The 143,297-nt window shown below is 47.2% G+C and overlaps 1 protein-coding gene across 2 annotated transcripts; it reads left to right on the plus strand.

Annotated features, from left to right (window-relative positions):
* Window positions 1-34,997: 34,997 nt before the first annotated feature.
* Window positions 34,998-97,884, plus strand: LOC309883262 (gamma-aminobutyric acid receptor subunit beta-4). 2 transcript variants are annotated; one of them, XM_082771186.1, is made up of 9 exons: window positions 34,998-35,086; window positions 38,740-38,828; window positions 58,948-59,015; window positions 76,376-76,596; window positions 87,581-87,663; window positions 91,891-92,028; window positions 93,629-93,781; window positions 96,686-96,942; window positions 97,487-97,884. In XM_082771186.1, the coding sequence occupies exons 1-9, from the start codon at window positions 35,007-35,009 to the stop codon at window positions 97,862-97,864; spliced, it is 1,467 nt and encodes a 488-aa protein (XP_082627312.1). In that variant the 5' UTR covers window positions 34,998-35,006; the 3' UTR covers window positions 97,865-97,884. The 2 variants fall into 2 exon arrangements, with proteins under 2 accessions (XP_082627312.1, XP_082627313.1); XM_082771187.1 differs by having other exon boundaries at window positions 96,686-96,930.
* Window positions 97,885-143,297: the final 45,413 nt, after the last annotated feature.

The raw sequence follows: 143,297 nt of genomic DNA on the forward strand, positions 1-143,297 counted from the left end.
ATGTGCTCCTGAGCAGCAGGAAGAAAACAGACTCTTTTAAAGCAAAGAGTCAGTTCCCTGTGATCTGAGCAGTTTTTGCTAGTCCGTATATGCCTGTACCTATCTATACACCTGTTAGCAGCAGTTCAAATGCCATCAGAGTTCAGCTTTCCTCTACTAGATAGGGGCCATAAGCAAGATTTGACAAGCCTCACGACACAGATCTGAAGACCAAAATCTTGACCAAGGACTTCAGGTTGCACCAGCACAGTGCCCCCACAATCAAGTGTGACACCTCTTGGACCAGAGGATGGAGAGCCCTTAGTGTTATTGCAACACTTGGATCTCTTACAGGGCCTTCCAGCTAACACAAGCCATAAGCAATCAAGTTTCTCCAGCCCTCAACACCACACCCAGCCCTAGCCAACAGAAGCAGACAATTTTGAAGCAAATAGGCCTCCAACTTATGTTCTGGTCTGATACGTATTTTGTCTGAGCTGCAGGGACCTTTGCCTTTGAGATCCCATGCAGACAGCTAACATTTCATTGTCCTTAGACTACTTCTGCATGAATGACAGCAACCAGTGCATGGTGCGGGGCTGTTCCCATTTTAAAAAATCTTTTTTCTGCATTGGAGTCCTCCTACAATTATCTAAAGCATCACTCCAGAGAAGAGTGAGCTATGCGTGCATGCCAGCAGAGGCGCTTTTGCTGTTCTCCACAATTGTGGCAAATCATAGGATCACAGGAAAATTCACATCGGAAGAGATCTCAAGAGATCATCCAGTCTAATCTGCTACTCAAAGCACACTCAGTGAAGGAAGAGCCCGGGGAGCAACACAAGCTGGCCATACTTATTCACACCAAGTTTCTGTTTACTTCAAGGCTTTTTCAAAGGCACATCTCCTTCTGTTCCCGATTTATAGGCTTGCAAACAAGCGTTGGCAAGGGAACAGGGAAAGCTCAGAGGAAGACCCAAGGCACAGCCATTCACTTAATAAAAAACCCCAAGGACCTGGTCAACCACCTTCCTACTGGCTCCATTGGAGAACAATTGGAGAACGCTGCTGAGATAACCATGCCCAGAAGTAGGACCATGCATAGGACCTGGCTAACTCAAGAACATTTATTGCCTAGGGGATCAGAGCAGAGGAGGCCCTAATACTCGCTCTCCCTCCTTTCCAAACTGACTCAGCTGCTGGCATGAGCTGCCTTGGGTAGGAGAACAGGCATGAAACAGAATCAGCGAGACAAGCATATCCGGAGACAAGTGACTCAGGATTTTAAATGGCTCATATTGAAGAACATTCCAAGATTTACAGGTTTAAGTAGTGCTAACAATAGTCACAGGCAATGGAAACCATGGTTCTCTTGAGGCCTGTTCATCCACAACCAACAGCAATACAGACTGCCCCAGGAACACCATAGCTCACACCACTCTGACATGCCTCCTCAGCTCACTCAGAGGTCTCCTCTGACACTGCCAGCAGCCTGAAATAGTCTTGGGCATGAGGCCCTTTAGTGAAAGTTGTTGCAGGTTTTTTTTTTTTTTCTATCAGTCCAAAATCAATTGAAGTCCCTCCCCTTGGAGCCATACCATGCAGCAAGTTCTCCTTGCGAAGGCAGAGAGAAGTGGCTGTGACTGGGTCAGGCAAAAGTACAAGCTGAAAAATTACAGGGATGTAGCCATACGAACAGTGAGCTGCTGCCAGCAGAGCAAGAGGTACCATACCTAAAAGCACCCTAAATTAGAAGGTCAGTGGATTGGCACACTGCAGCCCTCCCTACTCCCCCAGATGTGCTGGATTCAGGCCATATTGGCTCACACAAATCCTTGGCAGAGCAGGCACTTGTGCTCCACAGCAAGGCCTGCTTCTAGCCAGCCAAACAGCAACAATCAAAATCTCCACCAGCCAAATCCCAGCCATCACCCTTCCTGGGCAGGCTCCAGAGCTTTGTATGACCTGTGCCCCTTCTGGTTTGGCTGCAGCGATAAGGGCTGGCCAGTCCTTCCTGCCAGCTAGCCCTGCAGGGACATCACAGGAGGCCCTGGACAGGGAAGAAGTCATTAGTTAGCTTAGGAAGTCCAGCTACAGGAGACCTTTTCTGGGAGGCAGAGGGAAAGCAGCCTTATCAATAGCTGGCCTTAGCTAGCCAGAATTGTCTTGATCTTCACCCTGTTTGGAAGATATGTAACCCTGACCTGAGAGCATCAGTCTCTGTGGGGAGCATCCATCAATGTAAGAGTTATAAAAACATCCCGTGAAAACAGTAAGCAGTCATCTTTTAATGCATGCCTCTATCATCAGTATTTGGTTTACTTATTTCCTTAAAATATTATACACACCCTCAAATCCTCCTTTACTCGTTGGAATGTCTACCTGAACTCTGGCACACTCCAGGAGGAGACTGCTTTGAGGCAAAACCCTTCTTAAAGTGATCAAGGTTAAACCTTAAGGCTGTCACCATATTGCTGAAGAGTAATCTCTCAAAATGGGAGTACAGCAGCCTGGGAATATCTTGCTAATAATTAGCTAAGCCTTTTCCTCCTGCCACCCTGCTCAACCAGCCAGAATAAAAGTGTGCTTAGTTTTAGGTCCATGCTACAGTGCCCTTGAACTGAATGGAGCTGCAGATTTAATAACTGCCAGCCCAGTGAAGCTGTTAGACTGGACAGGTCTTTCTGTAGGTGCAGGCTGGAGCAAGGGATTCGAGATGTCTTCAGCTCCTTGGAGGCAATCTTGTGCCATCCACATTGATCCCAGCTCACACCCAGGCCCAGCACCCATGGGAGCAGTCACATTGCAGCAGCCAGGGCAGGTGGCTGATCCAGGGAACGGGTGATGTTCCCCAGTGCTGCAAGGCAGAAGCAGCAGTGTGTGATGGAGACATGGCCCACTGACACACAGCTCCACACATAACCCCACACGTAACCCAACCCTAATCACGGCTATGAGTCCTGTGTGCCAGCCTTGCACCAAGCAGCCTCTACCAGCTGACATTCCCAGCCACCTTGAGGCCCCCTCGTGCTGTGGGGGAAGCACCCAGCCCTAGGCACTAAGGGAGCAGGCTGCTGATGCAGGCAGGAGGCCAGAACAGAGTGCTCAAGCTGCACATGGGGCCAGCTCCTCCACCGAAGGCTGCTGGTCCCACACACCCCTAAGGAGCACCATGTTGAAATCCCCCTCCCCAAAGGGCTGGAAGAGGGAGGATCTTCCTACCTTCACCTCCTTCCCTCCCAAAGCACCCAGAGCCCTCTCAGAAACCCTCCTGGTGTCCTGCTATCCCAGTGCTCGCCTCCTTCCCCACCAAATCAGCTGCCCCTTCTCCCCACCCACCCGCTCGCCCGCTCCTTGCACCCGTAGCAGGGCCGCCATCGGAGCCAGCTGCTGCCTGGTGCTTTATTAGCTTGTCTCCATGGCAACTCGCCTACAGCTTAACTCCGAGAGACCCCTATCTCACCACAGCCATAAATCAGCCACCCGCCTGCAGCCTCGGTCGGGGACGGGGGTCACCGCTCACCCCGCACGCTGCCCGGCCCCACTGCTGCCCTCGCAGCCTCCCCGCTGGGGCTGCCCCACGCAGGCAGCGAGCACAGCAGAGCTGCTCTGCACCACGTTTGCAGCCCTCAGGCAGAGTCTAGCCGTGAGACAAAGCAGCACCAAGAAGATGGTGGCTTTCCCAGCTTGCAAGCAAATTGGAACCTCCCATGCAAACCAGCACTGATCTGGTACTCGTCCTCCTTTGGACAGGAGGAAGAGCCTTGGGTTAGGGCCAGGTGCAGTCATGCAGAACTGGGGTCCAGTTCCTACTGCATGCAGGAAGGCCATTCCCTAAGAAGCAAGCACAGCACTGGGCTGAGGCAGAAAGGCAGCATCTCCTTCTCTCAGCGTAAGAAAGCCTCCTACCTCTTCCACGCCAGCAAGGGCACAGAACTCCCCATATCCAGGATAAAGCCCCCAAAGGGGACAAAAAGCCACCTGAAATGCTATGCTCGCTCTGGTCTCCAGAAACAGAGCAAAAGCAGCCTATGCAAAGCGGAGGCTCCCCTTCAAAGCATGCTCTCATCAGCACTGCCCTTAGGGTACCACTTTTCCAGCAAACCCACTGCCTGACATCTTGTTTCTGCTGGGCAGTTAGGAGTTGGTGGCAGGCAGGAATTTGCTTGTCCCTGCCAGAAGCAGACTTTCCCACACACTTGTTCCCTGTGGCCCTAAGAAGGGATTGCAGGACACACTGATCTTTCCATCCTCTCTAGCAGAGAAAACACATCCCTGCTGCTGAAACTCTCCAACCCTAAATATCAGACCTTAGGAAAGGAGACAGCTATCTCTACACCCCACATAATATATTATGCAGTCTGTGACTTCACCCATACATCTCAAGCACCTGATGTTGGGAATAAATCTTGGAAATAAACACAAAGGTAGTTTCCACCACCAGGAGTTTAGTTTGCAGAAAACTGGCAAAGCAGACAAGAAAGGAAGCATCATCTGTAGATGTTGGTGCATTGCAGCACTGCTGGTGGGAAAAAGGAGGGCAATGGGCCAGGGCAGAGTTTTCTAGCAATTCACTTGAGATTGAAGATAATCCGTGACAAAATAGATAGGTTTAGCAAGAAGATGGTTGTTTGTCCCCTCACTTTTCCATAATCCCAAGGGATGCTTGAGGTACAACACAATGTTTGTACACAGCATCACAGTCCTTGCTCCTTTAGATAAGATCTGGGGTTTTACCCAAGCTCAGACATGCCTAGAAGTGGCCAGACGTCCAAAGAGGCCGTTGGGATGGCCATATACCTTCAGTTTATATAGATGCTCAGCTCGTATATCCACCCAACAAATCAAAGACCTCAAAAAACTTCATAGCACTTTGTTGAACTCCATGTCTGTGTCCTAGCAGATGCTGACAGAACAAAAGAGCTAGACTCTTGTCTCTACGACAAAGTGTGCCCATCCATATCTCCAGAAGGCAGACCCAACTCCATGGAGAAGTACCAGAGCTCTTTTAGCAGGGCTAGCTCACCGTCTTGAATTTCAAGAACTATAAGCTGGCAGTGGAACAAATTCATAAAAACTAATGGGCCTGAAAGAGACTGTATTTGTCCTGCAGTCCCTTGGCAAGGGCAAAACTAAACCTGGAGAGAGACCTAGTCACAGACTTTCATCTCTCTTGCAGTTACAATAGCAGCATCAGTTCAAAAATCCCCCTGTGGAGTCATGAGGTTTTAGATGCTTCAGCATTTCTATTTCTAACACCACACATGCTTGTGAAATCCAAATTACTTAAGCATTTTAGGTACCTAAATACTCATCTAAATCATCTCTATGGGAAGGCTAGATTTAGGGAGGGGCTGGCTTTTTTGTTTTTCTCATCTGGATCCTTCTGGATTCCTGTTTCTCTCTACACCTACAAAACTGAACTCATTTTTTGTTTCAAAAAACTTGGAGACTGGTATGAAGACAAAACCTGGAGCTTGAAGCAGGGCCAAACAACAGAAGATTCACACCGAATTGCAGGAGTTGATAGCATCAGCTAAGGTCTTTGGAAAATGCCCTATGTTTGTATTACATAGAATATTATTCCAGGTCTCCCCTTCCCTTCATAGGTACCTTCCTCAGCCTTGTATATCAGCTTGAGCCTCTCCTTTGAAGGAAATCCTGATCTCATTACAGCTTGATAGAAATAAGCTATTTCACAGCTGGACACCAAACAGCAAAGCTCCTGGCTGAAAGACATGGCTGGGCTTTGGGTGCAAAGGCCATTACATCAATAAATTCCGAGGGAAGTATGAACTCTGTGTACACCAGAACTTACTGCATTTGGAGACTGGCTGTACTTTCATTGAAACAGCAATTTTAGGATCCTCTCCATCAAGCAAGATAGTTAGCCACACGATATGGTTGTAGATAAAGCCTGTCAGCAGGAGAGCAGAAGTTTCCTAAAGACATCAGCTGAATCTGCTATTTTAACAAGGGCTCTAAATGTCACCACATTGCTTGTGCTATGGTCCCTGAAAGGATTAATATCTTGCCATGTTTGGTAAACTTTACAAGGACTGCAGGAAGCCGAGGGATGGGAGACCGCCTAGCACCGCGTGGATCTCATCAGTGCTAATTAGCTGAAACAAAACAGCAGAGACCCAGGTAATAAGAGCTCTTCACGATATTAAGGTGAGTGGTGGCTGCAGGAGACAGGACATTCCAATCTCTGCCTCCTGGAGGCAGCCACATGGGAAGCCGATGTTGAGCCAGAAGCTCAGCACTTAGTGAAAGAAAGAACTGCTCAGAAAGGCTTGCATGATAGCCTTCTCCTGGCATAGGATGAAGAAACCAAAAAAGGGACAGTCAAAGCATGCTCAAGGGCTGTCTCCCTGTCACTCACACAGCTTCTCACGCATACACTATCTGCACTGCTGCTGCCAGGGGTGGAAGCATGCAGAAGCACTGGCTTGGCCACCAGTTCAAGTCTCCTCTGTCCATAACTACATCACCACTGACAGTGAACATTCACTCTCAGAAATACCTTCATGTATATACATGATAGAAACCACTGCACCAGTTGCCCAAAAGAACTGGGGCAACACCAAGGCTTAGATAAGCCTGATGGGCTGCAAGAACAGGGTTCTGTCAATCAGAGCCCTCTGGGACCCCTTCACCCTGACCCCCTGCCAGTCTGCCATGCCAGCAGACAGCATCAGGCTGCAGGTCCCAGGGCAGGCAGCTGGGACTCCTCCTGGCACAGTGCTTCGGAGTATCCAGCTGCCTGTGGCTCTCCCAAACGTACCACCAACAGGCAGTGCTCTCCCACAGCCTGTCTCCTTCAGGTTTTTTGGTGTGAACAGATCAGAGACAAGCAGCAAAAGGAGTCGTGCATTTGATGACAGGAAGACACGGCAGAGCAAAGCAGCTATGCACAGGAGGAAGAGCCACAGGGCACTGAGGCAGGCAGATGTTGTGCTGCTGCTATCAGCTGTCTGGCAGTGGGATGCAGAGCCTCTGGAAATGCCTGTCAGCCTGAGCCAAATAGGAACACATGGACCCAGGGATTCAAAGGACACTCGATATGAGAAAAGGGATGCTCTAACTGCCCCAAAGCAGTGGTACTGAGATGAGGTTGCATGAGCCTACAGAGGGAAGCCCTGAGGTTGGTGGGACTGCAGTGTGGGTCACTGCTTCCACTCAGCCCCACACCTCACCCTTCAATTCCAGGAAATTTGAAAGAGCAAGTTTTAAGTCTTCTCCCTCCTACAACAGCTGGAAACAGAACTAAATGATCCTATATTAGCTTGGTCAAAAACCTAGCAAGGATCTAGGGTAGTCATTTCCTTCATACGCCCCCTAGTCCCAGGTCCTTGGCTATTACGGGGACTAAATAGCATTAAGATGACTTCAAAAAAAAAAGCTGATAGCTTGAGCGAGAATCCTGGCTCTGAGCTGTCCCCAGTTCTGATACACTTCATCTACAGTGCTGACTTGGATCCCAGCTGTTAGGAGCCAGCTGCAGCATCTGAGCACCAAATTTCTCAGGATTTACCAGAGCAAGCTTTATTTTGTTTCAACTGATTGCATAGAATGGGAAAGGATAACAGAATTAGCAGGATCCATTCTGCTTTTCCCAACCTGCCCCCATTAAGGATGAAAGCTCCTCTTGTCTGGGAGCCACTGCACACAACACCCTCTTGATTTGTAATTAGTGGAATAGGAATGCTCAGTCAGCTGGGAAATCTGCCTGAGTAAATGACATCCTCAAGTGTTTTCTAATCCAAGGCATGCAGCCTCTCACTTTGCTGCTAATGGGCTGCAGTGGGGAGTACCAAAATTTCTGCTGTGGACCCACAGGCATCCAGGAACACCTCTTTAGCTAATTCTCTCCAGGATTCATGCCAGCAGCCCCAGTCTGTCACCTGGGAGAACCTGCTAGGTCCTGCCAAGAGATCGTGTCAGTAATTAAACCACCTCAGTCTCAGCTCTTACTACCCCAAGGCATCATGAGCGTACACAGTTTAAAGAAAAATCTTTGTCAAGGAATATGGGAGCTACAGAAAACCTGGGGGCAGGTTCAAGGATGGCCTGTAGTGCTATTAGCATGGACAGGACTTTAGATTTGGAAGAACAGAGGTTATGAATCAAGACAGAAGCTGTACAGCACCTGGAAAAATCACACACCAGAATATTAACTAAAATAACCTTCTGCCTCATCTCTTTTAAATTCAGATGCACAGGGGAATCCATCAAGGTAATTTATGGTGTGTAGCTGCTGATATGCCAATCAAAGGAAGCCCAGAGTAACAAGTGTGCTAAGAGACCTCATTGATCGTTATCTCCACAAACACAGGCTTAATTCCCTCAATCCTAGTTAATCAGGCTACTTTGTTACATTTCTTGTACAAATGGGTAAGTGATCAGTGGGAAGCATTAGACATTAGATACACAGCCCCCAGATAACTTCAGCCGTCTGGAGGCAGGATGTGGAGGTGGTGTTTAGGAGGAAGCCTGAAAGGTCTCCACCCAGAGGTTTTCAATAGGACATCCTTTCATAAGCAGAAATTTCTTCACATATGAAACGCTAAGATTTTGATGAAAACCTGATAATTTGCAGATGTGGAGATTATTAGAAAGGCAGGAAAGAAAGCTTCGCTAAATTCTAAGAGCCCACAATCAACTTACATAGAAGGAGCAGGTTCACATTTTTCCAGAAGCCCAACAGATCTTGCTCAGTGGATTGCAGATCTGAAGATGCCAGAAGCTGCAGTGGGAACAGTAATCACTACAGCAGCTTTTCTCCACCTGCTGTCTAGGTCCAATATCTTTTTGTTCTCTACTTGAAAAGAAAGCAATTCTGACCAAATTGGTAGGGACTTCCTCACAAGGAAAGATGAGCTATTGCATCACTATAAGCTGTAATGTAACAGCACACTGAGAACTGGGAAATATTGAGAGGAAGTAATGCACAGATCATGACTAGATCTAGCCTTATGAAATATCATAATTACTGATCTGGAAGAGGAAATTAGCAGCACATTAAATCTGATGAGGATCTGAAAGGAGTTGCCCGTAACAGACTAGGAAAGGCTTCAAGAAAAAAATAATCAGGTGACAAGAAAGTAGAACAACCCATCAGCAAAGGAAAAGACACTTAGGGGAGGCTGGAGAGGAGGCAGGTTCAACCTGACTTCACTCTAATAGTCTCCAGAAGCCCCTTGCTCATCTTCACCTTCTTCCCAAAGCCTAAGCAGCTCCCTGTCAGAAAGAGCTTGCACACACCCCTGTAGTAACATAGGCCTCCCAAGATAGTGTGTTTTTTTAGCATCAGCACGATCAGGAGGGAATGATGGAAGCACTGTCCAAAATAAGATGGGAAACCGCTGTCCACTTTGACTAAATTGCCCTTTTAGAAAGCCGTGAAAGTTAATGCCACCTTCCTACCTTCTTTTGCATTCCTCTCCCACTTCTTGCTCATATGCATGCTCCATAGCTCTGACGCTGAGCGAGCCCAACCATCTATCCACAGGAAAAGTAATCCCATGGTATTGAAGTCCATATCTGTCTTGCACATCCTTATTGGTGATGGAGCATTGGCCAATATCTGTATTAGCAGAAGTGAAAAGGTGAAGGACAAACACTTCCCATGTTGCTGCAAAGAACTGGACTCCACTCATCCCCCAAGCAGCATTCCTGAGTCCCCTATAAAAAACAAAGGCTTAAGCACATCCTGAACATGCCTAATTTCAGATTAAAGGGAACAAGAGGGAGGTCAAGTAGGCCAACAGCTCTACCCATGAAGTCAGGGATGGGGAGCTAGGAACAACTGTGACAAGAATACATAGAAAAAAATGCTTGGCAGAAGACATAAAACCCTAGTCTGTAAAAAGCAGCCAGGGCATGAAGGGAAGAGATCAGATTCCATGAACTGCTGTGGCCACAAGTGCCTGATGCCAACAGTCTGTGAAGTCTCTCCAGAAACAATACCCACAAAGGTGCAGAGTCAAGCACTCAATCAGCAGTGCCAGAATTCAGAGCAGCCCTGCTGCCCTCATACAGACATAATTAAACTGTCCATAATTTGCTGCTCTTATGTAATCCTATTTACTTCACTACCGGACCTCCAGCTCTTTCAGCCAGATGCATCTATCCCAGACTGAATTAGCACAATGAAGTACAGCAGTTCCTGTTTACATGGAACTGTTATTTAATACAGATAATGAGGTATAAATAGCAGATAGCCATAAAGCTGCAGAAAAGATAGTAGATGTTCATCTAGTGAAGGGACATTACAGGAACAGGTTCTGCCTTTGCCCATTGTAGATTACTAGGGGAGCCACTCAAATACAGTTACCGTGCTCTTTGGTCTCCAGAGGCAAAAGATTTCCTGGGTCTGCCTTACAGTCAGTACCGTAAGTCAGGAGAAGCTTCACTGCAGAGAACCTTAAGTATTCCAAAGTCATGACCCTACGTATCTTCTGTTTGACAGCCAATAGCATTCACTTTTTTTTTTTTTTTTGCTCTAAGTTTTGCATGTCAGTTTTCAAATGTAAAAAAAATAACCTGACTTCTAGTTGTAGCAGTGTGAAATTAAGTTCAGTACCATGTGTGATGCAACAGGGATGAGTACTACTGCTCAGCACTTGAATAGGCAAAGAAGCAGATCTTATAACAGGGGAAAGAAGAGACTTAACCACACTGAGCACAAGTACTGGGAATCCTTAGCGAGGCAGAGGTGCTTCAGAGAAAACCTACGGGGAGGTCAGGTAATTGGCCTATGTTGATATATATGCACACCGTAGGGTGGGGGTAAGGTAAAAAAGAAAGTGGTTTCAACTCCCAAACATTAGGATTCACTCCCTGAACTTCTCAGTAACATCAGCATGCAAAGTATAAAAGGGTTGCTAAAAAGGTTAAAAATGAAGTTAAGAAAAAGGAAAAGTTGGGCCAGAAAGACTATTTCCTAGATTCAGGTGCTCCTAATCCCTTGTAAGGACATTGAGAAAGGATTGGAAGGGCGAGACACTCTGCAAAGGAGCAATGTAGCTGAGAAGTCACTGCCAGGAACCAGACTTCACTGCACATCAGCTGCAATGGGCTTCAGCACTGCCCTGCTAGCAAGAACCAGAGTTAAAAGGATGTGTTGCTGGCAGCTTCTTCACACTACGCTAGATTCTGTGGGATCCTCTATCCTTTTAAAAAACTGACATCTCAGTGGCTTTAGAAATATAAAATGAAAGTTTCCAAAAAAACATTTTTGTTTAATGCCTTACATTTCTAGTTTAAGCTGTCTCCCAGAGCTACAACAGCAGTAAAACATTTTTCAGAGGAAACAATTTTCTTCCTTTTCATCATTCTGTCTCCACCTGAGCCACAAGGAAGTCAGAATATTTTCTGAGTAACTACTGCCTTAGCCCCTTTCCCCACTCTCACTTTACCAAAAGTAATGTGGTGTTTCCCATCACTGAGAAAGTTGAAAGGCCTGATCAGACCGCCAATGAGAATAAATAAATAAATCAGAATAAAAAAAGTTTTATCAGGTGAAAAGAGATGAGAAAATTCAAAGAAAGCAACATATTTCTCATCAAGAAGCCACTCACTTAAAACATCTTCAGCTCTTTATCTAAGGCATTCTCCTAAAGAAGAGGGTTTAGTACTTGCTGCTAAAAATACTTTTAACCTGGGCCAATATCAATTAAATCTGTAAAACCTTGTAAAATGAAGCCCTATGATGTACAGAGACAGTAAATCTATCTTCACCACCTCACAGGAACTCAGAGCCCCAGGAACCAGGCAGTACTACACACTGACAGCTACACTGCAAAGAACAGCTCCAGCCCTTGTCCTGGCCAGGAGGACAGGGCTAAAGAGCAACACCAACTGCACAAGGTGTTTCACAGAGGGGTTAAACACCAATAAAAGCTACCAAGAGATTGTGAGAGTATAGCCTGTATGAGAACAGCCTTCCTAACACAAAAAGGGAAGGAAAGACAACTGGAGTGGCTTTGGGGTGTGCTGATCATGGCTTTTTTCCAAGCAGGACTGCCATCCTTTGGAAGTGACTGGCACCAGAGTGCCTTGTTTCAGGAGACCTAGAGAGAGGCATCCACGAGAAGGTTACTGAGGGATTCCCTCAGCTATTGAGGCACTGAGATACTTGGCAAGATGCTCTCTGGAAACCGCAGATACAGACGCTGTGCAAGCTCCCTCTGGGGCTTTTAAGTAGTGTCTGACTCAAATGGAAATCAATGCAAGGCTGGAGTCAACTACTCTGGAGAGGAAAAGCTCTATCCAGAGCCAAGCACAGGACAACCTCTGTGTACCATCTTGGGCTAAGAAGCAGTGTCCCAGGGCCCCTGATGGCTTGTGGGGAGGGAGCAGCACACCAAAGGGAACCCAGAGGGGCTGCTCCATATTTCCCTTCACCACAGCACTGAGTTTTCCCCCTGTTTACCTGCCTTCTGCTCTCTTCCTTGCTTCACTTAGGCTCTACCCACAGCCTTTCACCCCTATTCTTAGGGACTGGTCTGTGTCCTGGTCCGAGTAGCCCATGATCAGAAAGACATAGTGTCATCTGCAAGGAAGCAGCAGACCTCCTCCTAGATATCACAGCACAGGCTGACAGGGTTTGGGAAGTTTGTTTTGCTTGAAAAACAGCCTCTTCCCCCCAGTTCCTTGAGAAGGCTGGAGAGGGGAAGTTGTAGTCATGCAAGGAAAGCCCCCTAAATTACAGCTGTATCAGGAGCCACTGCAGTAACAGCCTCAATGAGCCAGCCAGGCCACTGCCCCGCTGGGGAAGGACATTACCATGAAGCCAGTTCCTAACACGGGACAGAAGCGCTAGACCGTACCACTTTCCGCAAGAGCAGAATGCCCCCTGCAGACAGCACCAACCCTTTAAACAAGCACAGAGACCAGGACAAGGGGCATCACCGGTACCAACAGCACCCGCCCGCGGGCCTGCATATAGAAGGAGCCCAGAGGGACACGGGATAACAGCGGAGGAGCTCAGCAAACAGCCGGGCTCCCCGCAGCAGGCTCTGCCAGCAACCGTCTGGCGGCCCCCACCGGGCAAAGCTCCCCCGCACCCGGGCCGGGCGGGCGGCGCGGTCCCCGCCGGGCAGGGCGCAGGGGGCGCGGTGCTGCCCGCCCCGCCCCGACCCCTTCGGGCTCCGCCGCCGTTCCGCGGCTTCTGCTGCCCCCTGCCAGCCACCGCGGGGAAGTGCGCGGCTGCGGCGGGGCCGGGGAGAGCCGGAGCTCTCCGGACACTTTAGGGGGAACAGCCAGCCCTATGCCAGAACAGACTCCCAAAGCAGCATCCAGCAGGAAGACCTTCGTCCCTCCCCATCCGCCCCGCAAGAGAACCCGCTCAAAGAACCACCATATCAGCCAGGCCACAAAACACCCATCCAGTGCTCAGAGTAAGGAACTTGTTTAACAGAAACCTCGACAGGTCCCCTGGTGATAGCAGGTTACCAGATGAGCACCATAGAACAAAAGCAGCAGGGATGTGGGTGTACAAAGGCACAGTTCATTTTATTTTTATTTATGCATATTTATTCCTGCAGTGAAGTGACCAAAGAACAAGCAGACAGGTTGTTCCCTGGAAGTCATTGCCTAACAGGGATGAGATTTGTTTGAGAACTGCTTGCTCTCCAGAATCCAGCAAAGCCCCAGTTCTCCAGTTAAACAGACAGTCCAACTTCTCTCTAAGACTACCTCCCCACACACACCCCTCTCTTTTTACATAGCTCCTCTGGCAGCTCTTTATACACGCTTCCCAGAATATCTTGGCACCAGTCACTTGCTCCAAAGCGAAGAAAAACTGTAGAACAATAATAGCATCACCTGCAGACACGTGCCACAGCCATTCAGGTCAGACAGTGCATTTCTGGTAACTGGAAACATCTCTGGGAGACCTCTGCTTTCCTGGATTAAATTCCATTTTAAAGCGAAGCTTATTCAAACATTTACATGCCAGTGATGCATGCAAGTGTCCCTCTATCAGTAAAATGACTATAAGATGCTATTTTTGTATCCAGGGTTTTTAAAGCTGATCTTGATCAGCTAACTGGTAGCTTGTTAGCATTTTTCAGGGACAGTCAGTGTTTAACTTACAAGCTCCACTAACCTAGACAGGGCAGACCTCAGCCTGTAAATCAGCCCAGTAGCAAAAATGCTAAAGGCATCAGAACTGCTGATTGCCCCCCCAGCCCAGCACATGGGTAGTTCCCCCATCCCACTCTGGCCCTAACCTTTGTCTGTGCCCACCATAAGCCACAGAGGCCCTCTCTAAAAGCCTGCTTCTTCTGTGCTTATTACCAGGACCTCTCCAGAGTTTGTATAAGACCATTGGTTTTGCTTTTTTTTCATATTAGGACTTTAATTACTACTCACAACTTGCAGGTAAAACCACTGGGTTCAATCCCTCATTTGAAGAACCTTAGTTTGATGTCCAAGAGGAAGATCAGTTTTTAAGAACTACTCAGAAAATGGCATAACAGAGCATCTATTTCTTCAGCAGATCTGCTTCCCTGCATTTGTTTGAAGTCTGACCTGATTATTCTTGCAATTGTATTTTTAATGCTCATCAGGTATCCTTTGAGAAATGGATAGTCACTTTTTTTTAGATCATACATATGCAATCAGACAAACAATACATAGCTCACCTGCTCTTCACAGCCAAAACCACATCCTTAACAATTAGCTATTACTTTCTTTGGAGCAGTCAGATCGGACAGGGGATCACTTTCTGATCTGCCTTGGGTACACACACCAGAAGTGCCATCTGTCTTCATTGTAGGGAAGAATGCTATACTCATACTGAAATAAGCCAAAGGAAGTTGTCTCCCTGCCGCTATGTTTGCCCTATTCATATTAGGTCATACAGTGCTTTCCTGTTTCCCTTTCCCCTAAGTAAGGTCCTCGCATTTGTACAAGACCACCTAGATGATTAAATTGGTCCAGCTCCTTCATTCTTTTATTCTTGTTCCATACTGTCTGTTAACCACTGCCTGGACATGGCACAGGGATGGTTAGGATCTCTTGGCACTTTGCAGGGGGTAACTTTGCCACTGACGTGCCAGTGAAAGGAGAGGCAATGTAACTGAGCAGAAGCAGCAGCATTAGACACCAAGTGCTGAACTGGTGAGGTGATACTTACACATGCTGGGTCACATATCCTCCCCATCAGACAGTATAACCTTAGCACTAGGAAAATGAAGCAGTGGGCCTGTAAGATCTGCTGAGGAGGCAGCTGCTTACACTCTGCCAGACCAGCCCGCAAAGGGAGCCTGAGACATCAGCTCCAGCCCATGAGCACACCCCAAGCTCTTCTGATCTGAGGCTTGTCAATTTTCACAGTTCGAGGGCATACGAGATTGAAAGGCACCTCCTTGTGGTTGGGAAATACCACCTCACTCAGATGTCACATCAGCTCAGTCCCCAGTGACCCAAGGCCAAGTCTGCACTTCTCTCAGCCTTGCCATTGAGCAGCTGTCAGATTGATGTCCCATCTCAGTTCTTCCCTCAGCACTCACAGCGCCTCTATCATTGCTGTCAAGCCTCCCAACAAGGCTGGGAGCAGGGACAATAAGCCCAGGGATGCAGGGGAGCTCCACACACACCTCAGCAGCTAGAGCCACAATAACTTATGCCTGAAGGGGATTTAAGGCAAAAAGTTTGAGATGTTGTAAAGTGCTGCCATAAGCAGAAACCACAGACACAGGCAGCCTCTGCACCTCATAAATCATCAGGAGGGGGCAGAGATCTGGCCACCATTTCAGTTAATTACAACTGTTAATCATATTTTCATTAACCTGAAATGAAATTGCCAGCCTTCCCTGCTTCCCACCCCGCCATTTCCACCCCATGCCCCAAATCCCATTTCTCAGATAGCAATTCCTTGTCAGCCAGGACACATGCTGTTGTTTGCAACATGTATCTGGGCAGCATCCCATTTACCAGGGCTTCTAGACCTTGCTACTTTGCCTCCTCCGCACCTGCATTCACACCCCTTCCGAGGCCTCAGTACACACACACTGCCTTTGTGGTATAGATGGCATGTTTATTCCCTACTCACTCCTTTTGCCCTGCTCCAACAAGCTCTAAAAGACTCTGCTCACAGCCACTGCCACTCCAACATAGCTTAGTGTGGAAAGCATACGAAGTCCATGCTTTTTTTTGGCTGTCAGACTTCCTAATATATTAAACATGTTGCTATAAGAGAATGCCTGTCTTCCTCCCTTTTTTTGTTTTAGGGGACTGATGCTACAGGCTTGCTCCTATAAAGGACTGATCTCACCATACACACCTGTACACCAAGCTGCTCATCCCAGATATCCCACAGGACTGAGAGAGGCAGGAGGCATGTGAAAGTCTTGGCCCTCTCCACACCCCAGGTCTGCTCATAATTCCCTGTCAGCTTCTACTTCTGCTCTCTCCATGAGAAGGGGGTGTTGATTAATGTCAAATGAAGACTTGAGACACTACATCTTCCCCCCAGTGTACAGAGAAGTAACTAGTATATTTGAGAACCCCTTTGCCTATGCTGTTAGAGCAGTGTACCTGAGGGGATAGCTCACCTCTGGGGTGAGGTAGATTCAGCATCTCCCTGCCTTCACTTCTTGCCTTTTCCTGCTCTGGGCCTGGAACAAACCCTCCTGCAAGCCAAGGCATCACACCCCTCTTCTTGCCCTTCTGCTCTCAGAAAAGCAGCCCTTGAGCAGAGCCAGACACTCCTCAGAGGAGCAGCACTGTCTCCAGCCCTGCTATGCTGGGAGCACCATGTCAGCTGAGCAGTACTTAGTGCAGGAGAGGGAGGCAACTGCATAAGTAAGAGCTTGCTGCTCTGCTTGCTTCTTTGCTCTTTGTTTGCACAAGGTCACTCCCAAAGTGAACTAGGTGGGTTGAGAGGAGATCAACTGCTTGGCTGAAGCCAAGGGGCAGGACAGCACTTCCTCAGAGTGCTGCCAGATTTCTTATCCAGGGATGTCACACCTCTTCCTCCTCAGTTTCTTAGTCTCTCCACCCACTCTTCAAGTCCAAGAGTGAACTCAACTTTTTGCTGTTACATTACCTGCAGGGCTGAAAGGAGGTCAGAAAGCCAGCAAGGGAGGGGAGGAGAGCTTGGTTGTAAGCCAGGACTAGAGGCTCCAAGTTCCACAGCTGCTTTGTTATCTCCCTCTCCCCAACTCCAGGAGCATCAGATGTGCTAAGCAGCCTGTGAAGGTGTTAATGGAGAATGTATCACCTCTGTCACAGCTGCAGTGCAACAGGGCACCCAGCACAGAAATGAGGTATAAAGAGTGTACTTACTCTCAGTGTGAAAACTGCTGGGTTAAATATAACGGAGGATTGCTGGCTCCAGCAAGCAGAGCTGATCTCTTCATTTGATGGCAGAATGGTTACTTTGCCAAAAATAGCCCTCAGTCCCCACGGAGCTGGCAATTTCTCCTGTGTCAAATGTATATATACATTACCAGGTATGATAGAGGTGCATAAATTGCCTTCATTATATATATTTCCATGGAAAGTGTCACAACATCTCAGACAAGCCCAGCTTTTTTGTTCACTACAGTTTGATTGGTCTGAGTAACAGCGGTTCCTGCAGAGGCAGGTGGATTGCAAAGAAGGACTAAGAAACCTTTTACACCTGCCTGGCAGCCTTGCACTGAACTTGCCATGAAAACCCCTTCAGACAAGGGTCAGGAATTTAAGGAAAATTGTAGAAGGTCTGTGTTCACCTCAGTGTCCTGTTGAACAGCAAATCAAATTCTTTAGCTGAAAAGAAACAGATTTTGGTCTTTGTTAGTGTGCTCAGTTGAGTAGGAGGGAGGGAAGAAAGAAGTTAGTCTGTTAAAGGAAAGCCTTTTCTGACCCTATTTCCCAGTCTTCTTAGTCTACATTGCTCTCCAGCTCCACAAAATCAGTTCCACGTCCCAGAAGTGCTACATGAGCTCCTGCCCTCATCTCCCAGAGGCACCCTAGAAATATGCAAGGTTCTTAATAGCAGAAACCACAAATCCCATCAATACTCAAGTTCTTCCATCTTAATGCCCTACCATAAACAAGCTATCTGACCTAGGCACATTGGTAATATACAGCAAAAGTGGGTTTTGTTTTGATTCTCTAGTGAGATAAACCCCCTATTCTTCAAGTTGATAGAGCCTGTACCTCCTCCAGGCAACTGCCAGGGCCTCTATCCCTCAGCCACACACAGCACAACTTTGCTGCAGACAAACAGTGCCTGGGGAAGGTGTCTCCTATGACCCTACTGATCCAAGACCCTTATCTTAGGATAAGAGAACACCCAGCTGTTGAACTGGAGAGGCTTTTGTCCAATTTGCACTGCTGGCAAAGCATAATTAGGTCAGAACACACCTAACCAGTGCAACAACCAGTGCTTTCAGTTTCATGACTTTGGCTTAAATCTTCAATCTGTCTGGACAGTTTAAGTTAATGATTCAAAGGAAGACACCAGGCATGCAACACCCCAACTTTCCCTCACACAGAACAGACAGTACAAGACAAGTTGAAGCTGTATTTTAGGTGACCTTTCAAAACTAAAAGCTGGCACAAGACATGAAGGGAAGTACATTGCCTCACAAATATAACCACTGCATTCAAGCAGAGGCAACACAGCAGCAGACAAGCCTTGAGTGCACATACGTTTATTAATAACATACAGAGGAGATGCTCTAGTGTTCACAGAGCAAGCCCAGTGCTTGGTTCAGAAAAGCTTTAGCAGCAGCAGCTGTGCAGTGACACAGAGCCCAAGGACCCAGGGAGATTTGCTGCACCCCAGCAGGCAGAGCTGCCCTGCTAACAGACAGGACAGTTTCCTGCAGCCTTATTTCACAGCCCTGAGAGGCTCTGGCTGCACAGAACCAGCCCAGGTAGGGCAAGGACACCGCAAAGAGGCCCCAGGATTGCTGTAGGTCAGGGCCTGCTTCTGTGGCAGCCTTGACAGTTAGCACCTGCCTTCTGGTTAGAGCTTTAGCTACAGATTTCCTCAGCCCCTTTATGCTTACCTGACCCATCATGCCCCAGACAGTCAGAGTGAGGATAAGCTGCATTTGTAATATCCCATCACTCTGACAGCACAGACTACTTGGCATTCACCCTAGGTCTCCCACAGGATCATTTGTAATCCCTTGGACTTCAAGTCCAACACAGGACATCCTTATCAGCTACCACTGAGGAGAGCTTAAGTGCCAAATAAACACTCCATGAGTTACAGACCTGCTCTCCCAGCTAAGCTGCTCCCACACCTTGCACCTGTGCTAGACCACAGGTACTCACCATCATGTAAAGCTAAGCTTCAAATTCAGAGCCCTCTAAATTTAGCAGTGAACTTAGTTTGTTCCTCTAGTTCCCCACAGAGAAACAATACTTGCTTACCTCATTTCTGAAGTCAAAACTAGCCTTCATAGTTTGAAATTAGACAAGGAAAAAAAAAATAAAAGCCAGCATTTTTAATGGCAAGGATAATTAAGTGTTGCATTCACTGCAACTGCATTCCCTATTTACCTGATTGCATGAGTTTGTTTATGAGAGGTCTGCAAATCTAAACTGTCCTTGCCAAACATACTCTACCTTCATCCACATGAAGTTATTGGGCTCAGCTGATGAGTGTTAATCTGAAATTTAAGGACCCACTAAACAGAACTTATCCAATCACCCCTGGCCTCAAGCTCCAAGAGCTCAAGCCTTGCACTCTTATCAAAAGTTGAGCTGCTAAGCAATTCCTTTTACCAGACTAACTACCAACAACATAAGAAGACACTCACCTTAAAAGTGCATTAATATTTACTAACTGAAGGCAAACTGCATAACAGCTCTTATCTGTGCTGCTTATCTGTGCCAGGTTTAAGAGCAGCCCAATAAAGGCACAGCAGCAAGACTTTTTGTAGAGATACATTACATCTGACCCAGGGATGTGCCAAGAGAGCTTGTTTTAAGTGAGGATCTTTGGGAAAGCAAGGAGATTCATTGCCTTAAATGCGTGGTATAAAACTGGGTTAGACAGGACTGCTCTCCCTAAGGAGCTGGCTCTGCCAGTCACCTGGGGGAAGTATCTTTTAGATATAACTCAATAATTCTCAGTTACCCACTGCATTTTTAAAATCACAGCCCTCTACTAACCCAGCTTCCCTCCTTGGCCAGGAGCACCAGCTTGGCAGATGGCACCCTCAGACCCATGTTTTTTCCTAGGGTGAGTGGGGGCACACCACAAGAAAAGGCTACTGCCCTCCTTGCTCCCCTGCCACAGCCCACACCTCCACAGCAGCTACAGCTTCAGTATCCCCTTGCTTCGCAATATGTCAAACTAATCCAGGTCACTCTCCATAGAAACCCCAAGGAACAGCTGCTAGCACATCCCAGCCTGTTTTCAAGGAAAGGCCACATACAGGGTTTGCCAGCTTTCTTATATCCATGATAATTTCCTCTTCATTTTAGTACCTAGCATCGTGACACAAAGCAACACAGCCTGTAGCTGGAACACCGTGCTCAAATTTTCAGCTGCATCTCAGACAAACTCACTGCCAGGAGAACTGAAAAAGCAAGATGCATATTAGCCTTGTTTCTCCAGGCTGAAAGTAGTGCTTTGAAGACACAAAGGGGAAGGTTTCAACTCACCTGAAGCATTTTGCTAAAAATAGCTTCCCTAACCCCATCAGATACTTAGGTTAGACTGTTGGAGAATTTTAAAAGAAAAGGCTATACATACAGCTTCCTTCCCTCACCTCACCAAATTCCTGATCAGCAGCTGCTGTGCATGCACAACACCATAGCAATTCTGCCTTTAGGGCTCAGTCAAAATTTAGGTCTAGCTCAGACATAATACATCTGCTATGGGGCAGTAATAGCTCAGGTCCCCTCAGCACTTCGCAGGGGAACCACAAAGCTTGATACACTACAGAAGGAAGAAGTCTAAAATGAAAAGCAGAAGCAAGGAACAGCACCTAGCTAGAGCAAAGGCTAAAATCAGGCTCTGCAGTGCAGACACCTGCCTCTGAGGATATGTAGCTGCACTGCTGACAGAGGGTCTCTCAATCCAGGTCTAGGTTTACTCCTCTTTATTCCACAGACCCATCACAAAGAAACTAAATCCAGCCTAACACCTCCCACAAAAAAAAAAAAACATAGCACCACCATACAATCAAGTAAGATCTCTGATTGTGGTCAGCAGGTGATTGACTGCAGATTTACTGCAGTCTGTGGGGTGGATCCAGGGGCTTCCTACAGTACCACAGGTGGGCATGCTGCTGGGGGCTTGCACCTCCCTGTGGCTGGAGAGGAGATGGATGCTGGCAGCCGGGGCTGCTGCTCCCAGGATCACATTTGTTCCTGCTTGGACTGGGAGAGCCCCAGGTGAACACAGCACTTTCCTAAGATGACCAATGCTTAGAATAATTCATTAACAAACACCCCACCTGGAGAGCAGAGCCTTCCTCTCCTATGTCCTGTTTTTGCAACAAGATATTTTTGCAAGAGGGTTTTTTCACTAGGCTTTAAAGTCATCTTGTCTGCTCCAGATCACCAGTGAGAGATGATGTTTGTGCTAATGCTCAGCTACATATCCCAGGGCAAAGGCCAGGGAGAAATACTGCAGGAGAGTGGAGAGGGAGGGAGAGGAATTCCCTGAGCAGAAATTATTTTGAGCAGAGAAAGCTGCAGAGCAGTGTGGAGTGAGGCAGAAGAAATGCAGGAGAGGGAGGTGGCTGTGCTGGGGGAGATGGAAAAGAACAGAAGAGGGGAAGCTCACAGGGCTCCTCCAGAGAGGAGGGGTGGGTAGGATACTGCTCACAGGGGCTCTGTAGAGGCTCCCCATCAGGAGCAGGCTGTGCTTAGCCGTGCTTTCCCCTGCAAGGGGATTCCCTCTGCCACCTACTATTGGTCCTGGCGCAGTGACAAGCTGCTGGAGTGGATTTCTTTCCCTGCATACATGGTGGAGGTATAGAAAAACAGCAGCCTCCCTCCTCCCATGCAGAGGAGTGGGATTCCCTCCCCGGCCAGGAGGGATACTCCATGCTAGGGCTGGGCACTCACAGAAATCCAGGGGACATGTCCTCAAGAAAAACACTGAGGGTTGTGCTCACAGCCTGTCTGCAGGATGCAGGGGGAAGGATCCTGTGCCAGCAGGCTGCTAGGAAAGGGATTCAGAAGCTCAGTCCCTGGTAACAACCAACATCTCAGCCTGCTGACACTGAGATGGTCCCCACCTCACAGCCACACTGGGATCCTGCCTGTCCATGCTGAAGACAACACCCAGACATCAACTGGCCTCACAAAGCTATCGAGCATGCAGAAGTGGCAAGCAAAGCTACCCAGGAGATGTAAGACCCATGCTTCATGCTTTGCACAGACCAGTCCTTAGGGCTTCCCACGTTTGTGAAAAGGGGCTATGATCTTCCATCTACATATTCAAAATAGTGCCCCATCATAACAGAGTGCAAGATTTTTACAGCCTAAAACCCTACCTTAAGTTCAAGCTGCATCTTAACAGCTAACCACTGATTTTCTCTGTCATAGACTTCCTGAGTGACCTCAGGACACTCACTTCTCTTCTAGCTTCTGTTTTTGAAGGAAAGATCTTCATGTATTACCTTAAGGTTTGCTTAGGAGCAGGCCCCTGCTCTGCCCAGCCCCACTGCAGGCTCTGTTCAACTATGAAGCATTGCAAGAAGAAGTGCAGTGAAGGGGACTCAACAAATGTCTCCTTCCCAGGAGGACACTGGGTACCTGCCTTTCTTTGGGGATAGGAGCTACAGAAGAGTCCTCAGAGGGCTGCTCCAACCAAGCACCAAGGAAGCAGCAAGAGCAGAAGAGGGGCAAGCCAGAAACCAAGTGACCACAGTGCAAGCAGAACCCTCACCAGTCAGGGTGCAGCACCACCATACCTGAACAGGGTGAGCAAAGTCCCACACAAGGCAGTAACTCAGGCCCAGGATATCCAGCCAGAGACGAGGTTGCCAAGTGCACCTGAAGGCCCTCTGAAAGACAGATCCAAAAGCAGCTACAGCATGGCCCAAAAGAAGGAGGAGGTACAGGAGCCTGAGCTTAAATGGAGCCCCGGCCATGGGTGGGTGTGAATGGGTGGTGGATGTCCCAGATGGGGCTTGTTAGGGCACTCAGGACTCTGTCACAGCTGCCACGTTGAAGCTAAACTCTCCAGAGGCAGCTGTGTCCTGACAGCTGTGCATTTTTCACTGTCACAGATGACTTTTCCTCTTGTCACTTCTTGCTTTATGCTGTTGTGGTTCAGGAAAGAGCAGCACACATGGAGCTGGTGTAAAGTGAAGGCCTTGCAGAGCTGTTGCAGAAAGCTGGGTGGTGCTCACAGGCTGGGAGGGAAACCTCACCAAGCCCTTGCAAGAGACCCAAAATGCAACCTGCACCAACCTGTGGACCCAGCTGGGAGAAACCAGAGCTAGGTCAAAACATCCCTTTGAAATACCTGGACAAAAAGCAGCCAAATATTTAGCCTGTCACCAGGAACTATGTAAAACTACCCCAAGTTATGTGCTTGAGGGTAATGCGTGCCTGCCTGCTGCAGGTGCACGTGCAAATTTCTTGGGGTCAGTAGAAAGTCACAAGCAGCATGGAAGCAGGGACACTTTCAGTTGCCATTTGTGCCAAAGGTCCTGGTGTCCTCACCAGCATTTCAGAGATGCTGTGTGGAAGCAGTGAAGGTTTTGGCCATGCAGATAGACCTGTTTTTTTACTGCCTCTACTTCTTCACTCTTCTGTTTCTTGGGGAACACCCTGCATGATTTCTAAGTGAACAAGTATTACCTAAAGCTTGAAAAACCCAGGATCTTGAACCATTTTTTTTAAATGTAATTTAGCATCCATCCTGTAATGGGGAAAGGAAACCAGTCCAGGATGGTGATGAGATTCGTGGGATGCCATAGCCCAAACAGAGCCTGGAACTTATGTTTGCACCCCAGATCCCTGTTCACCACTCGACTTTGCCTCCTCAGGGAGAGTTGCTGGGAAGAGAACAGGGGGATATCAGGAAGAAAGTGGTGCAACCCTCTTTCCCCTCTCCCCGACAGCTTGGGCACAGATTATGCTGTTTTTCTCCCACCACAATAACATCGTTATTCAACTTGGCAGCACAAGGTGGAGTGAGTGAGTGAGAGAGGGAGAGTGTGTGCGGCTGTGTGTATTTTTTTAATCTCCCAAACATTTCCCAGTTCTGCCGATTGCGAACTCCTGCCCGGCCATCCCCGCTGCAGCATCCCACGTTGCCATGCCGACAGGGGCTGACATCCCCGGGTAGCAAAGGGAATGCTCCGCTTTGCTGGGGGCTGCAGGATGGGAGGGATGTGCATGTGCCTGACTGGTGCTGACCCCTAACCAGGGCATTTTGGGGTTATTTTTCCCCAGATATCCCAGCGCTGGGCAACGGTTTACTCCTCATCAGCCCCTTTAAGGTGTCTTCAGCAGCGCTTGACTTAATCAGGATGTCTTGGCATGATAAACAGCCTTCTCCTGACCCCGGTGCTCCCACTGCGAATTAGATATAGCAAAGCAAACGGTTCCTCGCTCCCTGCAATGCCTCACCACCTCCCTGCCCTTGTGGCTGCTGTAGGGGGTAGCAAGGCTGGAGGGAGCCCGCAGCTCAGGGCAGCAGAGCCCAACTGCCCGGCCTGCTGCCAGCATGGTTTCTTTTAAAGCGTGTTTAAAGCTCCAGCTTCTCCGGGAGATGTCCTACAGCGCTGGCCAGGAAATAAAGAAGAGAAAGTTTGGTGGTTTTCATTTCTTTCCACCGGGGCGAAGACACCAGCGGGAGAACTACAGCTGTAGATCTGAGTGCTGCCGCCAGGAGACAACAGCCTGCCCAGGGTGCCGGTGGGATCTGGGGAGAGGGAAGCAGTAGATCTGCTGCCTGGTCCCAAGCACACACCAGGCTGTCCTTTCTGGAGGCAAAAATATCCTCGTGGCCATCTGGGGAAGGGACACAGGGCTCATAATGGAAGAGAAAGCAAGCACGCTGCTAACCAGCACTCGCCTGAGACTGGGAAAAGAGGAATCCCCTTGGATCAGGAGTGCCCCTTGTTGTGCCTGCTGGTCACAAGGCATGGACGGCTTGCAAGGGGAGGGGAGGTTGGATTGGACTAGGTGATCTCCAGAACCCCCCTGCAGCCAGTGGTTGAATCTCTGGGAATCACTGGCTTTTTGGTTCAGGTTTCTCTGCAGAACGGGGCACATATTGCTGGAGGGATCGTGTGCTGATAATGAAGGGAAGAGATGAAGGTCTGTACCCAGCTTGAGCTGTGGGTTACTTAGGCTTTGCAATACGCTTCCACTGGTGGTCCCAGGGGAGGAAGCAGTGGGATTTGCTTTTATTCAATAAAAGAAACAAAACAGAATGCATTGCTAATATCTGCAAAACCAACATGGCCAGCTGCTGGCTTTAGAAAATCACAACCAGACAGACGTGCGACCACACCATGTCCATTCTCTTTGTGCCTGCTAGGATTTCTGAGCCTAGCATCAGGCCACTTACTACAGCCTTTTACTTTACAAATGAGGGCAGAAACTCAAAAGAAACAAAAGAAGAAGGTGAAGTTTCCAGGAACTGGGAGCTCAGGATCACACTTTGCCTGTGGGATCCAGACCAGCCAGCCCCTGGTGTGGGTACCCACTGCCCATCCAGCCCAGCACAGCCTGGGGTCCTGCTCACCTGGGCTGCTCCTGCCTGCGAGCCCCTACCTGCACATCCCACAGGGGTGCTGAGTGCTGTGGCCACTGCTATTCCCATTCATAAAATAAAGTGCTTTTCTATCCCAGAGGAGTTTTGTACTTAAACTGCATTGCAGGAACACATTACGGCTCCCTTTCCAATCGCTTTGTTCTCCTGCTTCCCTGCAGTTTCCTTGGAAAAGTTCATTTTCCCTGTGGACTTCCTTTAGATTTAAACATTTCCCCTCAATGGATTTGGTGAGCAAAGAAAGCTTCAATTTGGAATCTGAATAGAAACAATTTGTAGCACCTTGGTGTACAAATTATGGGCATACATTGCGAAAACTTGTACACCTCTACCCATGTCTTGGTTCACAATATGTATGAGACACAGCCTCAATTTCAGTCAATAGCTTTCCAAGAGCTCTTGTGCTAGCTTCAACTCACTTTCTACTACTTTCTGCAGCAGCTGGCACCAGCATAAAACAAATGTAACATGCTACTAAAGTGTTATGCACTCACTTTAGGCTGGTGCTAGCTGCAGCAGGAGGTGTTGGCTGGTGGAAAATCAGATGTTTCTGCTATTGCTTCAATTATAGATAGCTCTTCCTGTGAAAAGACTTTTCTGCCTGAGAAAAGGGCAGTGGAGTGAGAGGACAGTGACCTGGCACGAGGAAGGCTGGGAGAAGATTCACAGCTCCTCTCTGCCCTGCATGGGGAATATGCTGTAACCTTCTTCTTCAGACAAGTTTTCTGGCTATTGCACTTTAAAAATATATATATATATACATATTTCCCTAACAAAGCTCACAATATGTCAAGGACAGGCATGTTTAGTGACACAGCTGGCACAGGCAGGCTCAGTGTGGCCACCACACATCCTGGTCTCCCAACTACTTTGTCCTGTGAGTGCCAGCTTCAGCCCAGAGGAAAGTTCCCATTTGGCTCTTGGGCTCTGTGCTCAACCCTAATTTGTAAAGAGAAAACAATGGATTCATTTTCTCAGGAAACACTTGTGATACTAGATGGAAATGATCCACAGAGAAAGATTGATTTTTTTCCTAGATGCTCATGATAAAAGATTATAATACATTCTGTTCTGATAAGTGTTTTAGTCTGTATCAGTTTAAATTTAGTATTGCATGATATTAGAAATTACAAGAAAGGTACAGATAAAACAAAACTTTATCCCAAACATCTTAGAAGTAGCTGCAGTTAGGAAAAGTTGTTGCTTTTCTTTCCAAGCTGGGATAAATCAAGTCCTGAACTTGGAATTTCCTGCCGGCAGTCCTGTTATAATGCTGTTTTCAGTCAGGCTGGATGGAAAAGCATCAAGATGGAAAGAACCGAGCTAAAAGGTTTATCTGAATTATTAAGACTGTGGAGCAGAGCACAGGGAAACCACAGTCTATTGCAACCCTGCTACTGCATCGCTGTGTGAGTGCGAACAAGATACCTTGTTTCATGTGTCCCAGAGGCAACATGGATGGATGCCTCCTCCTGAGAACACTGTGAGATGGCGTGCTTATGCTAAAAAAGCAAAAAGGGAAGCAAGAGAATGGCCAAAGGGACAGCTGACATCAGTTATGCAACGTATTTTGTGCAGGGACAGTCTTGTGCAGGGTTTAGTGCTGAAAGTGTGCTGAAATGCAAGCAGAAAGAGGTGGGGAAACCTTGTACACAGGACAAAACAACATCCCCAAACATTTCTTTGGGATGCCTGTGGCAGAAGTCTGTAGCCAGCACTTGTGGTGCCATGCTCCAAGGGGGAGAATTTCAGGCATGAGGTGCAGCGAGACCTGTGGCTCTGAGTGGGGTTACCCAGTCCAGGAGCATTTCTTGTGGATGGAAAGCAGTTGCTCTTGTCTGTTTGCCCATGCCTTACGTTATTTTATCTTTTTTTTTTTTTTTTTTTTTTTTTTCCTTCCAATTTTAATTTCCAAACAATTAAAGTAAAGCAAATGGAGAATAGACTCACACCTTCTGTGCTGACTGAGCCAGACCTGTCAGCCTGAGCATTGTCCTTTAGGACAGCCTGACTGGGGCTGGGTTCCTTTTGGGACTGGCCAGAGAGGTGCTGTTATTCCCAGTGAAGCCTTGTGTGGATGCTCGTTGTTCAGGAAAAAAGTCCCTCAGCCCAAATCAGCGCAATCAACCTTGAAACTTGGGTGAGGTCTCCAGGGATTGTGAGGGCATCAGGAGTATATGAATTCCTAGGAGGAGGAGAAATACAATTCAGAGGAAACCTGCATTTTCCTGCAGTTCCTTGGGGCAAAGAGAGACCAGAGCTCTCCCTGGAAGGTGACAGCCATGAGCCCTTGCAGCTCAGCCAGTGCCCAGGTGCCTTTCCTGGACCCTTATTCCACGTCCCCTTCTCTGGCTTCTCTCTTTTCCTCCGTCTTCACTGGAATTTCTCTCCCTCATGCTCCCTGTCACGTTTCTGTGTCTGCCTTTGCTCCAAGACACATCCCTCTCTGCCGGGGTGTGCTCTCCTTCCCCGTGCCACGTGCATGGAGCCGGAGGTGCTCCTCTCAGCACAGCCCTGCAGAAGGCTTGCCCTGTGCTCCATCCCTCCTAGCCTGTTACCAGGCAACACAGCATCACGCAGATCTCACTCCCAACCTCCAAAACAAAATGTCTATACGGGGGATTTTCCTCCTGCTCCTCCAGAGAGGAACCTCACAGACACGTTGGCTGCTGGCTGTGCCTGAGCACTGCTCTGCCTGGGGCAGAGGGGAGGCACCTGTAACTCCTGGCACCAGCTGGGACCATTTCCTTTCCCCTTCCCTGCGTGGTGTGCCCATGCTTGACATCTTCTTCCAACTCTGCATGCAGAAGGGATTGGCAGGAAGGCTTCTGCCAAACTGGGGGACCAGTGCTGTGTTTGCCATTACACTGGTGCAAATACAGAGTAATTCAGTTTGGGTCAAGGCAGTTTCTCACCAGCCTAAGGAGGAACACAGAACTCATCTCAGTTGTTTTCTCTTCCCTAGCATGAGCACATGAATTTGGGGCTTTGCACACTTACACGGGAGTTTTGTTTTCATGTCTACAGAGTGCATGCTCAAACGACTTCATAAGTTGAGGCTTGACCAGAGCTTACTAGCTGTCAGCAGGCTGATGGACTGTCAGACCTATTTCAGGAGCAAGACACATGTCACACTGTCTTCTATCCTATAATGTACAAATTGCATTTCATGACAGCAATATAACACTCCTGAGAGCAAATTTTGGCACAATTATCATCCTTCTCAGGTCGTAAAAGTCACTCAGCTCTTGGCCACCTGTTTTAGAGCTGTCAGCCAAAGCCCCTTGCAACCTCCGCAGTGGCTGAACACCATGGGAAAGCACACATGAATATTAGCTCACAGAAAACACCAAGTTAACGAGGAGAACACATCATGTGCCCAGTGGGAACGTTTTACAAATTCCCTGTCCCAGACAGGAGCAGTTGTAGAGGAAACATGTATCTGCCTCGATTTCCCACTTGAAAAATAAAACTGGGAATTTATGATAAGCAAAGGAGTAGGGTTGTTCCTTCTGCATTCAGCCTTGGAAAACTTGAAAGCAGTTTTGTGTTCTCTCTTTCGTCTCTGATCAGAGTAGAAAGCCCTGACGGGCACCTCAATGTGTGCCATACCAGTGTCCTTTACCTTCCAGTGGCCGGACTTCGTGCGTTTGCTTCTCACCCTGGATCTCTCAGCCTTTGGGATGCTCCCTTCAGTAACATGTCTGTGTGGTCCTCCCGTGACATTGCCACTTGTTACTGCCCTCCACCGCATGGCATCACAGGTCATCTTTCTTTGTCATGTCCAGAGCAAACACTGCTTGGGTCCTCCCGAGTAGGAAAGGCATGGAAAGGAGCCCCTCTGTCTCCAACCACTGGGTCACTGCCCATGGAGGAGACCATCAGGATCTTTGGGATAAATACAGATGAAAACTTGCTCACTCCTACATGCCTGTGTGGATGGGGACTTGACCAACATCAGGCTAATGGGGCAATTGGGTCCCCTGCAGACTGCAGGCACAATTTCTTTTACTGCGTTTGCTGCAGCTCACAATGTAGGAAGTGAATGCAGTAAAGCTTTGGGAGGAGACATCTTCAGGTAGAACCTGCAAGGTTTGCTCAGGAAACTCCCTGTCCCTGTGGCTAGCTAATCCCAGATGCTGATTTTTGGCTCCTCCTGCCTCCTGGGTGGTGGTGCTGAGAGGACCTCAAAGCACAAGAGCTGCATGGGTAGAGGGAAACAGAGGGGCTGAAGCCATCCACCCCTCCATGTGGTGTTCAGGAACATTTTTTTTACTTAGATCCTTGCAGCCCACTTCACTACAACTTCCAGCACTTTTTTTTTTTTTTTTTTTTTTTTTTCTGGGTCTGGGACTGCACCCAGGAGGTCTGGCTGCGAAGGAGGCTGATCTGCTGATGCAGAGGGGAGGGAACATCCCCAGCACTGAGGAGTGCCACAGCCTCTGAAACTGGGGAATGCCCAACAGACACGCTCTGTGTCAGAGCAGATCCCCACCATTAGCAGTAAGGAGCGGGGAGGCATTTTTTGTCACTTCTTAATGGTCTGCAGGGGCTGGAGCTCCTTGTCCTTGCCTTGGGCCCTTCGCACTGCCAGTGGTAACATGATCGGAAATGCCAGTCCCAAAGGGCACCGCTGCTGTTCTGAATCGCAGTCATGGAAATTAAACTCGGGGCCTTTGATGTGCTAAGCTCCAACCCAAGGAAACCTTTCCCACATTCCAGGGGTTCACAGCCCCGAGGTGGGATGTGCAGGTGGGATAAGCTGAGGACACGTCGCTGCAGTAAGCAGGACCAGGCAGGCTCACGTGGCCGAGGAGCTGGCCCTGATGCCCACGCAGAAGCCAGCAGCCAGAGGACATAGAGCCATGCATGCACTCGTGAGAGGACTGAGGGTCTGAGCTCTACATCCCCTGGCACAAATGTAGGAACAAACTCATGCCTCCCCGGGTACCCCAGCTAGGTTTCCCTGCGGACCCATCTCCCTCGTCTCCCTCGTCACCTGCTTACAGGGCAGCTGCAGGTACGGCTAGAGCAGGTTGTCCCTGTGCCACAGGCCCGGAATGGTGGCTCTGCCACTGTACAAGTTGTCCGCATGGCTTGTGAGGTTGTGGCATGGGGACACCACCATGCAGAGAGCTGTTCTTTCACTGTAGACCCATGAGCTAAAGCTTCTCAATAACCACAGCTGTCACAGCACTTCCACACCCATAATTGAAGGGCCTTCACTTGGCCGTACCGTTTTTCAGATGAAAGAAAGCTCAAACCAGACAGGGCCTGCAGACTTGTAATAAAAGATGGCTGAAATGGGAGGTGGTGCGTGAACCCATCTCTGCTGAGAATCCTTCCTGCCACACTTTCCATCCTCTGGCTAAAGAGATTTAAGCACAGGCAAGATGCGCGGCTGCGTGCAAAGCTCTGCTCACCAGTTCACCCATTCACAGCTCCTAAAAATAGCAAACATTTCCGCTCACTCCAGAGAATTCTGCACTATCTTGCAAAGTGATGAAAGATCTTTAACTCAGCAAAGATGGAGAACCCCGGCTATAGACTATGCCTTTGGGATATTTCTTTGGAAATATACAGCTTCTAGCATGTGGTGTGTCCAGGCACAGCGGCTCACGGGGCTGATATGTTTGGGAGTGATTTGTGACTTAAAGGGCACAGAGTTGCCAAAAATGATGGTCCCAGCTGTCCGAGCAGTTGCTGGTTGCTGCCTACCACATCAGTACATGGGGGTAATGCCTTGTGGTCTTCTCTTCCAGGGCCAAAGCCTGAGGGTGATTACGTGGCACTATAATTACTGGTGGAGCCTTTGTCCAGTGGGATAGCTTGAGGAAAAACCTTTCCTGCTGGGAATCCAAGTCCAGGAACCACAAAAGGAACTGCACCGCCTTGCTGCACTACTTGTGCAGCCCCTCAGGGCAGCGCTGATTTCTCTCCCATGGCACAAACCCAAAGATGGAGGGGGCACATGGACAGACATGCAGCAAGTGTTGGACAATTAAACACCAATGAGAAAATTAAAAATAATAATAATTAAAAAAAAAAAAAAGGTGGGGGACAAACTGCACTGTGGTGGCTGTAGACCAGAAGCCATGACCTGCCATGATCTATAGAGGCTTTTGGCACAACATTGTCACACTGCAGGTGACCCTGTGACTTGGAGCCAGGGGTGGCCACAGGATGAGAAGGAGGTCCCGGTGTGGAGCTTGCAGCAGAGCAACAAGTAGGGGGGGAGTTCACGTGAGTGATTTGATAGTGGAGGACAGCAGAAGGCCATGAACAAAGTCCTCCATGGCCTCTTTGGGATGATTACAGCCACAGCATGTCATCTCCAGCAGCTTCTCATGGCTCTATTTGGATTCAGAATATGAACTTCAGGAAAAAAGAAACACTGCTGGGCTTCCTCTGGAGAGAAGAAGGGGAGGGAGTCACAGCCCTTGGGGTTTTGGGGGGAGGCTTGAGGCTGCCAGTCTTCTGGAGGGAGAGAAACAAACACCTCAGTGAGCATCTTCACGTATCAAATGCGCATCAGCCCTAATGAGACTCAGCAGAGATGGGTGACTAATTCCAGAGCAGTCATTTATTCGTGAACATGGCTTCAGGTAGATTATTCAAGAGCACACAATGGTTTCTTTGAATGCATTTGCTGCTAAGCAATTGGCTTCCCAAAGTTTCACGTTGTGGCTGAGTGGTCAGATAATTCATGTGACACGGTTTCTGCTCCCGACTGGGTGAACTTGCAAGCACAAATGTCACCATTTGTGAGCATAATTTTCCCCTTCATGTATACCTCTGACATTTGCTTTCCACTTACCTTTTTGCCAGTAACATGCAATCACAGTTGGTGGGATGGAGCAGTGCTAACGGGCCACAGAAGGAAGGAGGGGAGCGGCCCAGGGGGGCTAAATGGGGCCTCTGGTGCCCAGAGAGAGGCAAATGCTGCTCGGCTCCCCCAGGAGCTTCTCTCTGGTACCCAGCAGCTTAATTCAGAATAAGTGTTTCAGAAACATGCTGCTGCCAGGAGACCTGCGCACCACAGCAGCAGTCGGTGAGGTTAATACCACACTGTGCAGGGCCGGCAGCGAGAGGAGCTGGGGCTGCTCGTGTTGGGCTCAGGGCTCCCAGGGGCACATGTGCACGTGGGGGAACATGACAGGGTCCCCACGGATCAGTGCCAGGGCTGGCTGTGTCCTGCAGCACGGGGCTGGGCACTCTGGATAAGCCATGAGCAACCAAAAAGGAGACAACCTGCCATGTGGAAATGGTGGAATTGTCTGATTTGGGGGTTGGGGATGAGCCTGGACAAGCACAGCTCAGATCTGCTGGGCTGGTTCCTTTTCTGCAGGAAAATATCTGCAGGAAAATTCTGCAGCAATTTTCCTATTGCTTTGGAAGAGCCCCTTAGATAAGGTGAACCCCTCCAGCCACAGGTATGATGGGAGATGAGCCTGGCTCATTTTCCACCATCAGGGGCTTTTGGGCCTCATCCTGCCCAGCTGCAGCCACACATCTGCTCTGCCCTCTTGACCCAGAGGACTTGGAGAGCTTCCACACACAGGTGTCAGCCACTGTCGGCAGGGTACAGGAGGAGGGGAGCCTCCTCTCTGAGGGTCTGCTCCCAGCTGCCCAGACCTGTGGACAGGAGAGCTGGCGTGGTTCCTCCTGCGGCTGCAGCTTCTGCTCTGCACCCACAGTGCTGCTGGGTCTCTTCCCAGGAAGAATTCCTCCATGGAAATCTGTCACCACATGCCTGATCTAGAGATGTCAAACTCCTTAATTATGTTACTTTTTAAAGATAAAAATCAGAAGCTGATACAAGGAGATTGACTGTGAAGGTTTCCATACGGTTACCATTTCAGGAGGCAAAACTATAGCACCGGGAGCTGATCCTCAGCAGCATTCCTGGAAGTTTAGGCTCCCTTTTCCCAAACATTGTTGTACCTGTCATGTAGCGGTCCCTGGGGAAAGCTGAGTATCCCTGCTGAGATGGGCTTCCCTGGTCTGGAGAAACTCCAGAAGCTTCATTAGATCTTCCCCAGCTCCCCAGGAGTCCACCAGGCCCCTCTGCCCTGGGGCATGGAGGGACTTTCAGTAAATCACCTTCTCCTTTATGTCTGTGGCTGAAGGAAGAAGCCCAGCCTTTGCTGATCACACCATTTTAGACAACCCCAGCACCCAGCAGCTCCTGCAGCTCAGCCACTCTTGTCCAGGAGCATCCCACTGCCTGCCAAAATGCTCCCACCTTTCTCTCCCAACCTCTCCCTTGCTCCCACCTCCCCAGGAAAGAGCACAAATTCCCCTCTGCAAGCCAGCAGGGGTTAATGCTGTCAGCCATGACGTCAGGATCCCAATTTGCCCGGAGAGTCCCCCTCCCCATCCCCAAACTCCCTCTCTCCTCCCCTCCTCTTGTGACTTTGCAATGAGCAGCAAAACTCCACAGGAGCTGCGGCAACAGCACTAGGGAGAGATCCAGTCCTCCCTCGGAGAGCAGCCCTTCCCGCAGACAGGGATTTATTTATTTTCTACACATGCATATATGCATTTCTTCATTTACCGGGTTGCGTTTCATTTTCCCTTTTCCCCCCTTTTTTAACCCTTTCAGAAAAGCCCCAGGCCATCTAAGCGATGAGCCCCAGCTTCCCGTAAAATAAAACAACAGCACGGTGGGGTTGCCTTGCCTCCCCTTCCCCCCTGGAAAATAGAGGGAGGGGGGAGCAGGTAGGTAAAATCCAGAATAAAATTGTGTTGCTAGATAACTCACAGCTCCCCCCTCACACGCGCACACACACACACACCACTCTCTTTCTCCTCCTCCTCTTCTCTGAAGGTGGGTAGCAGGAGCCATGCAACATCTGCAGAACCGGATGGCAAAAGAGCAGGAGGAAAAATAATCCAAGTGGAGTGCTCAGGGGACGTTGAGTTCTTTTTTTTTTTTTTTTTTTTCCTTTTTTTTTTTTTTCTTCTTCTTCTGCGTACCTGTGAGATTCAATTTCACATTTTGCTAAGCCCATTTTGGGGCATTTTATTTTTCTTTCTCTTGGGATTTTCTCCATTGCCAGAGGATGTCTCTTGTTGAAAGGATGCTGAAAGGAAGAAGAAACGAATTCTTTGACTGGCACTGAAGGAGGGGGGGGGATATTTTTCCCCCACATTTTTTATTTTTTCTCATTATTCTCTTTCTCTAGGAAATCACTAACTGGGGGGGGTTGGTTTCTTTCTTTCCCTCCCCCCCTTTTCTTGGAGGGGGATTTCAGGAGATCCATCCTTCTTTCCCCTCCCCTCCAAAGATTTTTTTTTCATCCTTCGTCTTTGTGGAAATGTGGACATTTCAGGCAGACAGATTGAGTGGAATTGTCTCTGCTTTAGCAGCTCTTTGTCTCGCCTGCTGTGCGCAAAGGTAAGGATTGCGATCCCAGCCTGCAGGGGCAGGGGGGCTGACACAGGATTTGTTTGTTTTGTTTGGGGGGGTTCTCCATCGATCTGCGTGTGGGAAAGGGGAGGGGGTCCTTTCCCCAGATCGCTTTCCCTGCTGCCTGCTGCTGTTATTTTCCAATCCGTGACATTTTAGGGGGAGGAGGGATGCTCATACATGAGATGTGGAGCAGGCTCGCTGCAGACGGAGCCCACCTCACAGCCCACTTGCAGCACGTCCCCCCCGCCTCCGTGCTTGACCTGGGGGGAAATGGCAAAAGGAGCTGTTTTGCTGGGGAACATGGTGTCCATGGAAGCTGAGAGAGTGCATGGCACTGAGCTGTGTGCATACGCAGCCGGGCACAGGGCTGCCTTGGCCATGCCTGTGTGTGTGCACACACGGTCCACACGCAGCCACACTCACATCCAAGCGTGCTGTGCCTTTACCAGAGCCCCGGCTCTGCGGTGCACAGGAGGCGATGCCTACGTCTGTGACTACACGCAGATTTATGGCATGCCACATAATCATCCGGGGGGGGCAAGCCACTCAGATACATCCCTGCATGTGCGCACTGATCGGTGCCTGTTGGGGTGCACACGCATGTGTATCACGACATGCCGACAGCACAACACAGGTTACCTGCTCTGTGTGTAGCCATGTAAATGCTCTAATTCCCTGCATACTCAGGCTGCAGCTATTCCTGCTGCATGCCTTGAGCCCTCCGAGCAATCCCAGCAGCCGGAGGCGTAGGCACCCATCCAGCCTGGACAAGGTGTACAGAGCACACCTGTTTGCTCCGGCACAGGCAATTACCTGCCGCCTTCACACACCAGAGCAGCGCTGCCTACTCCTCACCCTCCCTTCTCACGCGTGTGGGCAGGTGCCTTTGTACCTGTGTGCACCAAGTCTGCTGGGGTGGGAGCTGGGGCATTGCCTTGCCCAGCCACGCACGCTGAGCAGCGCGCTCCCGAGGCACATATGCAGGTCGCTGCCCAGGCTTGCAGATCTGTATATACAACGATTTATGTTCCCATAGTTATAAACACGCACATGCGCAGTCATGGCCACCTTCTCCACACCATTTGGGCATGGTTCTGCTGGGTACGGACGCACACACAGGCACGCTTAGAGGCGGTGTCCAAGCAATCATGTAAAGATCAGTGCCCACATCAGTAGCCTGTGCTCAGACATGTCCTTGCATGTGCTTTTGTATCTGCTTGTATCCTGGACCGAGAGTCCCTGTAGTCCCCATGTACATCCCTGCACATCCTGGGGACAAACCACTCTGCCATGTGCACATGCCTCCAGCTACTCCCACACACCCCCGCCAGCAGCACGGTGTGCATGTATGTGGCTGTTTGGCTGCAAGTGTACGTGTGTATGTAAAGCACATGCACACCCACTCAGCCAGGGACACGGTATTCAAAAATTCAGTTCACAGGCTGGATGTACGTGCTCCCTCGGCGGATGCAGACCCACATTTGCCAGGAATAGCACTTGCATGCAGCTGCTCGCCCACAGCTGGGCAAATGCACAACTTGCCTGTGCAGTGGGAGGGAAGTGGCTTTTTGGATCAAAAAGAGCACTGAGAGACATGAAACCTTGCCCATAAACATGATGCCAGCTTATACCCTCACAGGGCCAGCTGGTAGCTGAGGAGGAGGAAGGAGCCCTGCCTCCCTCTTCCCACTCTGCCCCTTTCTGCAGGGCCCCTGGCATGTTGCTTGCTGTCCCTGCCTCGGTTTCTTTGCCTCTATGAAAGAGGCAACACAGCTTCTGAGCTTGTGGCCTGTGAGGGGCTGAAAGGAATTGTCTAAACCCCCCTGAGAAACACTGAATATGGAAATCTATAAATATGGAAATGTGTACCCAGGAGTGACTATCTAGAGATAAATAAATGCTGGTGCACACTATCAATTCACAGTGAGTGCATACACAAAAACACAGTGCAAAAACTCACCTACCTGCATAGAAATCCACAGGTGCAGCCAGACCTTGCAAGTACAGGCACTGTGCTGTGAAAATGTCCACCTGTGTGCACCTCTCTAGCCTTTTTTCAGTGAACAAAGTGATGCAATCAAGAGCTATCTCTTTGTAAGGTGCCCAGTCGGGAGGGCATCTCAGACACAACCCCAGCACAAGTGCTGAGTGGTTTGTCCACGCACAAAGCTGGGCCTGAGAGGTGTGCTGCCTCACATTCGCACGTCACTGCTCAGCTGAGAAACCCCCTGCACATCCACAGCCTGGGCATCCAGAACCTCAGCGCATGCCCAGACTCCCTGGTGGTCCCATTGCCTCCACCCACACCTGTATGGGGAGCCTGGCCACCCGGGAGCCCAGCCTCTGGCACCCACAAAAGCCTGTTTACATGCACCTGCACAAATCTCATCCACACCCCAGCGTGGACATCCTGACCTAACCCGACAGAGCAGGTTCTGCACCTGTAACCCCCTCCACGCAGACCTGGAGGTGGTCACGCACATGCACACATGCTCAAGCACAGCTGCCACAGCTGCAGCCCTGACATTTGGTGCTTTCCTGTGTCTGCGTGTTTGCGTGCCCACGCAGGAGCCCGTGCATTCCTTGCAGAGTCAGCAGAGGGTGCAGACCTGGCTGTGTGTGTGCAGATGCACAGACATGTCAGCACAAACCCTGGTGTCCGGAGAGGTGCAGGTCTGCCTGGCAGAGGTAGTGCTATGGTGCGCCTTGCTTTTGCCTTGGATGGATGTGGGAGGCAGTGTTGACAAGGAGACATGCTGTTTTGGTGGGTGACTGCAAAGAGCAGTGCCTGTCACCGGCAGGGCCCCTATTCTTATGCAAAACAAGGGATGGAGGTTGGCACAGGGGCTGGGTTTCAGATGAGAGAACCTATATACCCCGCAGCATTGAATAGCTTCAATATTTTTAGCATCCTCTGCATTCTGGTTTCCCACCTTCAGCTTTGCATTGGCTCGTGGGCTGCTTTTACAGAGAGCCCCCTTCTTGCTGGAGGGGCTGGAGCAGAGCTGGGGAGGGCAGCAGCCCCCTGCCCTGCTGTCAGAGGGCTGGGAGGGACAGAAGCCAGGCACTGGCACACAGAGCGAAAGATGGACTCTCCTTCCCTTCCCTGCCTCTCGAGTCGCGTTGCTAAGAAGCCATGGTGATGCTGAGTGGCAGAAAATGAATGTTCACATGCCAAAGACTGTCTGTGTGCTACGGCCAGAGGAGCGTTGCTTTTTCCCGTGCCCCAAGAACACGAAGGCACAGCTGGGCGTGCAAGACAGCAGCGCTTGCACGGGGATGTGCTGGTGCAGGCTGCGTGCTGGGGGCAGGTGTGCAGCAGGGACATCAGGGCATGACTGCTCCACGTTGTGTTGGGTGAAATGAGGAGAAAGTGGCCAGCGAGGTGGGCTGGTGGCCAGCAGCACAGGGTGAGCAGTGCCCACACAGGGGTCCTGCAGGATGGCCAGGACACAGACCAGCACCATGAGGCAGCATGGGGTGCGTGGTGCTGGGGGGTGCAGGACATGCTAGGGGGTCCTGGGGGATGCTGTGGGACATGAAGGGTGCTGAGGTGGTGCTGCCTGGCTGGGACCTCCACCCATGGGGCTGGGAGCACAAGGGATGACGAGCAACCTCTCTGTCCTTTTTTGTTTCAGCCCCTCCACTGGGAATATTTCTGTGGTGAAAGAGATCGTGGACAAACTGCTGAAGGGCTATGACGTCCGCCTCAGGCCTGACTTTGGAGGTATGGTGACTGACCAGCAGCGTGCTCCCTCCTGCCTCACCTTGCCTTCTTGCCTCCTGGTTTTCCTCCTCCTCTCTATCACCCCTCTCCTCCCACCCTGCCCTTTTCCATCCCTGGCTCCCTGGTCTCCCCAGTGGAGGTCCTCCAGCTCCCGTGCTGGGTGCTGAGCTTCGTAGTGCTTGGGTCAGCCAAACTCACTTGGGCCAGGTTCAACCTTGCTGAGAGCCACTGGAGAGCAGAATTGTGGGGAGAAAAGAAAAAAAAAAAAAAAAAAAAAAAAAAAAAAAAAAAACAATTCCAGATTCACAGTTTCTGTACACAGATGGGGGATTGTCCATGGTGGCATGTTTCTGGGGACTTTTGGCTGGGACAGATGCTCTGGATTTTCTCTGCTCTGATATTACCTCCATCAAGGACCACAGGTTACACTTCTACCACTTCTGCTGCTCCCAATGCCAGAATTTTTGGCTGTTTTTCCTGCAGAGGGTTGGGGTGTCCACTGGCAGGGCTGTCAGTCAGTCTGCCAGGCTGCACCCCCTCAATAATGATATGGGATAAAATAACCTGTTATTTGCAACCCTGGTGGAAATAAAATATGAAATAAACCTTGGGTATCGTCATACTGCCAGGTACTGCTAAGGTCCATTATTGGAAAGAAGCAGGCAGGGGAGAGCTACCATGGTGGGGGGATTTGGAGCACTTCTGGCTTCACCTCCCAGACTTGGCTTTTTCCTGGGCAATACGAGTTCCTCCTCGGGAGGATGAGTGTGGAACTGGGGGAGCTTCAGCCTGCAGGAGGACACGAGCCATGGCCAGGTGTTCTCCAGGCAGCTGCTGGGAAGGGATTTCATTTGTGGGATTTTGAGGGGATGCCAGGGCCAGGTCAATGGTGGGCAAGGAAGGAATTTTATCCCAAAGGGACTGATCCAAAGCTCTGTGCAGCTGGGGGCAGGGGAATATCCCCACTGATTTCATCAGGTTTTGAAGTTACCCTGGTGCCAGGAGGGCAGTGTGAGGTGCTGCTGGCCCTGGCCTGGTGGGGGCTGTGGGGTGGGGGCGATGCCCATTCCTCTGTGGGGCAGCTGGGTGGTCACCTCAGTGCACGGGATACGGCTTTGGGGGGCTTGAAAGAAAATTGGATTCCCCCCTCTTCCTCTTCTCCTTTGAATGTGGGATATGGCTGGATTTGATTTAAAGGGTCTGTCCAGAAAACATAAAATGCCCTCTTAACTGACCAGCCCCAGTCACGAGAATTGGTGCAGTCACATTTTATGAGGGGGAAAACTGCAGAGGTGACATAAAAACTGCAAGGGAAACCACCTCGTAAGCCACCGAGGTGATTTCAATACAGTAAAACAGCAGGTGACCCAGCTCCATGGGAGCACAGAGCAGAGAGGCACTGAGGGTGCTGTGGGGAGCTGTGGGGGTCCTGGCACAGCCTGCACACCCTGCCCATGCCCCCAGGACAGCCAGCCCACCCCGGGACACATCGCCCCATCCATCAGCCCAGGTGCTGGCCATGCTGCCGGGTCTGTGCAATGCATGGGCTGGGCATGCATCGCATTTCTGGCTGTAAGATGGATGGTTTGGGGAAACCATCTCAGTTTATATGATTTTACCGTGAATACCCGAAGTACAAACTGCATTCTCCTCAGACAAGCAGAGAAAGGTAAAGACAGCAGTAGCTCTCTTTCCCTGTATGCATCTCACCATCGCCTTTCATCCTCTCTTGGCCTTCCCTCTGCTCAGGAGCGCAAAGTCCTGGCTGGCAGCACCCACAGTCATGCTGCTGGTGCTCAGTGTGCAGGTACACCCTAGCTCTCAGCGTGTCTGGCCCTCTGCCCTTGAGGATGAGCTTCTGTGTACAAAAATTGCCCCTGCAGCATTTATAAACAAGGGAAGGATGGGCTGAGAGGTGTGTCTGAACGCTGCAGATCGTTTGCGTTGCACACTCCTGGAAAAGGAGTAGAGGTCTCCTCGCACCATCGCTGTCCCCAGAGCTCACCAGTTCCCTGAGATTTGGGGCCAAATCCATTGCCAGGATAAATCCAGAGGGATAACAAGAGGGGCTGTCTTGGGGCTGGCCCCCAGTGACTGAGGTCTCTGGCTGGACAGGCAGCTGCCTGCAGGAGTGGGCAGGCTGGAGCAAAGCGGCTCCTCTCCCCTGCTGGCACTGAGGAACACTCTCCCCTCTTTCACTCTCCCACCCTGGGTTCTTTGCCTTCTCCACAACCATGATCTGACCCGGTCCACCTGCAGTGCCAGGCTCAGATGGGTGCAGAAATCAGCCCACTGGCCTCAAAGCAGAGAATGCTGCTTCCTTCCTCTCCCTGGGGAAGAAGGGATTCCCAACAGCACCTTCTTGCCCTGTTGTCTCCATCCACAGGCCCTCCTCATCCCAGCACCCCCACTAACCCCCGGGATGCGGTGCTTCAACAGCTCCAAAGGAAACTCACAGTTCCCCAGTCCTCTTTTATTTTATTTTATATTTTTTTTTGAGAGAGAGAAAGAGAACTCCGACTAATGCCAAAAGGAGGACAGGCCTGCTGGGGATTGCAGTTCACTTTTTAATTTTGAGATGCCTCGTTAGCTCTGGGCCGAGCTGAGTGGCTGAGAAGCGTCAGCCACTCACTCGCCTCCCCTTTCCCCCACCCCCTGGAAACCCATCAGGGCACGGAGCAGGTCGGCTCTCAGGGGCCTGGGAGCTGAGCTGAACAGGGGGAAACATGGGAGAAAAGGGGAAAGTTGGAGCCAGGTAGGGATGACGCAAAAATCTGGGAACACCTCCTCCAGAAAGTCTCCCTGGATCAGCAGAGGCAGCCCAAGGGAGTCCCAAGCCAGGAGAAGTGGAGTGAAGAGGGTGCTGTTGAAGTGGATGCTGTGGGACCAGCAGGTACTTGAGTCTTTGGGACACAGGTGATAAATCCTTCTAGCCCATGGAGCCCTGGACATTCCCTTCTTACCTCCCAGTCACTGTCCCCCAGACCCCAGAGGAGCACACCAGGCCAGGGAGATGTAGGACACCGGCAGGGTTGGATATGTAGTGACCACAGCTCCCAGTTTTCAGGGGCTGGGCAGGGACAAAGGGCCGAGTGTCACTGCACCACGGGTCTAAGGGGCTTGGCCAGGACTGTGGTGGGGCACTGGGATGCCCAGTTCACAGGAGGGATTTGCAGGGCAGGAGGAAGACCCAGCCAACCATCTGCTGGAGATCTCTACCCTGGTACTGCAAGAATGTGGCAGCGGTGGGGAGCGAGGTTTTTTGGCAGGATGAGCTGGGGAGCCGGGGAGCCTGCCTCACTGGGACACCAAAGGGCAGGCGGGTGGGATCCAGCTGGCCTGAGGGATGGGCAGCACAGGGGGCATTGCCACCTTGCAATGGGTAGGTTGCAAGCCAGGCCATGGTGCCGCAAGCAGGATGCTCGTGATTTAGGACTGGAAGAGCAGAGGATGCTGCAGATCAGGTCTGGGAAGCATTGCAGAGCTACGGGTGGGGGAGAGGGGGAGCTTTCAGCACCCTGGTTCTTGTAAATGCTCTTAAGCACTCGCTTCCAGAAGCATTAGTTCCATTGAAGGGGAAAAAAAGGAAAAGAAAAGAAAAAAAGAAAAAAAAAAAAAAGAGGAAAAAAAAAGGAGAAAGTAAATGAAGACTGTCTTGCCCCAGGGTAGAGAAGGCAATGAAGGACTGGCAGGAGGATCCCGCTTGAGCTCAGTGACTCAGCTGCTCTCTGTTGGTGCAACATCTCCAGCCCAAAACTTTGCAAGAGTTTCAAGCAGATCTTGTCTCTCCGTCTTTCCCAGGAGCTGATGGAAAGGGGACCCTGCATGGCTTCCCAGCATCATTTACTGATCTTAGCTAAAAAAGTAAGGGAAGAATATTCTGTGCTCCTTGCCCCCAGCCCACCTAGAAATTATAGGGTTCCTAGTGTTTCTCCTGGGTGATGTGCACAGTGCCTGAAAATGTGTGGTGAAAAGGGCATGATGCGGAAACCTTCAGGATTACACTGTAATTCCTGTGTTTCCACGCCTGTGGGTCCAGCAGCCTCCCTGCTCGTTTTTATTCAAACCTCCCTAAGGAGAATGAGAACTTGTTGGGGGGTCTGGGATCAAAATGAACCTGTGCTCTGCTCTGCAGCAGGGACCTGGCTTTCCAGCTTTCTTCACTTTGGCCCAATATCACCACTCTCCTCTGAGACACGAACCCCTCCTCAGCTGCAATACCTTGCCCTCCCTGCTTTGCTCCTCCTGCTCTCACCCCTCTCTGCTCCATCACTCCTGCACCCTCTCGTGGTCCCAGCCCCAAGTTCAGCAGACTTGGCGGTGAAATCCTTAGCCACTGTCTGCGTAACGCTATCCCTTGAAGCCCAGAATTGTAAAAATAAATGATTGCTGATGCATAAAGTGTTGCAGTGAAGCTCCGTCGGTGGTTCAGGGCTGGGGAACCAGCGGGGCTGGCAGCAGAGTGGCTGTGTTGGCTGGCACGACTGCAGCAGGAGGCGGCGGGGGCCCAAGCCCTGGCCCCACCAGCCCTGCGTGCCTGGGAAACAACTGGTCTTACTGGTGCTGTACTGGAAGGGAAGGGTATTTGGTGCCTTACGTAGTCAAGGCTGGCAGTGTTGCATATCACTAAGGCTCCCTGAAAAGGTCCCTGTTTTCCACTGCGTATACAGCTTGGCCACTGAGCTTGTGGGTTTTTTGTTTTAGTTTGGTTTTTGCTTTTTTTTTTTTTTTTTTTTTTTTTTTTCCATGTAGCTAGCTTGCTTTGACTTTTCCGAGGGGAAGGGGGAAATTTTAGGCAAAATGATTCAGACATTTCTGAGAAGAAGCCAAGGCACATACGTGCTGTTTTTTTTTCCTCCTTCAAAATGTTGGGGGGTGAAGCTGGCAGCAGGGCTGGCCCTGGTGCATGCTCAGCCAGGTGCCCAGCACCACCACCAACCCAGCTGGCACCAGCATCTCAGCCCCACCACCTCCACCCCAGCACAAAAGCCTGGCTAGACAGGAAATATCCCCTTCCTTCCCTGTACCCAGCTCTGGGTCCGAAAGCAGAGGGGTAAATATATAAATCAGAAGGAAAAAGGGAATAAATTAAGGAAGGAGAAGCCAGAGCTGTCTGGAGAAGTCAGCAAACCCCTGTGCCACCCAGGGCCAAAGCAAAGGTGGCTATGCCAGCAGGGCCACCAGTAGCCCCACTCTCCTTCCTAGGGAAAGGTGCTAAGCAAAGGGTGCTCTTGGTCAGTGAAACTGGCTGCAGCTGCGCAGCCCCCACTGCCTCCCCCATTTACATGACTTCTGGCTCCAGACCATGGGTCACATCCTCTCTAGGGCTAATCCAGAAGGAAGATGACAACCTCCTGCTGTTGTGTCTTACTTCATTAGCTGAAGTGGCAGGAAATGAAAGGATCCAGTCCTTCTTGGGACATATGTGGATGTTAACACATTGCCACATGATGGGATTTCTATTTTTTTCACTTTGCTCTTTTTATAGGAAATACATACTGTGATAAGGGCTTTGAGGCTGTAAAGTCTCAGGACTTCAGAAAAGCCAGAACTGAGGTTGCTCCCTGTCTCTGTGTTTGGTCCCCTTGTGAGGGTGCATCCGGAGGTGAGATCCAGCAACATCTTCCTCCTGCACGCCTCTCCAGAGGACCCAAGAGATACCTTTTATACATAGAGCTGCTCCTTCATGTTCCCCTCATTTAAAACCAGCCCGGGCTGGGAGCATGACTGTGGGGACTAGCTGAGGTGGTCACAGAAGATGATTAGGACAGGTTGAGACAACAAAAAACTGGAGTGATCTGCAAGTCTGGTGCAAAGCCTAGGACTGAGCAGGCGTGAATGTGTTTACACTTCCCCAGTGGGACACATCCAGTCTTGGAGAACAGGACCCAGCTACACAAACAGCTCCTGGCCTTTCCTGGAGGCCTCCCCCTCACTCGCTGCATGGCTATCAGGTTCTTCAGCAAATCAGGCAGGGACCCCACTGACAACGCTGTCCTTCGGCACATAATCCTGCGTCATCCTCAGAGTAAATCCATCCTCTATTGAACAAGGAAGAGGAATGAACAAGGATCCTGTGGATTGTTTAATTAAAAACTGCCTCCATAAGATCCATGCAGCAGCGGGCATCATTCTACCTAAACTTTATCCCCTTTGTTTTTTTTGGGGGGTGCAGTAATATTTAATATATTACAGCAGTCCCTTCCTCCAGTGTAACGGAGCTTGCGACTCCTTTTTTTGTGTGTTGAGCATATTTATGTGTCCTTCTGTGGCCCCATGAGATCCTTATTTTCTTCCTTTGGAGACAGGAAGCTCTGGGTGGTATGACAAAGAGAGCAGTGAAGGTGGGTTCCCCCAGCTCTCAGCACAGAGTAAAATTGGATTTGGGTGTCTGAGCAATCCGGATGCCTGCCCTAGATCAGTGCTCGATAGCACCAAGTGTTGTTTGCTGGGTTTGGTAACCAGTGAAGGACATGGAGCCCTGCTGTCATCCATAGAGCCACTATATTTTCACAGCAACAGGAGCTGGTGATTCTCTTGTCTGTGACAAATCTGACATAGGATTATTGCATTCAGTTGCCTTCCTCCCTCCTTTTCCCCCTTTCCCTACCTTCCCACCCCTGACACAGCCACTTTCCGTGCTGCTGGAGCACATCCTTGGCAGTGCACTGTGGCTGGTGGAGGGCTCTGAGATCTCTCTCCCTAAAAGAAAGATGTCAACATTGTTTTTGCAAAGCATTTATTCTGTGATTTTTGCCTCTTTGCTTAGTCTCAGATTTTTTTATTACCAAAATAAAATGTATTCAAGTTATTGATTAGCAGAAAAAATCCAATAATTCTTAATTAATTAACTGATCAAAAGCAGGCTGTTGTTTATAGCCAGACTGGAAGATGCTTGCCATCTCACCTGGGCACATCTTTCTCCTTGATTAATATCTACATAACATTCAACCATTTCTGAGTCTATTCTGCCAGTAAACTTGCCTTCTAGGGACTGTCACTGCAAGCAAAATGTGAAAAGAGTGCAAAACCCATTAGTACAAGTCTTTTTGATTACTCAAAATATATTCCCACAGCCCTAGAGCTGTTCATCAGAGCAGCTTTACATATCTGCATTGTTCATTTCCTAAGACTCCCAATATCCCAGCTAGGCAGAAAAATATTTTTAACCCATAGAGCATGAAATGTAAAAGACCAGGGATAAGCTGTAGCTTTACTCTTACATGAAACACAGACTACGTGTGCATGTCAGTTTTCTCACCTACATCTGGTTCAAAGAAAAAAAAAAAAAGGCAGGAGGCTATTAAAGTGTCAGGCTGAACTGATGTAATATGGTTCTTCAGCCATAGTGACAGCATTTGGTGTGGAAGACTCTAAGATTCATTCTTGCAGATAGCCCTTGGTGGGGTTTGTTAAGTGTCTATTTATATCTTGATATTTCATGTGAAATATCATGCACTTGTTAAAACATCACTAGAAACATGGGCAAGACAAATGAAGTGCTTAATGATGGCATAAAGCCCATTAAAGGGATTCACATCATATACGTGAGAGAGGGAGAAATGCTGGTTGGTGCAGCCCTATAGCATGAATAGATCTGTCAGATAAACAGGTATTCTGTTGATCCAGTGATTGATCCTGTTCCCATTAAATGGAAAGCAACAAAGCTCTGCTCAGCCAGCCCTTCCTCCCAGGCTGTAGGAGCACTGCTGTTTGCTTTGAGCAGGGTATGAATTTCAGGCTGGTTTGGAGAACACTGATCATGCAATTCCTATAGGCTATTCTTCTGATTTGGGCATTTATTCTTGGTTCTGTGTCAGAGCTAAAAACTCTTTTTCTTCTCTGATCTTCCCTCCCTCCCCTTTCTGTTCCTTTCTGTTTCTTCCGCTCTTTGTACTCCTGCAGGAATAGTGCTGTTAAGTAATTGTGCACTTACAGACGTCTGTGCTTGTGACAGGGGTGAGCCTCAGCCAAACCTACCAGGGCTTGAATTTCCCTCCCCAGACCTCAGGACCTCTTAGTTCAAGTCTGGGATGGCTCGGAGTACAGTTATGGTTGGAAAAGAGCCTCTGTAAAAATTACATCTTGTTGTTCCGTATTTATTCTCCCTCAGTGGTTTCCATGTCAAATTTGCTCAGTTTACCAGTCAAAACAAGATATTTCTACCTGCCAGCTCTGCCAGCTCAGCCTGGGCTCTGGAAATCAAGCTGTGCTCTCTCTGCTCTGGACATCATCACCAGCCAAAAAGGATTCTCGAACCGGGGCTGAGCTGGATGTGATTTTGATTATGCATGAATATAATTTGTTCTCAGGTAGTATTATGGGCTCTGTGTGACAGCGGCGAGGCCTCTGTGCTGTACAAATATTGACTAACAAATCTTCCACACAACCGGTGGGCTGATGGGCTTCTGCTAGCTCCATTTTACATCGAGTGGACACCAGGAGCTGGCAGCCTGTTGGGAATGACACAGAAAAACCTGGGGCAGAGCAAGGAATAGAATTGGGAGATTCTGCTTCCTGCTATTGCTATTTATTCACAAGAACACACCTGAGGGCTGTCAGTGCTCTGGTCCACTGCTTGGTCACCAAACCATGACCTTCCCTTTGACTGCAGTGGCCTGTGAAATCCCCGGAGGGAACGGGTACAAGTGCCCATTTCTTGCTGCAGGGCTTTCTTTAGGCAGCTTTGCCTCAGTGAGACCACCGTAGAAAACTCCTTCAGATTGGGGAAAGTTGTGTTTTGGGAAAGGCCAGTTTCAGGGGAGGCACTGTGGCTCTGAGCAATTCAGCAAGGAACACACACACAGGAGACTCTTGATTATGGTTTCCAAAGCTCTGAGTGTAAGATCAGAGGCTTCACTCCATGACCAGAGGCCACCCAGGTAATTTACGTGTGGGATCTCACAGCTAGAACAGTGTTAGGTGAGGAAGGAAACCTCCTCCAAATGGGGAGAGGAAGCTCTGCTAGGCAGAAAGGCTGTGTGGCAGGTCTGCAGGAGAGCCCAGTTTGCTGGCCTCTAGGGAAGGGTCTCAGCTTGGCAAGAAATTTTTGGAAGAGAGGGAGAGGGTAGACTATGATCTGATTTTCTCTTCTTATTCTCCTTTCATAGCAAAAATAGAACATTCATCACAAGTTCCCCTACATGTTTTTCTTCTCTACTGCACACTAGCTCCTTGCTAGTATTTGAAGCTAGAGAAAAAAAATTGATGAGTACTCAAGTTAATAATGCGTGATTATTATGTTGATGAATTGCTGGAGATGAATATATATGTAAAAGCTCTGCAAGATTCGCTCATCCATGCATCCTGAGTGAAAGCAATTATTTTGGTGAACAAATTGCAGTTAGTCGTATCTCTTAACAAGAGGTGCTGGGGTAAAAGGTGGCCTGGGAACTGGTCCTGCTGAATCTCCAGGGCGTTTTTGCAAACTGATCACTACCTGATGGAAACACCAGCCTGAGGGTCAGTCTTTCAGAAGCGACCAATGTACAAATCTGAATTCTTCTTCCTACAATGGTCTTGCAATTTTCAGTCATCACTGAATTTAGTGAGACTTTTTCTGTCTTGACACTAGGGGAAAAAAAAAAAAAAAGCAGAACCTGAACGAAACACATCTAAGAAATTAAGAAACTGGGAGATGAAAACGTATAATCCCATATATAACATTTGGAAAGGGGGAGGCTTGTTTGTGTGTGTGCTTTGCTTCTCATGATTTCTAACTCAGGCTCATGATTTTAATGTGAATGTCATGATATTTTCAGACCTGACTCACTGCTTTTTTCACTGGCAATACTTGCACTGTAAATTGTCCTGACTGTCACAAGCCTTGGGCACTACAGGACCCCAGAGCTCTGCTGTTGAGCTGAGCCACATGCTTGGGAAGGTAGGGGTATGGGAAGGAGCAGGTGTGTGATACAGAGAGGTTGTGGGGGGAGGCATCTGAAGGCAGCATTAGCAAAAGCCCTAATAGCAGTGCCTATTGGGAAGGACAAGGTGGACACTGAGAAAAGGTATATATCCACTAAGGACTTGACAGAGGTAATGATAAAGGAATGACTGTCTCTCCCATGGGCACCCCAGCCATCAACTCTGAGCTGTGTTGGAGGATGAAGGACTGTGCCCAGCAACAGCAGGAAATCACCTTGTGGGAGGGATGGCAGGGTGGCTATGGCAGGGCTGTCCTCTGCTCCCCTGGGATGTCCCAGCCCTGATTTCACTATTTTCACAAGTTTGATGTGCCCTGACCTGGTCATTGTGTTTTCTTCAACTGGATTCAACCCAGGAATTAGAGATAGTGGCATCATTTAAAGACACGTCCACAAGCAGTGATGAGGACATGTGACTAACTCACTAAAAATTGAAAACAGGGTAAAAAGGAAAACACCTTCTAGTTGTCACTTTGATAAAAATGATAAGTCTAGATATATTGTTGTTGTTGTTGTTACAAATACTTCCAAGACAGAGTAATAGGTTGGATATGAACAGAGAAGCTTGTGTTAACCCATTTAAATTAATTTGGTTCGGCTCATTTTCAGCTAAGGGGATTAGATGGCTCGGGATTTGGTAACGTATGAAAGTGTTTTCCCAGAGAGGTCACATACTCAAGTACAGCCTTGGTCTGCAGTTGTTTGGGAGATATTTCCAGGGTATCACAAAAGAGAGCCTCCTCCACAAAGCAGACATTTACAAGTAACATGCCAGAAAAGCCCAGTCCTGAAGAGGTGAGGCAGGACACCTCTGTGCTCTGAGCCCTCTGATGAGATGGGAAGCAGACTGGTGGGCAATGTGGGATAAGTTTCACCAGTTGTCAGCTGGTATGGGGGAAAAAGGACTAAATGGCCTCACCTTTGTGCCACCTGGAAGCCTCACCCAATAGGCCAAGGTGGGGTGGGATGCCCCACATATATCATACCACCTCTGGGCCTGGGGGCTGTTTGGCTGTGGGCAGGAGGGTAGCAGTGGCTGCTTCTGTGGTTTTCCCAAATATTTATTTATTTATTTTTGTTTTATTTTACTTATTTTTGAATTCCCACCTGCTGGGCAGTTGCAGATGTCCCAGCACTGGGCTTGGACCTAGTGGATAAATGCCTAGCTCTGTCTTGTGGAGTCCAAAATATTTAATGTCTCTGCAATTCTTTCTAAATTTCTGCCCCTGTCTGCATGTCCTACAAAGACAAGGAAAAGGCAGCGGTCTAGGAAATGGCAGCAGCAGGGTGTAAAAGGCTTCCCAGCCTGCCTGAGCTGGGGTCAGGTGGCTCTGGGAACACAAGAGGTGATGAGGAGATGCGGAAAACCTGAGCACTGAGTGCCTGAGTAAAAGCAGAAGGGATGGGTTCCTCCTGAGTTCTTCATAGCTTCCCTGGGTGGGCAGAGCTGTGCCCTGCTGCTGTGCTGGCAGGACTTGTAGGGGAAGAGGCTTGCCAGGATCCTGGTGAAGGTAGGAAGCCTTCTTGGGTGGAGAACTGTGGAGGTCAGTGTGGGTCTGATGGTTCATGTTGCTGATGGAGGAAAAATGCCTGACTTGGGTTGATCTGCTGTTGGTCTACAATGTGTGCTTGCTTGGGAAGCCCTGTTGCACTCCTGCTACCAGTTTTGATGGGGATTGAGAGCTGAAGGAATCTGAGGCACTTGGTGCCTCTGTTTTTCCCAGGCCCAGCTCTGCAGGAAAGGGGATAAAAGCAAAAATAATAATAATAATAAAAAAAATTTGCTCTGTAGACTGCAAAGCCAGGGATCTGGTCTGTGTGTGTGCCCTGGAGGACATATGGAGGAACGTCCCCAGAACTGAAGGGTGGGTGACTGATCCTTGCTCTAGCAACATGGTGCACACCAGGGTGTTGTCCTCACCTCCTGATGGCTGGATGTGGATCTACCATCTGCAACAGCCCTGCTCTAACAAAGAAACCAATGGTGGTGGCAGCGCTGCAAAGTAAACTTGCTGTGGTCTGGCCTGGGCATTGCCTACATCAAGAGATGGACTGTATTTGGAAATTGGTGGCTTTGGTAAGGTTATTCTTTAAAAATTGATTGCTCAGGACCCAATGGTGATGCCAGGTTGATAACTACCAGACTAGGTAAGGTGATACAGCTGTGTATGTTTGTAAATGGGAACAAATATCCAGTTTCTTTTCCCCTCAATTTGCTGTAACATTGGCAAATATATATCAGCCAGGCAAAAGATAAGCCTTCAAAAGGCTTTGGAAGGCTGTCTTCATCACTGAGGGTGAAATAGCTTTAAAAGTCTGTCTCCTGAATACTGACCTACAGTCTGTTCTACCAAGAACTCTGGGAAGTCAGGTTTTTTTCTTCATACTGAATGTCCTGTGCATGTACAAGTGCTTTGCTGAACTGAGCTCGCCAGTAGTACAGATGTTGTAAGGGTTGGTGTCTACTTTCTTGTTCCATTTTTAAGCCTGTACATTAAGATCTTGTTTTTATTCAGCCTGGGTAGCTGTCTACCAGCAATCTTTTAAAATCAACCTTGATTTAGCTTCTTCTGTAATCCTTCAATACCTCTGGGACAACCTTTACACTGTTCTTGCAGCCAGTTGATTGTTGTCTCTCACTTCCAAATTTTCATGGGATATTTGCAATATCCCACTCTAATACCTACTAATCCATTAAAAATACCCATGAGATAGATTAGGTAATCCACTGTGCCTTGCAGATTGTGCTCCTTAGCTCTCTGCTTTCCCTGGAACAGTTGCAGAACGAGCATTACAACTGCATTGGGAGAGCATTGTTCCTCCAGAAGGATCCCTCAGCACTGGTTCCCAAGCAGGTACAGCTTGCTTGAGAAAATCTTCTGTATTCACGTCTACAGGGACAGGCAACATAGTGAAACTGTGGCTGTTATTCATCAGCATTAGCCCTATGTTTGCAGAGGGCATCATGGGATAGTACTTGAGTGGTCAGTTCTGCCTGCTCTGCATGTGCTGCATCTCTTGGCTCTGCTGAAGAGTCAGCTTGATTGCTTGCTAAGATAAGCCTGTTTCTTACTGAAGTCCTCAACTTCCTCAGTGTTTGGATATTCCAAAGATCTGCTCAAGAAATATTCTAGTCCAGCCCTCCTGGCTTGTGAGTTGCCAGGGCCAGGAGATAGTATGACTCAGAAAAATATGTAGCTTGATTATCCCTTAGCTGTTCCATCAAACTTGTGTGCCATCCTTGATGTCACTGTCTTGGTGAGGGCTTATTCTACCTTCCCATGTCTCTTGGGAAGTCACTAGTATTCCCTCTTGTTCAATGAGTAGTGCAAGTTCAGCCATCTGACTGGGTGAGTGAAAAACCAGGCTGCCCTGCAGATCAGACTGGTGCAGGCTGGAAATCCTCATTAGCCTCCTCACCCAGGGTTACCCTGTGTCTGGCCTGATGCGGATGGATGGCGAGCCTGGCAAGGTTAGGCACAATCTTGTTTAGTGTTAGAGGCTCAGTGGCTTAAAAGGTGCCAAGCTATGTCCCTAAGAAAGCATGGCAAAAGGCAGCAAACCTGTCAGGAAGAAGAAACTCTTTTCTGCCAGATCCACCTGGAGACCTGCTGCAATCTACATGAATTGGTGGTGGTGGATATCCCTCTGCCCCTGCTGAAGAATGGGGAAGCAGCAGGCGTGGCCAGACCTATATATTCTAGAGATCAGAGCCCTGTCTATTAGCTCGAAAACACACTTTCTTCATACGAAGTAAGCAGATTCCTTAGTAGTAAGAGCTCACTCAGCCCCAATGTTCCCCCACAGCCCTGAAGGCAGTGTAGTAGTTGTTGATTTGCCATGAGACCATCTCTGGTAATGTACTGCAGTGGCTAAAGCCCCCTTTTGCTCTTGTAAATTCAGCAGATGTTGTGGAGTGACCTGGTAGGGGTAGTGGGAGATCTCTGATGGATGTGTGCGACAACTCTGGCTGTTGTGCTGAGGCTGGCAAGCTTACTGCACAGCTATCGGCTGCGGGTGGGGGAAGAGGTCAGCAGTGAGTCATAGAAGTAAGAATGAAATAGAGGAAGAAAAAGGTTTGGAGGATGTTTAATGGATATTTAAACCTAGATTATGTTGGAAAAGTTTACGTAGGTGCTTAAGAGACCCTGCTGAACTTGGCACTTCCAGATGTCACCACAAATCAGAGATGCTGGATGAAAGCTGCTCCCAAAACATTTGTGCTCTCATGATATGTGGTCAACTCTTCTTGCTCATCCAGCAGTGTTAATGCTTACTGAGTTTGTGGTTAATGCTGTACCTAAGCTAGAAGGAAAAGAATGGGGAAGTTATTATTGGAAACTTCATGATTTGACTTGTGTTGCCTGCTGGGATGACATCTTTTAGAAGTTTTCCTATTAACTGCTGTAGCAGAGCCTTGGTCTTTCTTGAGATCTATGAGCACAGCAATTATGCAGATAGCAATCTGCAAACTCCTCTTACAGTGTTCTGTTGTGAAAAAACAGGAGCATTTTCATTCCCATGGTGCTGGGCGATAGGTGTGGGCTCCTCCACAGTGAAGGAGTGTCCAGACAGTAAGCTGGGCTCTGAGTTATCTTCTGGGAAGATTTAAAACAAACTATGGCCCAGGAATAATTAGTCTGTGAGCTGAATGCTATCTGAGAGCATATGTTTTGGGAAGGGCAGTGGGATTTCTTAGGAGGTTATACGGCAGCATCCCTGCAGCAGCCCCTCTGCTGGCAAGCTGAATGTTGCCCGTTGTGCACCTCTGATACCTGGCAGTCCTTGCCTCCTAACTGTGTCTGTCAGCCCTTGTATAACCAACTCTTCACTGCACGTAGCAGTGACGTGGGCTGTGGTTTTAAGTTGTAAACAAAGCCAGGCTGCCCTGAGGTTCAGTGCTGTGAACAAAGCAGGGGCAGTGGCTCGGGCCAACCTTTTTTTGCAGAAAGAGCAAGTAGGTACTGAACAGTTCCGCCTCCTGCAGGAAAGCAGGAATAACACTGAAGGAAAAAGTCCTGGGAGTGAAATTAGCCGGTGTGCTGGTCATGCCTTTGGCAAGCCTCAGAATATCTTAATGGGCGGTGGATGGGGATGGTGACTAGGGGAAGGGGAGGGGAATCGGTGAAAATACAAGTAAGACGCTGCAGTCCCATAGCTGATATGTACCAGGAAACCTTGCCCTCTCTGTGTCTGTCTGTTCTGCCCTGTTTCTGCAGAGACATTTTTACTAGCCAATGCAGGGCAACCTTGTCTGGGACTTGCTGTTTCTGGGCTCTAGTGCCACAGCTTTCCTCTGTTGTTTGGAGAGCTGGGGAAGAGGAACATGCATGGGCATTGTGCCTCCCTGTACAGCCCTTGTACAGGCACAGCCCTGCTCTATATGTAGATTTAGTGGGTTAAAATTCATTTTTCTCTGACTGGCTTTGTTTATTCACCAGAAGACTTTAAGGCAGTTTTGATGGTGTTGCAGGGATCTTGGAGATCATTGATGCCATAGGCAGGCTCCAAACAGGGAACACTGGGGCTCATGCATAGAGCTGTGTTGAGTGATCTTCACTCTTAGCCAAAAGACAGTGCTGCACTCCTTTCTTCATGTATTGCACTCAAATGGCAAGAGTGGGGCTGCCCCATTGGCATCTCTAATCTCCTGCACAAATTAAGTAGGTCTCAAAATGGGTGTAGTGGATTTGGGTGTATTCATGCCCAGAAGCCTCTCCGAAGTGGTTTTAAGAAAATATACATTGGAGGCTTTTTTATTTCTGTGCTGGTGACGTGTCATCTTTGCTTCAGTGTCTGGTTTCTGGCTACCATGCTTTAAAATAGAGATGTAGACAGATTGGCAAAAGGCCAGAGGAGAACAGCACTAATTGTTATAGCTTTAGAAAACATGACCTCTGAGGAGAGGTTGAGGAACTCAGGTGCATTTAATCTAGGAAAGACAGTATTAGTGGGGGAGGGAGAAGGATGACATGGTTTCTCCGTACATAAAAGCTGTTGTCAAAAGAAGGATGATTGATTTATTCTCTCACTATCATTGGGGGAATGATGAGAAAAAAATCAACTATACTTGCACTGCAGAGAAGGTTTAGTTTAGATATTCAAGAAAAGCTTTGAGTGCAGTGGAATGCAGGAGGAGATGGTCAAGGGGAGCTAGGGAATTTCTGGTATTGGTGGTCTTAAGTCTGTAGTCTGCTCCCATGAAGGTTATGGTCTGTGTGACCTCCCAAAGTCCTTGTCAGCCCTTTGTTCCTGCATTTTGGGCTAACAAGTAGGTTTTAGGCTGATGCCTGTCCCTTAACAACTGCAAGCTTTTGCTGTGCCAGCATTGCCAAGTTTACGTGGTCAGAAACGCATGAGCCAGGCTCCTCAAAGCATTGGCTGTAGTTCATAAAAACGAGTGTCTTTAGTAGGTGATAATATAATGTAAGTTCTGTTTACCTGCCCACTGTTTTAGAGCCTTCTCTGTGTCTGTATTGCAGTTGGACATCTGATGGCAGAGAAACCTAAGCTCACTCTAGTTTAACTTTCTGGGTTGGGAGTGAAGAGAGGGCAGTGTGGACTTTAATGCAGTTGTACAAGTAAGCATTGAGTGTCTGGAGACCTATTACACAGAATTTTGTGCTGTAGTCTTTGCTTCTTCCTGCAGCTGAACTACCAAGCTGAGATCTGCAAGAGATGTCTTGATCCAGGTTGCCATCACCTTTGGCTGTAGTGCGGACAGACCCAGACTTGGAAGCATGACCCTTCCTCTGCGGTTGTGCTACAAGAATGGCTTCTGTAGCAACATGATTCTAGGTTCTGGGGCTTTAAAGCATTATAAAATAAAATGTGAAAGTAATAACTAGTTGCTGGAAAAATATTGCAGATTAGCACAACTTGTTCTCTACCTTGGCTGTTTTTGTATGTGACAAGTATCACTTGCAGAAAAAGGGCTGATTTTATTATAACTCCTTTGTCTGCTTCCCTTCCAACTTCCCCTGAGTACATTTTTCAGACGTCAAACTGTTTTGAGGACAAAATGTTGGTGACTTTTCCAGTGGTGATGAGAAGCAGAGATGTGTGATGGTGCTATTCACCGGTGGAAGTGGCAGAATTTCTTAGACTCCCTCGCTTGTGGGCTTGCCTACAAAACTCTTCTACACATAAACATTTTCTTTAAGAGGGGAAAAGGTCTAGTTTGCGTGCATTGGTAAGGTACAGATAAAAGACACGGATCTTTAATATCAGGATTTCTTTTGCATCTTTTCAGATCCACAAACGCAGAGCTCTGCCTTTTGGACAAAGTCACAGATGACGTTATCCTGTATTTTAAATACCCTAGTTTTTGTATCCCTCTTGCCTGAAGCTATTAACATTGGCAGAATTGATGTCCTTTGTTTATTTTGTGTACTACTTACAGCCTGAATGTTGGGCACTGGTTGGTCTAGTTTTTCTATGGTCTGCGGAAAGAGGTAGGGCAAGCTTGTTTCTGCTGGCTGTGTACGTACATGTGCATGCATCCCCCTTCTGAGGAGACAGACTGCAGATTGGTCTTCATGACAGGGATGGAGAAGGTGAAATGACTTTCCTGCAATCAAGCTAAGAGCAAATCCTGTAAAGGCAGGACTTTTGCATACCTTCATCTTGAGTGCTAAATGACAATCTCGTGCTTGTGCCTGCAGGTTGACGGATCCACGCTTGAGGGGCTGCAGGCAGGTGATAGAGCTTCCCATGTGCTGTGATAGATGGGGCACAGAGGTGTTGGCAGTGCTCAGAGTGGCCATTGAGAATATTGTTGACAGTGTGGGGGAGCTGGGTGCAGGTGAGCCCAGACTGATGGGGAGCTGTGTGGTCGATCTCTGCTCCAGCACTTGTCTTGGAGCTGGGAGGTCTGGATCTTATCCACGGCTCTGACACTGAGTCACTGCATGACCTCAGGCGCTCAGATACCATGGTGATGAACACAGCACAAATGTCTAGACAGATAGATTAGATTGGATAGACTCTGAATTTGACAAATATTTGTATATCACCACTGTCAGTGCTCCCCTGTTATTGCCACCCAGTCCAGTTGTTTCAGTGGGTTTCTTGCACAGCAGGGGGAAGAGACACTAATTTTTTGCACCAAGGAAGGGACACCTAACCACAGTACCACAATGACCAGTGTTGACAAACTGGAAATAAAGCAGGTGGTAGGGCAGCTCTTGGAGGAAATGCTGCATGGCAGAAGGGCTCAGGAGTGAGCTTTTCCCCAGCTCTGTGGCAGCCCTGATGTGGTGGCCCTTCTTTTCTCCAGTAGCCAATTAGTCTCTAAGGTCCTCAGGGTAGTGGCGACTTCTTCCTCCTGCAATGGCTTGCATCACAACAGGGCCCTGGCTTCAGAAAAGAAGACAAACTACCAGAAGTGAGACTTCCTGAAGAGCTTTAGTGGTGCCACTGTCAGCTTCTGACACAAAGGAAGATGCAAGATGATCGGCTCTCCTGGGGTGTCTTGTGGTTACTTTCCCACCTGGTTCCCTGGTCACAGCTGAGCAGAGGAATACAGCAAATAGATGGCCAGGAACCTGCCCTGCATGGGGATATCTGAAGGCTCTGCAAAGTCTCCTGAGCACCCCTCTCTGGTACCACTGACAATGAGCCAGAAGTGCTGGAGAAGAGCACTGCCTCTTTAAGGGGATTTACATAGCAGGGCCTAATTACAGTTGTTGATTCTGATGTTTTCAGTGTTGTTCATATTCCATTAAAGGATAATGCTGCTTAATTTGCAGCAGAGGGTCTCGGTTAACAGTGCACCCAATCACAAGGCAGCCCTAATGACACTACTTCCCTACTTCTGGTAACACATAATTAAAAAATCACTTCATTTCCAGTTGTGTGGTTCTCCCCTCTCCCCCAATCTCCTAATTACTTTCTAAGCTATTTCATGATTATCTGCAAATATTTCAGCATTTAGATCTACTAATGAGTCCATGGAAGAGTTAATACCTTGAGTGGCATCGTTGTTTGCCATTCCCTCTCTACTTCTGCATTGCAAGGAATCATTTTCCCCCTGGCATGTGTGGGAAGAGGGGACTTGGGTTGTGGTGGGATTGTTTGTGTTTTGGCTTTGGAACTGTGGGGATAACTGGAGATGGGTGGCATTCAAAAACCCCATCTCAAGCTGCAGAAGGTCTTTTGCTGTTTTTAGTAGTTGCTGTGTATCTTTGCAAATAGTTTTACACAACTTAAATGCCACTGAAGGGGCTGTTCTGTTGCCTGTCTGTGGGAGCTGCTTGTCAGAGGGGCTGAAGTTGAACTAGGTATAAGTCATTCTAGCTTGGAGGCTCACACATCTGGAAGTATTGGCTGAAATGTTCTTCTGACCTGAATCTACAGGTCTGTGGGAAATGGTAACTCAGCTTTTGCTGCATTTGGACAAGAGGGCAATAGGTCTGGCTGTGACAGCCCTTGGGTGGTATCTCTTCAAGCTCATCTTGCATGCTGCAGTCAGTGGCATTTACTGCAGTGTGAGAGTAGCTTGTTCGCTGGGTAAGGGAATATCTGCATTTCCCAGAGAAGTTGTATACGGATATCTATAATAGCCCAGTGGCTGTGGGCAACAGGATGTGGGGTGGGATGTCCTGATACCAACAGTGAAATGGGGAATTTGTTCTCTAATCCCAGCTCTGCTCTGAAAATCCACCGTGCAAATGCTGCTTTCTCACTTCATGGGTCTGGTTCCTGTACTTGTCTGGTATCTTGGGTATTAAAACTCACTTGGGCATTTCAAACGGTGTGCTGCAGAGCTGGCAGGGTGATGGAGGAGTGATTTGGAGTATCTTTCCTGCCCACGTGTTACATGGGCTTGATTGCTGTGTTCTTTGTATGGTCAATCAGCAACACCTTATGCAAGTCCTCTGGGAGCTTTCTGATGTCTCTGAAGGCATTATTTGGAATAACCAGAGATAATTGTATAACTAGGGGGTAATTAACTTCCAGGAATTAAAGAATCAAGCTTAGTCTGCGCTACCCCTAGGGGTGAGTCTATAAAGCTGGGAGTTAGAGAAATCTATTCCTCTTTCGTCATTTGAGCACATGTGACTTTGAAATTCTTGAGACTTGGGGAATGTGAGGCTGCTTCAAATCATATTGCAGCATTTCTAGTCGATGCTGTAATAGCAGACAAGAGGAGAGCTTGAATATGATTCTAATCCAGTCCATTTGTGTTTCAGGTAACCCTGTCACAGTGGGAATGAGCATCCATATCTCCAGCATTGACCAGATCTCTGAAGTCAACATGGTGAGTCTGGGAGGAATTTAAAAAAATATATAAATAAATAAAGCCTAATAAACTATTCTTCCTCTCTCTGGTTGAGAGGCACACCCAAGACAATGGCTCCTTGGAGTCACCTGAGATCTTAGGGTGCCCTTCTAAAAAGAATAGTTACCCCCTGCTTCCGTAAACTCCTTCTGCAGGTCTTCCCTGCAGCTGGGAAGCTTTTGGAGGAAGAGTGGCACTTTTCTGGTATTGAATAAGTGTTTTTTCTTCTGATTTGGACACAGGATTCTGAGGGATGATGGGAGCTCTGATTTAAGACAGTTCTTCCTCACTAAAGCATATGGAATTCAAGCATGATTTCTCCATATGCAGTGGGATGAGAAGTTAAACATCATCATGCTGTACTAAATGAGATTTCCAAATTTCTTTCTCAGCATACTGGTTTTAGTCTGAGCCTTCCTATTTCTGCCCGTTGATTGGCCTTTGTCACTGGGACTGCCTGTCAATTGGCACCACAGCCCAGCTCCAGGCTCAAAAAAAAAAAATTTTTTTTTGCAAGACAAAGTTGGCATGATAGACCTCTCTGGTACACTCTTACCTTTGCTGGTAGTATTTGTGATGTGATTGAAAGACTGTAGTTTGCTTCCAAAGGTGAAGTAAATTCTAGTAGGGTTAGTGAGTGTCTCCACCAGAGATGCTCCTGTGAGCTAGTGTCTGGTGTTGTGGATGGAGAATCTCAGCTGGCCTCTCTGGAGCTAGTTGTATCTTATGCAGGGCAGATTCTCATCCCTTATCTTTCTGTGCTAGTTGCACGGATCTCTCCAAAATATTAATGCTTATTCCTTAAAGTAGGTTCTTATATTTTTCCAGTGACACAAAGGCGGTAGTGGTTTTACAGTCAGCCTGTGATTCCTGAGTTGAAAAACAGGCAGTGGCTTTGTATCCTTTCTGGTGGTAAGATGGCCTTTTCCAGATCTGTACTGGAAAGGAAGGAATCTAATTGTGATCTGCTTGTTTGGGGTGTCATTGATAGGCTGGAGCTTTTCATACCACTGATGAAAAACATCCTCTGCCCAGATAACAGATTTTACCCCCAACTATTCCATAAGGATTTTGGTTATGGATGGGATCCACATCTGGGCTTGTGCTATCTCTCAGAAGCCCTCAGCACCCAGCAGAGGACATGCATTGCACTGATCTGTCACCTAGCCCTGCCTTCCTCTCTCCTGTGCCCAGAGGCTTTTCTTCCAAGTTGCTTTGCTTTCCAGGAGGCTGGGTAAGGGAGAAAGGCTGACGGGGACCTTCAGGAGCAGCTGTTCTGTTCCTCAGTTCCAGACCCATGTAGGAGAATCCTAGGCCAGTTTACAGTTCTTGCTCATTGAGCCAATTAAAACCTTGGTCTCCCAGTGCTCCTGTCCTATTTATCCGATTCTGTACTCTCCTGACCTGTTTCTCTGTCCCACCAGCTATTTTGCTGTCGCACTGGGGGAGGAGGGGAGATGAGGCAATCATCTGACTTGTCAATTTGTTTTCCAAACTGCTTGAAACTCCTGAATGTATCTGTTGATACATTTCAAGCTGAAGGGATGACCACGAGTCTTCAGGTTCTCATATAAAACAGTTTTTTATATTTTCTTATACAGAAGAGGCTTGGAAAGTGGAGATCAAACAAACTTCTGGGCCTTACTAGGAAAATAAAGATGAGCAGTGCTGATCTATGGGTTAAATCACTACCAAATATTTGCTGTTTCTTATTATTCTAAACTATGGAACATGCAGCAAATTGCAGACTCTCCCCATTCACCTAACTTTTAGCATCATCTATATGGCATGTTACACTTCAGTGTTAACATACAGAAATTTAGGTATGGACCTATGGCCCCATTGCATTGGGTAGCTGTGCTTGAGGTTAGGCTCAGCTTAGAGGAGACAGATGGCTTAACCCAATTCCATCTATCTTGCCTGTCAGGACAGAGCTCATCTCTAAGTCACCTCCTCCCCCGGTCTCAAATTGGATCTGAATTTTCCTGTGTGGTGAACGAGCTGTCACCCTCCTTGCTAGAGTCAGGCTGAACACTTTGGGGTCTGAGAGCATAGTCTAAGACCCTAGCTTGCACAGACCTCACTGGAGGGAGTGAGGGATTTGACTATTTGCCTGTTATAATTGCTCTGATCTTTCACTACAGACCTGAGAAGAGAGCTAGGTGCTGCAGAGGCAGGTTCAGAATGAAGCTCCAAGTGAAGATGTGTGTGGGCTAATAAAGGCTGCTCAAGCTCTTTGCCATATACCTGTTGTCAGGCATGCTGTGTCCTGGGCTAGTAGCCATTCTCTTAGCAATGCTTTCAACCCTTTCCTCATGAAAGCCACGTTCTCCCCTTTCTGGTGAACACCTTGTTTTCCTCTACCCCAAATTCCTGGGGCAAGAGGGTGTTTGGGGCTGGAGAGAAATCCACATCATTGTGGTATGCAGAGGAGAATGTTTCCCAACATGAACCTTCAACCATGTGCTGCTCTGGGTCTTACAGGTTTCAGGCAGCACTGTTGATGGACACTTTTTTTGGTAGTCATGGCTTTGTTATAATCAGGCTGGGCTCTAGGTACTCTGAGTTTATGCCACGTTCCTGTTGATGCTGCTATGGCACATCACTTCTATGCTTTTCTCATCTCTCCTGGCCTTCTGTACAAGTTGACAAGCACAATTTCCCAGCCATCCTTCATGTGTAAGTTTGGGAGGCTACTCAAGGTCAAGATCTATGGGTATCATGGTGAGGCATCTTCAAAAGGGGTTAAAAAATCAGAATCATCTTAAAGAACAAACAGGGAGTGGAAGAGTTCTTGTGTGATGCAAGTTTCCAGGCTGCAGAGATTTATGTGCATTGTTCTTTTGTGTGACAGATGCCCCGGGGAAAGGGCTGTCTTACCCCTGCTCTGGACATGGTTACGGGCAAGAAAAACAAGACATTTTTTGGCATTGTATGTGATTGGGGAAGGGACTGTGCAATGAATAAATTAAAGGCACACAAGTGGAGCTGGGTTGTCACGGCAACCAAATAGCTTCTATTGTTCCACAAGGAGTGTTATTACTTACTGCCCCTTGTAGGATAATTAATTAATCCTCAGACATCCTTTCTGGAACAATGGCCCTGGGGCTGGGCAGGCTGAGGAGAGCCCCCACCTCTCCCATCGCTGGGCTTCCTGGCACCTACTGGCTGCGTGATGGTGGGGAACAAGTGCTGCCAGGGACTTGCCACTGCATGATTCAAAAAGTTGTTTTCCATGGGAGTCCAGCTGGACACGGTGCTGTGGAGGAATACAGCTCCATCCGTGATCTAAGCAGCACTCTTTGCCTTCACTCCCATGGGAACTGTACTGCCAAAATGATGTGGTGACATTTCAGTCCCGGAGGCTACAGGGCTCTCTGCTAAGGCAATGCAGCTATGTCTTTATACTGGAGGTTCCCAGACACTGATACATGGAATGCATTGCAATTGCCTGTACAAGTTCAGTGTGTCCCGGTGCCTTGCTGTTACAAAGGCAATGCCTCTCCACCGCCTTGAGGGCCATGCCCCAGTGCCATGCCATGGTACAGTGCAAGTGGAGACGTGTCGGGTTAAAGGAGGTTCCTAGGTGCACTGTAATGATCTCCCAATGATGAGGAACCAGAGCTACTGCTTTTATTTAATAAAAAGACGCCTTGTTCACTGCAGCTGCTGCCTGTGTGGTCAGCCATATTTCCAAGCTCACTTGCTCAAGTAATGTTTTATTGCTGTGTACTCCTCTTAGCCCTGCTAAGCAATGCTGAGCTGCAGCCTCTGTTCTTGTCAGTGATTAGCAGGATTATTTGCTGAGCCAAGATCAGTGACATCAGTTGAAATGCCTGGGAAAGAATGCCAGGGGCCAGGCCAAACAGGTATTGGGGAGGGCACGTTTGACTGGCAGACCCTCTGGGAAGTGCTGCTCCATGAAGATGAAAGGCCTAGCTGGAGACTTTTCAGATCCTGTACAAATTTGCAAGCTGAGGATTTAAAGGCAGACTGAAAGGAGAAATATCGTCACAGTGATGTTCTGTAGCTTAGATGATATGCTAAGCAAGGAAGAATGGTATCTCCCAGTTCTCCTTTAAGGAAATAGGCTGGATAACTTATCTGGCAAATGCCATTTTGCTACAGGTGGTTGAGTTGTTTTAAGTGTGCAACAATGTGCAGCTATTTACAGATGCTTGGTCACATATTGGTGCTCAGTACTATGTTCAGACCTCTTACTATGGTGTCCAGTTACTGAGGAGTCTAGCAGTACTTCTGAACCAGGAGAATGAGAAGTGCTGTCGGTCTGGAGCTCAAGTCATTCTGCAGCTGGAGAAACATGTAAATTTTGGCCCTTGTGGTATGTGGCCTTAACGCTGTCTGAACTCACCATCAGCTTGGTGCTCTGGTTCAAGCAACCTGCTTTGCTGGATCTAGCTCTAATAGTATCTAGTCCCTACTGCTTCAGAAGGAGCTGAAAGTCTTCCCCTGTATGCTCAGCTGAGGACTGGCCTGTTCAGGGTGGACTGCACTGGCTGCATGGTGGGTGTAGAGGTTGGTGCTTCCAGCCGCAGCCTTGTCTCTCTAATCTTTGCGGACATATTTTTCTAGTTCCAGACCGTTCAGACTCCCTTCAAGCATTAATGAACTATTTCAATAAAGAAAACAACCAGAAGTTTTTTATGCATTTAAAATAAGAGATGGTTACCCTTCATAACGCTTCAATTTTCCTGCCCTATGATCTGTGCAGTCCTAAACCTGCTCCCCCCTGTGTTTCTGCACGCCATAAACAGCTTGGAGCACGCAGCCTTTGTCGTCGTGATTTCTTTGTGGCTCCTATAATTTATTCATCCCAAGATGCTCTCCTACATCTGCAATAACATTGTTTCAGTTTGTTATAGCACTAGCTTTAAAGTTTTATAAACCTGGTGACAAGTTGAAAAGTTACAAGAGAATTATTGTAGAGGGCTAGTGTAAGAAACAAGGCTTCCAAATAGAAATGTCTGCTGCAATATACAACATGCTAAATGAACGATACCTGCAGGATGGGTGATACCTTTTTCTGGGGGACAGCCTGCAGTACAGACGGGTTAGTGTTTGGTGCAGAATACTTGGCAAGGTGCACCTTGATGTTTTGCTTCATTACCTCCTATTCCTGTATCATCACCTCTTGCCACGTTGCTGTCTTGTGGGAGTGACTGCTCTCATGCTGGTGTGCTGTACTTGGTCACTTGGGGGCTTACAGAAGGAAGCACGTCTGCTATTTACCAACTTCCCAAAGCTTGTTTGAAAACACAGTTGTCATGTAAAGAAAATAAGTTATCCCTGCTCAGGAGAGATGTAAACTATGCCCAAGAAGTCTGAAGGCTGAGCACTAGGTGTTTTAAATTGCCTTTTAACACAGGACAAGGTGGATTGGGTGTGTAAAGATGTTCTTGACCAGGAAAGATCATTGTACAACTGGTTGTGCCCAAGTGATGATGGCATTACTCTTCACTATGTCAAATTTTCTCTCCATCAGGAATGTTTGAAATAGCCTCTGTAGAGGAATCTGTCCTGATGAGGCATTGCTGTTCTGTTTTCCCTGAAGTATGAATATGCACTGCCTAGCTGAATCTCACTTCACTATAACCAATGCACACTAATAACTTATTGTCTAGTAGGCATAGCTGGTGAAAGAAGGCAGTGTGAATGGACAGGCTCAGTATGAGAGTCTTTGCACTACACAGTGATTTCTTAAGCTACTTGCTCATGGACACAGCTCTTGGCCTTTGATCCATTTCAGGTAGACCCTCTGTGTCTGCAATAGCAGGCAGGAAACACCTTTGCTGCAATATGTTTCTGAAAAGGATTTTCCATTGATATGGATATCTTGAGTTTTTTAAAACAAGATTTATTTATTAAGGAGAGGTTTCTGCTACCAACATTTATACTACCATGTGTTCTCTTCAAATATATTGATAGTTTTTATTTAACTAAAATTGTTAACATTTTTTTCAATGGAAAAATGACATACAGATATTTTCTAGTTAGTCTGTTCTATGTTTCTGGACATCAAAAGGTCTTAAAATAAAGGTTAAAGCATTTACATCCTACAGTTAGAGGCTTCTGCAGTTATATGTTATGAAATACAGCAATGAGTGTCCTGTCATGCTTGTAACTGTTTCTCTGTAGCCTCAGGTATCTCTAGGCCCATGACACTACAATCTGAAGTGTGTGTGTGTACACTGTATGTAAGGTTGCTGAATATCGAAGACTGCCAAGATATTTGAAAGTTGAGACACTCTTAGTGCTGAGTTTAATGGGTGGTGTGCTGTCATGGTACTGCAGGGGCTGTAGGATTGCTGTAGGCTCCTGAGGTACTGCATGTAGCAGAGGATGCAGTGGTGCCTTGGTGCTGAAGAAGGGCCAGGCTCTCGTACTGTGGCATAATGAGAATGGTACAGCTCTGATTTACAGTGAGATCCCTAGATTTTGTGCTGGTATGGATGGATAGTGTTGTTTTTCTTCATATGCTGGGGGTTTGTGTGTGCTTTGAGTTAAGATATTCCAAGCATGTGGCTGAGATAGGTTTCTTCAGAGTTGGCAATGGTCTGTGCCTTCTGCTGCCAATCATGGCTTCAGTGCTACTTAGGTCATGCAGCTATTGTTGCTTCAAGTCCTCAAGTGCAGCTCTGTGATGCACTGGGTGGCTGCTTGGAAAATCAAATGGTGGCAGTTCTGTACACAGGACTGTTGGGGCTCAGCACCGATACAGTCTAAAAAGCCAAGATGTGTATATCTGTTCATACCACATTATATTTTAACAGATATCCCCCTGATTGTGCTGAAAAGATCCCTTGTACTAACATAGTACATGAGGACAAGCAAAGTACCAGACCTCAGGGCAGCTGTACTCTGTGATGGGATGTGGGAACAAGTATTGAAATTCAAACAAACAGTGGTCCCCTTTCTGCCCCAAAGACAGGGATAGTCCTTCCACAAGAGGGTGGGGTTCTTGTACAAAACAACTGAGAAAAAAGCAAACTACTGTGAATGAGTCCAAAGTACTCCACCTTTATAGGTCCCAAAATTGGTTATGAAGAGACTGGCCTGGCTTAAACTAGAAAATAGGTCAGTGTGACTCATATGTCAATATTTACTGCATTACTGGCAACTTGTAGAAGGGAAAAATCTTGCATCTTCCATAATATTTTGGAGATTATCCTATTCCAGTGACAAAATTCTCCCTGTGTCCTTGGTCTTGATGCTGGTTAACTGCAGAGGCAGCCCAGTAAATTCACTACATCTTAGAGTCAAGTTGCTAAGTAACAACCAAAGATCACCACACAATCTCTTCAAATGCAGTGGCCAGCAGAAAGCCAGTATCTTCACAAAGAGCCAGCAGTTTCTTCTGACATGGAAGTCTCAGATTTGGTGTGTAGCAGAGGGCAGTCAGGTAAAGCAGCAGTCCTGCGGGGAGGTGGCTCTGTGTGACAGGGGACAGCTTTAGAGCTTCTCCTGCAGAGGGGTCCCCTATGTTTGTGCTGAAGGGTGCTGATGTCTTGGTTCTTAATAATGTCCTTGAATGAAATATTTTTGTTGGTTGGATTGTACTGTTTTGACATGGACATAGATCAGTCGATAATGAGCTGTGGAAACCTTGCTGAAACAAGCTCTCAGCTGAAGACAGACTAGGAACTGCTGGACTGGAGTATGACTCTTTCCCCCTGAGGCTTTCTATTCTACCATGCTGATTTCCTCCTAGAAATCCTGTAGCATTCACAGGATAGCTTAATGGGAGGGTTTGCAGGAAGCCTTTTATCTGCGTAACTGGAAATGCTTGGCTATGGGCAAGCTGTTGGATGGACTGGCTGATTTCTAGCCTAAACCCAGGGTTTTTCAGCACTATTAAAACATGGTGGCAATGCTTATTGAGAATAAGCATTTATGTGCTTATTTAAGTAAGCATCCCCCCTGCACATCTTTCCATGATGTTGTTTTCCCTAAGGAGCAGCTCTGCAAGTGCCCCAGTATCACAAGTTTGAGCCTCAGGAGGGCTGAGTCAACCCTGCTTCCAGTACTGAGAGAGTTCAAATGACTGGCTCGCTAGGTGATTTCCCCAGTGAGAATATTTCTGTGCTTTCACTGAAGAGACTTAAGTTCACTCTGCATGTCGTAGATGACTCCACCCCACAGCAGGAAAGAAGTCATATTGGAGAGGATGAGAATCCATGGCTATATGGCTTGCAGCACGCTTTCAGCTGAACAGTGCTATGTATTGCAGTGCTCCATCTGTTCCTGTATCAGCCAAGTTATCTTTAGATCTGAACATGTCAGTGTATGGTGGTGGTATGAACCTCTTTGGTTTGCACTCCAGCATTCTTGTAGTAGTTAGAATTGTTACTGCAGAAAACTTTGTCCAGGATAAAAATGACTTTTTTTCCTGCTTAGGTTTTTATTCAGGTTTTTACACAGGCGGAACTCCCACAGCCTTTATATATATTTATATATATATTTAAAAGCTGCATGTATTTGAGAGCAGTGTTCCAAATGGCCACCTGTTTCAATAGCAGTGCTGCAGCATTGGAGAGGATTACTGCAGAATGCTAAAGTATCTTCCCCCAAGTGAGAGCTTTGTCTGGTTTGATTGAAAACCGAATTAGACCTTGAGGATCTGACCTGCTGACATCTTGTCATATATACATTTAAAGCGTGCAGCAATAGTGTACGTGCGCAAGAGTGCCAGCACCTCAATATAGAACCTAGATTGGAATACAAGTGCGTGCGTGTCGTGTTGCTATTTGAATATGTAAATAAATGGGGCTATATATAGCTCTATGCTATGTACATGTTGAGTGAAGGTGGCAGATACGGCAGCTGAATAGCTTTGCTGTTTCTGAATGCTGGTAGAGGCTCCCTGCTTGCTCCCTACATCTCTCCTGCTTGCTCCTACCCCTATCTGCCTTTCTGCTATCACAATTTTCAGGCCTCTGGAGAAGATCGTGTGTGGGGACAGGAGCTGTTAATATTCTGAGCCTGTGCTGAGTTGCTAGGCTACAGAGAAAAATGAACATTCAAGGAAAAAGGATGGTGAAAGGGAGAGGATCTGCTGAGCTGTTTGGAGACCCAGAAAGGCCCTCTAGTCAAATGAAAGGGATCATTTTGGGGAAGGAGTCAGCGCACGCACGTGGGATGAAATGTGGGCAGTCCCTGCTGGCCTGGCACAAGCAGACTCAGGACAGCTCCAGACAGAAAAAGGGCAGAGGAAGAAGTAAAAGGATCCTCCAGCCCCTGCTCCCTTCTATGTCACTGCATGCAGGGCATGTGCAGCTGGCTGCCAGGGTGCAATGGGTCACCAGGCTGGGGTATACACTTTTATTCCAGGTTGGACGAGGCCCTGGGCAACTTGATTCAGTGGGTGGCAGGGGGTTGGAGCTGGGTGATCTTTCATGTCCCTTCCAGCCTAAGCTGTTCTATGATTCTATGGTTCTGTGAGGCATCCCTCACCCCTTCTTTGTAGGGTGCTTCACATGAGGCTCTAGTGAAGAGGGAAGCAAACCCAAAGCATGTTCACAGCTTTCAGGTTGGACTTCATCTCCCTCTCACTGCAGCAACCTACCACCAGAAGATCTCCTTTAACCTCAGTGTGACTGCAGGGGAAGGCAACTCGTGGCTTTTATCTCCTTGATAAAACCTTTGCATTCCTAGGTCATGGATACACAAAGTACTGACCCTTTTATCCATCAAGAGTTTTCAGCTGAGGTTCAAGCAGACTTGAGGGTTTATAACACATCATCTGCAGTCTGATCCTGGTTTTCCTGGAGCCCAATCTAGTTCCTAAGCACTGACCCTCTTCAGCTGTTCCCTTCTGTAAATGAGCGTCAGGTATGTAGCTGTAGAGGCTGTGAGCCATCAGACCTATGAGGTGTCTTGTCTTCCTCTCTTCTGGAAGGCTGGCTTTGCTCTCTGCTCCCATTCCTGTCTGCAAGATTTGTTCCCTCTCAATATTGCTGGCTGTATCAGAACCCTCAGAAAAATTAAACAGTGCCTTCGGGTATTTTTATTATCTGGATACTTTATTTACCGAGCTCACATGGGCTCCCTGCCAATAACTTTCAGCCAGCTCTGCAAATAGAGCTCCTTGGCTCCAGGACTGTTGGTCCTGGTACTGCAGAGAGCACTCACTCAGCATGGACAAGGACTGCAGCTTGTTCTCCACCATCCAGTTGGCCGTGAAGTCAAAGTCTGCTTGCTTGTGGACCTCCACAGCCTGCTGAAATCTGTTCTTTAACTCCTGCGTCCTGTAATAAACTTGACTTATTCAGCAGGATTGGGAGTGTTTCATACAGCTGTATTTTGAATGCTATTGTCAGCTGCACTGCACCTGTCCATCAGGTTCATGTTTCCCCAGCCAAGACCTGAACAAATAAAGTGGCAGAATGATGCCATAGGCCAAAATGTGTGCAGTGCTGCTGGTGGCACTCTGCTCCATTGGCTTTACCCTGGCTACACCAAAAGCAGACTAACCCAGGACTGCTGGGGCTCTCTATTTCCTGTACCATTTCCACACCATCTTACCTGTTTACTCCTGGTCATCCTTTACAAGATCAAACGCTTGGGCTTTTTAAAGGAAATTAACACCATTTTCTAACCTGTTGATCAAGCTACTCTGTGTCAACATTGAGTTGGAACAGATGCACAGGGGTGTTATTTTAGAGTACCTAATACCAGTGGGTTTCTAAGCCCCTTAAAGGATTTTGAAGTTTCCTTTTCTCTTCCCCATTCCTCTAGCCTCACTTCATATAGTCTCTGGCAGTCAGTGCCTATGTAAAGGGCTGCAGGACCTCTCCTGTCTGGAGTAGGGTGTGATTAGATTGGTGTCCAGTAAAACCATTGGCAAGATGGTGAAAAGGATGTTTCATTTAAAAAAAAAAAAAAATAGTTCTGGGAATATTCTAGTGAAATCGCATTTTTCTGTTACCATGTTGCTGCTGATAGAAGCCTATAAAGTGTTGACCACTTGAAGTGAGCATTTCTCAGCAGGCAAGATGTAAGAAAGTCACTACAAAATTCTCTGAAGGTATGTGCAGAGGCCTTTGAAAGGGTTTAGGGAGCATCGCTGGTCTTCCAGAATCACTTTTCACTTGGCATAATCCAGCTTTCTTCCCCCAGCCTTTTGAGGGCTTTAGAAACTGATATCTTCACTAGTCACTGCTTAAACATCTCACTCAAATTTAATTTAGCTTAATAGGCTAGTTGTTGCATGTTTAATTAAATACAAATGATTATTAAAAACATATTTTTGAGCTTTAATGGCTGTATATTAGATACGCCCATATGTGTATGCAGCAGGGCACTGGAAACAGATGCTGTAAGGCAGAAAGGGGATTGCCTGGTAAGCACAAAAAGATGGGCTGGGGGAAGCTGGGTGGGAGATGGAAGAAGGGATGGGATACAGGCACCAGCACAGTTCCATGGTTTGTGGGTGTGCAGAAGGTAAATATGTAGCATATCACAATAGTGCAGACAAACAGCAGCTTGCTGCCCTCCCTACAGTATCCTAAGCCAGTTACCTCTCTAATGTGCTTCTTCCCTGCAAGGAATTGCTCAGGTAGGGACCTGTCTGAGCTCCCTTCTGGTTTAAGTGAACATCTTACCTGCTTTTAGCTCCCCCATGTACTACAAGGAGTCCTTACCAGTTTCCAGACCATCTATCAATGTAATTTTGATTGTGCAAGCAATATTCTTTTGATTTTCTGCCTGAAAATTAGTCAAACTCATGCATCAGATACTGAACTTTGAAGGTGTGACCTTGCTTCTCTGGCATTAGTTAGCCATCTGGACAAAGCATGCCCTTCTGTGCTGGCTTGGTGTGGGAAGGTATAGGCACCAAGCATGAATCTGACCACCTTTCGTTCGGTGACTCCTCACTGTGAAAGAGGACAACTTCTCAAGTTATGATGAGATTTGGAGTGAAAGCTGGCTGGTGACTCAGAAATGGGGAGGCCAAACCACGCTGCTTTTGGGAGTAGAACAGGCTCTGGGTTTTGCCCAGCCACTAGCTCATGTGGAACTGAGCACGGAGACCAGACCAGCCGAAATAATATGAAATAGCTCAGAGATTCTGGGGCTTAAGAATAGAAACTGCCTGGCAATGATTTTAAGGTCTTGCCCAAGGAAGATGGCATGCTGCAGGTGGTGACTTTGGGGTTGCTGCCGGTACAACTGAATGAGGTTGCTGTTTGTTTTTTTTTGTTGTTCTCCCAGCAGGTGCTATGCTGTAGTCTTCTGACTTTCTCCTTTTAACCTCTGCATCCAGCTCGAATGGGGCTGTTAAGCAGACAACATATAGTGCTATTCTGTGCCCAGATGGGGCTTTGGTACACAGGCTGTGAAGTCTGAAAGCCTTGTCATGGGCAGGCCAACCCCCTTTAAGCAAAGGGTACAGCTAGGTACGTCCTGTCTGACATCTGCGGGACCAGCACCAGTCCAGGTGCTGCAGAGATGGGGCATGGCAGAAGAGAAATAGGGCAACAAGATAACACTTCACTTTCACACCCCTAGTTGTGGAGGATACAGCTGATATGTCCCAGTTTCTGGACATGCATTCAGCAATTAAACACATGCAAATTACTACAAAAGTAGATCAGATCAGTGAGGAGAAACATCTCCATGCAAAGTTCTTCTGAGGTCCTAAAGAAAATGAGTTCAAGAGCACAAAGACCTGCTGTGCAGGAGGGCACAGCATATCATATTTCTGTCCCCTTACATTGTGGACAGGTTGTGGGTGCAAGGTGGTTTTCCTGCTCCCCAGGTCAGGTGGACAATTGGGTATTTGAAATTAAGGGATGTGGAAGGAGATTCTGGTTTTCTCACCTGCTAAGCTGAAGCATAAGGAGAAGGTCAGTATCTAAAATAGTTGTCGCTTTATGTATAACAGTTGTCAAGCAGAACTTCAGACTTGTAAATCAGGCACTGGCTTGCACCAGAAGATAAATTAAAAGCAGAATAAAAGCAGAATGTTGGCAGAATACTCTCCCTATGAAAAGCACAGTAAGTACAAGAGCTGCTGCCTCCTGCCCTAGGCAAAGGTGAGGATCTAAAGAAGACTTTGTGCTGTCTTGGAGCTGGAAAGATTGCTATCATGTGTTTGTCAGATTAACTGGTGCTTGTTAAGGTCTAGAACCCATTGATTTGTCTTATCTACGTGGAAATGGACAATCCATTAGGAGGGCAAAGTAGCTTTCTAAAACAAGCTTGCTAAGTAAGGACTGTGGACATCTTGCTCTGTCCTTCCCATATTCTCCTGTACATTTTACACAGCTCTGATTCCTTGCAACTGATTGCAGGCACATTGTTTAAGGCTCCCCTTAAAAATAATTCTTATTTCCCCTAACACCTCCTTAAAATGAAACATACTTGAGGACTGCTTTGTCCTTTAATTTCTCTCCCAAGAATGACGGGAACAGGAGCTGGTGTTTAATCATCAAAGAAGTCGAAGCCAACAAACTGTTCATTAGTCTCTGGCAGTGGCAGCTTGGTTTTTACTAAGTCAGATGTTTCATTTTTCTCCCTCTTTCTGGAGCATCTTGGCTTTCCTAATGTTCTTTTATGATCTTGGACAAGGAGACCATATGTCATTTTCTTATATGGGGTAGGACTTTTATTTGGTCACTTCTCCAAAAGGAGATGATTTATCAAAGTCAGGGGTGGAGGGGAAATGGGGGACAAAGTGAAGTGGCATGGCTAGTGCCAGAGGTAAGCTGTAAAGCCTCCTTTATCCCCCTCATTGCTTACAGTATCTTATGAGTGCTTGGTGTGGAATGCTAGCAGCCTGCAGTAGTCACCTTCACTTTCAAAGCTCCCCCCAGAAAGGTACCAGCTGTTTGTCATACACAAAGATGGACTAGGCACAGGAGACATTCATATTGCTGGAAATACTGTGTTCTGAGCAAAGATTTGGTCCTTTCTCACGTAGTATTTCATACCATTTCTAGACCTCTGAGTCCACTGTAGCCTGTAACAAGGATGCAGACTTCTGCCTCTGGTAATATTTAGTACTGGGGGCTGTAGAGGTCACAGGACAGAAAACCAATCTGCCCCAACCTACCAGTGACCCACATCTCCCAGCAGCTGTGCTGAGGGTTTATGAAGCAGCCTGCTCAGGAGGGATGCTTTAGGTGACTTTCTGTTGGAAGCTGGAGCTCCTGCCATGCAGCAGGAGGATCTGCATCCTTGGGTGGTTCTCCTTTCCTGCTAGTCCCTCCCCTTTTATGACTTGGAGGACTGTGTTTTCTACATTATGCCTGCACCTTTCACAGTACTGCTAAGTACCTGACCTCATGCTTTTTCCATAGGCTCTGTGGAAAGTTTTTTCCATTACCTTGCCCTCAATCTGTTCTTATATAGCAACCCGCTGCTGAAAGTCAGATACTCTAATTGTACAGCTGTTTTGTTTTTTAACCTGTGCAAAAATTATTTCCCCTTTGCTGCTTCCTGCTTCTGTCAGAGCCTTCATACTATTTTTGAATATTTACTTATTTGTATACTGCTCAGTAACCCTCAACTACCTAAAAGTGTGAGACTCTGTAAGCTTAAGTAGCACAGGGTTATGATTACTTACTGACTTAATACAGCCACTACAGGGAATCAGATAAGAGTAAGTCTGATCTGTACCTATTTTTAAGTGATGTAAATACAGTGGAGAGCTAAACTGTAGAATTTACTACCTACCACAAGGCTGCAGGTGCCAAAGGCTGAGATATTCTGAGATGAGACAAACTCTCAGAAGAGAAACCGAGTATCTCCAATTAAGAACGTATCAGCTCTGGCTCAGGAGATCATTAAGCCTGAAACAGCTGCAGAATAAAGTATCGCAACACAAAGACCCCATTTTTTCTTATATTTCTCCCTTCTGTTCTTTTGACTGGTGCTGGTGACAGAACGCTAATGTGTGATGACTTTTGGTCTGACACAGTACCACTGTCTCTGAAATGAGCACAAGCACACTTGTAAGAGTATCACTTTGGGCATAATGTGTGCCCTGTATGCTGATGTATCGCTGTGTTTATTGTCTTTGGGGTTCTACAGGAAACGTCTTCCTCCATCCATACCTCTCTTGTGCCAACATTTCAGCTGATTATTGTTGTGTCCTCTTACATCTTTTTTGTTTTTGGGTCTCTGCTGGGTTTCAGAAAATACTGTAGTTATCAGTCTCTTCATCTTGCCTAGAGATGTATGCCAACAGCCCTGTCCTCAGTAGCTGGCAGGATGCACTGTCACTTTAGCATGTGAGGCCCCCAGGTAAGCTCCTCGTTGTTCTCTGGGGCTTTTCCTAGCCCCTGAGAGAGCTGTCCTCTCTCCTCGCGGGGAAGCAGCTCTGGAGTGTGAGTGCCTGCTGCTCCACATGTTGCTCTCACCTCTGCTTTGTGGATGCATCATGCAGTGAGGAGGAGGAGGAGAGAGGGAGTAAAGCTTCTGCAAAACCTGAGATGGAGGAGGTGCAGGGAGGGGAAGCTGGGGCTGACAGCTCTCCGCTGCTGGGCAGAGCAGGGTGAGTGGAGGCATGTGAAGGGGTGTCCCATGGGGATGGTCACGCTGAGCAGATTTCCAGCAGGCTCAGGTGCTATCTCAGCTTTGTGAGGGGCTGAATGGGAGCTGCAGTGCTGAGCACAGCTCTGCATGCAGCTGGGCCATGAGGTGTGCCTTGCAAGGCAGCATGGAAGTCTTGTAAATAAATAGAATGGAAATGGTGCATCGCTGGCTGCCTGTCCCACAGAGGAGAGCTGGGTACCAAGTGGGGTGAGAGGCTCCAGAAACTCAGGTGCTCTGCTCATACTGCAATGCAGGTCCAAAGTCACTGGGAGGGGTAACCAGAGAGAATATTTTCCTTAGCAGGGTCTTGACCAAAGTGAGAATGTTGGTGTCCCTGAGAGATGGACTGTGAGGCTTCTGAAGCAAGAGCTTAGCAATCCTTTAAAAAGCAAAGCAACACAGTTTCTTGGCCAGAAACCTGTCACTGTGTTTTTGCTCTTTCCAATATAATACAGAAGGTGACAGATATAGCTTTTGTATCCAGACTACACCACATGTTCGCTCCATGACCTTTCAGATACGCATGTGGGTCTGGATTTCTGAATCATAGTTAGATACCCGAAAGCTGGCATACCCATACTGTGGGATTATTTGAGCTTGTTTTCAGAGGTGCTAACTCAAACCTGGCTTTGAGTAAAGTCAGTGGGAGAAGACAGGCAGGCAGGATGCCTCTCTGCTCAGCCCAGATGTTAGTGCATGAGCATGGTCCTTGCCAGCCCCTGGCACAGAGCTGGCAATGCAGAGCAGAAATGCCCCTCATGCATGGTCAGGAGGATTCCTTTGGCACTTTAAGTATCTGCTTAGGAAGAAACAACGTGTCTCTGGCCCCAGCAGTTCATTTGCATGCATTTGCAGAAAGCTTTTTATTTAAGGACTTGTGAAAAGTTACTGGCTTCTGTAAGGCTGCTATCAGCAAGACTTGTGAGCGCTGCTTACCCTGCCCACTTCCTAATCTACATCTTGTTAGCTGTCTTACCCAAAAAAAAATCTTGGCTCCTAGCCTATTTAAGACCTGTTGTGAGAAGATTTTTTCATTGATGTGTACAAGACCCCTTCCTGTACTACTCATTTATCTGAGAGGAAATGATTGTACTTCTAGCACAGTGCTACAACACAGTCTGGCTTTGTGGAAAAGCTGATTTGGGGCCTCTGGGTCTCCCCGGGATGTGCAGTTACTGTGCAGTATCTAGAATTTGTTCTGCAAAGCTGCAGCTGTAGGCTACAAAGCAGCTCTCCCTGCCCTTTGGAAAAGTCCTGACTCAGCAGAACTTTTAAGCTTCAGCTTTGTACTGTGGAACAGGAAAGGAAGAGGAGACGTATGGCATTGTGGTTGCTGGGAATGGTGAAGGAACTGCCCTTTACCCAGCGGATCATGCTCCACTGGTGACAGATTTCCTCCACATATGTCCCTCTCTGAGAATTGCACTGAACTTCCAACTTAGCTCATACACCAGGGCAAGTGCTAATAGTTTGTCGTGGCTGGCCGGGGTTGACTCTGAATCCTTGGGCTAGAGGTGAGATTTTCTGTGTGCCTTTGGGAATGTCCTGAATTTCTGCTCAGAATGAAAGTGGACTTTACCAAGCGTATTGTTTTCATTTTTGCAGAACGAATCAGTTCTGCAAAATGAGTCCCTTCAGGTGGTGGAGGTGCAGACGCAAACATTTGGGTGCCAACAAATGTGGAGACCCACCAAAGGTCTCAGCAGTGGCAGGAGGGGACTGGACTGCTTTATGTCCCTGCCCTGAGGCCAGGCTGTGACACTAGCATGTTTGTCTCCTAGGACTACACCATCACCATGTACTTCCAGCAGAGCTGGCGGGACAAACGCCTGGCATACAATGACCTTCCTCTCAACCTGACCCTGGACAATCGGGTGGCTGACCAGCTGTGGCTGCCTGACACCTATTTCCTGAACGACAAGAAGTCCTTTCTGCATGGAGTGACCGTGAAGAATCGCATGATCCGGCTCCATCCTGATGGGACTGTCCTATATGGCCTGAGGTAAGTTGGAGGGGAATTCCTGTTGGTTGTGGCTGTGAAAGATGCCTCGTCTAAATTTCCTCCATTTTAAAAGAGTTTCTGGTATTTTCTTCATGCACACTGACTACACAGATTCTGAAGTGTTGTGCAGGTTTAAGCACCTGCTCTTTCTCCAAGCTAGACCTGGTTGTTTCCTTCAGGTCTCTGAAGTTCCCTGTAGTGCTGTAGACAAATATCGGAGATGGGAATAGTTGGTTCTGTGTGTTTCAGGTCACTGTCATTCGTGTTGCATAACACTTCCATTTGAAACACTCATTTTCAGTTCCTTATAATTTTCTGCAAGTTTGGCCTATGGTGATGAGACTTCATTACTCTGGTATCTAATGCTGAATACCTGTAGCACTTGAGTAAAATCACTTTAGTTATTTTTGAGTATGAGATCGTAGACGTTTCTGTACCATTTAAAGAAAAAAAAAGTCTGTTTACCAGAGCAATTTTGATAATTGAGCTTTGAAAGTTGGTATCTAGTAGGGGAATGGTCCTCAGCGAGGAGGCTTTTTATGGTGTCTGGAGTAAATTTACTGGCAAGTACAAAGGCTTTTTGAAAGTGTGTTTGTTTGTAGGGGAGGTGACAGAGTTTGGCCTCGCTGTGATATCTGGATCTGTAGAGGTGCCAGGGCAGGTAGGAACATCAAGTGGGAGGAAGAAGGGGGCTAAAAGGGAAGTTTGCAGCTGTAGATAAGTGTGCACTTTTGGATGTTGTAGGTAAAATCTAAGCAATGATTTCCCCAATCCTGTATTTGTCTGCTTTGAGCTGTTTTCCTAGTGTGTTTTCTTTGTTTTTATTGTTGTTGTTGTTTTTGCTCCTTTTTGACTACCAAAATTCACAGCTGGCTTTTAGACCTGCCTCCACATTCACAAATGATTGTGATAGCAGCTCTGGGCTTACGTCCCAGTGCAGCAAAGGGGGAGGAAAGACCTTTCTCTTTCAAAGAGGGTACACCCACCATTCCCATTTACAGTATCAGCTCCTCTGCTGCTTCGTGTTTTGTGGCAAGGACTGACTTTCTATGATGATTTCTTCCTTTTTAAGTAGCAGGGCTGTTTGGGGGAGGGTGGGGCTGGATGTAGGCACACCAAAGTAGGAGGCTGCACAGGACATCATCCTGCTAGGACAGCAAGGTGGCTGTCCCAGTGTTTCCCTATGGCAGAGCTCTGGGGAGCTGTAAGAAGCAGTGAATGCTTGTGCTAAGGGACAGGCAGGGGTATGCTCCAGCCTGTCGTGAAGGAGGGGGCACAGAGTGCCGTGAGGCTCAGGCTGCTGAGCCAGCCCACCTGAGCACGGAGCTGCCTCCCCCAGGCTGGTGGGCACCCTTAGCGTGTACCTGCGCAGTGCATGGCGCAGAAATACTCGTGTATTTTTATCAGCTGCCATTTAGTCAGCTCTGACAACAAGCATTGTGGATCCAGCTGCCAAGCAGTGAAAGTCCATGGAGGGTTTGCAGGGCCAGGCTGTTGTCTGAGCACCTCCTGCACCATCCCTGCCCTTGCCCTCCTGTGGGGCCCTGCAGTGCGGGTGGGGGAGCTCAGCTCCCTCCCAGACAGGGCCTGGGTGAGATGAGGAAAACTGCATCCAAGCCAAAAGAAAGAAAATGACAGCTGTTTGCCCCTGTTATTTCCAGGGCCATAGTAAGAGCCGCCTGTGTTGTTTTAACTTTTGGCTGGTTTTCCTGGAAGCTGCTCTCTTGCCCCTGGAGAAAAAGGCAACTGCAAAAACAAAGCACTGAGCAATTGCAACTGCTCTTCCCGGACTGTGCCTCCAGCCAGGGTGGCTGGCTTTCACTGCCCTGAAAGCACCGGGGCACTAGGGAACAAGCCAGGTGCCCTGAATGCTTGAAGTCCCTCTAGATTTACCCATAGTGGTATGGGCAGTGCTTTCCTTAAGGCTTGCTGTCTGGACTGACTCCTGCACCTGTGATTTTGCTGACAGCAAAGTGCTAGGTGCAGTTTTGCAGGTGCAAATGATTGTGGTCGTATTCAAAAATACATAGACATATGCACAGCAGGTGCAAGCAGGTAAGAAAATGGTCTGGATATTCACCTGTGCTCCCTTCATCTTGGTACAAATACACCCATGCTTGCTCTGCAAACAGGAAAGAAAGTGCAGGTCCTTCTCCTGCATTATGAAGCCTTGTCTTCTCTTGCATTTTTGGAAGGATCTTTAAAATGGAGTTGCCTTGATAGAAGAAGGCCAAAGGAGGCATTTTCTGTTGTTTTTTTTTTTTGTTTTGTTTTGTTTTTTCCTTTGTTTACCTGCTTATTTGTTTTTCCTCAGGCAAGATGCCACAGCTCTGTTCCTTCTCCTGCTACCTTCTCACCAGTCGCTTCCCCCTCCTTTGAGCTGATCCTGTAGCAAAGTGACTCAATCGTGCTATTTGTGGCACAACAGTCATTTTTCTTTCCAGCAGCCTCTGATGTCAGAGACTGGGGAGGATGACACCCTGGCAGGCCCCAGCTTTCAGCGAGTGTTCAGGCAGGATCAGGCTCAAACCCCGGATCAGACCACAAGGTCCGAGTTAGCTCACATGGAGTCAATGGGTATTTCGTTTGACTTCAGTGAGGACAAGATCAAGCTTCAGATAACTTGTTTCCACGAGTAAATGAAGCTCTTTATTCTGCCGCTCTGCTCCATTGTGGAAGTTGCGTGTCAGAAAAGCATATGCTTGTTTTTGATAGAATTAACGAATTAGTGGATGAAGGGAGTGCAGCAGATGTAATACAGCTACATCTTAGGAAAAGCGTTCGATACAAAAGCTTACTCCAAAATTAATTCACACTGGGCTGGGATTAAAAGCCGGTTGCCAGATCTCCGACAAAAGGAATGCATAAACAGCCACGGGCTGCGTTGGGGAGGCGACGCTGGGCTGCAGGACCAGCGCTGGTGTTTCCCAGCTCCGTCCCTTCCAAGCTAGCAGATGGCCCAAATCCCGGGGTCTGGAGCCCAGATCCAGCCCCGGGGATGCTCCAAGCAGCTGAGGATGTGTGGTCTGCAGTGGGAGGATGCAAACCCAGCAGAGCCAGTGGGGTTTTAGGAGATGGAAGGTGGTGAGGTGGGGTTGTGTCCACACTCCTCTGACCCCCAGATACCTTGAAGGGATTAAAGGTACCTGCAAAGTATGGGAGAGGTCACCTGGAGCACACAGCAAGGAATGTGCTAAAGAAACGAGGAAAGGCTGCAACAGGAAGGGAGGCTTAAAGGAGCTGCCCACAAAGATGAAAAGCAGTCAACTGTTGGTGTAGGGGAGGGAGGTGGATAAGATATTGAGGAAGAGCTGTGTAGAACCAGCTGGATTTAATGCATTTTTCCTCCTAATGGATTTTTGTCAGAAATTGCATTGGTTTCATCAAATTTTAAACAAAAAAAAAAAAATAGGGAGAAATTTTTCATTTAAGAAAAAAAAAATGTTTCAAAGTGTTGATGTTTCAATCCTAATTTTATGCAGGGAATTTTTCACTTATGTCAATAATTCCCTCTCTATTTCATGCTGCTTGCACTACCACTGCTGGAATTTGAGAGTTATAGGGAGAAACATCGAAGCCTTTCTCTGAACCCCCAGAGACTGTCTAGCCTACCTCTGCCATAATATTCAATAAGCTTTACATTAGCACACATATAGGCTATACGTTATGGTCTGATATCTGTATTTCCTTTTCTAGACTATGCAGTTTCCATTTGGTAGTGAAGCAAGTTAACATTCATCAAATGTTGATGTCGTCAGTATTTTCCTATGTTTCCAGAGACCTAAAAATAGAAATAGCTGTAACAATGCTGAAATCCTCATATGGTAATTTGAAATCGCATTTGAAACCGGCTTAAAAACACCCTTCGGGGAAATCTCGAAGCTATTTGATTTCGTTCCAATTAAGGACCAAACTGAATTCCAGCAGAACAGGTGCCTCGAGGAGCTCAGCATCCCTGTGCTCACGGGGGAGCGGAGGGCCGGGGCGCGGGGCAGCAGGCGCGGAGCCGAGTGGACAGCGAGCGAGATGCAGCGCCTGGCTGGCAAGGAGCCCAGGCGATGTGAGCTGAGCAACTGAAAAACTGCAGAGGAATTTGATGACGGAGACTAAATCCTGTGCAGGGAGAATGAGGGATCTCCTCCTGCGAAGGTGGTGTAGCGGTGGGGGTGTGCGTGTGTTTTGCTTTCTTTTTTTTTTTTTTTTTCTTTTTTTTTTTATTCCTGCCCATGATAGTCACCGCAGTGAGGTGTGGTTTGGAGACAAGGCAGTTTGTGTAGATGCAAAGGAGCCAAGGCACAGCAGGGCACTGAGCCCATTGGGAATGCAGACCCCTGCTTTCCCCATCAGTGTAAATGCCTGTTCAGGGCTTGAAGCAAGGTGGAGAGAGCTGTTATAGATCAGACATCTCAACACTTGCAGTTTAAACCCGAGTGAAGCTGGATATATTTGCTTTGGCAGCACATGGTTTCTGCTTTTCACAGGGTTAAGTTCCCAACAGCCAGCTGCTCCCTGCAGTGTAGCTGCTCCTGGGGGGTGTCAGCCTTTGCACTACAGCAAACTGACCCACTCCTGGGCCAGGCAGCAGCCCGAGCACCACTTGTAGCTCACCTTATGCAGGGCAGAGACCCAGGTGAGCTGAGGCACATACAGCATCCCTCCCACCCGCTCACCCACCAGCAGGTTGCTGCGTCGTGCCTCTGGGGCTGCCCTCCCTGCTCAACATGGTTTAGGCTCTGCTGGAGCTCATCTTCTTTATAGCACCCATTTTCAGCCCGTTTCTTGACCAGGACCCAGCTATGTCTGAATTACATTCCCCAAATTCAGGCCTGGGATTATTGGTTCTCCAGTTGGTATAAAGGGTTCTCTCTCTCCTGTCTCGCTCGGAGCCTGCTGTTTGCAGACATGTCCTTGCTCTCCCTATGGGTGTTCTCTGATTTTTATGGAGTAGGGACCTGGCAGGTTATAACTGAGCAGTATTCTCTACACTGAGACCCCTGAGCAGCAATTTTCTCCTTCCATCTTGCAGGCCAGAAGAGAAGAAATCTGCAGTTTTTCTCTTTGCTTCCCCCTCCCTCCCCAAGAGAGGTTTCTCTGGAAATGTGCGAGATGATTCAGTCTCTACCCTGCCTCTAGCAGCTCTGCCTGCTCCCTCCGCAGGTTAGGCAAAGGCAACAGAAATCTTTCCTTTGGCAGCCTGGGTGTAAGCAGCTGGGCTCGTGTCCACCCAGCTGGGCTCCAAAGCTGGTGCTGCAGCCTTGCACTGCTCACGCCACCCAGCTCCAGTGCAGAGATCTGGGTGTGGGAGAAGGGTTTGTTCAGTGGGTGAGGGGAAATGAGAGTTCAGTTAGGAACCTGACAAATCCCCATGTGCATTTTAGCCTTCTAGGGCCAGAATGAGGGACTTAGCTGGAAGCACTAGTTGGGCACAGAAGTGCCTTCAACTCCCATCCCCTGAAAACACGTGCTTTTTCCTCTCCCAGGGTGGAAAACAGGTTGATTTCGATTACTGGTACCCTGAATACTAGTTTAGAAGAGCTTTTTTTCTCCTCGTCTAATTTGAGTGCAGCGCATACTGCTGTTTATCAAAGGATGCCTATGCAAGCACAGATGCTTTTGGAAACAGAGTGACCTTAGCAGGATTGTGCCAGGACTTATGGAGTCGGTTTTAGGCCAGCAGACACAAGGGGAAAATATTCCATATCCTTGCCTTGCTCTTGGTTCTAACATGACCTCCAGGAGTCTGCAAAGATCAGACCATGTTAAAAGAATGGCAAAATCCACCATGGGTTTATAAATCCCTCCAGGCCCTTCAAAGTTTGTGCTTACTGTCAGGCAGAAGGTGACATTTGCCAGCATGATTTTTATGACTGACTCTGAGAATGTACAGAGTAAAAATTCGATTTCATTTTTTCCCACATTCAGCAAAAGAGCAATTCTGCCTCTCCTTCTACTCTCAGTTATCAGAATCCCAGTACAAGTCTAACTTATCCCTTGAGGGGGGTCTGCACAAGTCCTGTGAAACTCAAGCTGCTTGTGTGCTTTCTCCTCATTGCTACAAATTGAGCTTTGGGTGTCTGTATCACTGGGGACAGGAGCATCTTCAGCTTCTCAGGTAATCTGAAATCCAAAAGGTTTCAACCAGCAACTTCAACTTTTTTTTTTTTTTTTTTTTTTTTTTTTAAATCCTTAGCTGTGAGGGTGTTTGAATATTTGTGTTAGTCCATGGATGATGAAACTTACTCCATACCTGCAAAACAGACAAAACTGTAAGTGTAGGCACATGCTGTTCCAGTACCACTTAACATTGACCCCAGAAAACAGTTTCAGGCACATTTAGTTCACTGATATACACATAGTTATGATGCAAACAGTGAAGTATGTCATTTTGTAAGGATGAGTTTAAGGAGAAAGGGACCCTAATTGCTTTAGGAACCCCTCAAAGGTGAATGTCTTTGCTTCTCTCCAACCCAGCCCTCCTTAGAGAGGTTGGACCTGCTTGGATCCAGAGGATGAACTAGTGGCTGAGGGCCTCCAGAGCTGAAGTTTGGTACAGGGAGATCAGACCTGGGGAGCTGAAGGGACAGCTCCTGTGGAGGAGGCAAGCAACAGGGTAGGAGGGAGATGGAGAGGGTAGGATTTAATAGGTGGGAGCTCCACAGCGCTCTGTATTTGAACTTATATAATCAATCTAAATAAGACAGAAGAAGCCATTAATAAGTAAACAGCGATGAGGAGGATCGGGAAGGGAATGAAAAGGGTGGTGGCATTCAGGTCAGAGAACTCACGGAGGGCTGGTGGTGTGCAAGAGTCTGAGCTCTCCCCTTTGGGCTGCATTGCTTTTCCATGCCTGCCTCTGCCTTGGTGGTACCAGTGCCAGGTGGGCATCGCCGCCTCCTTGTAACAGAGACCTAGCACTTACCTGGTGGGACTCAGAGTTTTGTGGCTGTCCTTCTCGAAATGATCCCTACCTCCCCTGGGGCTGAAGGACTCTCTCCAGAGTAAGGTATCTGTGTTGCCTCAGCTTCTGCTTGGATCTGCTAGGTGCTGGCAGAGCAGGGGGATATCTATTAGCACACAGCCTGCCAGAGCTGCTTGACAACTCATGAATGCACGTCCCTTCTTTTTCTTTTTGGAAATGTACGGTGGTTTCTCCCTAGCCCTGTCTCCCCTTGATGGACTGCCTGCCAGCTGTGCAGCAGAGTAGCAGGGAGGGCACTGAGGACTTGGCTGCTTTGAAAGCCTGCAGACTTGAGGAGCAATGATTAGGGCAAGGGCACAAAGATGTCTTTTTTGTGGGGAGGGAAGTGTGAAGGTTGTGATGCGAGGGGGATGACCTGGAGGCCTGCAGAGGGGACAGAAATGGAGGGGAGGAGAGGGGAGCTGGAGGTGGCGGGTGGTGGTGGCCAGGCTTGGATGCTTCACTGAGAGCATCGTGTGAAGGGCAGACGAGCCTCTCCCCTCTGATGGGCAGCATCTCTGTGAATCGCCATCAGAGCAGATGGAATTCACACCACACACATTTTTGAATTTAAAAGGGGAGGGATGGTGGGTAAAGAAGCAAGAGAGGGGGTAGGGAGAGGGAAGATGTGGGCTGGCCAGGAGCCAGCACCTCTTGCCAGTGCCACGGGGAAGGTGGCACCCTTTTCTGGCGTCCCCTCTGGCCCCACACTCCCTGCTCTGCTCCACTTGGGTCATGTCTCCTCCGGGCACTGCACTCTGTCTAGAGCTGTTTACAGGGTGATGGTTTGTTCTGTCTCCTCATCTCCTTTCACACAGAATGAGTATCCACTCTGCTTTCTGTCTTTTAACCTCTCCTTCTTCTCTGGCTTTCCTTCCCCAAGCTCCTTCACCCCCTGCTTCCCCTGATCCCACCCCTCCGCTCCCTTACCCCGGTGGCCTCCTGTCCTGCACTATGTGCTCTCCTGCCCCTCAGCCCTGCCCCTGCCTCCCCCATCACCACTCGTGCCATCATCACTCTTCTGTCTTCTGGGAGCAGGCGAACAGAGCAGTGATGCTGTGGGTCACCCATGAGCAGGGTATGGCAAAGGGCTGTTGGGGTACAGGATGTTTTTTGAGGTCCGATATATAAATAATTAAACATCCTCCTTTCCTCTCTGTGACACCACTTCTCTTATCCCAAGAAGGGTGGTTTATTAAACCTTAGGAAGCCCAGAGGCAGGACCCAGCACCTCAGGCCAGCTGCTCCCCACCTAGTTGTGCTGCAGGAGCCAAACACCCAGGTGGTCCCACAGTGCCAGTGCCCATGGCCTTGCTGGCTGCCCCTTGCTGTGGGTGCAGCACTGCAGCTGAAATGCTCCAGACAAGCAGGTGGCTGCAGTCCAGTGTTTCTCTGCTAGAAAAATAGGAAAAAAAAAAATCTGTGTGCTTACTTGGTCCCAGTCCTCACCTGTCCCAGCACTGTTATGTGGGCAGGTCAGCATGAGCCTGGGGCCTGGAGCCAGCTGGGGTATCTCTGTTGGATGCTGAGCTGTGCAGTGTGGATGTGCCCACCCTTTAATTTGAAGGAAAGAGAAATTCTTATCTGATTTTTAAGGACTGATGCCCTCTTAATCTCATTTTTCTCCTTTCTGTCCTATCTGTCCTGAAGTTCTCTCCTTTTTGAATCAACAGGGATAAATCCTGCTCTGATGTAAATCTCTGCTGATGTAAATTGGTGTGATCTTGCAAAAATCATTGGAGTGGCTCTGGATTTATGTTGGCTGTTAGTGTGAGCGGGATTTGGCGCATGGAGTGTGGTAGCCATAGCTCACTGTGTCGTGCTCTGCATTTCCAACCAGCACTGCAGGTGACGAACAAATCCTGCCGAGAGGCACGAGGGTCCCTCTCCATCCAGAACAGGCTTCCCCTGGATGTCCTTAGCGCAGCCACGTTTGCCAGCCAGGCTGCGACTCAGGGATGGACACCGCAGAAAGGTTTTAGCCTGCAGGGTCCCACAAATGGGGTGGAAAATTTTCATTTAATCCATTTTTGCATCGCACACTTTAGGGGAAAATCGGAGAGCGCGTTTGTCGCCGCTGTTTCCCAGGGGTGCGGTATAATGCATACAGTACAGCCGTGTGCGGCACAGGGGATGACTCACACCCGGCCGTGACTCCCTGGTCTCTGCGCCCGGCCGGGATGGACCATGCACCTGCCACCGTGGGCTCTCCAGGCAAAGTTTGGCTCCCCCAGGTGTGCCTGGGGCTGTCCCCCGTGCCCAGGTGGACGGGGGTGGGAGAGGCGTTGGGTTGCTCGCAGTCCTCCCCGAGGTGCCGAACCCGGCGGCTGTGAGATCAATGCGTGCAGTCCCAACGCCGCGGTGATAATTTGTACGTGGCTCCTGCCCTGTCATCCTTCTCCCCCCCTGTGCTTTCTCCTCCACCCCAACTGCATTATGGATAAAAGGGTTAAGAGCTCGCCCGGGCCCCCTGCTTGGAGAGAGGGCAGTTGCAGTGTTGTATCTAGACCCAGCGAGGATATATATAAATTCCCTCCGTCTCTTCGGATCTATTTATAGCACGGCAGGCAGTGGCAAAGGCTCTCCTCAAGGCTTCATCTCCTACAAACAGTCTTCACAGACAGCAGAGAGATAAATTTAGCACACGAGATTTCTTAAAGAGCCAGCAGCTCCGCGGGGCCACTCACCCGCCCTGCTTTGGCCCCCACCCCAGCACCCCCGGGCTGTGCTCTCCCACGGGTGCTTGCACCCCCGTTCTGCCACCACCCCCCCTCCAATTTTCCATCCAGCTTCACCCTTCCTGCCCCTCCTTCCCCATTCTGCTCTCCTTTTTTCTTTCATTGATGCTTTCTCTCTTTTGCTGGTTCGCCATCTCATCCTCTCTGCTTCCTTGTCTTTTTTTTTCCCCCCCTTTTCTCTGTCTCCCTGGCCACAGGGCTCAGAAGATAAAGCTTTCTTGTTAACAGTTCACTGGTTATGCCTACATAGTAAAAAATGTGTGGCTTGATTAATGCCTTCCAGATGGTTAATTGAAAAAAAGAGGGGGGGGGAATGCACCAATCTCTCCCCTCTCTTCAGCACTCTGCACACATACACTGCATAGGAAGAAAACTGCATTGAAGGGTGAGGGGAGCAATATATTTGAGAAATGGGGGCAGCCTGCTAACTGTAGGGCTGGTAAATTAGCGGCTGTTCTGCTCTGTGCCTGCTTCCTACCCGTTCCCTCATCTACCCCACTGCAAAATGCCCCATCCCAGAGAGCGACGCTTCTCTGTAACACACAAGCACCCTTCTTGCACACATGTGTGAGCGCTCCATGGGCACTGAGTGGCTCTGACACCCCCAAAGCAGCACCAACCCTCTTCCTCTCCCCGTACTTATTTTTATAGGAGATGTGCACACGTGCATTCATGTGTCAGGCAAATCTTGCTCACGAAATCACTCACACAAGAGTGAATCTGTGAGCAGCGCCGCCAGCTCATGGTCCAGGAGCAGGAGGGCAGTAGGTACAATGGAAGGATTGGGACTGCAGTGGGGTTCTTGAGGCAATTTGGGAAGGAGAACAAGGGAAAAACATGGTCAGTCATTCTTCCCCCTAGGTCATGGCCAGGCAATTTAATTGATGCATTTTCAGTTTATGGACATGTGTCCTCTGCCTCACTCTAATAACCTGACATGTCTCTCCCCCTCTGCCCATAGCTCTGCCTACTCCCAGTTTCTTTGTCTTTCTCCTGGAGAGACAGAGGAGGAACACAAATCCCTCCCCACCTCGCTAATAGAGACACTGCCTTGCTGACGTGAGTCACGAAGGTTTTAAGCCATGCAGTTGAGGGTGAGCCGCATCCAGCCCCCCGCACACCTCCCTCCCGCCCTCCCACCGCGGCTCTCCCTGGTTTCCAGGGAAACAGCGGCCCCAAATGCTGCCTGACTTTCACGTCTGCCTTTCATTTCTCCTTCTTTTTTTTTTTTTTTTTTGTAATAATAATAATAAAAAATATATATCCTATTTTTTTCCCCTTCTTTCAGGATCACTACCACGGCTGCTTGCATGATGGACCTGCGGAGGTACCCCCTGGACCAGCAGAACTGCACGCTGGAGATCGAGAGCTGTGCGTATACCACGCGATGCCACGCGCCAACCTGCCCCAGCCAAGTCTTCCCAGCCCTGGGCTGCCTCCCCCGGGTGTTAACCCCCATCCAAGGGTGTGCCCTGGGTGGGACCGGGCTTTCTCATCCAAACTCTATTCCCTGGGGACCTCATGGGTGAAATGCCCAGGAAAATAGAGATCTAGCAGCAGGCTGGGCACTAAAAGCACCATTGCTTTTGGTAGAAAAGCCTCCCTTAGACCTAAGCAAGCCCTGGAAAGCTGTCCTCACTGGTGGCTGAGCCTGCTCTTCACGAGAGGTGGGACCAGAGCTCTCCACAGCCCCTCCCTGCTTGGATTTTCCTTGGACTCCCATGAAAAGCCTCCCCTGACCACGCTGGCGAAGGGAGGTTGGTCTCTCCCTCATAAAAATGCACTGCAGTATCCCCGCAGGAGCGGTCCAGAGCAGCAGATCTCACAGTAATGATGATGCAGCTTCAGTGGTGATTATCAGAGAATTGCTTTTTTCATAAAAGAGGTCCCATGGCATCGGTAGCCGGCAGGCACGGTGCTGCCTCCCCAGCCCTGCCCGTGCCTGGCAGCCCTGCTCCCGCTCGGGATGCACAGCGATAGCAGTGCTTGGCATGGTGGGTAATGGGATGTAAATGAGGTCCTCCTGGAGGCACTAATGGCATGTCATTTCTGGCACTCCTTCGTATTTTGAGAATAGTTTACGGTACAACCAAGAAAACAGAAGGCAGAGAATTACCCACAGTTCCCCATGTTGCGATTTTGTTCTTAATGGGACATGTCAAGCCAATTTGTTAGTTGAAGTTACACTTCCTTACAATATTTCTAAGATCTACGCAGAGATGAAGAGACTCATGGTTCCCTTCCTAAGAGCTTTTGTCTCTCACACTCCTGCACATCACAAATCCACAGGGCTCCATTTTGTTTGCTTCCACATCCACACAACTTTGGAACAACACTCATGCCTGGCTTAAAAAAAAAAAACACACTGAAAACGAACAAACAAGAAAAACAAACACCAAAATAACCCTTTTGTGTTGCGGGAGCATTGGGTTTGTGAAGCAGCAGCATGCAGCTGGGGTCTCCTTCCCCACAGCAGCCTGTGGCACTTGCCTGCAGGAGGTAAGCCCGGGCTGGCAGTGCCTGTTGATCCAACCCCCTGTCCCGAAAACAGCCCTCACCCCATAAACCCTCTCCTAGCTGTGTGCCAGGACTGAACAAAAAAGCGATGAGGCAGGCAACAAACAGGCCATTAATCTGACATTTCAAGACATTGTATCAATACTTTATGATATTTCAGGTTGAAATGACTTATCTTTGTGAAAGTTCTTTTGCTTTTTAACATTAAAATGGAAACTTCGTTTTCCTTTCTAAAGCTGCAAATCAAAGTGGAACGTTTATTTTTAGACTGAACAACCTTTCCCTTTAGAATCACTTTAAAAAATGGCTTCTCAGAAAAAAAAAAAAAAAGTGTTTGATTTCACATTGCATAATAACAAAAAAAAAAAAAAAAAAAAAAAGATTGGTACCCAATATCAGCAGGTCGTAGAATAAATGGAATAGAGCTAGTTAACTGTGAGATATCCTAAAATTAGTTACTGTAATTTGACATTTTCACTGCTGATCAGGAAGTAAATTTGAAGTCACTGCTGTTAAATTTGTGGATGATGAAGATAGCAGCCTGCATGGCTTGCTTGCTGCACATTTGAATACATCCCGCATACATCTGAACACAGCTAAATGCAGAGGTCTGGGCACGGGACTGAGGGACAGTCCCTGCCCGAGCATTGGCCAGGGGAAATGATGGAGGGATCACAGCCCCAAGCATCACTGCTGGAGGTTTCGTGGCAGGGCTCTGACAGAAAAGGCTGGAGTGAGCCTCAGTTATATAAACCAGGGGAGCAGTGAGTCAGAGAAGGGAATCGATTGGCCTCTGAATATGTTGCTGGTGAGCCTGGGAAAGGGGCTCTGTCTAATTTTGGTTTCCATAATTTAGAAAGGAAGTTGAGAAATCAGAAGAGGTTGAGAAAAGATGCTAAAAACCGTGCGCAAGCTGGAGCAGATGTTTTGCAGTAAGAAACTTAAATAGCTCAGCCTGGCTTGTTTACTGCAAAGGAGGTGGAGAGGTGACTTGTTTACAGGCTGGGTGCACCTCTGCAGCAGGGCAAGCGCTGGGTGGAAAGAGCTTGGTAACCTCAGAAAAACACAGAGCGACCACCAGTGTCTGAGAGTCTGAATTCAGGTGGAAACTCACACACGATGTTTTTAGCTGCGAGCATGTTTGAGCCACCGGAATCAAGCATCGGGAGCAGTGAGGGCTTTGCTTTTTCATGACTCTTTCCACACTTAGTGCCTTGCTCTGGGAGATGCTGCAGCCAGATGCAAACACCAGGTCCTGTGCACAAAGCCAGGGTAACTAAGGCAGGGCAGCAAGCTGTGACACCTTCGTGTCTGCAGCAGGGGAGATGACCTAAGGGTGCCTCTGAATCCCTGTGGTCTCGTGAGTCTGGGTGCTTTACCACTTAGGGCCATGGAGCAGAAGCAGCTGTCAGGGAGGAGGTGAAGGCCTGGCTTGACTGATTTTCACCAGCAGCAGATCTGGCACAGCGTTTGGAAAATTGTTATTACTTTTTTCGCACCTGTGAATAAGCGCAGTAATGACCGTGAGCACAGGACGTGGGCTTGGACACTACAGAGTCATCAAATAACTCAGTTTGGAAGGGACCTCAGGGTATCTCCAGTCCAGCCCCCAGCTCCAAGCAGGGTCAGCCATGAGATCAGAGCAGGTTACTCAGGGCTTTGTCCACTCAGGAGCTGCAGCGTGACACCATCCTCAGAGGTTCGGATCTGAGCTGGGGGAACCCTTGGCACTTAAGGTTAGGTAGAATAATTCCTCCTCCTCTATTCAGCAGCTCTTCGTTCCCCTGCTGTCACTAACAACCTGGTGCTGGCTCTGGTGGCCACTCTCTGTAGTGGATGTTGGCCTTGCTGGGTGCTGCAAGCCACCTGCCTCTGCTGCCAGGGCTTGTGGCTGAGGCTGGCTGTCGTGCTGCAGCTCAGGTGGTGAATAAAAGCTGTCTGTGGGTACAGGTGAAGTTTGTACTCTGAACAAAGCGTTCCACAGTGCTGTGCTGTACTACAGCCTGTGTATAAGTTGGTGCTTCTCTGAGCACAGAGGTACTCCCATGCAGCTCTACTCTTTGCTTAGAATAAGAGGACACCCTTGTCCAGTACCAGCCACGGTGCTGCAAAGCCTAGCTTGCCAAAAGCAATGTTAATTTTCAAGTGGAGATGACTCCTTGCCCACAAGGGCAATAGGCAGGGCTGTGACTATCGCACTAATGGGAGCAGAGCTGCATGATTTTGTCCCCTGGGCCTTGCTCCCAGTGAGGCCAAAGCACCTGGGCAGTCTTTCTCCTGGGACTGTGCCTGTGGGCTCCTCAGCATTTCCAGCCCATGCAGCTCTGCTATCTATAGTTCAGGGTCAAAGCACGAGGCTGTACCCTCAGCTGAGTTAACCTCTGAACAATTCCATTATGCTGAAACATAAGGGATGAGCATTCATCACCATGCTGCCTTCCCTTCCTTTCTTCTCTTGTTAGTGCTCTTTCAGCCAGTGCCTGGCAAAGGCAGTCTCCAATCTCAGAGGCTCTGTCCACTTCCCAACTCCAAACTTTGACTGAGAGTATTTATAAGAAGGAGGTGCTCTGATGCTCAAATTCCTTTTCAATCACTGTTGTAAATATTTTATTTATTTTTTAATCTCTTGGAGTTTTTAATACTTGGAGGCTCTGTTTACCTAGTCTACATCAGAATGTATTGTGTGATCTCCCCCTTCTGGTAAAAGGAGGCAGTTTATAAAAAGCAAATTGCAGTGTTTGGTGCAATTTTTGGTTCAGATGCTCAAGTCCCTGTCACGTTAGCCATGGAGATTATATAGCACAAATCAAGACTTGGTGGACCATTTCCCACATTTTTTTCCTGAATCCTAGCCAGAAGGAGGAGTTCTGACCTTTTTTTTTTTTTTTCCCTTTTCTTTGGGGGACTGTACTGCCAAGCTCAGCTGAAGAAAAGTACGTCAGCAGGGAGGAGGTCTGCTTGCTGTCTGATGGTGTGGGCTTTCTTTTGGATCCTCTTCCAGATCACCTTAGAGAAAATGGGGGTGTCATCTGCTGCAGCTTGTCAGCTTGGTTTTCTCTCTGTGCTTCTCCACCTCTGCAGATGGTTACACGGTTGATGACATTGTCTTCTTCTGGCAAGGAAATGATTCTGCTGTCACGGGGATGGAGGTGCTAGAACTGCCCCAGTTCACCATTATTGAGCAGAGGCTGGTCAGCAGGGAAGTGGTCTTCACCACTGGTAAGTGTCTGCCCCAGGGATGTGATGAAATACATCAACCCTCTGCTGATCTAGGTCAGTGTGATTCCTCCTCTGATCTAGATGCTGAGGCTTTAACTTAGGATCTAGGCTTTAGTTTAGGGTCCTGTTCCTTTGAAAGAGAGGCATCTGCTATATCAACATCGTTTGATTTTTTTGGATGCAGTTGTTTTAATTTCTTAATCAAAACTCCAGCTGAGCTCAAAACAGAACCTCCTTAGAAGGTTCTCAGACTTTACCTTATTTTTACATGGTTTGCAACTGGCTCCTAAAGGCAATGTAGGTGTAGCAGCAGACAGAAGAATATTTGACTTGAAAAGCAGGTGGTCTATGGAATGAAAGAAACCCATCTGCACACTGCAATAAAAAGATCTGGAAGGAACGCTTGGGACAATTCAAATACTGCCAGTTGGAAAGTTGGAGGGGTTTGGATTTTGGTTGCTCTGTTCACTTTGATCTGGCATGGAGCTCACTGCCAAAGCAGCAAGCCACACACCTGTTACATGGTTTTTGGAAAGCCGTGAAATCAAAGCCAAAGTCCATCCGTGGTGGTGGCAGATGGTGATGTTGCAACGGTACCTCAATAGGCATGCCAGGGGCAGGGTCCCATTGCAGTGGTAATCTAGAGATCTATAAGAGGCAGTGTTTCTCCAAAAGGAGTTTGCAATCTAGATAGATAAGACCTTCAAAAAAAAGGACTGGTGAAGTACTGTATTCAAGCTGTGCAAATGGCACATGTTGGTAAGAGAACATAACCTCCTTTTTCCCAGTCTACCTCCTTGATCATTAAAGAATGTTGTTCTCCTTTTAGCTTAGCTGCCAACCCACAATTATACTCATATTTCAGGCTGCTGTGTTGCCTAGGGAAGGAGGTGAGAAGGAAGAATGGCCTGGACGTTGTTTCAGTGAGAGACACAGCTTCGTCTCTGTAAAAATGACCATGCTCCAGTGGAAGGACAGTAAAAGTCCTTATTGTTGTCACTGTCCCCATTAGGTTCACTAAAAGATTAGTAGGAAGTTGCAAGAACTTAAAAAAAAAAAAAAAAAAAAAAAAAAAAAGAAAGGAAAAAGACCTACAGATTAACTAACAGTACTCTATTTGCATATGAATTTGCCCAGTCTGACCATAACCCATTTTTAGAATAGCATGGGAAAAATACAATTCAGATCTTCATTGTTGTTTGGAGGAAAAGCTAGCACATGAAACGTAGGAAAATCATCTCACTGAATCCAGATATAGGGTTAAAATCTCCTGTGTACATCTATGTCTTATTGGAACGTACCATAATGGCAGTTTCTGCTGAGTACTGAACAGACATTATCCCATGATGTCTGATATAATAATGTAACTTATGTAGAACTTCCTTTCTTCTTAATATTCTGAGCCAACTGAGCAGACTCTGAAGAGCCCCTCCCTAAAGCTGATGAGTCTGCAAAACCTAATGAGAGAGAGATTCCTCATTATCACTGGCTCTTGAGAACGTTTTCCAAATAAAATTTCAATTTCTAACCCAAGCTCCTACCATAAATACAGCCTCACCCACCTCTCAGACAACATCTCCCTCTAATATCTCATTGACAGGTTCATATCTGCGCTTATCCTTGAGTTTCCGGATCAAGAGGAACATTGGTTACTTCATTCTGCAGACCTACATGCCATCTATCCTCATCACCATCCTGTCCTGGGTCTCCTTCTGGATCAATTATGATGCTTCTGCTGCACGAGTGGCGCTGGGTAGGTATCTTTATATTTTACACTGAAGAAGGTGTTTTTTTGAGGGAGATCGGACAGTGCAGCTCTAAGAAAGAAAACACTTTTTTCTTGATGAGGTAGCAACGAAACAAGCTGTTATCCCAAATGAAGAACATTTCTTCTGAGAACAAACTGGAACTTTTCATCCTGAAGTGTGACTTTTTTGGTTCAGAAGTATTATCTCCTAAGTCTGAGTCAGTAAAAGTTACATTATAGATTTCTGTAGGTGCAGGTTCAGACTCTGTAACAAAGGCATAAATGGTCACAGCTTCTCAGACATGTGAGATTGTGACATGCCATGAACCCACCAGTTCCCTCACTCTAGTTTGTACTTGTTTTCTGAAGCAGAGAAATCTGGGCACCTCTTGGCCAAGAGGTGTGCTGGGAGCAGTTTAGTTAGATGGTACATGCTGAGAGTGGATGGCCAAAAAGCAGTAAGTATAGTGAGTGAATGGCTAAACCTTTAAGAAAATAAAGAAAGTAGCATTACACATTTTCATGATATTTTAGGCCCTATACAGACACTTTCTCGTAGCTGAAGACCTTCATAACCAAGTCAAATGTGGGACAGTAAAGTCCAAGTTTTTCTTAAGCATATGTTCCCCTAAATAGAGATGTTTTCCTACGAGAGGAAGAAAAAAAGAGATCTTTTAAGCAACAGAAGGGAAGTGGGGGTGGATTGCAGATGAGGATTTTGAAGAAGGAACAGGAGAAAAGGGGGTTGGCTGGCATATGAGAATGGGGCTGTGCAACATGATAGAAAGTTCAGAGGAAATAAGAGAGCCAAAGAGGGAGAAGAATTTCAGCTGGGGGGGGGAGGAGGGTTAGGACTCAGGGAAGCAATGGGGCACAGATAGAGGCTGGGTCTTACAGAGCAATTTGAGGGTTTAAATTAGCTCTAGAAGAAAAGAGAGTTTGTGAAGGCTCGGAGGAAGCGTGGTTTGTACAGAGACACATCAAGAGATGATTTGGCTGTACTTGTTTGGGAAGTCTGGAGCAGGAAGGGGACAGGAAGAACATGGTAAATTGAAAGGGTAAGTTGCAATGACAAGAGTATAATCAGTGAGAGAAGAAAAAGAGATCGTGGCAGACATTGCTGGCACAGTGAGAGTATAAGCAGAAGGGTGGACACGAGATGCACAGCTGTTGAATTTCTGCTGACATCTGGATTCAAAGGAGAAGACAGAAGCAAAACATCATAGGTCAGAACTGCAACAGCTCTCGCTAAGCCATTCCTGACAGCTCTCTATCTAACTTGTCCTAAAAAAGCTCCAAAGAAGTAGACTCTGCAATCACCTCTGGGCACTGTACCTTCAGATTTGCCTCTTCATACAGTCAAAAATCTCTTCTTCGCCTCTATCCTAGGTCTCCAATGCAATTTGTCTAGTTTTGGTAGACACAGAGAACATTCTATTCCACCTCCCTCCTTCCTCCCCCCCCTCCTATTTTTTTGCACAAAGCTTCTGGATATTGAAAGACTGTTGTCATATATCCCTTCTGTTTAGTCTTCTGTGGACAGAAGATTATGTTTGTTTAAGATGCAGGAAATATAACTAGGCCTAAAAAGGAAAACATAGAATCATAGAATCATAGAATATCCTGAGTTGGAAGGGACCCTTAAGGATCATCAAGTCCAACTCTCGACACCGCACGGGTCTACCCAAAAGTTCAGACCATGTGCCTAAGTTCACAGTCCAATCTCTTCTTAAATTCAGACAGGCTCGGTGCAGTGACCACTTCCCTGGGGAGCCTGTTCCAGTGTGCAACCACCCTCTCTGTGAAGAACCCCCTCCTGACGTCCAGCCTAAATTTCCCCTGCCTCAGCTTAACCCCGTTCCCGCGGGTCCTGTCACTAGTGTTAATGGAGAAAAGGTCTCCTGCCTCCTGACAACCCCTTACGAGGAAGTTGTAGACTGCGATGAGGTCTCCCCTCAGCCTCCTCTTCTCCAGGCTGAACAGGCCCAGTGACCTCAGCCGTTCCTCGTACGTCTTCCCCTCAAGGCCTTTCACCATCTTCGTAGCCCTCCTCTGGACACTTTCCAACAGTTTCATGTCCTTTTTATACTGTGGTGCCCAGAACTGCACACAGTACTCGAGGTGAGGCCGCACCAGCGCAGAGTAGAGCGGGACAATCACCTCCCTTGACCTACTAGCGATGCCGTTCTTGATGCACCCCAGGATACGATTGGCCCTCCTGGCTGCCAGGGCACACTGCTGGCTCATATTCAACTTGCTGTCTATCACGACCCCCAGATCCCTCTCATGAGAGGAGTTTGTACAGATAACTGAAGTAGTGAGGGGTAAAGCTGGTGAGAGGAAGGTGCAAATGTATAGAGCCAAGGATGTGGACAGAAGCCTATGAGGCAGGTAAAAGGAGGGCCATGAAGTAGGAATCCCTTCTCTCTTTGTCATATTCATGGCACTGGAAAGACAAAGCAGATTAAAAATTCATGTCAAGGATACTGAGGCATTAAGTAGTGCCCAGGGAAACCTAATGAGTTCATGAAGTAGAAAACAGGGAGAAGAGTGAGAGACTAAGAGAAAAACTGTGTATTTCCTATCACAGTGAGTAAAAGAAGGACAATCAGAGAGCACTTGGAAAGCTGAGGTCCAGGGAATGTTGATCCACATTGTTCTGATGATACTCAGCTTCAACATTTTCTCCCACTATTGATGTTTTTTGTTTTTGTTTTTTAATTATTATTATTATATATATATATTTTTCTGCATTAGGCAGCTGGGCTTAGAATAATGACAATTTTCTGCCCAATTGCTTCCAACCTTTCTGAGGTTCAGTCCAGCTGGGAGGAGTGATGGGGAAACTGAGATAGGCATTTAAAGAAACCACCCCACCTTGGTAACAGAACACCTACCCTCTCCTTACAGGGGTCACCACGGTACTTACAATGACTACCATCAACACCCACCTGCGAGAGACTCTCCCCAAGATTCCTTATGTCAAGGCTATTGATGTTTATCTCATGGGTTGCTTTGTCTTCGTGTTCCTGGCACTCCTGGAGTACGCTTTTGTCAACTACATATTCTTTGGGCGAGGCCCTCGGCAGCAGAAAAAACAGAGCGAACGGATCAGCAAGGCTAACAATGAGCGCCACCGTTATGAAGAGAAGAGGGTGAGAGAGCAGGTTTGTCTCCTTCTTTCATTGTGGGAGGAGAATTCAGTCTCTCCACTGCTCATTCAGTCCTGGGTGAGCTGTGGTGCAGCCTTTCTCCTCATCATGAGAAAGAAACTTCAGTTCCCTTGTGTTGTTAACACAGATCCACTGAAGTTTGCAGACAGATGCCCAGAAAGATCTCTCCCCAGTGATTACTGGGATTTTTTTCTCCTTGATCATTTGGTCATCATCCTCAAGCCAATCTCATCAGGACCATCCTCTTACACGGACAGGTCTAGCCCAGAGTACCCCTGTGGTTTTTGGTCTAATCTGCTGGCAAAATCACGTTGCCCCACTCACAAGTTTGTTGCAAGCACAGGCTCCAGCCTGTGGGCAACCAGCATTGATGGACAACCTTTGCAAATGCAGAAGTCCGGCTTCAGAGCCCACTGATAATCCAACCAGCATTACTGGTACACAGAAAACAGTTCAAAATCATCCCTGGTGGCATAGCCATGTGCACACTGTGCATAGGACAACCTTGCTACCTTTCTCTCTGTCTTCCCTGTTCTAGGTTGACCCCTACGGTAACATCCTCCTCAGCACTCTGGAGATGAACAACGAGCTGCTGGCCACGGACATGATGAGCAGCGTCGGTGACTCTCGAAACTCTGTCATGTCCTTTGAAGGCTCAGGAATCCAGTTCCGGAAGCAGCTGGCCTCTCGGGATGGATTTGGTCACCACCCAACCCTGGACCGCCACGTCCCGCTGACCCACCATGCCGCAGCCCGCAACCGTGCCAATTGCCGTCTCCGCCGGCGGTCATCTAAGCTGAAGCTCAAAATCCCAGACCTGACAGATGTCAGCACCATTGACAAGTGGTCACGAATCATTTTTCCAATCACCTTTGGATTCTTCAACCTTGTTTACTGGTTGTACTATGTAAATTGATGCCTGCAGCCTCCAAGAGAGATAGGGACAGACACTCAGACAATGACAACACAGGAGTGTTGTGGTCTTTTGGGTTTGGGTTTTACTCTTTACTATCATTATCATTTATTCCTTTGATTCATTAGATTTATTCTAAGCTTACTCTTCTCTTTTCAGCACATGTAGAACCACGGAGTGTTGGGGGGGATAAGGGAGAGAAGGGTATATGGGAGGGGATTTGGTTTCAGGGAGGGATGTGTTTGTCTTGATTTTGGTTTCCTGCTGAAGGACTTAAATCATTGTAAAAAAGAAAAAGAAAAAAAAAAAAAAGAAAAAAAGAAGAAAAAAAGGAAAAGAAAAAAAAAAAGAAAAAAAAGAAAAAGAAAAAAAGACATAAAAAGAAAAAAAAAAGAAAAAAAAAACAAAAAAAGAAAAGTTTTAAATGGGGGGGAGGGAGATTTAAAGAAATTGAGTCAAAAACTGGTGGGGGGGATAGGTTATCTTCGGCTGTGCTCACTAATGCGCTATCCTCACTTCCATTTCACTACTGAATTTCATCTTTCTCTTCTCAGTATTACTATATTTTTTTAATCTCTCTTCTGTTGCTGTTCTTAACCCCTTCATGTTTATTCTTTCATAGATTCATGAGATAGTGGGTTTTCATTCTCATGCTATGAGATTTCTCTTTTCTTTTTCTCTCTCCCTCTCTCTTGCTTACAAGCCTAAAAGAATCTTTTAAACCAACAAATAAAAAGAATATTTATTTTGGAAGAGCTGGGAAGGGGGGAGGACAGGGCAATTATTTGGGAGGGAAGGGGCAATGTGGGGGTATAGGGGGGTGGGAGGAGGGAGCTTATCAAAAGCAAAGGCACATTTGCAAGTTGCCTTTTTCCACCTTCAGGAGTCTGCAAGATGTTTTTCCTGTGTGAATGGGTGTGGGGGTGTGTGTGGCGCATCTGTGTGTGTGTGTGCGTGTGGATGTAGATATGGATGTGTGTGTGCAAGCATGTTTTCTGGGGTGGGGAGCTGGGGAGGGGGGTTTTGTAATGTCTTTTGTAGAAAGAGAACTCAGATGACATTTAACCGGCAGTGTTTTGGGGGGAATAGCAGGGTTTTGTTTGCTCATTGCAACTTAGTGAGGTTGGAGGTTGGAATCCCAGCTTGTACTAGAGAAATAGGGCTGGGGACAGTAGATTGTGCAAATATACTTGCTGAGGAGAGAGAGGGCTTTGTGGATCAGCACTGGGATGGTGCCATTGTCCACTGCTGGCATCTGATCTAAACTGGTTTAGTCCTGAAATGAGGGCTTGTTCCTAATCATTTCCACCCTGCATCTTTCTTACTGAGTTTTTGGGAGAAAAGCAGTTACAGGACTCTGAAAACTCAGCCATTTCCCCCCACTACCTGCTCTTTTTGCCAGACAAGGGACTTCACACTCCAGTCTACCAAGTAACCATAGCCTACAGCAAGGTGCAGGAAGGGGTGGATGTTGTTTAACTCATTGTGCTTCAGGATGAAAAAAAATCCAGAAATGATAACTATTCCCTTTCCTAAGAACTTCAGAAGCAAATAGTGGGCTGGCACCCTCTGATGTGTACTGCTTCTATCTGGCCTTGCTTTGTGTCTGTTAAAACACGCGGAGTGTAGAGAAGAGGACTCTGTGTTCCTTCCTGCAGAAGATGCAACTAAGGATACAGTAGAGTTCTGTGGAGCATCATCCCTCTGGAAGACAATGGTCTTCAAAAACTGGGCAGGCTGAAGGTTGCAATGAAAATGCTGAGCTTGTCTGTGCTTGTGGAAGCCCCTAAGTCTGTAGCAGCTTACATCCACAGGCACGTTATTAAGGTACAGAAGGGTAACTTGGCCTTGGATGGCAAGGTCAACTTTTTTCCAAAGGAGCCAGTGACTTTCAGAAAATCACTGAATTATTGGCCACTTTGGCAATCACTTATGATTGATAATCTCCCTTATAATGTTAATAAAAGCCATGAATATAATAAATTCACAAGTGCAAAACTTTAACCTTAGGGTCATTCTGCCATTCCTGGAGTAATGATGAGAACCTTTTTCTTACCTGATAGAGGTTTTTACATGCCAGACACACAGACACAAACACATGGCCTTGAATCCAAACATCCCTTTATTTTCCTGCAAGCATTCTCTTCCTTTTTTCTTAGATCCCATTGTTTGGGAGAGCAGAGTGATCCTCTGAGACCAGGGAAACTCCTGTTTTTGAGATAACAGATGCATCTAATGCACAGTTTCTCATTTACTAATTTATGTCTGTACAGTGCTATGAAAATGTGAATCACTATAGGCCTGACCTAGTAACACTGAAGTCACGGAAAGTTTTGTCTTGACTTGGATGAAGTAGGATCAGGGCTCATCAGAGTAATAAGTATTGTTATTTTTATATCAGTAATGTGTTTTATGCATTTTCTACTGGTAGAATCCTAAACATAAATGTAGAGCATTCATTCTTCTTGATCATCCCCAATCTCTGTCTCCCTCTCATGTTCATGCATGCACACATTTAGTCCAGGCCTCCCTGGACTCACCAAGGTTTTAGCACAACTCTTAAATCAAGATTAGATTCCTAGCTGCCCTGCAGAACAGTCTCTTGCTGGTTTCCACATTTGAGTGATACTGTTGAAACTGGGTTTTCCCAATGTGGTTGCAGTTTATTGTTGACATGGGTCTGTATAGGAATAAGAGTGAAAAGTGAACAGAGCTGGATCATAGGACTAGTGCTGAATCAGGTAGTTTTGTCTGCCTGATACGTAGGAAGTTAAAGGTTGGCCAGAGAAGAAAGTTACACTTTCAAGTGGGGTTTAATTTGGAAATGGCTTTTAAAACCTTTAATGGAAGTCATAAAGTTGTATTTTATGACATCAACAGTATAACGTAGGTGGATATACGCATGCCAGATGGAGGCTATCTAGCAGCAGGTTTGGTTTTTAAGGGGAATCTAACTAGCTGATTGATCATTAAATAAAATATCTAAACACTTATCCTTTATATATGTGATTGCAGTGTAAAGGGTGGTCAGAACGACAGAAGGAAGAAAAAAAAAAGGCAGTTGTAAGAAGCCTGTTAAAGACTGGAGGGAGAACAAATGGCCACATGGTAAGAAATGATGAAGCTGAGGGAGATGACTCAGGAACTCCGGTAAAATGGTAGCTGTAGTAGAAACCTGACAAACTGTGCCAGGAGTTAGGCACCTGAGAGCTCTCTCAGCTGGTCCCAAAGGCCAGCAGTGGCACACAGATGTGAAGCAAAGCTCAACTATGCTCTTTGCTGCTTGGGCACAGAGCCCTACAGGGAGGGGGCTCCTGCCAGCCACTTACAGACCCATCCAGCCCTGCAGGTATAGCCCAAGGCCTCCAGCAGCTGGAGATCAGGCATGGGGGCGTCTGTGTTTACTCTTTGAGGCTTCAATCAGAGATTGAGCCCAGAATTTCATAGTGACAATCCAAAAGCTTTCCAGGGAAAAAGCACTGCTCAGCTGATTTCTTCACCTGCTGGGATTCAAAGCCAGGCTCCTTTGCTATTGCCTCGGTTCTCTGTTGGCTGGGTTCTCTTTCTTATCAGGAGTCATCCTAGTTTCTCTCTTTGAATGTTTCTGACCTGTCATTGCCAGGCCAGTTTTACTTCATAGAGTCAGTCTTAGTATATCCAGACATCTGGACTATTTGGTCCTACACAATAATCTTTGCCAAAGAGTGTGCGGTCAGGACTTTTCACAGTTCAGGAACTGCCTTATAATTTCTGGTGACAGAGCAGGATGCTTGGAGAACAACTGAGTCCTGTAAGTCAGATGAGTAATAGAAAATGTGGTCCTGGATGAGGGAGGATTGCTGAAGGCCTTTAGACATGCTCTCCTCCAGGATCTAGGTGGCACCTCCATTTTCCCCCTCCATAGCTATGTGTCCACCCCTAAGATAGGCAACAAACCCATGTGTTGCTGTAAGGTCCAGTGATCCAGAAAGGAGACAGAGGATTAAAAAAAAAAATGAGTTTTAATCAAAGAAGGCTGAGAGGTTTCAAGCCATCACAAGCATGAGGAAAGGAAAGGCATGAGCCTCTAATGCAGTGGGTACAAAGCTCATGTTATTGGAAAGTTGGAGGAGATTTCCACTCTGCGCTTGTGTGCCCATTGCTGTCTACCCTTGCTTCATGAAAGGGGAGCAGTGGGAAGGAAAGAGTGTGAGCGCTGTTCTGAAAAGGAGCTGCTTCTGGCTTTTGCTGGAGTGATGCAAGAGGCAATTCTGAGTGGAGCTTTGTTTGTCTGCAGCCTGGGACAGGGCTGCTGCTTGCAGGGTCTTGGTGTTTGGGCAGACTTTAACACGAGCATGATGGAAGCACCAGGCTGCCTGAGGGAGCTGGTCTGGAGAAGGTTTTGCAGCTTTCCCATGCATAACAGCCTAAGGCAGGCATGTGGAGGAGGAGAAGGAAGGGGAGAAACAGAAATGAAATCTCTCTCAGGATATACATGGCCAACATAACTCTATCGCTTCATTTTCTGATACTGTATAGTGCTGTCACTCAGGGACCTTTAGGAACTAGGACCTTGGGACTGTAATCCTACCTGTCCCTCTCCTATCCCCCCTTCACCTTGAGAATTCCGAACTGAAGAGAGAATGAGAGAAAGAGCAGAAGAGGAAAATAAGAGCCCTGGTAGCAAACCCCTGCTATTCCATGGGTGAAAGTAAAGCTTTGGTTACTAAGGTAAAAGGAAAATATATACCTTTATATTCATGTCTTCAAGCATAAACCAGCCCGTAGTGTATATAGGATAAGTTCACAGTGCATGAAACAAACAGGACTATAGGTCTTAACTGGCATCCAGCTTTCTTGCATGCACATCTGACACCATGCCAGCAGCTTATGTCTTGCAAATAAGTAGGGAACCTGCCAAGGCTTGGCACTTCCTCTGTCCAATGGACAGCACATCCACTTCCCAGAAATAGAGCCATGCGGGGAACTGATTGGGCCAGTCTGTTTGACCAGATCTGCTCCAGAGGCCCTGGTACGAGGAGATAAGGGGTGGGGGAGGGAGTTGGTTTTGTTTGCCTTTTTGTGGGGAGGGGGAAGAGGTGTTAAATCTCTGAGCTGTATCAGGCAGAAGCAAAACCTCTGGAGCTGCAGACCAAAGGACAGTGGCTTTAGGAAAGGTGTTTGCTGAAATCCTGAAGGAATGGATGGGATGAGGAAGAGGCAGTTGGAGGGAGAGAGCTGTAATCTTAGAAGCAGAGCTGAATAGAGAGAAGTAGTGAAAATACATGTGCAATACAAAAGGTTTGAAAAGATTAGAGCACTGGAAACCGGGGACGTGCAGTGAGCCAGACAGGCTGGGTGCAGCTGCAGGCAGCACTCAAGGAAACCCAGCCATGGCAGCAGTCCCTGGTGGGCACAGACCACAGACTCTGGGAGATGGTGAGGGCAGGTACTGGGAAAGGAGCCGGAGACTCATGGTGCTCTGCTGTCAGAAAGAGCTCAGTCCCTTTAGGCAGGGACAATCATTTGCATCTGGACAATGTTGCAGGAGCTGGGCTGGGATATGCAGGAGAGCCACCGCCGTCCCAAGCTGGGACAGCGGCCGAGCTCTGCCCTGGTGTCAGAGATAAGGGAGAACCGGGTGAGAAATGCCATGCAGGTTACCAAATGCTTTGTTGGAGATGAGACTGGGCTTACCAAGCAGGGTGGGATGTCTTTACAATAGGCATGGAAATTGGGTCGGGGCATGGGTCAGGCAAGAGATCTGAAATCTATGTGTTGGAAGCAGGACCTAACGCAGATGCTGGGAGGGAGGGAGGAAGGGTGGGAACGAGGGAGGAAGGGAGGGAGGGAGGGAGAGGAGTGGAGACTGGGAAGGAGAAGATGTATATAGTGTTGGGGCTTGGTTTTTATTTTGTTTGTTTTTTGTTTGTTTGTTTGTTTGTTTGGGGGTGTCTTTTTATTTTAAAGAAAATACATGTTTTATTTCTAATGTCTTGATGTAAACCAAATAAAAATGGTTCTGTACATTCAGAAGTAAAGAACAGCTGAAAGGTGACAAGTGTAATAAAGAAGCACTGTCCTCCAGGCTGGTACGATAACGCATTTCCCCAGACTTTTCCCACAGGGGTTGGAGGGCAAACCTGTGCCTGTGCCTGCACAGAGGTGCAGCCTGCCGGGATGGTGACCTTACGGCTGGCGCCCTGATCCACCTCCGAGTGTAGTAAAGAAGAGGTGGGCAGTAGAGGTGGAAGTGATGGTATGTAAGTAACTTTTCAGTGTTTGATCCCACCACCCCTGAGGCCAATGGGAGAAGGCTGTGTATTAGACTGTAATCTCTTGCACATATGGTCTCTTCCTGGAGAGCCAAACTGCACTATGCCTTACTGTATCCTGGGATGTAGTAGCGAAGGGGTGAGGATGATATCAGGTATCACTTGCATAATGAAGTAATGCAGGTGGAGTGAAGGCAGCATGAGCCTGAACATTCTTGGAGAAAATGCTGCTGCTGCTTTCTGCCTTGTGACTTAGTGTAGGGTGACAAGAGCTGGGAAATGCCCAGCTGCTCAGAAAGTTACCAAGGAAGCCCTTGAAGTTGAAAGATTTATCTTAAGACCCTTTACAATTCAATAGACCTTTGCCTGTGGGTTCCCAGCTGTTTGGGAAGAGATGGTGAAGGATGGGTTTGGAAGAGATAATACAAAGCAGGGACCTTGCATTAAGCTTAGCTATCTGTTTTAGTGGCCATTGGTCTTGCAGAGACAAATTCTTCAGCAGAAGTACAGGTCAGAAGTACAAATGAGTGGGCATTTGTGTAGGGCATTGATTGAATTTGGTCTGAGGTACACCTGGTTTCCATGCAGTTTCGAGTTAGCAGAAATGAATGATAGGGAAATGCAATGGATGATAATGGTGGTGGGTCTGAGACCTACTGGTAAACGTCTGTATTATAGTCCATCTTTGCCTGGACTGGGAGGAGTGTCAAAGGTGTTAAAAAAAAAAAAAATACAAACTGCTTATCTGTTTTATCTTAAGCTTAGTGCTTTGGAAAAGCAGAGAACAGTCTTGCCTCCATGGGGCAGAAGTGTGGTTTCTGCAGCCACTAAATGTTGTATTGTTTGCATTATTGCAGCAAGGATAAAAGAAAAATCTTTGCATGGAAGTCAGACCAGAGGGAAGTCTCAGTCTTCTTAGGAACGGCCATTCTTCAGCAGTAAGGCTTCTCTCCACTGCACCTGCCACTCCAGCTAGAGTGCATCTGTATGGGGCAGGCTGCACAGCCCTGACTCAGCCTTGAGCAGCCGAGGCAGGACTGGTGGGTACGCAATGACAAAATAGGAAGGAAATGTGTGAGCATGAGTTTCTGCACCCCATTGTGCTCTGGAAGGCCCTGGGGGAAAAAAATAAAAATTAAAAAAAAAAATTGCTCCATCCAATAAGATTATGCTGTCATCATCCCATCTAGAGACATTGAACCTGCCATTCCACATCCGTTCTCAGCTCTGTGATGTGGGCTGCCCACTCCCATCTAAAATACCCAAAACTTGTCAATGCCACAGGTAGAATGAACTTACTATTATTGAATATGTCTGACAAAATGGAGAGATGAGAGGTGGTAGCCCCATTTATGATACAGGGGTGCACATTTTATCATTTGCATGTGCTGAGCTTGGCATTTATAACAGCATATTTTTCCCCTAGAAAGGATGAGATAACACAGAGGAAAGCAATATTATTATATGAAGAGGATGATGATTTCTCCTCCAATGTGTCTTAAACAGAGATGATATTGTTTTGCCTTCTGTAAAGGCTAATTGCCATACTCAGATGCTGGGTCCAGGTTTTATTTGGGGACCTCAATGGTCGTCCAGTGGATAGAGTGTCCAGGCAGGAGTATTGGATATTTTTTTCCCTGACTTTCCCACCCCTCTGAATGTATCTTTGACCCCAGTGTGCTTCTCTGGGCAGGCTGTCATATGGTTCACGTTGCTCAGCTGCACACAAAGCCCAGGTACTGCTGAGCCCAGAGGGGAGGACTTGGGGACAAACAGCCTGGGAGAAGCCAGGCCAGCAAGGAAGAAAAATGTGGTTGCCTTTGGTGTCATGTAGATACCTTGTGGGGATTGAGATGGTCAATGTCCTGCTTTTTCAGCATGAGTAACGCACTTGCTCAGGCTGTCAGGGGCATTTCTTTCCATGCCTAACCTCCACTGGTCTCTGCAGAGGAAGGAACTGCCCTGACAGATGCCCTGCCCCACTCTGGGAAGGACTCACTTGACCCCACTCAGTCCTTAAATGGGTTGTTTTTATGTTTGCTGACGGGATGGTGGATTTGGTTGATCTCTCCTTTCTCACCACCACCCTCTGGCTGTGCACAGGGCTGTGAGGCCTGTGGTGCTTCAGCACCAAGCCTTGCTGAGGCAAAATGGCCGTTCCCAGCGAAACCTGAGGGGATCAGCAGTGACTCCTTGCTGCAATGTGACGGTCACACAGTATCATGACATGCTAGGCAGGAGTCCAAAGAGGAGGCACACTTTGTGAGAGAGACTGTACTGGCGTAGGCGGTGATGGTTAACTTTGTTTCTCCAAAGTTGGTGGCCTACAGGACCCAAAGTTCTGGGGATCATTGTACTACCTGCCTCAGGGACACCTGGGGACCCATTATGGATGCTTTAAACAGAAATTTGTCCTTTGCTAATGCAGCTTCTAGGTCATTAGAGATCTCAACAGCCTCATGCCCCACAAATTTGGAAGCAGAGAGAGGGGAGACATGTCCCAGGGCCTCTTAAAGGGGGAGACTGGGCAGAAAGAGTTTCAGGTTAAGACTAGGTGATGTTGAAGAAAGTGTCTGGGAATGGGGGGTGAGGTTGCCCCAGCCTTTTCCCTCTCCCATTTTGATTGTACTGAGGCAAAAAAGAAATGGGCAAAGCAGAGGAACAGGGTAGGGCGCAACCCACACCATGCCCCGGTCCAGCAAAGCCCAACCCTGTGCTCACTTCTGAGCAGAGGAAGCAGTTCTGATGACTGCTCGTCTGCTTAAAACCATGCCTGGATCCAACATATTCACAGGGCTGGGGCCTATGTGCTTGACAGACTAAAAGAGATGATCTTTAGTGAGAAACCCCATAGAAAGGTTCAGCAGATGTCACAGAGAAGAATTTTGAACACCTGGGAAGATGAATAGCTAGATGCTGGAGAAGAAAATGGAAAAAAATGGAAATAAAGGAGAGCCTCGAGAATTACCAGGAAAGTATCACCGTTTGGCAAGTATATGTAACCTTGGTGGCATGACCATTGTCTGGTCTACAGTACTTTTTCTTTCCATTGCCTGGCATGTCATAATATTGTGTCCTTGTGTGAAATCACATCCCCTTCCAGAAGTGAAACTTGTTTCTGAAGGACAAATGCCCACTTGCAATGTGCTCACCCAAAGGGATGTTATGCCAAGAGGTATGAAAGCAAACAAGATTAGACCTCTAAGTCTGGGGCATCCTTCCCAGGAAAATGTAGACCATTAATGCCAATGTATCATCCTCTCAAACTCCACTCATCCATCTTCCCTTCAGAGATGAAGAAGCGGCAATGTCTTCTCTAACTGGGGACATCTTATGTGGCCAGAATTTCAAACAAAACCTAACTGAACAACAATGACAACAGAACAGGGAGATCAATGGCAATGTCGATATATTATTAAAGGGACTGCTGTGAACCATCTTGACATACTCTGAGTGGCTGCGTTGCATCCTGTACAGCGTTACAAAAAAAAAAAAAAAAAAAAAAAAAAAAAGGCAACAATGAAAAAAAACAGAACACCCATTTTTATGATCTTTAATTTGCATTTTCTGCATGAGATAAGACCTTGATCCTTGTCTTTTTTCACAAAAGCAGATTCTGCTTTAAGTAATGTAAAAAAGGGAAAGAAAATAATGTTTCTAGCAAAGTGATTTAGATGTAGAAATTTTTGTAAAAAAAAAAGGGGGGGGAAAAAGAAAAAAAAGGGAAAAACAACAAAGAAATAAAATAAAATGACCTAAAGAGCCATCTTTGTCTACTCTAGAGGTGGGAAGGTGTGATTGGTGGGTGGCACTCTGCTCTCAGAGCTGTCCTGTGTCAGTCAGAGTGGAGCTGGAGGGCTCCCATGATGGGCGTGCTTACCAGTTACTGCCGGGTGCTTTCAAAAACTGTCTCCTTCCATCTTCTTGCAGAGAAAGTGGGCAGGAGGGCAGGGAGAAGGATAGGCAGGGGCAAGGACAGTTGCCTTGCTTTTATTTTGGGGTTTAGTTTGGGTTATTCCTGTTCCTGCAATGACAGTTTTTGAAAGGCAATGATGAACAAAGTAAAAACAAACTTGAAAATAGTTTACAATTTTGTACAAACCATTATAAATATTAACAACAAATGTTTTTAAAAATGGTCCATACCAGTGCCAAACTAATGTAACGTGTACATTAATTTCTTCTTTCTTTCTTTCTCTTTCATTTTTTATTTTTTTTTTGGACAAAAAGTGTTAAAACACTAAAGATATTTCATTTTTTAACAAATGATGTATGTGGACATAAATGTACTTGAAAGCTGTTAATTATCAATTGGTTAGGAATCTTTCTTGGGATTTTGGGTTTGCTTTCTTTTTTCCTACCCAGAACAAAAGTAACGTATATAAAATACAATCTTTAAAGGAGAAACAGTCAACTTTTTTTCTGCTGATTTGAATGTAAGAGATGTCCATTTTCAAGGCACTCTCTTTAGGCCAAGTCTGCAGTACTGATCTCTGAAAAGCAAACAATGTTACCATCCAGAGATCTCAAACTTGTCCTGAACTGTGCAACATAACTGTTATGATGTCATTTAATATGTGTGTCCAAAGGTGTGTGTATCTTGCTAAGAATTGAGCAAAGTTTTCTGCATACCTATGTGTGCTGCTGGGTTGCACCAAGAACTGGGATGCACACAAGCTCTATCATATTGCCTAGAGCAGAGGGGAAAATTAAAATAAAACCTCAGCCTTATTTTTCCACCATGAGGTGAGTAACTTCCCATGACTTTGAGGAACAAAAATCATAGATTACAATTTCAAAGGCTCTTAAGTCCTATTTCCATGAGCAAAGGAAGTACTCAAGTATTTCTGGACCTTGCCACTGTGGAGGGGGGATGCATGGTCAGCTGTGACCATGGGTGAAAGAAAGTAACTGGCTTTGAATGCCTGCTTCCTTGTGGTGCACAATGATTTTACCACCCCACATTCCCTTGCCACAGCTGCACCAGGTGTCCATGCTCCATCCAGGCTGCGTTCTTCACAGGTCGGTCTGCTCTGCACCTCTGTGGCTTTGCACCGCAAGCATACAGCTGAGGAGTAAAAATACAGGGAAATGAGTACTGCAGGGATGCTGGTGGTTCTGCTGGTGCTGCAAGTGTCCTTCCTGCTGGTAGAAACATCCTTGATTCCCTGAGGCAGAGAGACAGTGCTTTTCCACTGTCAAGTAGGGAGGAAAAATGAAAAAATTACATTCTCTACAGCTGGGCATTCAGGTGCCTGTATTTCTTCTCAGCCAAGACCTACTGCCAGTGGGATCAGAGTGATAAGCATTCACAGGATGAGAAGTCAGAAAAAAAAGGTCATGTTAGGAGCTGGATTCAACATTGAACATGTGAAATCCAGTCCTTTTTTCCCTCTCCAATCCCAATCATAGAATCATTAAGGCTGAAAAAGACCTTGAAGATCATCTAGTCCACCTGTGCCCCTCCCACCAATATTACCCACTAAACCATCCAACCTTTCCTTAAACACCCCCAGGGACAATTAGTTAAATCAGATTAGTTCCAGACTCTGTAAGAATGAGCTGACATTGAATTACCAACTTTGTGAGAAGACAGCCTCAGTCGAAGCTCACTACTGCCATTCAGCAAAATGACTCAATGGCTTTTGGCAGGTTAACGGGGAGGAAGGTTTCTTTTTTTGCCATTGAATCTTTTTTTCACTGAGTCCAAAGCCCACAGATAACATAAAATCATTACCTTACTTTTTTCACATGTGACAATTCAACTTCTAGAGTTCTCACATGCCTTGAGGACAGTTCTTGTGAAGGCCTGCTGATCTGGGAGACTGCTCTTTCCCAGCACAGCCATGGTGGTGGGGTGGCCCTGACTCCAGCTCTAGCAGCACCCACGCGTTTCCTTGTGCCCCTCTGCCCCTCTCTCTTCTTGGATTTCCTTCCCACTGTCCCCATATTTGCTTAAAGCTGAAGCTTTTTGAGGCCAGTCACATGAGCCAGCCATCCAATCCTCAGTCTTGGGTGTCCAAACACTCGAGGGGCTCAGCCCTTCATGGTTTGTTCACCAAAATCAGAAATGAGTGGCTCAAACTAAAGAGAATTTGCCCACCCAGTAGGAAAAGTAAAAGCTAACTACCTAATATATTTGAAAGAGAAATAACAAGTGGATAGAGTCTGCAGTATTTATGCTTAAGTAATGGGAGAATAAGGCAGAGGGAAGCAGCACTATAGAAACCCTTTTGAGCTGTGATGGTGTTACAGTTCCTGCTAACCTGCCACTCCTGAGAGCTTCTATGATGTTCCTTTTCCTCCTACCTTCATTTTATTAAAGAGATAACTGTGTATATGTTTTGCTGCTGGAAAAGCTACTTCATCTTCCTGTCTCATTTAATTTGAAGTGAGATTTTAGCCCTGTTAATCTCACCTTGCCTTCCTGTTCTCTTCTGTTTAATCTATTGTACCCTGGGTTTCCATGGCAAGATCTCATACTGCAACAGGGAAAAGGCTTTAATGATTACTTCTAGTTGTAGTTCAGGAGAAGATACTAATAACCCCTTCACATCCACAGACAGTCTTTAGGGGTGAGAACTGCCCAAGATAACTGTCCTCTATCCTGTTAAAATGAATGTTTTGTCTAAATTAGAATTTCAGCAATTTTACTTTGTTAATCCATATCCTTAGTAAGCAGCACCAGTATATACCCAGCCTTCCTGGAAGCCCAGATAAGATAGATTTGCTGCAGCAAACGCCATTAAATTAAATACCTGTCTACCTCTGTTATGGGTAGTGAAAGGACTTTTGTTGCTAACATCAGGGATATTGTTAGCATTAATGGTGCTAGTAAACCTATGAAACATGCAAATAATGGTAGAGCTCCACATTTTCTAAAGCCATTAAGTGATTAAAACAGCCAAGTTCCTCTGACTTTTCAATAGTTTGGGCATTTTAGTTGTGCAATAGTAATATCCGACATTTTTAAAAATATTAATGTCATGTTCAGATTGGTTTATTCTGGAAATTCTCTTTCTGTTGAAAAAAAGAAATCCTCAAGATCAGTTTTGATAATACCATGCAAAAATAGGAATATACTCCCTCCTAACTCTATTTACAGGAAGTACCACTGCAGATCAACCTCCAAAAGTTTGAGAGGTAACAAGAAGGCAGAGCTTAGTGCATTGATCTGCCAGCTAATATACATTACAGTGAATACACCCTCTTAAATCTGAGAAAGAACAGAGATTCTAAAAAGAATTATTTTAGAAATTTCAAACTAATGTCTTTAAGGTATTTGAAATTTTCTGTAACAAAAAGGTTTCATCTTTTGTTGATATATCTTTGGAGCATTCATGTCCAAGAACAAATAATGTTTTGACTCGTACCAACAAAATATGCATTGACTAATTTCAGGCAGGCAAAGACAGACGGAAAGAAATTCAGAACAAGAAAAACTGAGAGCATGGTTACAAAGCTTGAAATGAAATATTTATTTCAAGGCAGCCGAAAAACTTTTCATTGGAATCATCATGACTTCACCTTCTTAAAGTTTTTGAAAGGCTGCAGACTTTTGGTGGAAAAAATAAGAAAACCCACAAGCGTTGTCCAGCCAGTTGCCTTGTGAAGTCCAATCTAATAGAACTTGTGCTGAAAAACCCTTGGAAGTCTCTCTGCCTGGAGAGAAGGAGCTGAGACTACTCAGCTGCAGCCCAGCCACGTGGTTTGAGGGAGCCTAGGCATTTTGTGCTGGCTGTTCAGATCATGCGGCTTTCCCCCAGACAATACACTTCTCCAAACGAGGGTGACGCTGAAGCAGCTGTCTAAATCGGGCACTGTGTCAACAGTTTAAATATTAACTGTTCCATGTGCTCTCACCAGCCTGTGGGAAATGCACTATCAGCCGGAGGATTCAACCTTGAATCCCTCACATGGATTTTTTCCCCCAAACAGAGCTGTTCAGTTACAAACAGCCTGGAGATAGCTCACAGACCCTTCCACAGCCAGCTCTGTCACTCCATTTTGTACACCAAAAGAGCTATGTAGGGAGACAGCCCTTTTCCATGGCTGCAGGGTCTGCTTGGGCAGGCTGCTGCAAATGCAAGGCAAAAGAAACTCAGCTTGCCAGGGTGTGCCTGCTGAAGGGATGAAGGCTCCTTCATGAAGCTGTTAGCTCCCAAAAGGGTAGGTCTGGGACCTTTGACTTCTTGGCAAAAAAAAAAATAAATACAAATAACAAATAATAAAATAAAATAAAATAAAATAAAATAAAATAAAATAAAATAAAATAAAATAAAATAAAATAAAATAATATAAACCTGCTTCCTATAAACCATGAGGCAGCTAATGTGCTTGGGGTCTAACAACCCAGCAGCAAACACTGCTGCCAAGCATAATGTTGGGATCTGTACCAGCTACGGCTGATGGATTGGCTTAAGTTTTGACATTGTGCTAGGCACAGTGCAGGAGTTTAGCACTGCAATAATGAAGACACAAATTATGAGAGCAAGGCCTGTAGCTGGAAAAAAAAAAAAATCTCCAGAGGAGCTCTTGGTTAAAAAATGTGATTTATATAAGCTGTTCTTGATGCTGGTTTTGTATGATCACCTCAGTTTTAGGAATGAAAATTTGACTTTGATGAGCTGTATGTAAAATATCACTCTCATTCATGTTGTGTACTTACAGGTCCTAAATTTGGATTTAGATGAGCTTCCTTAAAGCTTATTGCACTTCAAGAAAGAGCCTAACTTCAGCCTCTATTCATTATATGGAAGAAAGATCTACCCATACCTTTCCCTTGTATTTGCACTTGTGTGGCAACACAAGTTCAGATTTATCCATCACACATTCTCTTAGATCTTGTCAAGTAAACGTGCATGACCAATTAGAAAATATAATTCACTGAAATAAGAAGCAGTATCAGCAGATATAGCAGATACGAAGCTGCACTTTTCATGCTCCTGGTCCAAAATCTCTGCTGTACAGACCCCCAGGAAAAAGCTCTCTTCATGCAGAAAATTCCAGCTTCATGGTGGGAATAAAACCCCTCGTGACATGATGCAGAGCCCTCAGCAGAACTGCTTGGAGATGGCCCATCTACCATGTACCCAGTGCCACAGGGTAGATCCATCCTCACCCACCCACATCCTCACACTGTATATTCTCTCACTCTGTGGGTTTATTGGTGAATGATGAGTACATTTTCAACTGGATTCCTCTTTCAGTTGCTATGCAGAGAAGCACCCTCCTCAGGGAGCTGTAAAGATCACAACAGGAGCTGCTGCCCAGTTTGTTAAAACTCTGAGTTTAGAGACAGACGCTGCATGTACAACTGGAGCCTCTTTTTAGGAGAGGGGCACAAAGTCAGCACTGCAGAGCAGTTCTGGTTGCACTCCTGCTGGAGCAGGAATTGCTGCCATGTCTCGGTTCTGCACCTGGACATCATCACCTGACAAAGACATCCCACCCCTGCCGTGCACCTGCAGGCAGAGCTGCTGGCAAGCCAGCTCTTCTGCGTAACATTGGATGACCAAAGAGGATGCACAGATACTATTACAATTTCATATTTCTATTTCTGGTCTCAGTTCCTTTTCCCAAAGGCAAGCTCTTTTTTCTCTTTTCCTCTAAAGTTTGAGCAAAATCCATTCTGCCATTTTGAAGTCAGATGAGTGAAAATGAGCCAACTTTAAATCAGAGTTGCCAACTGGTTTAACTTAATTTGGTGAATTAATCATGAGCCTAGTTCTAAGTCCTTCAAAAAAGAAAAAAAAAAAAAAAAAAAGAGAGAGAGAGAGAGAGAGAAAAAACACAACAACATGTTCTTCGATTCATGGGAATACATCCAGGGCTGTGTTTGCAATTAAAAAACAAAAAATAAGTTTCTGTCATGGAGACAAGCTCTCACTGATGTGACTGGTGGAGCCTGTTATCAGAAGATAAATTAAAGGAATCTGCCATTAAATGTTTATTAATCGTGTAATAACTTTTGAACTATAGGTTAAAAGACATTTGGTCAAAAACAAGATTTTTGGGAAGTCAAAAGGCAAGTAACTAATAACTACTGAATATGTGTCTAACAGTTTTTCTGTACCTATTCCTGTAGGTACAAACCAGTGCCTGACAACATTCAAGAGGCATTTGGACAATGCCGTCATTAATATGCTCTATTTTTTGGTTAACCCTGAAGTAGTCAGGCAGTTAGACTAGATGATCTCTGAAGGTCCCTTCCAACTGAACTATTCTATTCTGTTCTGTTCTGTTCTGTTCTGTTCTGTTCTGTTCTAAATCTCCTGAGGTCCCTTCCACTACAACATACATGCATGTGTACACACACACACACATGCACACCACAGAATTTAACTTTTGCATCTGGGACTCTCTGAGCAATGCTTCTAGTCAGCTTTGCTGGACAAGGAATTGTCTGTATGTTATCCAGTGGAAGCAAGAGTGGCAGAGAAGTGCACGAGTGCTCATTTTTACATTTTTGTTGGATAAAGTTTCCACTTGGCTTCAAGTTATGAAACAGTGATGATGATTCACACTACGGGAGCATGTGGATGCCCCAGGAAGGATGTAAGCAGAGCAAGAAGGAGCACCCAAGAATGGCAGAGACAAGAAAAATAGAAAGTAGATTTAGGTCTCCAGCTTCCCTGTACTGTATCCACTGGTGCACTGCAGAATCAGAGAGGGTTTGTGGTCTCACTAGGGAGTTTATAAGGATTCTGCTCCAGAGAAGAGCCTGCTCCCCCTGCAGTGGTGGTGCGGGAAGAGGAGATAGGGTTGTTACCACATCAGCCCATTTTATTTACTGGTCGAGCTGTCCAGCTGGAAGGGGGGAAGCACTGCACTTCCTTGGAGGCAAGATACGGTGTCTGCTGTGTGAGTTAGGGGGAAACTACTACAGAAACCTATTATAACAACATGAGTACTGCATTGGTGGAAGCTGTTGAGCACCCTGGGTCACCCTAATGGTATGAAAAGGTTATCCACAGAATGGCATCAAGAAGGATGAAAGAGAAGAGGATGTTTCACCAATCTTCTTCCTTCCCTATGTCTTTGCACATGTACTGACCCACTTGCCACCACGCATACTTCCTAGACCAAGTCATGTAGAAATGTTGGGATAGTGAAAAGCATCTTCACAGACCTTAGAGTTGAGTGAACAGCGTTTTACAGCGGAGGTTTCTTTCCCTTCAGATCACCACCTTCTCGTGATTGCTTACAGCAGGGAGGGAGTTGATGCATACACAAGCAAAAGAAAGATGAAACTGCTCGCTGCTGAAGAAGTCTTTTGTAATTTCCCCTCAAATGTGCCAAGTAACTTTTTTCAAAGAAGGTCATTCACAAGAAAATCCCCTTCCATATGCAGCTCTCTGGAGCTTGCTAGATGTTTCTGTACTGCTCATAAATCACACAGGCAGCTGTTACCATCAGCATTTTCCTTCTCCCTTGAAGTACTAGCAGCAGCAGCAGCTGCTGAGCCTGAAGTTAATTTCACAAATTAACCTGAGGTTCCCTCCACAGTCCCAGGACTGCAACCCTACCTGCTCCACGCACCATCCTGGGGGGACTGAGCTTGCAGCCTCAGCACTTCTGCAAGCTTTCGAACAGGAGGGAAAAACCTGAGGATGGGGAAACCTCAGCTGGCTAAGTGTTTCAGCCAGAAGGCAAATGGAGAAGACAGGATGCATTATACAGCAGCAAAACACAGAGGAGAAATAAAAATGAGAGAAGAGAAAGGCTCCTAAGAGCATGAATGAAATAAAGGAGATGCAGAGTTACCAGAAGAGGAAAAATACTGCAGGAGAACAGAAGAAGGAAGGAAGGAAGGAAGGAAGGAAGGAAGGAAGGAAGGAAGGAAGGAAGGAAGGAAGGAAGGAAGGAAGGAAGGAAGGAAGGAAGGAAGGAAGGAAGGAAGGAAAAGACAGAGACTGGGGCCAGTGACTTTTTTTTTTTTCCCTTTCTTTTTCTTCCTATGAGGCTAAAAAAAGAATTAAGCCTTCTGTACGAAATGACTGATTCAGTGTAAAGCCACAGACTCTTTTCCCACCCTTCTGTGAGAATTACTTCTTTACCTTGACTGACAAAAAAATAGTGTGTTTGTGTGAGCACAGCCCTACTTAGAAGAAGAAATGAAACTTCAGCATCGTCCACAATTTTGGGCTTTGATATTCTTGAACACAATGTACTAAACGAAGAGTCCAAGCCACCCCTTATAAAGAAAGGGGTTATGTTTGGGATGCATATTTAACCATGCAAAATGTAATGCTGAGTGAGGTTGAGCATCTGCAGAGTAGGAACTGGCAGAGCCGAGGTGACACCCTGCATCCCTCGTTCTTGCGATGACCAGAGAGAGGAATTTGCTTCTGTATCAGCCCTGCTGGCCCCTGGCTGCAGGACCTGAGAGGGATGTGTGCTTGAGGAGATCTGAGCCCTCACATCTACTTACATTTCTGCTTCCAAGAATTGCTCTTAGGTAAAGAACACTCCTGCCTTCGATTAAAAGAACTAATTTACAAAGCAACAATAAGCAAAGAAAACCCTTCTGTACAACAGTCGCAGCACCTCATTGCTACTAAGCTCAAAAGACCAACTTGACATTTTGTGTTGGCTCCTGTGCTGAAGCAACAGGAATAATGGGGACCAGCTGAGTTCAGGCAGACCTTCAGTCCTCCAGGTCCTTCAAAAGCCAGCAACTGTGAGAGGGGCCGTGGTTACCCCGGAACAACGTCCTGTCATGAAGCTCGGGGGTAACAGTCATTGTGCCCTTCAAACTCCTCTTCAGGAGGAGTTCCCTATATAATAGCTCATTAGATTCCCACCTTCTATCTGCTTCTCTATTGTCTTCTTTAATAAATATGTTTCGAGCCTCTGTTTTCCAGTTCTTTTTCTCTTCAATGTCTGTTCAGGCTTTCTCAGTCAGGGCCTTCATGGAACATCATTGGTCTCACAGCTGTAGGTCCACACCTTGATCCTGCTCTGATACATCCCCTGGCACCTTTAGATGTCAGAGATGACATCCTCTGGCATGTTTAGGACCTAACAGAGGCATACTAAGGCAAAGAGCATGCAGCTCTAATTTTGGTTTTCTCTTCACACATCCCCTTCTGCACCGTTCTGGTGCAATTAATCAATTTACACATTGCTGTTACACATGCTTCCACATAATGTTGCTTTGGTGACGTTAATTAAAGTGGTGACAGATGCCATAAATTTTGGTTTGCATCCTGTTTTTACCTTGGGTGTCCATGGCTGGAAGGAGAGCACCTTAGCTCCAAGTGGAGAGCTGTTGTTATGGAGCGTGTGGTGGCACCATCTCAGGAGGCCCAACTCTGTGCCTCTGCACAATACTGGAGAGAGGAGACAGTTCTGTAAAGGGCTAGCTTGTGGAGAGGTTGCTTCCTGAGGGTTGTATCAGTTAGTGTCTGTAGTTACACACATCTTGATCTGGAGCTGGACCTCCAGGAAGCCTGACTGTGATGCTTGGAGTGAACCCACGGTGCTCAAGGCTGAGGCTGTGCCGTGTACTCTGATTTTCACAGAGGACTGAGAGCCCTTCTTGTGTCTGCGTACGCTCTTTCTGATTTAATTTGGTCCTAATTAATTTTCATAGTAATAGGATGAGAGGCAGAATTGCAACAGAGGAAATTCCATTAGATAAAAGGAAAAAATTTCCATGGGGAAGGCAGTCAGACATCAGAGCACCAGCTCAGGTAGGCCGTGGGATCTCAGCACCTGGAGATGCTCATTGCTTGATGGGACAGGCCAAAGCACCTAAGTTAAGTTCACCTTAACGGAGGTAGTGTTACACAGGTAACCTGTGTTACTCAGTGGTGTTGTGAACTGTTTCGACTCCTGCCTTGCTTTCCTCTGCTCCTCGCCCCATGCTGCCAGCTTTGAGTGCTGCCCCGGCACCACGAGGTGCCAGGACCAGGGTCACACCAGGGGAAGGGCTGGATTTGCAGGCACAGCTCGGGAGCAGGACTCAGTGAAGCACATTGAGCTGGAGGGAGGACAGTAAAGCTGAAGAACTGCCTTTATCAGCTGTCTGTGTCCAGAGGCCAAGGAATTAAACCAGAAACTACACAAATGTTGTAATGGGAACTGGGGAGTGACTTAATCAGCGGGAATTAGCTCTGGGGTTTGTCACTTCAGCTTTTTGTGTTTGGAGTGATTACAATTAAAATGCAAAGATCTGACTGCTTAAGTGCTCCATGCTAATTGGGGGATCAGTGAGCTTTCTTTTCCTTTTCTCCTTTAATTTATTTTAAGGCTTTGTTTCCAGTGCAGAAAGTATGGCAAACCTAAGGATCTGAAATGAGGGAGAGAAGTGGGAAATACCACATCAAAACTGTGTGGGTAATTCCTCCAGATCTGGGGAGAGAGGAAAGCACCGGGCTTTCCCTGCAGAAGGAACAAATCTTTCCAAAGGGGTACAGTCACCCTGCTTTCTTCTCCCCTAGTTACTTTTTAATCTCTGGTCGAAAAGCTCTGGGATTTAATTGGGTGAGATGGGTTGGTCAAGAGTGTGCATGTTTTTGCAGCTAGTTTATGGGCTGGGGCAAAGCACTCTTCTTCAGATAGAGCAGGCAGGGTTTTTTGTGATTTTTTTTTTTTTCACTCTTGGGTGTCTTTTCAGTGGCAAGGTCCCCAGTTTTTGGAGAGAGCAGCTGAAGAGCTATCACACTGATCTTTTTATAGACATGCTCTCATACAAGCAGCTAGCAGCCACGGCTGGCATTCATGCAGTAGGATGCTGCTGCTCTGATGGTGTGACCCATGTTGGCTGCTGGACCCCAAACCCTTCTGGGGACAGCTGCATGGCAATTCTGTCACCACTTTGCTTCCAGGCCCTGACAGGCCCCTGCTGGCTGGCCCGCAGTCAGCTGGGCATGCAGCAAGTGCAGACAGCAGCTGTATTTCCACTTGGGTGGGTGTCTCAGCTGGCTCTGCCAAGCACTGGCTCTCACTGGGGGTGCCAGGGTGTGTTTGGGGTGACAGAGCCAGTGCTTACAGCCAGCCAGAGCAGATGGGGGGGCTGGAGCAAAAACCACATGCAATGAAGTGTGGAGGGATATCAGGAGAAATGACTTTATACACACACTTTATACACTTCCCTGTAGCCTCCAAAGCAGGGGGTTTAATGTGACATGGCAAGGCAGAGCTGGGATGAGGAGGAGACGCTGTGGTTGCCCTCCTGGGCCAGACCAAGTGGGGTGTTCCTCTGGATGTCTCCAAGCTGTGGAGCACAAATTACTTGAAGGTGCTTGTAAGGGAAACCTAACATGGCAGCTCATGAAGGCCGGCCTGAGAACATCCCCAGCCTGCAAAAATGGAGAGAAAATTGCATTCAGAGAGGACAGTTTTTGCAAAGTTCCGTTAATTGTTGTTGCTGTTAAGGGTGGAATAGAAAAGGGAGCATTTTACCCCCAAATGAAGGTGACGGTGGAATTCCAGTTCCTGGCGCTGATAATATCTCCTGACCACAGTAAGCCCATGTAACTTCTCCTCGTGAGGGCTGGTTCGTTACCTCAAAAGTAATTGGGGCAGTAAGATGGGGTTAGCCTCTTGTGTCTCATTGCTGCCCAAAAGGACATGTAATGTGAACCACCAGCACTTGTTCTGTTTTGAAAGAAACTGGGAGCACCCCCAGAAGCCAAATGGTGCCTCTGTTGTGAGGCTTTGGGCTCAGCTGTGGCTGGCACTGAGGTGCTTCTGGAGCCAGGAGGGAGAGCAGCCGCTCAAAGAAAAAGTCGGCTTCCTTGTTCTCCTGACAAATGAATTTAAATTGGACCAGAATTTTGAGTGAAGCTGATAATAGCTGTGCTATTTTAATCCATCCGTGTCTCCCTTGCCTCAGCATCAGCGCCGACGTCAAAGGCTGCTCAGCCAGGAAAGACCCCGGCTGGATCTCCTGGAAGCTGGCGCTCTCAGCAGCAGCACGGGAGGGCTGCGATGCACAGACGGCTGCAGCCCTGTCTCTGCTAATTGGCTCTGTTCCTCTGGATGCTGCTGGTTTATGCCCAGCACTGTGAAGCCTCCACAACTGAGCAGAAAAAAAAAAAATGTTGAGGAAGTTTCCTCCTGCAGCAGCAAATCTCAAACCCATGGAGCCTTGATAAATAAATAAGGATCCACGTTCTGCTCCCAGATGTCACTGTGAAAAGGCAGAATAAGTTCAGTGGATGTATTCCAAAGATACTAGTGTCAGGGAGAGCCAAATTTAGCCTGAATGGCAGAAGAGGGAAATGGGATGCTTTTGCTCACTGCATTGAAGCATAAACATAATTTCCCATGTGAAGTTTTATAGTGATCTTCTGAAATATAACAAAAGGAAGCTGTGGCTCCTCAGCATCATTTCTTTAGCTGCCCGTCGCTGATGGTACCAGAAACGAGATGTTACCCACATGCAGCACCACAAAGGAGCCTGTCTTTGGGACTGTGAAAGCCCCGCGTGTCTCGGGGGGGCTCCCTGACGTCAGCACTACAAGTCACGGCACAAAGAACAGCAAAATGAAAGACCTACCATGACCCTGCCCACAGGCCCTTCTGCCTAAATTGAAACCCCATCTCTTGTAATACTTGAGAAAAATCTCTTTTTTCCATGAATTAGGGCAAAGCCTTCCTTGGTCTTTGCATGAGGCACATCAGCTGAATACAGGAAAGTTGTAAGAAAGGCAGAGGTAATGTGGTTTTAATTCATCAGCCAGTTTTGCCTTGTAACTTGCCCCCTTTCATTTCCAAGATTATTATTCTGAGCTCCATTGTCTTTTCCCTTGTCCAACCTAATATTTATCGGAAAGTTGTATAAAATTGAATAAATAAATAGCATAAAAGCCTGCAAACAAAACAAAACAACAACAAAGGAAAACAATGCAAAAGAGTTTCTTTGTAACCAACTTGATGCCAGCATCTGTGGAAATGAAATATTTAGCCCAAGATTCAGTGCTTGTCCTTCTGGTGTCAGCTCTAATCTGAGCCACAACATAAGAAAATGAACAAAACAAACAAAAAAAGTAGTCTAACCTTTTCCCTGATGATGAGAGCTTCAAAGATGTAAATTCAGGACTTGTAATTATCATAATGAGTCTCTCTGCATTTACCAGATTGTTCGGGGGAGCATGCGATGTCCCGCCATGGCTTCTGCGCCTTGTCTGCACACTTGCATCTCATCCCTCCCTGCCCCCAGCTCCCTCTCCCAGTGCTCCCACCCCAAATGCTGGTGCTGACATGCCCCAGGGGAGTGGGGAAGAGCAGCTCTGGGCCCTCAGAGCACTGAGATTTTGGACCTCAGTAGCTTTGTTATTTGCCATCACTGCTGCCCTCACCCTCCAAAGGGTGGCTCTTGGCTCTGGTGGGCAAGGGAGTGTGCTGGCAGGGAGGACAGGGTACTTGCACCTCTCCAGGCCCTTGGAGAGCTCCAGGACAGGTTCCCCGTAATAATACATCTTGTGAGGACTCTAAATTGACCTTTAAACTCTCCCTTATGGGATTCTGTTGGGGGTTTGGTTTTGATTTATTTTTGGCAGCAGCAACAACCAAAAACTCAAATTATATTTTTAGCTTTGGGCACCTCAGGAGCCTTAAAAAATCCAAAAATATTCCTGAAAAGCAAGACAGCGGTGGTCTGCTTTTCTCATAAAAGCCACAAAAATGATAACCCCAGGAGAAACATTTTTTAATGCTAAAAGTGAATGTATTTTCAGCCGGAATAGAAGCTGCTGTAATAGATTTGACCTTTCTCGCTTGATCCTGCATGATGCTTGTGCTTTTTTGCTAACACATTGCTAATCTGGGGCCTCTCCACACCACGGTGTAACCTTGCTGTATCTCAGACATAACATGTCCTCTTCCACGAGGCAGTGAGCCGGAGCTGGGGGTGCAGAAGGGCCCACCAGCTCCAGGATTTGCTCTTCTTGGGGGGAACCCCCTGAATCTCTGCGGCTGGCAATGCTGAGGACATCTGGCCAGCCTTGCTGGGGTTCCCTTCAGGAGGCCCTTGGGTTTCCATGAGGTGCTGGGAGCTTTCTGGGCAGACCTGCTGCTCAGCACAGGGCTGCCACATTCACTGGACCGTGTCAGTGTGGCTTTGTCTTGTGATAAACCAGTGAAACAGCAGTGGTGATGGGAAGCTAAGGGAATAACAGGATTTATTTCTTTTCCAGCTGAGGATCTTGCACCAATTATTTATCTCTTGGGGACAAACAGGTTGGTCATTTCCATTTTCCAGGATATGTCGGGTCTCCTTATTCAGAGGCCAGTCTGGGCAATGCCTTTACCTCATTCAAACAGGCCTGTTGCCCCCACCTTGGAAAAGTCACAGCCTCCCCAGGGAGCTGCCAGCTCTCACCTTGTCCCTCCGTGTGTTGGTGCTGGGAGTCAGCATGCTCTGTTTGCTTTTAATGACCACAGCAATGTTCTTGCTGCTGATGAGCCTGCATGTGTTTAAGGCAGCAAATCCCGTTGTCACCCCACCCCAGCCCAAAATGAAAGTACATCAGAATTGGAGGGGAAATGGCACAGATGGGTGTCCTGAGAGCACACCCTTGCTGGAGGCTCCCGTGGGGTTTCTCAGAAAGGTGACAGTTCCCAACCAGCCCAGCCATGTCCCCCAGGGCCAGGGAGGGAAGGGGCACTGGTAGGCATGAGGGGATGGGCAGCAGGGCAGTGGAGATTATGGGAAGGACACAGAATGGAGAGAACCAGAAGTGGGTTGAGAGGCTGTGAGGGAAAGGCACCATGCCATTAAAATGATCAGCTGGGAAATGAAACACCAAAATTACCAGGACAATGCTTCAACAGCCCAAATGTGCTTATTTGGTTCATTTTAGAACTTTTTTTTTTTTCCACTTGAAATTTCCATCCCCATTTTGGCTGAAAAAAAAATGCATATGCAACATGAAAACCACACCTGAACTGGAAAATATTATTTCCCTCTGCTTTTGAATGGCTCCTTTCCCAGGCTGTCAGCCACCCACCCAGCTCTTTGCAAAGTCCCCCTGGGCACAAGCAGTCTGCCAGCAGCTCATTTCTGCAGTCTCAGGCCTGCAAAGCGCCACTGCTATTCCCAACCAGACCTGACGTCTCAGTGGGATGCCCCAAGAAGCATCTTGCTGATAAGCCACCGTGTGCTGCTGGGTGCACGCTGCTCCCTGTGCCCCCAGCCTGCCTGCACCTGCCTGCAGTGCTGGGCTCCTGCCAGCCAGAGGCTCGTGGTGCTGGTGGCTGGCTTTGTGCCCTGCTCTCCACATCCCTCTCTCGGGTTATGAATGTAGTGTCACAGTCCTGGCCGTGGAAGGAGCTTGCAGAGCCCCTTGCAAGGCCAGTGGTGCTGCTGCAGTCACCTAGCTGAGGGCACTGGGGGGCTCTCCTGGCACCGTGCTCCTGAGTCTGAAAGGAAATGGAGCCAGTAGGTACCTGGGCCTTGCTGGCCAAGGGAGGTAGGACTGCAAGGGAGAGATTTGGGGCTGCTGTTCCCTCACTTGGGGCTTGCAGTGAAGCCCTGAGATGAGCAATGCTGTCACTGGGAAGCAGGAGGAGGTGCTTCTGGCGCTGAGAGCTTGCACAGGGGGTGCCAAGAAGAGGGTTTGTGCAGGTGTCTGTGCTGGCTGCAACTTCGTGTTATGTAAAACTGATGCAACTTGCTGTGCAGATGGAGTCTCTCCTGCGTAGAAAGGGGGTAGGGGGGATACAGGTTTGGGAGAGCACAAGGAACAGAAGGGGAAGGGTGGGGATTTCTAGCCCATCACTGGGAATACCAGCAGCTGCAGAACAGCTCCTGCATCTTGGGGAAAGGTGACTCTCGCCCCCTCACAGGACCTGACTATGCCAAAACCCAGCTGTAGTTAGAGCAGACAAAGGTGCCATTCTGTGCTTTGGACCTCTCTCTCCCTGGGACATGTTACTGCAAACCTCAGCTGCTCCTCCCCAGACTCCCTGAGGAAAGCAAAGCAGCTTCTTGTCTCCAGCTTTACCTACAGAGCAGAAGGGACAGCCCATGTTAGACTGAGCACTGTTTAAACTGGACACCAGAAAAACAATTTGGGATAACTCCTACCCCCGTATTCTGCTTCATGTAAATAGCTGACGGCCTGGGCTGTTAAAAGGACAGGGGCCAGATTAAATAGCTGGGTGGGTCATTGCTCTCTACTTGGTGAGCAATCCACCCCCACCTCGCTCAGGTTCTGCTGCACCAGTTACCTGGAGAGGTAGCTGCTGCAAGGGAATAATGCCTGTCTGGATGTGCTCAGCTTGGGTTAAAAAGTGCTTGATTTGGAGGCAGGCAAGTTAATTTTAATGTTTTCTACATGGATTTACTCTAAATTGCAATAGGAAATGAGGGCATCCTCGCAGTATTTGCATAGGTCTAATGAAATGCATTTAAAAGCTTAGGTTCAAAGCTCATTTAGGCATTTGTTGATTTCCTTTTTGAAGCTGGTTTAATTATATTGGTTTAGAAAACAAGGTCTTCAGTGTGTTGGATGCTTCTGTGAAAAAGTTTCTCTTTGTCTAGTTATTTCACTAGAGTTATGCTGCTACAAACACTTCACAGAGCATCCAGAAAAGACAACTGGGAAGGACCAGAAGTAACCAGGACCCAGGCACACAGTCGCCTACCCGGATCCCTCCAGCATGTTTATGTGAATGTGCTTGACCTGCTGGGCTCAGCCTATTGAAGTCAAGGCATCTTGACATTGAGTAGGTGACTGCAGCGTGCAGCTGAGCTCCCCAGGGCTCCCCAGCTCCAGTGCAGACTGCAGGGAGCACCACGGGGCAGGTGCCACTGGCTCTTGCGTCTCCTGAGATTCTTGGACTCTGTTTTTTCACACTGACCAGAGCTCAGAAGCAAACACCAAGAGCATGTTAAACAGCGGGCATGTGAGGAAAGCAAGTTAATTCAATTGTATTACAGCTGAAGGTAGATTACATCTCCACAAAGCCTGGCGCTGGCTCCTATTTTTCACACCAAGTGTTCTCTTCAGTCTTATAAATGGCTTTGATATGTGCAGAGCACCGGAGAGGCTGTGATCAATTTGCTAGAATGAGTTTATTAAAGAAGAGAATTCCCGGAAGAAGAAATTGGGAATGTGGCACTTGTAATTATCTCCACCAATTGAGATGGATTCTGAAAACAGGAGTTTCCTCTCTCTGCCTTTCCTGCAGCGCTGGTATTTTGCACGCACAATGCATCTCTGAGCACTGTACCTTGTCCTCTGAACACTGAGTGATACCTTTCTCTCCCCTCCCCACCACACCACGAATAATCAAAATAAATACACTAAATTGATGAAAAAAATGGCTTTTTGAGATAGGCACAACACGTGTGTGAATTTGGGTCAAATTCCACAAATGATTTCAGCTGAAAGCAGGCAGGACACATTGAAATATTTTTATTTTGACATCAAACTGAAATGTTTTGAAATGGCCTTTTTTGAAATTTCAAAACTGATGCAAATTTTGTTTAGCCCAAGATTAAAAAGCAGACTAGATAATAGAGGAACTTTTCCTGTTGAAGGAACCACTTAAGTGGTCCTTGACTTTAATGATCTTCAGGGTCTTATTTTGTTTTGCCAAAACACTGACCCAAATTTCCTCTGAATTGCTGTATATTCAGCCACTCACATGAAAAATAGTCTGTGCACCCAGATGTAATTCATACATCTCTTCCAGTTCCTTGCCTTCTGCCCTGGCTCTCCTCCAGCACGGTCTGTTTGCCGCCGTCCCCATTTGATGCTGGTCCTCAGCAACCCCCCTCCATTTGTGATACGCTCCCTCCTCTCCAGGCTGTTTCTCAGTGGAGGGCCATTTAATTGTTTGGCGTAATTCCCTTATTATTCAGCACCACACATGTATGTACACATAATAGGAATGAATAATGGATGCTAATAATGCATAATTAATTAACGATAAGTGTCTGTTACAAAGGCAGCATCAGGAGTGGGATCACCGCAGGGAAATTCCCTGTCTCCTCCTCAGGTTCCTGGCGAGGGGCTGGAAAAAACCCGACCAAACTCAGGGTGCCCATGCCTGCTTCTCAGCCCTCCCAGCCCAGGACACGGCACCAGATCAACAGCAGCTGCTCTCCAAGCTCCCACCAACATCAGGGAAAAGGGGCAGATCCTGAACAGAGCCCTAGACCTCCTGCTTAACTGTGTTTGTTCCCCCGTGTCACCATCAGTGCGGTTGGCACTTGCAGATGACAGCTTTGATCTTCCTAACAGTGCTGCAGGAGGCTGGCAGGGCCAGGGCTGCCTGCTGGGGACCATTAAAGCCTACTTGTCAGTGTACCTGGTGGCTGAGGCTCTTTGCACCGAGTCCAAGAGCCAAGGCTAAGCTTTGAAATGAGCACATGCGAGTCCCTACAGCCTCCGACTCCTGCGCTGCTGTCCAGGGAGCACCCATGCCTCCTCCATCTCTTCTGCTTTCTACCAAGCATGAGCAAGGCCACAGATGGCCTCTGGGTAGGACCGGCCAAAAGGATTTGTGATGGGGAAGGAGGCTCCAGCACTAAGGTACTCTGCCTCCCTGAGTATCACTCTCTGTTCAGAGCTAACAGGTCCTGTTCCTGTGAACAAGGGCAATATTCCTCTGTAGTTCACAGGACCTGCTTCTGTGGCAAGTATGGACTGAGAAGAGTTCCTAATTTGTTCCCTGACAAGAAGGCAGAGCAGTTTTATCCGAGTGGACTGTAAGCATCACTGAGACCATGATTTCATGCCCCTTCAGCCTATGCATTCCTCACTCAGCTGTGCAGAAAAGAGATGCAGTGCAACATAGGTGGGCTTGCTGAGGGCCTGGAGAGGAGCTCGGCCAGGCTCTGACCTTCTTCACAGGCATGCAGGACCCCAGCACCACCCACCTCCAGCTTCTGAAGGCAGCAGGCAGGGGTTCTGACTCATGTCTTGGAAAACCCTGCTATCACCCTGCTTCCACTGCTGCAGCCAGGCTTGTGAGGATCAGGGACTAACAACAGCTTGAGATGTCCTCACAACAGCACCAGCGATGCCAGCGCTGATCAGCCACTTGGAGCCTTGGCTGAGACATTCAGCAGCTTCTCTGCTGTTCCCTTTCCCCTGACCCTGCTCCCACATGTCCCCATTTCCAGTTCAGCTGATGCCAAAGCTAACAAGCCGTTGCAATGCTGCTGCTCTCCACTGCTGCTCCTTCTGCTCCTCCTTCACGTTCAGCCCCACGCTTCTCTCCACTTGTCATCACCAGCAGTGGAGTGGCTGCTGTCAGCCAAAGCCTTCCTTCGGGAGAATAAAAGTTGCAATTGCTCCAAGAGGGACTCTTCCAAAGGTTGGCTGGAAGAAAGTGAGTTTCTTAACCAAATAACCTTCCTTTGCACACTGCAAAGGGAGAGGCAGGAGGTGGAAGAAATCCCCCGCAAGACAGATCAGATCCTGAGCTATGCTGAGGACCTGACCTGTGCAGGACTGCCCTCTCCAGCAGAGACAGGAGGGCTTGGGTCGGAGGCGGGTTGTGAAGAGCCCTAATTAATGGACCTGAGGGATCAGCATCTCACCTATGGAGCTGCAAATACATTTCCTCCCAGCATAGCGTGCATCCAATTTCCCAGGCAGAGCAAGGCGCGTTTATCCCACACTGTGCAGGCAGCCACCTCCTTGCCATGGTCTGTGCATTCTCACCACGGCAAACTGCTCTCTCCCCAACCTTGGCACATGCTGCCTCCAAACTCCCTGCCTCAATGTGCTGCGATACAGCACCAGCATGCTAAAGGTCAGGTTTCCATTATAAGTGATTCAAGGCATCAAAGCTGTACCAAGCACAGTAAAAGCTCGTGATTTTGCACCACATTAAAAAAAAAAAAAAAAGAAAAAACAGTACAAATGCAAAAATGTGTTTGACAAATTCATCAAGCTACATCAACATAGTGCCTGGTGTTTCTGGATTTCTCCATGCATGCTACTGAGAGGAGTAGGAGTCTGCCAGAGGCTTTCACCAAAGCGGAGCTGCCCCCTGGAAATGCAGCTTTCCACAAGCTAAGCCCACACTCATGGTCAAGCACGTGAGCTGGGCGGTCTTACACCCTCCATCTTTCTGAGGTCAGTTAAATTGCTGTGCATAGTACATGAGAAAGCCTGGTTCATTGTATTCCCCAAGCACCAGCTGACTTATTTCTTTAATTTGTAGATTTGCTTGGTTGTTTGTACAACCATCACAACCTGGCTCAGCCTTTGCTGTTTATCCACAGCATGAGTGTGGGGGCAGGATCTTTTTCCTTCAGTCCTTCTTTTCCCATCTTGCCTCTCTGAAATCTGTCAGGAAAAGAAACCAAGGAAAGGGAAACCATGCTGTGCCCTGCAGGCAACCACAGCACACAGCAGCAGCAGTGCCCTCACCAGCCAGGGTGCAAGGCCACCATGTTGAACATGGCAGACTGGTGACAAGGAGAGGATCTGCTGAGCCTTTGGTCACCATCAGACAAAGCAATATGTTAACCGTGCAGCATTTCAGTCAGGAATAGTTGAAGGCAAAGCTAGAAACTGTGCCAGAGCTTAAATACAGCTCCTGGACTCATGGGTGGTGAGGGAAATCCAAAAGCCAATCACTAAAGGGAAGGCTCAGTGAAATGGCTGGAAATTAGGTGAATTGAGGTGCTGGTGGCAGCCCTCAGCCGGGACATGGTCCGTATGCCAGGAAGAAGCAGACCAGAGCCACCAGGGGCCGGCTGGCTGCCACCAGGTCATTGTTCCCCCAGTACGGAGCCCACAGCGCTGGGCCCCCAGCCCATGCAACTGCCACTGCCACTGCCACAGCTTCTGCAGGGGCTCCTCTTGCTCTGACAGGAATATAGAACAGAGTACAAAGGGTGAGAGGCTGGCATCCGAGAACAAGGCATATGAGCTGGACATCAGACATCACGGCATGACAGCTCTTCAAAAGCCTGCCTGGAGAGAGAGATGCTGCCTTCAGACAAGTCCGGGCTGGGGCAGCACAGCCAGCTTTGCTGCATCCAGAAACCCTGCGTGTGTCTTTCCAGCCCCCAGGATAAACACAGGTACCATTTTCAAATAAATATTTAGGCAAAGAGTAACCTATTATTTAAATCTCTGCTGCTTCTCCTTCTTGCCTGGCTGCCAAATCTCTCCTTGGACAAATCTAGTTGTGTAGTCGGTCCTGCACTGGCCTCACTGGAAATGCTCCACTTCAGTTTCCCCCAGAACCACTGTAATTTGGGGTAGGTGGAACAAGATTTCCCCTTGGATGCTCACTTAGAGAAACACCAAGGGACTTGTGGCCATCTGGCCATGGATGATAGCAGGGCATATTTCTATGGGAACTGTATGTGGGGGGGGGGGAAGGGGGGAGGTTAGTGTCAGAACATCTCGATGCTCTTGACAAGAAAACTTATTATTTTTCTTTAAGCGGTGCATTGCATGTGGTTCCCTCGCTTGAATCACTCGGGTATCACGTTGGATCACATTGTACCCAAACTAATCTACTGCAACTATCAATCCATCTGTTTGTGTTGAAGAATTCCCAGAATGGGAACATGTCTTCAAATGTTTATTTAAAGTATTTGGCCTGGTTAAAGACTTCATATAGTCTTCAGGGAAATGAAGAACATTGCCCTGGGTTCAGCTGTGCTACAGATTGCAACAGTAAGTGAAGGGCTGTGTGCTCTTCTGGGCTAGGAAACGGCTAGATGGGCTGGAGGGAAAGAGAAGGTGGATTGCTTAAGGATAGGAGATGACAGATAGCTCTGACAACTCACAGATTAGGAACGATATGGAGAAGGGTATTTGTTGCTAGGAGAGTTATGTCCCAGTCCCCAAACTACTTTAATGCTGGGAGCAAGCAGCAGTAGGAGCTTTCTGTATGATACCTGCACACACTTTGTGGAGAGGCATCAAGCTCTGCCATGCTTCTATATAAACAGTGCTTGCTAAATGGGAGGTATGCTTCTCCCCAACTTCCTAAAATCTCAGATTTGGAGAAAAAAATAAAAAAGATGGTGTGTGATTGTCCCCTTCATGCTTCAGGAATACCTCCTATCAGAAGAGCTGGTGTTCATATGCACAGGGCTGCCTGTCACCCTGCTGCTCACCTGCCCTGTTCAATCAGCCCTGTTTGCTGCAGCTGTCCTGAGTTAGAGATAAAAGGGGTAAATCCCACCAGGCAGGGTCTGCTTTAGGAGGAGGGTTGAGCTGGTGGTGGGTCTTGGAGAGCACTGTTGTGAGGCAAGCCTTCAGGTGAGTGTTCAGGTGTGCTGTGTTGCTTTGTTAGCTGGGGGCTGAGTTGGGGCAGCAGGGTTCAGTGTGAAGATGAGAGTCTGAGGATGCAGAAGTTGCTGCTAAAATGTTGCCTGAGATGTTGGGTGAGGTGGTGAGGAGGAGCAAGAAAAATCAGAGAAGAAAAGAAAAGGAAAGGTAAGGAGTGGCTTGGGGAACAGAAAAGTTGGTTTTTGCTGTATCTCAAGTCTGCAGATCAGAGCTGGGGGTGCTTTGATTTATTTGTTTATTCATTTCCCACCTACAGCATGGTTGTGGGGGACCAGAAGTGGGAGGAGAGTTTGGTTTTTACTGTGTTCACCATGTACCAGCTCTGTCTGAGCCTAGCCTGAGAGAGCCTGTGGAGCTTGTGGTCTCTTTCTTCTACAGCGTGATCTCTGCTGGTGGCAATTTGATTGTCTGATCCTCTGTTGACAGTTAATGATTGCCACAACTTTAAAAATAAAAAAAAAAAAAAAGTTATTTACCAATTTTCTTTCCTGTGGAGCTGAAAATAATAGCAAAATCAATTTAAACCACATAACGCTAAGAAAACAAATAGATTATCCAAGATGACCAAATTAAGCTGCTCACAGAGCTCATGGTGATTCCGTTCAGTGGCTGTTGTGGGGCTATGAAATAATTACTGCTGGTTGCTGACTGTGTGTTGGGGCTTTTGGGGGAGCACTGGGTCTTCAGGAGGGCAGAGGGCTACCCCATTCAGTGGGAAACATGAAGGTAACTGCAGATACCATGTAGGCTTAATAGCACTTTTTTTATTATTATTTTTAACTATTCAATAGAAACACACATATAATAGCAGTGGTACTTTCCACTGTGAGGGGTACTTTCCAAGGTGAAATGCAGAAAAAAAAATCGCAGTAGGAACAAGTTTGTCTGGTAATGGTGTGGAGAGTCAGTTTTCTCATAGTAAAAGGCTGCGTGGGGTGGTGGGGAGCCAAAAGAAATACTAGAACAAAAACAAATTTTAGGCACAAAAGCAGAAGAAAGGTGGGGAAGAGAATCAGAATTGGTGGTGGTGGTTGGTTTTTCTAGGCTGTCTCACTTGCAAGGCCACATTAGCTGTGGTAGGGTCAGACTGCTAGATCACATGCTCTTGAATTTCCTTGTGCTTAATGATTTGCTCCTGAAACACTGGCTTCTGGTGTTAGAGAATAAGCTGAGATGCAACATAAGGGAAGGATGAGGCCTGGAGCACAGTGGGTTAGTCAGAGAGGGGCTTCTAATGATTAAAAAAAAAAAATGTTCTCCTCTCTTTGGGGAATGGTAAGTCTTTAACAGTGACAGTGTTGGGCTGTCGCTCTGTGGGGTCAGAGAAGGGAGGAGAGGGACAATGCCAGCTCCCCTGAGGGGACAGCTGCAGATGGGGGCAAGAAGTGAGGGCGCAGTCCCAAGGTGAGTCATTTGCCCTAGTGCCAAGCCTGGGGTGATGAGTTTTGTAGATGTGAACTTAGTCTTAGATGGGTTTGGGGCACAGGCTGTACCTTCTAACTCAAAATGCAGCAGCAATCAGCACTCTGACTCTGGTTTGCTCAGGCATTTTTTTTGCTTTATCCACTTGCACACCTGAATGACTTAGTGGTGATGTTAGACCTCCCCTGGGTTGTGTGCTCAGTGCAGGCCAGGTCCTTGTTCCCAGCGAATGCTGGTCACCTGCCTCAGCTGGGCAGCTTTGCAAGATGTGCAGTCTTTGGGTTCAGCATCGATCGCCTTTGCATCACTTGTGATAGGGCTGGCCAAAAGTCCAGCCGGGTTGTGGGACCTTGTGAGCAGCCAGAGAGCCCTGTTAGAGGACTCCAATGGCTGGCAGGAAGCTGGGAATGTCTGCTGGTCGCCCAGGGTCACGGGAGGGGTGATTTATTGTAAGTCATAAGGGCACTGTCACCACAACTGCTCATCCTAAGGTTGAGAGGTAGAGGCTGGTCTTTAAGGAAAAGCTCTAAGGAAGGCTGAAATGTGGAGCCCACCAACAATTATTCCAAAGCCTTTAGGCCTTTTCTCCTCCAGTAAACACTGAGGCACCTCTCTCATCACACTATGGCTCTGCCCAAATATGATGCAGTCCCGTTTATACTTAATTTATTTTTCTACTCATGTCCTTTCATAGAGAAGAAAGACGAACTTGCCTAAATCTAATAAGAACAGTTATTCTTTTTCCTTTTTCTAAAGACACGGCTTGAGGAATTGATGCAAACTTGCTGACTTTCTTCAGTATAAAAAAAAGGAAAGAAACAGTTGAAACAGTTCCCTTGGTAAACAACAGATCTAAACACCTGGACACTTCAATGTGAAGTGGCATTCTTCATTTGAAAATTGGCTTGCTTTTTTTTTTAATGGGGGTGAAGTAACTCAAAGAGAAATAGAGTATCAGATGGAAGTGCTACCTTGAGAAAGTGCTCCTACTGCTAACTGCCTGTCCTGACATTGGGAAGATGCACAACTCTCTCCCTTCTTGATGAAAGCAGGTGGCTTTTTTTTTTTTCCCAGTCTTCACAGTGGAGAGGAAACTGCTTTTGGAAAACTTCTGCTGCTTTCCCTTTGACACCTGGGCTTCTGCAGCTTGAGGTTGCTTTTAATGTTATTGTGTGTAATTAAGTGGAGAAAGAAAGGGGCTTCTGCAACCACAGTGACAATCACTTGAATGTGGAGTACACTTAAAACAGGATTAGCAGCAAGCTGATTTAGGGGATGGAGTTAGACAATGCAATCCTCCCAAATCTGGCTTTGCATATGGAAAAGGAGCTTGAGGAAGAAGGGGCTGAGGGCAAGCTTGCTGCCTGGCTAGTTCTAGGAGGGCAGCCTGGAGGAAAAACCCATGGGCTCAATGGGGAGGCACGAGCCTGGCAGTCTGGGAGGCTGCTTCTGCAAGGAGAAAGAGGCTGGCTTGCTGAGGGCCATGGGATGGGTGGGTATGCGCATGTGGGGCTGCAGGTTGGGTGTGGACAGAGGAGGACATTGAGCAGGCATTGTAATGCAGCGCACCGATGCCTGCTCCCTCTGTTGCTGCACCTCCGAGACACTTGCTGTCTGGCCAAGGGAGATCTGAATGTGCAGCATCTTAAAGAGGTGCATCCCATCTCTGGATGTGCTGTGGCATTCTCTGGTTGGGGATGACTGTGTTTACTGGTTCCTGAAACAGCAGACCCCCCACAACTTCTGATAGCTCATCACCTCCCCAGCATGACATGGGGATGAAAAGAAGCCTTTCCTGGAAAGAAGAGCTTTCAGACAGGTAGGATAAAAGGAAGCAGTGTGTTTATCCACAAATCAGATTATAATTCCAGGAGGCAAAAGGGAGGTGTGAGAATGCTTGGAGTTTGAAGTTAGATTTAAAGGAATAATTAAGGGTTTTGCCACTGAGCGATGGCAATGAGCTGGCTGGGAATAAATCAGATTGCACTTGGAGGAAGTGACCTGGAAATATATTACTGCCTGTCCTCTAGCCAAACCTCATCACCATAGGGCGTCATTGAGTGGTGGTGAGGTAACTCAGGCCAGAGCCGGGGAGGGCTCTGCCGGGGGCCGAAACCTGCTGTGCAGGGCTCTGGGGACTGCTCAGTGGCCTTTGTTCCTCCAGACCACAGAAACCTCTGCTCTGAGTAGACCGGCCCTTGTTGGTACAGTTCTGTCTCTCAGAAATGCACACAATCTTTTATTAAAAACCCTACAGATGAGTTAACAGCTGGGAGAAGCTGGAATATGATTAATGTCTTGTGAATTAGCCCTGGAGGTGCTTTATGGAAATAAGATTTACAACACTATTACACGTGGTCCTGAATGCATTTTACATTTTTAAATGAGGAGAATGAATGTTTCTTTGCTTTGCTCCCTTCCCCCAGGCTCTTGCAGAAGTATGTGCCTGCCTGATGTGGGACAGGAGGCTCTGGGGCGGGGGGGAGGCACTGGACCGTGCAATTAATTGAATGATCTTACTGGCCCTGGCGCTTTATCAAGCAAGAAATCAAAATGCACCCTGACGTGTAGGATGTGATTACAAGTCATTAACAGAGGAATTATAGATGCTAGGATGGAAAGAAGGGATCTATTGGGCTGCTTTGTCCATCCTCTTGCTGCCAACACAGGATTGCTCTTGACAGCATATGCTTCGTTGCTACCAGAATAATTTCGCTCCTGACACCTTCCGAGCAGCACAGTGCTTCAAGCTCTCCCATTTATTGCAGCATTTCAAATGCTCTAGTTAAGAGTTTCCTTTCAGACTTCTCAAGCCTTTCTAGAGGGAAATGGTGATCTCTGTGGAGGCCCTGCCTGGGTACGTGCCCCCTGCTGAGGGGAATGCTCCTGGAGACCTTTCTTGGGAGGAAAGACTGCTCCGGGCAAATATCCCCTCCTGGGAGCCCTCTGCAGCCAGACCGTGGTACCCTGGGCTTACCTCGCTACCAGAAGTAGAGTGAATGACCTTATGTAGCAGTAGCAAAACTCCCCCATTCTTTGTGTCACTGCATCTGGAAGAGGAGATGGACTCCTCTAGTCATCTCTGGGGGGAAGGTGACAAACTAGAGACATCCACTTGAGTATCTCTAATAAAGCAATTGTTTTATTGGTGATTAAGTGGTGGAAGAAGAGCTCTGAACTGGCTTTGAGCTCATACTGATTTGGGGGAGCTTTCTGTGCCCCAAATTCAGTAATTTTCTATGAGAACTTAGTGTTTTACAAAGCTGCATCTAGGTGGAGACTTTTGCCAAAACACCTTGCCATCTGTAGGGGATCCTCAGGCTTGGCAGCGAGCCTTTCTGCTGAAGTCCTGGCTCTGCCCTAGGTGATCTCGGTTATATTGCCCCCCTAAATGATGTTACCCTATTAAAGGTCCAAGCAGACCCATCTCCTTGTCTGGGATGATACCCTGCCACAGGCAAGCTGCAGGCTATAGTTACCCACTGGCTCACAAAATACTTTTCAGTAGGTGAATCAATCCAAGAGGAATCGGGATCCTTGTAAGCAGCAAGAGAAGCCCTGTTGGAGCAGCATAAAATCCAGATAGCTTCTGGGAACAACCATATCTGCGTGCACATGGAACCAAAAATGTGCCCAAAGCTGCTCAGCAGCAGTGAGCAGGGGCACTACAGGGCATGGTACCATGGATTAGCTTTGTCCTAAGAGCAGCCTGACTGCGGCAGGAGGCGGTCCCGTCCTGCTGGGCTCCCAGGGGACCCGTCTCTGCCCCCTGTGCTCGCAGCAGAGCGGCGGTGCGCTGCTGGGGCGCTCTCCTCGGGGCTGGCAGGGGTGGCAATGCCTCGCCGATTTTAGTTTGTTTTTTCTTGCCATCTAGTGGCAGAATTTGGGAACTGAAGTCACCCTTAAAGTTGTCTCAGAAGGTTCCATGGTATAATCTCATAGCACAATCACATAGCAATGAGGCTCTCGCCTCATTTTTATTTATTTTTTTTTTTGCCCCCACCGATTTTATCTTCCATTTGTTATTATTCTTCCATTAGCTGTTGCCTTCCCACAAATTCAGCCCGGAATCTTCCATGTGGAAAGGATTACATATGTTAGTTTAATAACCCATGGTTCCCTTGGCGTTTCAGCCCCTTGCAATGCACAGCTTAAAGGCAGCAAAAAAAAAAAAAAAAATCCTAAAGATGAATATCCTGTAAATTTTCTGGAAAACAATTCAGAATAGATTGAAGAGAAGCAGCTGACCAGGGACTCCAAACGTGCTAATGTGCTATTTTTGACCTTACCTCTGTACCTCTGTACTAGTTTAGGCAAAAGAGCACTAATTCTGCAACTAGCAAAGCTCACATCAAAGTGTAACAGATAAGTAAATATTACTGACCTTTGTTTTTTAATGACTTCCAATATAGCTATGTATCAGTGTATTTCTAAGGTGTATCTTCACTTTGTTTTTAAAGTCCCTGGATTAAAATATAAATTCTGCCCCCAAATATCATATGCATTCACACAGGCATACACCTGCAAACTTTCTATACTGTTGCTGACATGAAGTTCACAAATCTTTAATCTGAAATTGAAATCTTCCAAGAACCCCTATCTGAAGCAACATGAAAGTCACCAGGCACAGACCTGTGCTTCTACCACAGAGGCAAATAATCCTGGAGATGTATTTCTATAAACTCTGCACTATCTTCTACAGCTCACTGCAGCTCTCTTGAAGCTGAAGAAAATATTCCAGGCAGAAGGTCTCCATCCTTGCTGTTCTTCCTACAATAATAAAAAGGATTAGTGATGACTGTTTTCATGATTATAAAAATATTCTTTAATTAAAAAAAAAAAAAAAAAACTTCAGAAATGTTTGCTGGACATTCTATACCTTTACCATAAATCCCAGTGTTGTAGCACTTGCCTTCTGGAAATCTCTTCTTGTTGCCCTGGATCCACTATTCTCAGACCTTCTACAGCTAATCATGCCATAACAGACCAGATGGTACACATGAATATACACACACATGGTGCTGATTGATGTAGTATAGTTTGATTTATGGCAACTGATTTTGTTGATAGTTAACAGCATTACAGCAACTAGAAGCAAGTAACTGCAACAGGTTGCTGATCCGTGACTTTGTGTTTTTTACAAAGGGCTCCCAGGGAAGCATGTCAGGCGAAGGTGCTAGAGATGGCTTAGCAACCTCAACTATTTTTTGGGGGAGATGGGGAGGAATGGAAGGGAAAGAATACGACTATTGGACAGAAGAGGGTCTTGCTGCTGAAGGTACAGTAGTAGAATAATAAACCTGTCCTTATTGATACATATGAATGGGTGAAGATTGCAACTCAAAAGAAAAAAGTTGGAAATTACTGGCACAAAAAAAAAAAACACCACCCCCGCTGTTTCTTGTGAGGCAGCACAGCTCTCTGTGCCTGTGCTGAAGAAATGTGCTTGCTGCATGCAGGAGTTTTCCATAAGGTGTGTTAGGATTTGCTACTTAACTCCTGTTGTGTGTTTTGGTTTTGTTTGGTTTTGTTTTTCTCCCTGTATTTATACAGTGCCCTGCCTGACTCGGGGTTGCTGCGTATAATGAACGATACGGAATTGTAAAACCTGAATTTCAGAAGTACAGAGGTGCCTGGGGCATAGTCTTTGCACATCTCTCCAAGGACAGGCATTTAGTAAAGCAGTTGGAGGAAGCCTTCTGTCTCATGCAATTTGGGGTCTATAAGGCACTGTTTTACCTGCAGTCACACATGCAGAAAGCATCTTTCTGCTTCCCAAAGTTCACTATTTAATTTTTTTTTTTCTGAATATTTAAATGAGAAATACAGCTGATGGAACAAGACTAAGTGAATGGGGATAGAAAAGATGAGGTGCTTCACTATTGGTTTGGGGTAGATTTTTTGTTTTTGTGTTGTTTTTTTTTTTTTTCTTTTCCCCATATAAAATTTTGGCCTTACTTCTCCACAGCATTTGACACTGCAAAGCATGCTTTTATCAGCTGCCAAAATGATGCGTGGTCTTTGAGTGTGCTCATAGAAGTGGATGTGTGTGAGTGAATCTGCCTCCATCGTGTCACTGCGTGCTATTGCCTTGTGATATGTATATAGGAATTAAAAACAGCAAACACTTCTGGTTTAAATGTGCAGTGTCCATACCAGCCTTTTAGCCAGGCTCACATTGCTGTTTGGACTCTGATGTTTTTGATGCAGTGGCAGAGGAGATGTTTAATGTTCTGGCTCAATAGGTGTTTGGAGGTGAGGTGGGCTTTGGTCTGCCTGGGGAGACTAATGGTCAGTGTCCTGCCAATTGGCACAACTCTTGAGGTCCCAGAGGGTTTTACAAGGGAAGTGCAGTTTGCATTCACCCTGCTGGGCACCTGGAGTCTCTTGGCTTGCAGGGAGGACCCCAGCTGCCAGGGGAGTTTCGCTGGTGAAGCCATGGGCACCCATGGGTGGGCTGAATCGTTCCTTGTTCTGCTTCAGACATGCATGGTTCAGATGTCTCCATACAAAGCTTTCACCCAAAGCTGTGTTTGTAGGCTTTAAAGAGAAATAAGCACTTCTAGAAGATGACTCCTTCCAGTCACTGCAGGGAGAGATGTGGTGTGCTCTGGGAGTGGTGTAAAGTCCTGTCTGTCCCTCTTCTCAGCCTGTGACTTTCTTAGGTCAGGCAAACCATTAATCTATTTTGTGCCTTAACTCGTTCATGATGATAAATAGAAAGTATGTCAAAAGGGCTTCACTGCGTTATAATGAAGTATTCTGTATTTCTATCACACTTTCCTGCTTTGCATCGTGCCATGAGGTTAAGACCATAAAAGCCATGTAGGAGATTCTGACTCCCCCTTAATGATCTTTAACTTCTTCAGATGGTTTTTGTAAATCTTAGCTTACGTTAACTGCTAGCCTATATTTATGGCTCAGCAACCATAAGCAAGTTATAGCTGATAAATGAGGCAAAAGCTAAAAAGGGAAATTTTCTGACATCACAACGGATTTAAAAAAAATCATTTGCATCTATTCTGGGAACTCAGCTGCCATGCTGGCACTACATGCATTGTCGCTGCAGCTTGAAGAGCTGTCGTAACTGTATGTGGAGGATTCAGGCAAGCAGGATTCAGTTTTGTCCCTGCTATCCCATTTCCTACAATAAAACACCTGAAAATTGGAAAGAAGCAAAACCCAGCCAATGTCTGAGGTTAGGGCAGTCGTTGCAGCAGCCTTAGCAGTTTCTCACAGTCATATCCAGCACTTAAGGCTACTCCTCTATCATATCTGCCTCCATCTTATGTTTTCACTCCATGGGGCAGCCCAGCTCTGCCAAGCAGCAATGCTGCTTGGTGGTGCTGATGCCTAAAACAGCGTAAGAAAAGTGTGGCCACCTTCTTTCCAGTTCCTCTGGCAGCAGGACTGGGTGGCTGGGAACTACAGGGCCTGCCCTGTGTCTCTGGGCTGATTCTGGAGATGTGGGTTTAGCACATCCCACTTCATGCACGTGGCCAGCACTGAAGAATGGTAACTTAGCAAAAAACACAGAGCTGGCTTTTAAAACTGAGACATGAAAAATAAGTCAAGTGCACTTCATGCTTCTCTTTCAATAGCTTTCTTGCTACAAACACTACCATGAGAAAAACATCTTTCTGCCAACCAGTGCTGTACAAAAATGTAGCATGCAGGCATCTCGAGGCCTGCAGAAGCCTTCAGATGCTTACAGTTTGCTGGTTATACTAATGTTTTGCCTTGCCTGACCTATCTCCCCAGGGCAGCAATAAATATAACCAGTTTTAGTCCACTACTTGGCTGCTAATAGTCCACTTGTAGATCTCAGTCCCAGCTGGGCCTGCTTCTGCCCAAAGGCGGTTGTGTTCAGTAAGTGGCTGCGTGCATTTGCGAACAGCCACTTACAATAGAAGCAGGTGGCTGCCATTTTTCATGCAAGAAAGCTCTTTGGAGAAAAGGAAAGGAGGGAAATGGAAAGAAGAAGGGGGAAAAAAATGCAAGGCATCTATGAGAGGAAAGTCTCTGTGCTGCCCTGGTTAAAATGGATAGAGACAGAAAGTGTGCATAAATTAAAAGATAAAGAGAAGCACTTTCTCAGGACATAGGAGGGAGAGGAAGAAATGCTGCTTCTCTGCCAACCACAGCATCCAGGACAACCCTCTCTGTTTTCAATTTCCATCAGTATGCAACACCTAAGTATTTTGCAGTGAAGCTGCAGCCCCCTGTACAGCTAATTTCAGCCTTCTGATTATGACTTCCTTCAGTGAGTTACCTTGTCTTGACAGCTTACAAGGAGTAAGTATTTTCCCTGAGGTGCTGCAGACCAGAGGTGGAAACCTGCAGCTAAGCACAAAGAGAGAAAATGGCAAGAAATCACTTCGCTGCAAGCTTCAGAGCTCTTCTTCCTTGAGTAGACGAAAAAGGAAACTTCTAAACTGCCTGTCACATCCTCTCACTGGTAACAGCCATCACCTGGAAAGGGGACAGTACCGAGCTCATCTCTGGAAAGAAACAATAGAGGGAAAGTGCTGCAGAATGTTCTTGTTCAATGCCACTGCTGAGCAGGAGCTGTTTTTTTTGTATCAAAGGAAATTCTGCTATTTTTATTTATTTTTTAATGCATAAGTGTCAAAAATGAAGCCTTTGAAATGTCTTTGCCTTGTGACAAGTTGGGGGGAGGCACTATCAGTCTATGAAAAGACTTGATTTTGTTGTAATATTACACTGAATTCCAGTATCTGTTCTGTTCTACTACTCAATACCTCATCTATATGCCCACATCATTTATTTACATGAGCAGATTAGAGAGGGTGGTTAGCCACTAACCTTTGACTTCCCTTTTACTACAGCCATCTGAAGGCATCACACGAAGCCCCCAGGAGCTGGAAGCAAACCAATGCCTGTGATTCTTCACTTGGTGGTAGCTGACCCATGGGCCTCCCTGCAAAGGGACAGCACAAAGGTAAAAGTTTACATAGGATTGAGGGGAAAATGGAACTGAAAGGATTTTGAGAATGACAGAAAAAGTATTGCAGTCTTGCCCTGCTCTTATCTTCCTTCCCTTCGCTGTTGGTTGATGTTAGGAGATACTGGGACTGGTGAACAGTGGTGTGAGTCATTATGATGCTCCCAAAATTAGAATTTTGTCTTATGAATTTTATACAAGTATTCTTTACTGTAAAAATTATGTTTGGAAAGTAAAAGATGAATTCTTACAAAATACTTTAACTGATGTGTTAGAGTATTACCAACTAAATGTTCTTCATTCATCTTTTAGAATAAAATGTCAGTTTTGCATGTTGATATTCCATAATTTCACAAGATGTTTTTACCCCTAAGCACACATCATTTTTGAGCCACAACCAGTCCTAGGTCAGGAATTTCTCAGAACAGTCTTTAACATCAGCTCCTTAAAAAAAAATGAAATGTGAAAAGCTATCCTGGGTGCAACTAAGATTTGGATGAGTTGTAAATGCTAGTTGTACTGCTGTGTAGATCATGTCATTCCAAAATAACTGCAAAAAGTGCACTTTTCAGGGATGTCTGGATTGGGGGAACCTGCTTGAGCTACCATAAGAGGGATTTTTCTAGTTATGAGTATCTCATGACTCTGGTAGTCAGAGGGTGCAGAAGCTTCCCTGCTCCTCAAAGGGCTGAGGTTAAGACTGACAGTTGGCTATTCCCACTGTGGATTTCATAGCTGGAAAGTACAGCCCTGCTTGTTCATCACTTCTGGGCAGGAGTGTTCAACACCACTGGTTGTGGTGTTCACACAACACGTAGCTGCTCCTTGCTCCTTAGCAAGCATTGGCTGGGCTGAACACTGAGGGCTATGCTTTACAAACTGGGATGTATGCTGAGCAAACGAGGGTCTCTGTGCAAGCTCACCAGTGGTTCTGTCTCCATGGACAAGTACAAAATCTGTTGTTGTGTACCTTACCTTACAGGGAGTCTGAAGATTGATGGAGATGTCAGAAACTAGCTGGAGCACACCCAAAGCAGCAGGAAGTTGAAGATTGCTGGGGTGTCCTCACTCTCTAAATCACAGGTGATAATTTCATTATTACTTTTGCAGATGTTTCTGTGGGTATCCAAGCAGTAGATTTCTTCTTTACTCTTCTAATTGGGATGAAGAAATAAGAGGGATTTTTTATCCACTGGGATTCAGTGAGGATTGTGGAGATGAGATGGCTGCTATTGCTCTGTCAGACCCTAACAAACTCTTTCCTTCCAGGGAGCTGTGAGCTGCTTTCTGCTTGGGCTAGACTGACCTGCAGCTGCCTGGAGCTCTGCAGCAGCACCCAGAGCATGAACATGGGGCAGTGACAGACCCTTTGGACCTTCCCTGCTCGGTAAGTCTAGATCTGCTTGATGCATGATAGATTGAGACAGCACAGCAAGCAGTCATAGGCAAATCACACATTTGGGGAGTCAGCAGAGCTCTGGAAGGAACAGCCTGATGAGAGCCACACTGAGCATTACCTCTGCCATTCTGGCCATGCCCAGTTGCTGCTTACTAACAGAGGGAGGAGAAAACTTTTTTTTTTTTTCCTCCCAGCCTAGATCAGGTGAAGCCAGTAACAAGTTTCCATCCTTCAAAAAATTATGTATAACTCAAAAACTATGAGACTCAGGGATTAACACTAATTGTATTAATATTTGCTCAGCAGATTAGCTCTGAAGAGCTGATAATTCATCAGCTCTTTGTTCACTGTGGTTTAGTGCCCATAAATTCCCTCTCTGGATGTGGCTTGCTGCAGCATTTCTGTCTTTTGAGGTCAATGTGATGAGCTGCGTGGGTGTTTTTAGACACGAATCACATGCAAAAGGCTTATTTTTTTCTGACATACTAGAGAGCTTTTTTTTTAATAATAATAATTTTTAAAAAAAAACCTCCATCTTCCTTTTCAATTGAAAAACAGTGCAGCTTCATATTCGTTGATTTATTCTCTGTGCTCAAGAGCTGTGTAATTTTTCATTACATAGAAAGGGCTGGTGTTGTATGGTTTCAGAAGAGATGTATCCAGTTGTTACAGAAAAGGGAAGCTGCCTGGGTGTTGGGTCACCTCCCACCTGCAAGAAGCTGCATCTTGGTTAAGAAGTGGAGCAGCCTCCCAGAGCCATGGGCCCTTCTCTGTAAGTTGCATCAATATACATTATTCTGTTGGTGCTGTAGTGACTTCATTTTGGGTCTAAGCTAGCAGTTTGGTCATTTTTTTCTGTGCTGTTTGTGTTTTGATTATTTAAATTGGAGTTGTCTGACTGAAGTTTAGGTCTGTTTGCTGAGTATAGTGACCCTGGGGCCACACAAACTAGCCTTGAATGTTACCTGCATCTGTGGGCAAAGGAAAGGTAATGGTTGCTAAAGCAAAGATAGAGCCTCAAAGGCATAACAGGGATTATGTTTAGCTTGCATGGTCTTCGCTTTCTGGTGGACCATGTGCCCAGTGCAGAGAATATAGCCATTCAAGGCAGTTGTCACAGGGAGGTGGAAGAGCCCTAGTTTGCCATGGCTGAGCCTGTGACGCT

The sequence above is a fragment of the Aythya marila genome (assembly GCF_965140915.1).
Source record: "Aythya marila genome assembly, chromosome: 13".
Taxonomy (NCBI): Eukaryota; Metazoa; Chordata; class Aves; order Anseriformes; family Anatidae; genus Aythya; species Aythya marila.

What these genes read in the sequence shown, in the direction of transcription:
- LOC309883262 (XM_082771186.1), top strand. Translation starts at nt 35,007, where the DNA reads ATGTGGACATTTCAGGCAGACAGATTGAGTGGAATTGTCTCTGCTTTA. An exon ending in CCTCAGGCCTGACTTTGGAG is followed by an intron (nt 38,829 to 58,947) that starts GTATGGTGACTG and finishes TTTGTGTTTCAG; the next exon opens with GTAACCCTGTCACAGTGGGA. An exon ending in AGATCTCTGAAGTCAACATG is followed by an intron (nt 59,016 to 76,375) that starts GTGAGTCTGGGA and finishes TTTGTCTCCTAG; the next exon opens with GACTACACCATCACCATGTA.